Source organism: Bos grunniens, chromosome X (genome assembly GCF_055505025.1).
Source record: "Bos grunniens cultivar Pamir isolate PY7600 chromosome X, Bosgru_T2T1.0, whole genome shotgun sequence".
Classification (NCBI taxonomy): Eukaryota; Metazoa; Chordata; class Mammalia; order Artiodactyla; family Bovidae; genus Bos; species Bos grunniens.
Window position 1 is genome coordinate 132,962,435 of NC_141194.1, and position 119,768 is coordinate 133,082,202.

General features: G+C 38.2%; 1 protein-coding gene, 1 long non-coding RNA gene and 1 other non-coding gene across 19 annotated transcripts in view; 2 read left to right on the forward strand and 1 right to left on the reverse strand.

Moving 5' to 3' along the window:
• The first annotated feature begins 10,328 nt into the window (after nucleotides 1-10,328).
• SMARCA1 (SNF2 related chromatin remodeling ATPase 1) lies at nucleotides 10,329-83,363 on the forward strand. 7 transcript variants are annotated; one of them, XM_086387215.1, is made up of 25 exons: nucleotides 10,329-10,630; nucleotides 15,272-15,358; nucleotides 17,309-17,475; nucleotides 17,784-17,884; nucleotides 17,997-18,097; nucleotides 20,978-21,157; nucleotides 30,062-30,217; nucleotides 31,339-31,470; nucleotides 32,803-32,871; nucleotides 36,432-36,541; nucleotides 37,871-38,097; nucleotides 39,214-39,335; nucleotides 41,898-41,933; nucleotides 42,871-43,023; nucleotides 45,205-45,337; nucleotides 46,102-46,250; nucleotides 47,698-47,817; nucleotides 53,858-53,968; nucleotides 54,225-54,338; nucleotides 62,870-62,992; nucleotides 65,645-65,777; nucleotides 68,201-68,319; nucleotides 68,444-68,656; nucleotides 81,416-81,557; nucleotides 82,560-83,363. In XM_086387215.1, the coding sequence occupies exons 1-24, from the start codon at nucleotides 10,448-10,450 to the stop codon at nucleotides 81,548-81,550; spliced, it is 3,174 nt and encodes a 1,057-aa protein (XP_086243341.1). In that variant the 5' UTR covers nucleotides 10,329-10,447; the 3' UTR covers nucleotides 81,551-81,557; nucleotides 82,560-83,363. The 7 variants fall into 7 exon arrangements, with proteins under 7 accessions (XP_086243341.1, XP_086243340.1, XP_086243342.1 ...); XM_086387214.1 differs by having other exon boundaries at nucleotides 82,629-83,363; XM_086387216.1 differs by having other exon boundaries at nucleotides 81,416-81,526.
• Nucleotides 15,088-15,158, reverse strand: LOC147341447 (small nucleolar RNA SNORD112). The gene has a single exon (XR_015160030.1). It is a non-coding gene; the product is annotated as a small nucleolar RNA SNORD112 (small nucleolar RNA).
• Nucleotides 83,364-96,485: 13,122 nt separating the features above from the next.
• Nucleotides 96,486-119,768, forward strand: part of LOC147341448 (uncharacterized) — a 406,396-nt gene continuing 383,113 nt past the window's right edge. For 2 of the 11 annotated variants that reach the window (XR_015158723.1, XR_015158743.1), the window contains exon 1: nucleotides 96,488-96,634. This is a non-coding gene — a long non-coding RNA (uncharacterized LOC147341448). Of the gene's footprint in view, nucleotides 96,635-110,771; nucleotides 110,843-117,780; nucleotides 117,960-119,768 lie in introns of all 11 variants that reach the window. The other 9 variants (XR_015158726.1, XR_015158730.1, XR_015158733.1 and 6 more) reach the window with 8 other exon arrangements.

The window sequence follows — 119,768 nt, forward strand, 5'->3', positions numbered from 1 at the left end:
TTCAGTCGCTCAGTTGTGTCTGAATATTTGCAACCCCAAGGACTGCACGCCAGGCCTCCCTGTCCATCACCAACACCTGGAGTTTACCCAAACTCATCTCCATTGAGTCAGTGATGCCATCCAACCATCTCATCCTCGGTCGTCCCCTTCTCCTCCCACCTTTAATCTTTCCCAGCCATCAGGGTCTTTTCCAATCAGTCAGTCCTTCGCAACACGTAGCCAAAGTATTGAAGTTTAAGCTTCAGCATCAGTCCCTCCAATGAACACTCAGGACTGATCTCCTTTAGGATGGTCTGGTTGGATCTTCTTGCAGTCCGAGGGACTCTCAAAAGTCTTCTCCAACAACACAGTTCAAAAGCATCAATTCTTCAGTACTCAGCTTTCTTTATAGTCCAACTCTCACATCCATACATGACCACTGGAAAAACCATAGCCTTGACTAGACGGATTTTTGTTGGCAAAGTAATGTCTCTGCTTTTTAATATGCTGTCTAGGTTGGTCATAACTTTCCTTCCAAGGAGTAAGCATCTTTTAATTTCATGGCTGCAGTCACCATCTACAGTGATTTTGGAAAGGCTATCCACTCCAGTATTCTGGTCTGGAGAATTCCATGGACTATATAGTCCATGGGGTTGCAAAGAGTTGGACACGACTGAGTGACTTTCACTTCACTTCACTTCCTGCTCTGTTTAGTTTCTTCTTTCTTTCTTTCCTTTTTTTTTTTTTTTTTTTTTTTTATCATGCATCTCAGTTCCCGGACCGTGTATGCAGTTCTCAGTGCATCAGATTTAACCCAGCCCATGGCAGTGAAAGCCTGGAATCCTAACCACTAGGCAACCAGGGATTTTCCATGCCTTAGTTAGTTTCCTAATTCCCTTCACCCTCCTCCCCATTTCGCTTTGCTTGAATAGGATCTCCTTTCTGCTTCACAAATCCCATAGCCAGGTCTGACATCGCCCAGCCTCCTTTCTCTCAGAAATTGGAGTTAAAAATTATCAGAAAGGATTCTATCCTGAACACATCTTTCCAGAGTTACCTCCCAAATCCACTTTTCACAAATGTTGTGCTCTACCCAGTATTTCCCTTAGGAACTGAACAAGTGCAGTGGTTAGTGGCAGTCAGATGGGTGTGTTCATGATTCAGGTGCTCCTTTGATCATCCAGCTGAATACTTCTAACTTGCCATCTTGGTCTTGACGTTTTTAGAGTATTAAATTATTATTTTTTTTTACTGGCTATAGGCTGTTTAACACATATCTGCAAAAAATCAAAGGGATGCTGATGTTGAAATACAGACTGTAAAAATGATTAAAATTCTACAAATTCTCAAGATGATACTCATCAGACCCATAGGCTGCATTTATCTGATCAAAATTCTTTCATGGCACCTAAAGATTTCTCTAGTAATTTGAAAACCCTAAAAGAAAAAATAGAGTTATGGCTGAATTCAACTCAGTTTTTTGCTTATCAGAAATAAAAATATCTACATCTGCCAAGTAGAACCATCTTTACAATGTCATCATTCAAAGATTAAACACAAAAATTACTAAAGCAATAAGCAAGCTGATATATTTTAAAGCACAAAATTCAAGGATTCCAATCAGGTTTTGAAAGTAGTTTTTTTCTATTTGCGGCATTTAATCTACACTTTGATGGATCCAATAGGATGATCTCTAAAGATTACCCAAGCTCTCTTCTAACCTCAACCCTGTGACCTTTTTTTTTTTAAATTAAAAAACACTGTTTATGTATTAGGGTGCACTGGGTCTTAGTTGCAGCACACAGGATCTTCAAACTTCATTGTGGCACATGAGATCTAGTTTCCTGATCAGGGATCGAACCTGGGCCTGCTGCATTGGGAGCATAGAGTCTTAGCTACTGGGCCACCAGGGAAGTCCCAACCCTGTGACCTTTTGAGGCAGGAGGTGACACATGAGGATGGTTTCCATTCCAAGGCAGATGTCACAAAAGAAGGGCAGAACATACTCTTGGTTTTTAGATTGTTTTATGTCTCAGTCCAGGATATAAGACATAAAGATTTGGAAAGAATCCTTGCTGGGAAAGACATGTTATGTTACTCATTCCATCCGTCCTTCCATCCTAAGACGAGAGCCCCAGAACTGAGAAGAAGGTGAGTTGGAAAAGAAAACAGAAGCTGGAGTCTTGTGGTTATGACCAGGGGAAGCAGTGTTGGGTGGTTGCAGGGATGGGGGTCATTAGAAGCCTGATGGGGAGCTGGCTACCTTCAGAGATGGCAGAAGGAATGGATGGCAGGGTGACTGTTCATCTCAGGGAAGGCCAGTGCAGAATATGTCAAGAGCCCAAGAAGTGGATGCGCCTCCTCACCACTGCTATTTTAGTCTTACATAAACTCTAGAGTTCAAAATCAACTTGAAGGTCCTGAAGGAGGGAGGGAGCTACACCTAAATCTGACAGTTTAAACATGAAGTGACACACACACACAGAGGAACACACACACACACACACACACACACATTGAACTTACATGGAAAAGTCTAGATCGTTTTCTGCTCTCCGGAAGAATAGTGCCTGTAGAAAGAAATTAAGTCCTGATATAGTCAGTGTAAACTCCATGACTGTGTCTGTCTTGCTTTGGCTGTATATCTAGCACTTAGCACAGTAGTTGTTCAATATAGGTATCTCTTGCAAAAAATAATGTGTGATTTAGAATTTTTTACATTTTGTAACATCTAAGAATATTAAACATCAAAACAAGTTGGGAAATGCTGCTCTTATCAGTCTGACTAATTTCTTAATCACATCTTCCATCTCATGAAAGCTGCCCTTCCCTCCAACCTCCCTTGCAGCTGTACCTGCTGGAATCCTCACTACTCTTCAATGCTCACCTCAAATAGTCCTTCTTTGAGGCTTTCCTCCTGTTACCTCTCAGCTGGAAAAGAATATTGCTTCTTCTGAACAACAATGTTTCTCTCTGTGTACCTCTTATAGACCATATTGGAATTTCTCAAGGTCTGCTTTGTATCATATTGTTACAGAACAAATAAGCACACAATGAAGTAACAAAGCATGAGCTCTCATCATTCTTATCTTAACTCCCCGCACCCTCTCCTCAGTGCTTTACAGGGGCTTTGTTTTATTTTTTATTAAAAAATTGTTTAAATAATATTGTGTTGGTTTCTGCCCTACATTAATGCAAATCATCCATACTATACTTTTAAAAGTAAATGTTTATAAAGCATTCATACTTTCCTATAAAATATGTCTATTTTTTCTGCTTTTAATGTGTGTATACAATTTAATAAATTACTACCAAGTGAATGCCCATGTAACCTCTAGCCAGATCAAGAAACCAAGCACTGCTAGCATTTTGGAAGGCACCTCCAAACCAAGTGCCTCTCTTTCTGACCACCCCTTCTTTCCCCACCTAGAATTAAACCAGTGTTAGTACTGAGCCAGCATACTCTCATGAGATATAAAAGCATCTATCCAATAGGATTTGAATCATAACAATCATTAAAAATTTTGAAGATCATTCCTGGATATAACTACTATCTTTTTTTTCATGCTAATCATTTTATTTGCTTTTCTTTATAGTTGTCAATTATGAATGTAACCATAAATACTTTCACTTATTTTTGAACTTTATATGCATGGCATCATACAGTATGCATGCTTTTATAACTTGCTTATTTCACTCAATATTGTGTCATGCATGTAGATGTATATAGCTGCCATTTTCATTAGTATAATATTCCATCAATGAATATATCACATCCATTCCCCTGTTGATGGGCATTTGCATGGTCTCCAATATTTGGCTCTCATAAACAAAAGTTGCTATGAATATTCCTGTACACAGATTTTGATGATTACATAAGAATGATATTTTCTAAGATATATTATTGTAGTGGAATTTCTAGGTCCAAGGTGTCATAGGTTGGGCTATCCAGAAGCAAAAGCTGAGATGGAGTGTTGAATGCAAGATGTTTATTAGGACCAACACCTGTGAAAGGAAGGCAGAGGAAGGAGGATTGGGCTGAGGGGGAAGGTGACCTGTGACACAAGTCTGACAAAGCTTGAGCCAACCTGGTGTGGAGCTTTGAAACAAGTAGTGCCCATTAGTGTGCTCTGCATCTGGCCTGGCTCATTGACACTCTGATCTTGTTCATTCATCTTAGGAAGAGCATGATCCTGGGGCAAAGCAACTCTTTGCAGCTAAAGTAGACCTTCAAGGAGTTGGCAGCTGGAGGCTATCTGTTGATGGCATTCCTAATATCTGCACAGAATGTCCTTCCTTGAAGGAGAATCTGGGTGGCAATCTCTTTCTCTATCATGCAAGGGTGCATGTGCGTTCAGGGCTGGTAAATAATGCCAAACTGGTTTCCAAAGTGGTTGCACAAAGTACGCACTCAACCCATACTACATGAGGGTTCCCATTGCTTCTCATGCTCACCAACTCTTGGTATTGTTAATCTTTAAAAATTTTTAGCCATTCTATTGGATGTATAGCAGTATCTCTTTGCTGTTTTAATCTGCATTTCCCTGGTTACTATCAAGGTTAAACACCTACTTACATGTTTATTGCTTTGTTATGCCTCCTTTCCCCACTTGTCCGCTTGTGTTTGCTTTATCTTCGTTAGACAATGAGTCTTTTTCAGGTAGGGGTCAGCAAACACAGCCAGATGCCCATTTTTATATGACCCTCGACCTAAGGACTGGTAGCTCAGCTGGTAAAGAATCCTTTTGCAATGTAGGAGACCCAGGTTTGATTCCTGGGTTGGGAAGATCCTCTGGAGAAAAGATAGGCTATCCACTCCAGTATTCTTGGGCTTCCCTGGTGGCTCAGTTGGTAAAGAATCCACCTGCAATGTGGGAGACTTGGGTTCGATCCCTGGGTTGGAAAGATCCTCTGGAGAAGGGAAAGGCTACCCACTCCAGTGTTCTGGCCTGGAGAATTCCATGGGCTGTATAGTCCATAGGGTCACAAATGAACGACTTTAATTTACTTGACCTAAGAATGGTTTTTATGTTTTTTAATTGTTGAGAAAGTATAAAAAGGAATAATATGTCATCACATGAAATTCAAATTTCAGTGTCCACAAGTAAAGATTTTTTGGCCCCTCACCATTATCCTGTTGTCTATGTCGCTTTCATGCTATACCCCAGAGTTTAGTGCTTACAACAAAGACCTTTTGGCCCAGAAAGCCTGAAATATTCATAATCTGGTCCTTCACAGAAAGAGTTGGCTGAGCTCTGTTCTAGGTTGCTGGCTCTAAAGTGTGGTCCTTGGACCAGCAGCATCAGTATCACCTGGGAACCTGCTAGAAAGGCAAATTCCTAGCCACACCCCAAGCCTATCAATTCTGAAAGTCTGGGAGTGGGTCCAGCCATCTGTGTTCAACAAGCCCTCCAAGTAATGCTGGCATGTTAAATTTTGAGACCACTGGTCTAGGCTCTGGGAAAGGACATAATCCATTTTCTATGCCAGTCATCATAATCCTTGGCATACTGTTCCACACAGAGTGGGTAAGCTGTAAAAAGCCTTGAAAAGTGTTCTATAAATCCATTATTATGCATATAAAATCTGTCCAAAATGGATACCAAAGACAAAATTAAAAGAAGAAAAGTGGGAGAAATCACAGAGGGCATCATAACACCTGAAGGGTATTTGTGGAGCGGGGAAACCACTGGGGAGCCATTCCCTGGGCCCCCTTCCCTCCACTTCATTTCAAGTAGACTTTTATTATATCCATTTTACAGCTGCAAATTGGAGGCTTAGAAAGGTTAAATTGTTTGGTAGAATTCGAACTACAAGTCTTTTCGACTATAGAGACCAAGCTGGTGATAACTGTGCTATTCTGCCTCTAATATTCACCATTTGTTTTTTAGCAAACCCAATTCAGATTACTTAGCCTGTGTTTCATGTTTTAGGGCATACATGGGTGTGTAGAATTTCAGGTTGGGAAGTATTCAAAAAATTTGGCTATATTTTTTCCTGAGCTAGGTTTTGCGTGATAACTTTTAGAAGTAAAAAAATTCTTTCACTATTTAAAAAATCTGGCTGTATTTTTTCCTGAGCTAGGTTTTGTGTGATAACTTTTAGAAGTAAAACTAATTCTTTTACATGCAACTTAAAATATTGTCAACAAAAACCAGTTCCTTAACCAGGTAGCATTACTGTAAACAGCATAGTAATTTATATTTCTTCTGTTATATTACACATGAAATAACTGCATTGTCTCTTCAGTGTGAAATTGTTCTGTTTTTTTTACTTACCCTGTCTACTATTTCCTACTCCGTCCATTAGGGATGATTTCAACCTGCCCAGGTTTCAGCAATATTTTTTGATTCACCTGAGAAAAATGTTTTTTTTTTTAATTTTCAGTATTTTTTTTTCTGAAGTATAGTTGATTTACAATATTGTGTTAAGTTTCAGGTGTACAGTAGAGCGATTTATTCATATGATGTTATTTATTATATAAGTATGAATACATTCACAGAGGAAAGTTAGATTAGAAAAGCAAAAATAAGAAAAAGTCACACTTAATCCCACCATCTTGCTGTAACTACTATTAACATTTAGCGTGGTACCTTTCAGACCTTTCTTTTGTGCAAATCTATTTATGTAAACAATTTCTTTCTCTCTTTTTGCAAAAATGGGTCACTCTGTTTTCTCGCTTGCCTTTTTTCACTCAGCAATACATTAGAAGCACATTCCCACATCATCAGATATATATTTACATAATCATTCAAAATAATCATTTAGTATTCCATTTATGAATATACTATATGATATTTTGCCAAACGCTTCTTCTCAGACATCTAAGTTGTTAGATTTACCCCTGTTCCTTAATTCCAACTGTCCTGAGTCCATTACTGTTCCAAGAATTTAATTTGGATACAAGAAGAATCTGAAATTATTCTTTAACTTCCACCTTACAACAACTTCTATGTGTAGCTAAAGAAATTATCTGGGTTGATATAATACCAAAGCCTTAAAAGTGACAGTTTCTCCTAATAAACAGAGAGTGAACACCATGGAGACAATTGGCAGAAATATTTTTCAGTTATTTTCTCAACATAATTTCTACTGTCAACGAGGAAGCCTTGTAAAAAAACAGAGAACTTAGTAAAGGTGAAGTGGAAAGATGAGGTTTGGAGCCAGACAGTCTGGCTTTGAATCTGGTTTCTGTCACTCACTATCTGGGGGAATTCAGAGGAGTTGTTTAGCCTAAGTCTTTGTTTTCTGATATGTAAAATAGGGGTAAAATATTTATTTCATAAATTACCAGGAGGATTACCAGTATCATACGTAAAGAGCCTAACACAGTGCCTGATACAAGAGTATACCATAGACATACTAGCTATTTTACTATTTTACCTTTTCCTTAACGTACCAAGGAAACTGCATATTTTCAAAAATGTCACTAGCTTAAATGTCTTTGATAAGAATCGTGAAGTAGCTTGCTGATAAGAACAGAATGATCACTAGAGTGGTAAGCAAGATACTGTTACCAGAAGTGTTTGTTCCAGCTTCTGAAGAACACTGAGCAATGGGATCATAATGTGGTTCTTGGCATACTGTGGTTTCAGTGATGAATTTCAGATATAGGATAGAGAAGGAACACCAAGCCCTTGACCTTGCCTTTATGAACTTTATGAAAGTATTTAAAAGCACCACTGGACACGCATTCTGATAGCTAGTAAACAAGCTTTGGCTATGTGAAAATGACTATTGGATAACTTCTACAATGTTCACACTTGGCCAAAATGGACATATTGTCCTGTCCTATGGACTAGGATTCATTTTGAGGTTCTCAAAGATGACTCCACGGTTCTCTATAAAAACTTTCCTTGCTCTACAGCCTCAACAGGGAAGAACAATTTAAGACCATTTCAAATGAAAAGACATAATAGGGGAAAGTAGAAACAGACAGGGCAAGGTGCTGAGTAGGATCAGAAACAAGGTGACTCGAGAACAAAGTCTACAGATAATGAATTTTAGGCAGATTTGCAAATAAGGATAGTACATGCTCTGTAAATAGCAGTTGTTGCCACAAGCCAAAGGGCAATATTTACATGAATCCGGTGGCAAGGTCTGTGGACCAAGCCTTGACCTTTCCAGCCAAACTTATACTTGGTAGCACTTTCAGCCACGTCATCTTGCAAAGGAAGGATCACATAATACATACATGGAAAATTGCCAAATACAAATATGCTTTGTTCCCCCAAATTAATTTCTAAATTCTTTTTTCTTGAAACTGGGAACACATGTTCCCACAGAAAAGGTGTTATGAAAGTATGTGAGTTTCCCACATCTCCTCACAAAAGTACATTTAGACCACTTCTTTAATTGAAATACCATACACTGGAAATGAGAAAATCAATCGAATAAAGTACCCTTGCAAGCAGGAATACATCAATACACAAGGAATATTTCTTGAGACTTTCTTTGTGGATGCCCCAGGCAATGAAAAGGGGCATTCTATTCTCCCATAGCTGCAATTTGGTGATAAAGAACTCTTCCATTGCCCTTGTCTGGAAGGGTCTTTCTCAAGTCAGGTGGATGCATGTACTATAGCATCCTTCTCTTTCAGTGCTTCTTGAACTTTCCCACCAGACAACTCTTAGTGACTGAGGAGACTGAACAGCTAGTGGGGAAGGGGTAGGATATTTAATTAGAAGTTTCAAGCTATCATTTGGAGACACTTCAAACTCTGCAGTTCATTCTTTAATACATTTGCACATTTTAATTTTAAAAAGTCGTGTTTAGAATGACCTGTCAAGTAAATTAATTCCATCCCACTTTTGGATTGCAGTTGATGCTTCAGAAATAGGAACGATTTTTAATATTGAGACTCCATATACCTGTTGGATAGTACACATGTGTACTTCAGGGTGAGAAATGTAGGCACTGGGGGCAAAATCTAAAGTAAATGAGAAGAACATAATGAAAGTAAAATCAGAGAAAAGCTAGCACCACCAGCCTCTCCTTTCTTCTCAGTGGCACACTCCTTCCATCTTCTGTGTTTTGCTCTTTCCTTTTCTCTGTTCAAAACCAGTCCCAGGACAGGATCTCACACTCCTTCACACTAAGGTGTAAATGATCAATAATAGCCAAAATGTCATATGGTCTTTGGACATTAACGAGTCACAGCTTTAAAACAAAAAATGAATTTAGGGTACTATCCCAAGGAAAAAGGGATGTATTTAGGGGGCAATTGTGTGCTTTCCCTCTTTTTGCGGAAATCACACTTGACTTCAGGCTCATAACTTAGAAAGGTGTGTTGAGGGAAATTAATTGTGACTTCTTTCCACTTTGGAAAACACTTGCTTCTTTTTGGAAATTTTAGGTTTGTGATTGTTGCTTGGTATACTGTGTTCTATATGTTTGCTATCTTTTTTTTCCCTAATGACTGAATTTTAAGACTAAGATGTAAATCTTCCCATTATTGATCAAAATAAATGCGTGGGGAGAAACAGAAACAATAATATTTAATAACAATATTTGCATACCCTTTACAAAATTCCTTTGTATCCACAATCATGCATGATTGGTGTTGACTTACTACTAAATAACAACAGGGATATGAATAAAACAAAAAACCCCACAATAACTCAATCTAATTATTAATATTAGGCACCTAACATGAATTGCCCCAGGTTCTGTGCGGACCTTAACTTTGCCCCCCAGGACTTTTAAAATTCAGGGGTGAATGCAAAAGAAGGGCTTCTGTACACTGGCCATCTGAGAGATAGCAGAGTTGAAAACAGATCGAGTCACGCTTTGCCTTGAAAGTGAACGTCTGCAGCTGCAATCAAGAGATTCAAGGAATGCTTCTTTTGCAGAATTTACGAAGGTGGGAAAGGCACCACCAGTCCCTCTTTGGGGACCTCGGAAAGGGCAGTCCCCTGAGGGGTTCTGGGCTTGCAAATGGTGAGACAGACCTTCTACAGTACAGTTATAAGCAGAGGAAAAGTTCTTTGTGCAAGAAGAGGAGAGCGCCCCGAGGTACAAAGAGCAGATTTAAGGGGAAGAGGATTCCTTCTGCACACATCTGCGAGGGGAGCTCGGGCTGACTGTTGGGGGCGTGTGGGGAGCGAGATTTTCAGGGGGCCGCGGGCTGTGGGTTCCCGCCTCCACCCCTGTCCGCGCCCCACGCTCAGGCAACAGTTGGTCGTGCGGGGCCGCCCGGGCTCCGAGTGGGGAGGGGGAGTCTCGCGATCGTTGGGGGGGGGGGTGGAGGAAGGGGGGAGGGTGACGGGGGGAGGCCATGACGTAGGGTGGGTGGACGGAAGTGGGGCAGGGTTGAGGGTTATTTAAAGAAGGGGGGCCCGAGCGAAGGGGTTGGAAGCGAGTGATTCCCCACCCCTGCTCCATCCAGCTCGTTCCAGTGCAGACACTGCCGCCGCCCCGGAGCCCTCGTCCCCTTGTTCGTCCCCCTCCTCGTTCCCGCTCCAACGCCATGGAGCCGGACACCGCCGCAGTGGCAGGCACCGTGGCAGCCTCTGATGCTACCGCCGCGATCGTGCTCATAGAGGACGATCAGCCGGGGCCGTCCACCTCTAAGGAGGAGGGAGCGGCCGCCGCGGCCACCGCGGCCACCGAAGCCACCGTGGCCACGGAGAAGGGCGAGAAGAAGAAGGAGGTAAATAGGAAGGGGGTGTGTATGCGGTGGACAAATCCTGCGCCGGGCCCCTCCGAGGGGCCCAAACCTTGACCTTTGGGCGCCGACAGGTACCCGCAGAGCTCGGCGGGGCTGGGGGCTGCGGGCGTGCGGGGTGGGGGCGGCGGAACAGTCTGGGCTTCGCTCCCCTCCCCCTTCCCTTCTTGCCGCCGGGAGGGCGGGGGCGGGGCGCGGGTGCAGCGCGGGGTGACTGGTTCCCGTTATCCCGTGGCTGGGGTGCTGGGGAGCCCCCCGACAGCCCCCGGCCCCCTTCGCGTTCCCGGAACTGGGGTAACGGGGTGGGGGATGGGGCCGTGCAGGAAAAAGCCTCCGCCTCTCCCTCTCCTCTCGCTCTCTCTCCCCCCCTTCCCGTCGGCCTCTGCCTGGGAAATCTGGGCCCTTCAATCCCACACTCGCGCAAAAGGGGGTTTGCCGGAGGCTTATTTTTTTAAAATTTGAATTTCCAGGTGCCGGTGGTGGGGAGGCGGAGGACGAGAGGAGAGACTTTTACATCTTTGATTGGCAGTGTCGGCCTCTTGGGTGGCAGGGGAAAAAGAGAAAAAAAATCATCTCTTGTTCGTTTGGTCCCCGCCTGCTGAGTGAGGCGGGGGTGTCACCCCGAGAAAATGAGCTCTCGGCGTTGTACCCCCGCCCCCTTCCAATCCAAACCCCAAACTGAGGCACCGTGGACGCTGACTTAGGAAAATTTCCAACGTGTGCACCCTCACCCTCTCCTGCCCCGCCCCCGACGGTATAGTGTTTCACTCCAGGGCCACCCAAATGGTCCCCCAATCCGGCCCCAAGCCTTCCAGGCTTCCGCCTCTCTTTCCTAGTGGGCGCTGCTGGCTCCTGGACACACGCAGGTTTTTTTTTTTTTTTTTAATTTTTTTTTAAACCCAGCGTCGCCAGGATGAACTGCTGCTACTGTACATAAGGGGACCGCTCTGACACCTATTTAAGCCAGATCCAGAAAAATATGTATTATCTCCGTAAGGCATATGTCGTATGGACCGAGACGTGCAAATGAAAACTAGGAAACTCGCTGAAAAAATTAAGATAATGAATAGGATGGGGCATAAGGATTTTTCATGTATAATAAAATTGCTTATGGCTGGATTTTTTTCCATTTACGAGTAGACGTATCGCAATTTTTAAAAAAGGTAGGTAATTAGAATTATGCTTTAGCGATCTCCAGTGGCTTTGTCTGAATCATTATATGATATTATACGACCAAATGAAAAGCTTTTGAGGGAAATTGACACCTTTCACCCTGAATTAGAGTAATTTTAAATTCAGCAGTTGCTTAAGTGACATATTTTACTATTACAAGGTTGACTAAACAGAAAGACAGTTGTAGTGCTAAGTGAAAACCATAGAAAACACACGCATTTCAAGATCTGTGTGGTACTTGGATCGGTAAGACAATATCAGTGATTAAAGCTGGGCCAAATACCAAGCATCAATATAAATCAATGTTGGGAAATTCAGCAGTGTGTCTAGGTGCCTTTTATTCCCTAGACTGGACGAATGTAAGTGCTCACCCGTCTTTTGAACGGCAATCAAGGTTGTCGAATTTCCAGGGTGGATTAAATTTTTTGGATTGTGAAGAGATTGGGAATCAATAGAAAACCTGTATTATCACTGAATTGAGGCATAGATATTGCTATAACTCGGTGGCCTCATCAGAAATTGCCCGAATAGTACCTCATCTGTCCGTTCAGCACAGGGAAATGAGATGCTGCCTGGAACTTACTTCTTGGATATCTGAAGTTTACTACTTTAGTCACTGCTGCTTTTTTATTTTTAATTTTTCCTTGAAAATCTGAATAGCCAAAACATCTGCTTAAGTGCTTTCATTTGTACCATTCCTTCAAATAAAGTAATCTGGTACCTACCCCCATTCTAAATATTTACATGCTGCCTTGACGCCTTAACTGGTGTCCTAAAAGTGCAGATTAAATGCCTTTTTCTTACGTGTGTCACTTATTGTATTCTGACAGTGATACAAAGGCATTTAAGACCTAGGAGGTTGTTTCCCCTCAATTAAATAACCATCTCCCAGACACTTCAATATTGTGTTGATTTTTTTCATAATGTTTCAGTCTCCTCCCTCAATTGTCAGACTGTTGTTGTTCAGTCACTCAGTGGTGTCCAACTCTTTGCGACCCCATGGACTGCAGCATGCCAGACTTCCCTGTCTTTCACCATCTCCCGGAGTTTGCTCAAACTCATGTCCATTGAGTTGGTGATGCCGTCCAACCATCTCATCCTCTGTTATGATAAAGGACATAGATGTAACACAACATTTCAAATAAAACAAATGTAATGTACAAAATTACAAGTGATCCAAAAGGGAGAGGGAAATCACCTGAACACCCAGCAGAAGGGCTATTCCTGCAGTGGAACTGAAGTTTCAGTCCTGGGCTTCGGCCATTCCTCTTGCTGTTGCCAGGGTGTCTTCTTCAAATGGTGGTTCCCAAGTCGTTTGCTGCTGCTTTTACTCTCTGTAGAATAGGAAGCCAGATTATCAATCACGCTGGAATTGTGTATATATTAAATAAAAGAAAATAGGCTCTGAATGAGAGCATTTTCATGATGCATAAAATAGATGAGAGTGGATTGTCTTCTGACATTTAGCTAAGAAGGGTATTTTTGCTTACCTTCTGGTTCTTTTTTTTTTTTTTTTTAACCTTCTGGTTCTTGAACTTCTTTTTCTAAGTAGCAGTTGGATAACCCAATGCCATGACAATTGGAGTTGGTATTTTTGGTAATGAAAATGTCAAAAAAAAGGTCATGGTCTTTAAACAGGACATCTTGGTGACCTTGTGCTGCATTCTTATAGCATCTAGACTACCAAATGAGAAAACCCATAAGGAATTCATTAGAATATCTTAGTCACCTTTTATATTTCCTAGGATGAGAGGTATATTTGCAAAAACATACACATACAAAAATGGAAAGGTTTTGAAGGTAGGTATTTTAAAATTTGTTGTGAAAGATAGTGCCAATTAAGTAATTGCCTACTGCTTTAAATGGCAGTGCTCACAATTAGGAATTTTAATTATCATATAATTAAAATTTTATGATACTCTACTACAAGGCAAGGAGAAAAGTAACAAGTGTTTTTCTAATATTAAAGTTTTAGTTTTCTGTAAATGAAATTTGCATTCCACATTATTAGATATATACTTGTGTATTTGAGAGGTAATTTTTGAAACTTGTAGATTTTATTTAGCTTTTCAAGGAATGATAAAGGATTTTCTTATCCATTTTTTTTTTTACTTTTTGCTTAGAAAATAAAAGAGAGTTTCTAGCATATGTGACAGTTTGAAAGTGTGTTATTAAGGGCATTTTAGTAGTTTTTATTCTCATCCATCCAGAATTACATTCAAAACATCCCACATATATACATATGAGATGCTGTAAATCAAGACGGCTGTTATTTGGGCTAAGAATAACTGGACAGTATCTAATCAGTGCTCCAAAGGAGAACCCTGATCAGGGTCAAATTCCATAATCTTAGTTTGGATTTCCTCAAAATAGAAATTTTAATAAATGTTGGAAAACATTTATTAACTACCCGAGCCAGATTTTTCTTGTTTAAGATCACATTCTTCTATTGATTTATGACCCAAGCTTTCAGGAACAGTATGTTCCTGAAAAAAAAAAAAAGTAATGCTCAAATGGACATAATTTCTTTAGTTTTCACAGATTTGTATTTTGAATTTGCAGTCTGTGTTAAAACTTGAATGCCCTCTAATTTGGTACTAATGGGTAGATTTATATTTGTATCATTTTATTTCTTGATTTCTTACAGGGATGGAGGTGTATTCTACATATCTGTTTATAAGTACAAGCTTGTCTTTAAAAAGGATAGGGTACATGACATAACCCTCTAGATAATTTCAGTATTCTAAAGTAGCTGATTTATGTTACTATTCACTAAATTACAGTGTTTTAAATATCAAAGGTTAACAATTAATAGCCCTGAGAAACTGCTTCTACAAGATATTCATGTATATACTTTTAAAAGGTTTTCTGTCCAGTTGGAGAAAATTAACATAAACCAGAAGTTTGAAGCTACTGTTTGATTGTTTCAAATATAAATGATCACACTGCAGTACATAAAAGTTTTAATGTTCTAATTAAAATATAAAAACTATTAAAAAATTACATCTTTTCAGGAGCAGAAACCACAGTCTTTTCTCATGAAAGTTTGGCTTCTTTCCATTACATAAAGAAGTACCTCTGAGAATTAATATTTACTTTCTTTGAATTCTTTGGTTTGTGGTTGAAAATATCCTAGCTTTTGAATCTCCTCTTGAGTGGTTATGCACTTCTTTCACTTTACACAATAGGTGAAAAGGCTCATTTTCCCACCTTTTGGTTTTTAATTAGTATTATTTCTCTGGCTTTACAATTCTTTGGATTTTTTTTTAATTGGACCTCAGGTGCACAGAACTGGATTAATCATAAGCCCTGTTCATGACATGCTCTCATCATTGGTCCATGCATGGCCCATGTGGATTTATTTATTTAGTATTTAATTACTTTTTATTTTCTTCAAATGAGAATGCTGACCTTGCTTTGCAATTTGATGATTTATTTTCTTTGAAATTCTAGAAAAACGTTTCTCCATTTCAACTCAAACTTGCTGTTAAAGCTTCTAAATCTGAAAAGGAAATGGATCCAGAATATGAAGAGAAAATGGTAAATATGTTCTTGGGTAGAAGAGTGAATACAGTAGTTGATTTTTATAGAGGAGATGTGAAAGATTAAAAAATACATGTGTGTATATGATGAATACAGAATTATAGGCTTTAGAATTCAAAAGTAATTTAATATATAATCCATCATAATAGATTTTTGTTGGATAAATGAATCTCCTCATTTTCAGATGAGGAAATAGAGTATCAGAGAAATGATATGGAATAGTTGAGACCAGAAGCCACATCTCTTCATTTTTGTTTAGCCCTCTTTACCCCATAATAGGATGTTTTATGCTAGAAATATTTTATCCACAAAGTGAAAATATAAGTGGCAATATCAGTATGGCTGAGAGAAAGCAGGTCACAAAACCAGCCTGGTATTTCTTTTCCTCTCTCTCTCTTTGCTCTGGATATGTGAATGAATGCTTCATATTATGAAACATGTAATACATGTTTTTGAGGGAAGGCTATTTGCCCAGTGCATGAAAATATTACACATTTAAGCAATATAACCTTAGATACACCTACCTAGCGCTTTGCTGTACATTTCATTATTTAATTTTTACTCACCAAAACTCATATTTTAGCTTTAATTTTAACTGGACTTTTATGCCTTGGGATCTTTCAAAACCAGTGAACTTGGTTAACTGAAAAGAGAAATAAATGGGTAGCTGGAACTGGATTTTTTTTTTTTTGTCAAGGGGTTTTTTTTGAAAGTAAGTAGAGATGAAGTACATTTTTCGGTCATTTGTAGTGATTTTACAGAACTCAGTGCCTTAACGCTTAAGGCCACATCTAACATGGACAAGTTAATGTTTTAACAACTCTAGAAACAACATTCCAGTGAGGATAACATAAAATGGAAAGATTTTGGCCTCCTTCCAGCTACTGGTTTGAATGTATTTGTCTAATTCTTGTATTTATGGTAATGAATTCTTGGAAGATTCTTATGTTATTAATTATGCATTCTTCATTGGTAATCAAATATTGTCTACCCTGTGGTTAGAAAGTGACTGGGAATTAAAAAATCACCTTTGTTTTTTTTTTATCTAGAATAATAGTCTTTTGATCTTTTAAGATGTTTTTAGTGAAAAAATTTTATTGCGTTTATTTTTATAAGCTATATGACCTTTTAAATGTATTTAGAATTTATAACATACACTTCTGAATTGCTAATGTGTATTAACTGTTTCACTTATATGTGTGTGTGTGTATTTTTTCTCTAAATCCTCACTTTCAGGAGAAACTTTATATACTCTTAGCATAAACCACAATTCTGCAGATCACTGTACTTGAACAGAGAAAAGTATTGTACCAAAGCATTGAAAATATTTTGAGAGAAGATGACACTGTATTCTGAGTTTTAAATTATTTCTAGATGAAAATTCTTGGCTTTCCAAACCATTCAGAATTTGCTTTTTGACCCCAATACTTTAAGCAGAATACTTATTATTGAGGCATTTATTAAGCCTGTCAGATCACTTGGCTTCTATTCAAACAATCTGAAAATACCATTTCCAAATTCTCCTTATTAGCTGTGGGAGCTTGGGCAAGTTACTTACCCTTTGTGTGCCTCAGTTTTATTTTTATTTATTAATTTTTATTTTAATTGGAGGCTAATTATTTTACAATATTGTATTGGTTTTGCCATACATCAACATGAATCTGCCCTGGGTGTACACGTGTCCCCAGTCCTGAACCCCCCTCCCACCTCCCTTCCCATACCATCCCTCTGGGTCATCCTAGTGCACCAGCCCCAAGCATCCTGTATCCTGCATCAAACCAGGGATGATACTAGTACCTACCTCATAGATTTATTAAAAGAATTAAATGAGTTAGTATGTTTAAAGTACTTAGAGTGTAGTACAAATTAAGTGCAATGTGTGTATTTGTTGAATTTTGAAAGAACAGAAAAAGAAATCATTACTTTTTCTTTTGTCTTGTAAATTAGAAAGCAGATCGAGCAAAGAGATTTGAATTTTTACTGAAGCAGACAGAGCTTTTTGCACATTTCATTCAACCTTCAGCACAGAAATCTCCAACATCTCCTCTGAACATGAAATTGGGACGCCCTCGAATAAAGAAAGATGACAAGCAGAGCTTAATTTCTGTTGGAGAGTATGTTGGCATCTCTCTAACTTTCTTCCCTCCTTTCCTCCTGCCCTTCATATTTACCTTCCTTCTTCATGTATTTAGTGTGATTTTATGTCTAAAAAACAAGGTTATCGCCTGTGTAAATATGTTTTAGAGACAATACTTTTTTTCTCAATAGAAGTCAACCAATAAAAATGTCAGCTGGTTTTATCAACTTTTATGCAAGACTCTAGATAACTTTTTTTTCATAAAAGATGTTAACAGAATATACTGACTTAATTGACACCTTAGCATTTGAATTGAATATGAAGATATGTCTTTTTCTGTTTCAGCTACCGTCACAGGCGCACAGAACAGGAAGAAGATGAAGAGCTCCTCTCAGAGAGTCGGAAAACATCTAATGTATGTGTTAGATTTGAAGTGTCACCTTCGTGTAAGTACCTCATCATGTTGGTGTTTTTTGTTTTCAGTTTAGTTTTAGAAAAATTTTACTTGGTTGTACTAATGAAAGTATGTGAGTCTTGATTTTTTTTTTTTTTTTTCAGATGTGAAAGGAGGACCACTGAGAGATTATCAGATTCGAGGACTGAACTGGTTGATCTCTTTGTATGAAAATGGAGTCAACGGTATTTTGGCTGATGAAATGGTAAGGCGTTGGTAGCTAAAAATACATTCTCACTTATCAATAATTTTATGTAAATTTGAAATACCTGAGCTGAAATTCCCACCAGCCCTGGAGTTCAGAGGCTAGATGTTTTATTTAGCTGTAACATACAAGGTATTTGTAAAGTCTAGAATTGTTTAACCTCTGGAACATATGCTTTTACAGGCCCCTAAATTTGTTATTGAAATTTCCTCAAATGGTATTAAAAAAAAACCTCCTTGTACTTTTGTCGATATTTGCACTTTGGCTTCCAAAGAGCTCAGCGCTATAGTGAACGCCGAAATGGAACATCTGTGTAACTTTTAATGGTCTGCCCATTGTGTTCTTTGTGCCTTTTCCTATTCTTTACCTTTTACTTTCCTTGGCCCTCTTTATTTCTCTTTGACCATTAATTTATGTTCCATGTTTTCATTGTAGGCTACCTGAAATCCTTTTGGGACTGAGGTGGGGCTAAAAGCCAAATGCTAAATGAATGAATGCATGCATGAGTGAATGTAAATGCCTTTGTGTGTGATCAAACCAAGTGTGAATAGATGGAATAAAGAACAAAAAAGTGAAGAGCAGTATTGAGTCTTGATAGTAGAGTGCCAGCTGGGTCAGGAAATGAGCTGAGGATTGTTGGGAGATATAGTCTTCCCTCCATATATGGGGGAGATTGGTTCAGGGACTCCCCGTGGATACCAAAATCTGTGGAAGCTCAAGTCCTCATGTAGAATGGCATAGCACAGTTGGGCCCTCTGTGGATTTTGATCTGCGGTTGGTTGAATACCTGGATGTGAAACCTGTGGATTCTGAGGGCACACTGTGTAAAAAAAAAAAATGACCAAAGAGAAAAAGTAAGGCCATTTAAGATGCTAATTCAGCAGGTCAGAGGAGTATATGAAGACTTGGTTTGACATTTTAAGACCAAATGTATATGGTGGGGGTTAAGAGAGGGTAGTGATACTACTATATATGACTCTGGAGCCATATTTGCAATCGCTTGTCCATATGGGCAACATGACTATTTATGCTCCATAGCTTGTAGTGTGGTAGTTGGTTCCATAAGTACTCATCCCTGGCTAAGCAACTGGTAGGTGTGTGGCAGGTCCTTGAAAACTGCAGTCAGCTCAGGCAGGAAGGAGCTTAGTTAATTGTTTGCAACTCCATGGATTGTAGCTCCCCAGGCTCCTCTTTCCATGGGATTTCCCAAGCAAGTATACCTGAAGGGGGTGCCATTTCCTTCTCCAGGACAACGGAAAGACTAGGATTATTTGCCCCAAACTCCTCTTGGCTGCAGTCTGTCTAAACAGGAATTAACTAAAGATATTTCATATTGAATTTGTGCTGATACCAGTTATGTTTTAATTATTAAAAAGGAGAAAGTTTAATGATGCTAGAAAATTTGGGAAAAACTCAGCAAAAAATTTAAAGCAAGTTTTATTTTTATTACTTAGAAACAACAATATGTAACAGTTTGCATATTTCTTTTTAGTCTTTTTCCTCTGGTTTTATTTATTTTTCATATTTGAGGTTGTATTGTATATATGATTTGGTATTCTGATTTCTTCACCTTCATACATATTTTCCACATAATTAAAACATTTTGGTAAAAATAATTGTTAAGTACTGCATAATAATTAATTATAGGGAGGTAACATAATTTTATTCATTTCATATGGATTGGTTGATGTATAATATATACATATAGTATATATAACATATATGTATATAGTATATATTGGTTCATATATATGTATCTACTTGATGTCTAATAATACTATTATGAAAACCCTTGTAATTCAGTTTTCTGCACCTCTCAGATTATTTCCATAGTATTTCTAGAAGCGGAATTACTTGGTTGAGGAGTATAAACATTTTTTTTTTTTTCATTTTAAGATTTTAATGCATAACATCCATAAAACCCATCTCATAAGTGAAATGTCAGGCAGGATAAAGCCTACAAAAATAGCTTTTAGCTTAGGTTTATAAAAGAAATATATACCTTGACTAGAGACAAAGTCAGAAAGTGTTTTAAAAGGTCATGTGACATAGGACATAGTTCCTTTTCCCGTAGGTTAGGTAGTGGGTTCATGGGTGTTAGTATATTATTTTTCTTTTTAAAGTCACCTGGACTAAGTGATTTCTAGGTTCCTTTCTGGCTGCAAAGTTCTTTTATGTTTTGTTCCCTTATAATTCCTTAGGTCTCAAGGGTATGAGATGCGAGTATAGAGCTATAGACTCCTTGAGATGCAGAGTCTGAATATTTCAAACCTGGGCTGTAATAATGTTGAGGGCAATGGGAAAGAAAGAGTGGTATCTAAGCAGGCTGACTGGGCTTCCCTGGTGGCTTAGTCTGTAAAGAATTAGCCTGCAGGGCAAGAGATCTAGGAGATGCGGGTTTGATCCTTGGGTTGGGAAGATCCCCTGGAGAAGGAAATGGCAACCCATCCCAGTATTCTTGCCTGGGAAATCCCATGGACAGAGGAGCCTGGAGGGCTATGGGTGTCCGACATTTTGTGACTAAACCACCACCACTAACACCAAGCAGGCTGATAAAGGAAATGTGTCTTTGTGAAATACACAAAGTTCCTAATTTTGCAAACTAGTAGAAAAAATGATAGGGGTTGCTCACTCCTTTAGGAGTAAAAGTCTCCTAAATAGAAAATTGCTTTGTTGAGCAACTTTCTAACTGCAAGTTCTTGGCTTCTTTTTGTGCTCAGCCTAAGTATTGAATTGGAATGGTTATTCACTTTAAAAAAAGTCTTTTAACTTTTCCCAATGTGAAATACTTGGCAGATATCTTTTGTAATGTTGCTACTAACAAATGTTTCATTAAATAAAAAATGATTATGGATTTTTTTCTCTGTGATGATAATGCAGGGTCTTGGTAAGACTTTACAGACGATTGCTTTGCTTGGTTATCTGAAACATTACCGAAACATTCCTGGACCTCACATGGTTTTAGTTCCAAAATCGACTTTACACAACTGGATGAACGAGTTTAAGCGATGGGTCCCATCTCTTCGTGTTATTTGCTTCGTTGGAGACAAGGATGCGAGAGTAAGTGAGAAACAGGTTTTAAAAGGCAATCAAGAATAACAACATTTCTGGGGTTAAATTTTGTTGCTATAAAAGACATTTGAGTTGACTACTACTACTAAATAACACTTAAGTTGTGCTTATTCTGTGTTAGATTCTTTTGTAAGTGCTTTTTTTAAATACCACATTTATTCCTTATTATTGACTTTTGTGTGTATCTCTGTCAATGTACTTATACATTTTTAAAAAATTGGAATATAGTTGCTTTACAGTGTTGTGTTTCTGCTGTACAGCAGAGTGAATCGGTTATATGTATACATATATCCCCTCTCTTTGTTTAAAATTTCCTTCCCATTTAGGTCACCACACAGCATTGAGTAGAGTTCCCTGTGCTATATAGTAGGTTCTCATTAGTTTTCTATTTTGTACATAGGGGTGTATATATGTCAATCCCAATATCCCAACTCATCCCACCCCCGCTTCCCTCCTTGGTATCCATATGTTTGTTCTCTACATTTGTGTCTCAATTTCTGCTTTCAGATAAGTTCATCTGTACCAGGTAAGTACTTTTAATATATTAATTGAGCTAATTCTCACAACACTCTTCTGAGGTAGATGTATTACCTATTCATAACAGAAAATCCGTTATTATGCTTATTTGCATTTACTTTTAACCAGCTCATTAATCTAAGCACTTTTGAGTTGCACTGAGTGACTTTTTGTTTTTAAAAAAATCTTATTTTATTGACCATCTATCTTTTTTTTTACTTTTTTAAAATTTTATTATTTAACTTTACAATATTGTATTGGTTTTGCCATATATCAACATGAATCTGCCACAGGTATATACGTGTTCCCCATCCTGACCCCTCCTCCCTCCTCCCTCCCTATACCATCCCTCTGGGTCGTCACAGTGCACCAGCCCCAAGCATCCAGTATCGTGCATTGAACCTGGACTGGCGACTCGTTTCATATATGATATTATACATGTTTCAATGCCATTCTCCCAAATCATCCCACCCTCTCCCTCTCCCACAGAGTCCAAAAGACTGTTCTGTACATCAGTGTCTCTTTTGCTGTCTCGTATACAGGGTTATTGTTACCATCTTTCTAAATTCCATATATGTGCGTTAGTATACTGTATTGGTGTTTTTCTTTCTGGCTTACTTCACTCTGTATAATAGGCTCCAGTTTCATCCACTTCATTAAAACTGATTCAAATGTATTCTTTTTAATGGCTGAGTAATACTCCATTGCATATATGTACCACAGCTTTCTTATCCATTCATCTGCTGATGGACATGTAGGTTGCTTCCATGTCCTGGCTATTATAAGCAGTGCTGCGATGAACATTGGGGTACACGTGTCTTTTTCAATTCTGGTTTCCTCGGTGTGTATGCCCAGCAGTGGGATTGCTGGGTCATAAGGCAGTTCTATTTCCAGTTTTTTAAGGAATCTCCACACCGTTCTCCATAATGGTTGTACTAGTTTGCATTCCCATCAACAGTGTTAGAGGGTTCCCTTTTCTCCACACCCTCTCCAGCATTTATTGCTTGTAGACTTTTGGATTGCAGCCATTCTGACTGGTGTGATATGGTACCTCATTGTGGTTTTGATTTGCATTTCTCTGATAATGAATGATGTTGAGCATCTTTTCATGTGTTTGTTAACCATCTGTATGTCTTCTTTGGAGAAATGTCTATTTAGTTCTTTGGCCCATTTTTTGATTGGGTCATTTATTTATCTGGAATTGAGCTGTAGGAGTTGCTTGTATATTTTTAAGATCAGTTATTTGTCAGTTGCTTCATTTCCTATTATTTTCTCCCGTTCTGAAGGCTGTCTTTTCACCTTGCTTATAGTTTCCTTTGTTGTGCAGAAGCTTTTAAGTTTAATTAGGTCCCATTTGTTTATTTTTGCTTTTATTTCCAATATTCTGGGAGGTGGGTCATAGAGGATCCTGCTGTGATGTATGTCGGAGAGTGTTTTGCCTATGTTCTCCTCTAGGAGTTTTATAGTTTCTGGTCTTACGTTGAGATCTTTAATGCATTTTGAGTTTATTTTTGTGTATGGTGTTAGAAAGTGTTCTAGTTTCATTCTTTTACCAGTGGTTGACCAGTTTTCCCAGTACCACTTGTTAAAGAGATTGTCTTTAATCCTTTGTATATTCTTGCCTCCTTTGTCAAAGATAAGGTGTCCATATGTGCGTGGATTTATCTCTGGGCTTTCTATTTTGTTCCATTGATCTATATTTCTGTCTTTGTGCCAGTACCATACTGTCTTGATGACTGTGGCTTTGTAGTAGAGCCTGAAGTCAGGCAGGTTGATTCCTCCAGTTCCATTCTTCTTTCTCAAGATTGCTTTGGCTATTTGAGGTTTTTTGTATTTCCATACAAATTGTGAAATTATTTGTTCTAGCTCTGTGAAAAATACCTTTGGTAGCTTGATAGGGATTGCATTGAATCTATAAATTGCTTTGGGTAGTATACTCATTTTCACTATATTGATTCTTCCGATCCATGAACATGGTATATTTCTCCCATCTATTAGTGTCCTCTTTGATTTCTTTCACCAGTGTTTTATAGTTTTCTATATATAGGTCTTTAGTTTCTTTAGGTAGATATATTCCTAAGTATTTTATTCTTTTCGTTGCAATGGTGAATGGAATTGTTTCCTTAATTTCTTTTTCTGTTTTCTCATTATTAGTGTATAGGAATGCAAGGGATTTCTGTGTGTTGATTTTATATCCTGCAACTTTACTATAGTCATTGATTAGCTCTAGTAATTTTCTGGTGGAGTCTTTAGGGTTTTCTATGTAGAGGATCATGTCATCTGCAAACAGTGAGAGTTTTACTTCTTTTCCAATTTGAATTCCTTTTATTTCTTTTTCTGCTCTGATTGCTGTGGCCAAAACTTCCAAAACTATGTTGAATAGTAATGGTGAAAGTGGGCACCCTTGTCTTGTTCCTGACTTCAGGGGAAATGCTTTCAGTTTTTCACCATTGAGGATAATGTTTGCTGTGGGTTTGTCATATATAGCTTTTATTATGTTGAGGTATGTTCCTTCTATTCCTGCTTTCTGGAGAGTTTTTATCATAAATGGGTGTTGAATTTTGTCAAAGGCTTTCTCTGCATCTATTGAGATAATCATATGGTTTTTATTTTTCAATTTGTTAACGTGGTGTATTACATTGATTGATTTGCGGATATTGAAGAATCCTTGCATCCCTGGGATAAAGCCCACTTGGTCAAGGTGTATGATCTTTTTAATGTGATGTTGGATTCTGATTGCTAGAATTTTGTTGAGGATTTTTGCATCTATGTTCATCAGTGATATTGGCCTGTAGTTTTCTTTTTTTGTGGGATCTTTGTCAGGTTTTGGTATTAGGGTGATGGTGGCCTCATAGAATGAGTTTGGAAGTTTACCTTCCTCTGCAATTTTCTGGAAGAGTTTGAGTAGGATAGGTGTTAGCTCTTCTCTAAATTTTTGGTAGAATTCAGCTGTGAAGCTGTCTGGACCTGGGCTTTTGTTTGCTGGAAGATTTCTCATTACAGTTTCAATTTCCGTGCTTGTGATGGGTCTGTTAAGATTCTCTCTTTCTGGTCCAGTTTTGGAAAGTTGTACTTTTCTAAGAATTTGTCCATTTCTTCCATGTTGTCCATTTTATTGGCATAAAATTGCTGATAGTAGTCTCTTATGATCCTTTGTATTTCTGTGTTGTCTGTTGTGATCTCTCCATTTTCATTTCTAATTTTATTGATTTGATTTTTCTCCCTTTGTTTCTTGATGAGTCTGGCTAATGGTTTGTCAATTTTATTTATCCTTTCAAAGAACCAGCTTTTGGCTTTGTTGATTTTTGCTATGGTCTCTTTTGTTTCTTTTGCATTTATTTCTGCCCTAATTTTTAAGATTTCTTTCCTTCTACTAACACTGGGGTTCTTCATTTCTTCCTTTTCTAGTTGTTGACCATCTATCTTATCAGTGATTCTATCATTTGTGCTATTTTGATGCCAAAAGTGTATAAATTTGCATTTCAGTTTATTTAATTTTTTTACTTTTGACTTTGACTTGTTTACATGCACACATGCACATGCAGACTCACATGAATGGAACCTTTTATCCTTGTACAGAGAACCTTGTGTTTTGTGTTTATGCACAGACAGCTTTCAATTTTGATCTTTGAATAGAAAAATAGGTGTCTGCATACATTCTTAGATAATATTCGAAATTAAGGGTTCTTGTTTAAATTAACTATTTGTCAATCTAGAAGGCTACAATTATTTTAGGACTGTTGAATTAATCTAAAAATAATGAATTATGCAAAAATACCAAAATGAATAATCAGCTTAGAAAGCATATTATTAAACTTGGTCTTTATTTGCCTCCAGAGAACATAGTTTGGAGTAAAGATTTATTCTATTTTACATATTTAGATAGGTTATCAAAAGATATTCTCAAAAGAGTGGTAACATAATGAATTATGTAATTTTATTCTTATCATTTTGCTTGAAGAAAAATTACTTAAATTTATTTAAATTTAACTTATAAATAATTTAAATATTGAAATACTGAGCTCATAAATTTAGAATTACAGGCTTGATTCTTCCCTATGCCTCATATTTCCCAGTAGCAAATTAGTCACTTAGAATTCTTTCTGATCACTGCCATTATTTAAATGTAATACCATTCCTTATAAAAATTTTGTATTTCCAAATTACTGATTTGTTTTGCTATAATTTTCTTGACGATCATAGATATTGAGAAATATCTGGGCTGTGTTTTCATTATGTCTTCAGTCAGTTCAGTCACTCAGTTGTATCTGACTCTTTGTGACCCCATGGACTGTAGCACACCAGGCTTTCCTGTCCATCACCGACATGTATGCCAGTGGTTTTCGATTTTACTATATGGAATCCATGGGCTCCATGAAGTGTCTCTGGGAGTTTTCAAGAAAGAGTGGATTTAATTGGTTACTTCCCTATCTCTTTTTTTAAAAAATATAAATTTATTTATTTTAATTGGAGGCTAATTACTTTACAGTATTGTAGTGGTTTTGCCATACAGTGACATGAATCCACCACGGGAGTACATGTGTTGTTCCCCATCCTGAACCCCCCTTCCCCCTCCCTCCCCATCTCATCCCTCTGGATCATCCCAGTGCACCAGCCCCAAGCACCCTCTCTCATGCATCGAACCTGGACTGGTGATTTGTCTTATGTATGATAATATACATGTTTCAATACCATTCTCCCAAATCATCCCATCTTCGCCCTCTCCCACAGAGTCCAAAAAACTGTTCTATACATCTGTGTCTCTTTTGCTGTCTCGCATATAGGGTTATCGTTACCATCTTTCTAAATTCCATATATATGTGTTAGTATACTGTATTGATGTTTTTCTTTCTGGCTTACTTCACTCTGTATAATAGGCTCCAGTTTCATCCACCTCATTAGAACTGATTCAAATGTATTCTTTTTAATGGCTGAGTAATATTCCATTGTGTATATGTACCACAGCTTTCTTATCCATTCATCTGCTGATGGACATGTAGGTTGCTTCCATGTCCTGGCTATTATAAGCAGTGCTACGATGAACATTGGGGCACATGTGTCTCTTTCAATTCTGATTTCCTCGGTGTGTATGCCCAGCAGTGGGATTGCTGGGTCGTATGGCAGTTCTATTTCCAGTTTTTTTGAGGAATCTCCACACTGTTCTCCATAGTGGCTGTACTAGTTTGCATTCCCACCAACAGTGTAAGAGGGTTCCCTTCTCTCCACACCCTCTCCAGCATTTATTGCTTGTAGACTTTTGGATCGCAACCATTCTGACTGGCGTGAAATGGTACCTCATAGTGGTTTTGATTTGCATTTCTCTGATAATGAGTGATGTTGAGCATCTTTTCATGTGTTTGTTAACCATCTGTATGTCTTCTTTGGAGAAATGTCTGTTTAGTTCTTTGGCCCATTTTTTGATTGGGTCATTTATTTTTCTGGAATTGAGCTGCAGGAGTTGCTGGTATATTTTTGAGATTAATTCTTTGTCAGTTGCCTCTTTTGCTATTATTTTCTCCCGTTCTGAAGGCTGTCTTTTCACCTTGCTTACAGTTTCCTTTGTTGTGCAAAAGCTTTTAAATTTAATTAGGTCCCATTTGTTTATTTTTGCTTTTATTTCCCATACTCTGGGAGCTGGGTCATAGAGGAGCCTGCTGTGATTTATGTCGGAGAGTGTGCCCTATATCTTTACCACTCCTGGACTTCCCAGGTGGTGCTAGTGGTAAAGAATGCAGGATGGTGCAAGAGATTAAGAGACACGAGTTTGATCCCTGGGTTGGGAAGACCCCCTGGAGTAGGGCATGGGAATGTACTCCAGTATTCTTGCCTGGAGAATCCCACAGACAGAGGAGCCTAGCAGGCTACAGCCCATAGAGTTGCATAGAGTCGGACATGACTGAAGAGACTTAGCACGCCCTACCTCTACCCCATGGGAGGTTGAAATTCTTCTAGAGACTTCAAAAACTTCTTAATCATGAAAACTAACCTTCGAAGTTGGTGTTTTGCAAATTACCACTCATTAATGTGTTGGGATTCAGCTTTGTGGGTGGTGACAACAATTTTTTGAAACACTGAGATAGGATAGAATAGAAAACAGGAGTGAGAATATGTAATATGTATTGTTTCTTTCTAAAAACATGTCCTCAAACACATATGTATACTGAATTGCAACCTAAAACACAGTTTTACTCGGCCATGGTCAAAGAGTTTGAGAACCAGTAATTGTTAATTACATAAATAATTAATGTGCCATATGCAACACTTAAAGATTGATGTCGTTATGTATAGAGAACATCTGGAACATTACTTATAGACAGATTTGAACGTTTGTACTGCACAGGATAGATATATTGGGTCTTTTTACTTTCCTGGCCTCCTGTAAACATTTTATGAGGTCAGTTTGGTAACAAAGTATTTGATGTAGGCTACAGTAAGTATTTAATTGAGGTAGGAAATTATTTGAGAAAATTATGATCCTATTTGAAGCTAATGTAGTTCTGAAGTATTTAGAGGTATGATTCCTAAATGTAATTCTTTTCTTTAAAAATGTTTTATTTATTTGGCTGCACTGGGTCTTAGCTGTGGCAAGCAGGATCTTAGTCGCAGGCATGTGGGATCTTTAGTTGCAGGCATGTGGAATCTAGCTCCTTGACCAGGGATTGAACCTGGGTCCTCTGCGGTGGGAGCTTAGAGTCTTAGCCACTGGACCACCAGGGGAGTCCTCCAAACATAGTTTTTGACACCTTCCTGTCCTACTCTAGAGGCATCAAAGGTCATGGACACGGAAACAGATCTGGTTTTAGTTCTAGTTTTGCTACTGACTGTGATGTTGAATGAATCTCAAAGGGCCTTAATTTTTGTCACCTATGAGAACTTTTGAATTATGTGATATTGAATGTTCTGTCGACATTTAACTCTGAAACTATCAAATAGTTACACAAGTTTCAAAGCAGAGGTAATTTAAATTAAAATGTGTATGTTCTGTGAAACTGTAGGAGGAACCATTAAACTGAGTATTTCACAAACTCTAATAAGGATAAAGTATTTGCAGGACCAGATGGGGTCTGGCGCCCTGGTTCTTTTTATTTTGCCTCTAACTCCCTAATGTCTTAACTTTTTGACTACGACCACTTCCCAGGGTGAGGCTGAGATCTACAGAGGACTTTTTTCCTGTCCTCTCCTTCAGTCCAGGCAGTCCTTTTATACATAGTGGGCACTCATTGAATATTTGTTAAGAGTGTCCCTGGTGTGTTTGGTGCACGACTGAATTTATGAAATAACGACTTTGAGATGAACAGTCGGTTATGTTTGAGCACTGTCATTTCAGATTTACAGTACTAATCAGCCCCTTCTCAGTGTAGATTTTGCTGCTCCTTGTTAACCTTTTTGGTTTTATTTTAACCCATAATAGAGATGATCTGGAATTCAGTTAATACACATTAGAAGTGCTTTCAGTCACATTGCACATTGGCCACATGAAGATTTAAAAATAGTTTTAAGCAGTCTCACTTTTTTTTAAAAATAGATTCCTGTAGTATATAGAGCAAGCCTCCTTTATAAAATTGCATTTGTAGCCTTATAACATCAGGACTTTCACAAAAACACTAATGGGCTTTCATGACCCTTTAACAGAGTTTATGACTCATCCCTGCTAGAAAGTGAAGGAAACATAGGAGAGATCTCAAAAGGTTGGAATCACTCATGAATATTGAGCTTTTTTCATTTATCAAACAGAGAAGGAGATGGCACCCCACTCCAGTACCCTTGCCTGGAAAATCCCATGGATGGAGGAGCCTGGTGGGCTGCAGTCCATGGGGTCTCGAAGAGTCGGACACAACTGAGCGACTTCACTTTCACTTTTCACTTTTATGCATTGGAGAAGGATATGGCAACCCACTCCAGTGTTCTTGCCTAGAGAATCCCAGGGACGGGGGAGCCTGATGGGCTGCCATCTATGGGGTCGCACAGAGTCGGACACGACTGAAGCGACTTAGCAACAGCAGCATTTATCAAAATGATATCATGTTGGTTAGTGCTTGGATCTTGGTAAGAGTATGGTATTCAGAAACTAGTTCCTTTTGCCCATGTCCTTTTGATCCCTTGTGGTATGAAGAATAATTGTCATCTTTTGGTGATACGAACTTCTCCAGTTTATTGAATATACTGTACTTGTTTAATGGAAACCTCTGCTTCTCTTTCGTTAATGGAAGTATTAGCATGTCATCCAGATAATTGACCATAAAAGTACCTTTGGGCTTTAGCATTCCTATCTCTAAAATGAATGAGACCAAATGATTCTAGAATAGTCTCTTGATGCTTTAATTCTGTGACATCTTGTCAGCATATTCTAATATAAGGAACTTTGTTTTGCATCAGGCTGCTTTTATTCGTGATGAAATGATGCCAGGAGAGTGGGATGTTTGTGTTACTTCTTATGAGATGGTAATTAAAGAAAAATCTGTATTCAAAAAGTTTCACTGGCGATACCTTGTCATTGATGAGGCTCACAGAATAAAGAATGAAAAATCTAAGGTAAGCTAGTTCTGAACATCTGTATTAAAGTTTCTGTTAACTACCACATCTATTGGTTTACTCCTCTGTGTTCAGAATTTGAAAAGTGATAGATTGTGATTTTATTCACAGAATGTGAATGAAAATCAGTTTTTAAAAATGATTTTGGAGTTTAAATAATTGAATATAAGATAAATGAAAATTGAACTCAGTTTTTAATGTAAAGAAAATTCATTTACTATACCTGTTGCAGTCTAAATAACTCTGTTATGCTACAGTGGTTTAATATTTTTGCAATATTTGGTGTACAAATGTCATTTGCTTTGGTTTATTTTTTATTGAGGAGCTAACTTATGTGTATTCATATGGATTAGAAAAAAACTCGTTTTCTAGAATTACCTGACTTGTGTGTATTAGAGTGTGGTGTTAACATTGAAAAATACCAATATTTCTTGCCATTACACTCCATCAATAGTAGAAAAAGCCTCAGTTAGGATGATGAACCTCTCTTTGGGTCATTGGTCTGCTTTGGGAGAACCAGAGACAGAACTGAAGCAAAATCACCAGGTGGTGCTTTTTGTAGTTAACACTCAGTAAGAGGATACATGTTAGAGAATAATTGTTAATTTAAGAGCAATATAAAACGAGCCTTTTTATTGATAAGATTACTGTGATTTCTACTTTTTGTGCTTTAATTTTTGTGGTTTTATATTTAGAAAGTTAACATAAGATATTCGGGGAAGACGGGCTCAGGTGTGGTGCTTAAAAATTGTGACCAGGCCAAGTTAGAAGTTGGTGAGGTGTGGTGGATGAACATGATTGGCATGGAGAAGGTGATTCTATGCTGTAAAGTGACCAGCCTGGATTCCATAGAGTTCTGACTGTTTCTGTGGACCGAAAATAGAAGAAAATAAATTTTTTACAGTGGGGGAAGGGTCTTAGATGTGACTGTGATCTGCATTCTTGTAAGTGTAGAAATGCCTATAATATTTTGTTTAGATGTGCTTCACTGTGGCAATGTCACGTGAACTAGGATTAATAGTTATTTCAACTTTCATTCAAAAAAGTTTTGGGTTGGATGAAGATCTGAATGTTCAACATTCTAATAAATAAAACAATGTTAACATAACTTATTTTTCTAGCTCTCAGAGATTGTTCGTGACTTCAAGTCAACTAACCGCTTGCTCCTGACTGGAACACCTTTGCAGAATAACCTGCATGAACTCTGGGCACTACTCAACTTTTTATTGCCTGATGTCTTTAATTCTGCAGAAGTAAGTTTAAGTAGTGCGTTTGAAGTATACTTTTCTTATGTTCACGACATCTGTTTTCAAAACACAAAATGTATGCCTGCGTGCTAAGTTGCTTCAGTTGTGTCCGACTCTTTGCGACCTTGTGGACTGTAGCCCACCAGGCTCCTTGGTCCATGGGATTCTCTAGGCAAGAATACTGGAGTGGGTTTCCATGGATGGAAATTGATAGTTCTTTTTTATTTGTGATTCTTTGTGGTTTAGCTCTTGAATAGAAATTTTTTCAAATGGGGGTATTTAGAGAAATAAGTTTCTTTGCTTTGAGATTATCCTATTAAGGTTTGCCTGTATCACATTGCTACCACAACTTATGACATGAGGTAGGCTAAGTTCAGAATAGTGCTTTCTACATTTTCTTTTAATTAAATTGGAAGGGCTTTCTGCATACTAGTTTAGCAAGTAGAGTCACTGAAATAATCTTGAGTTATTGCAGGTATTAACATTTGGTGAGTACTAAAGAGCTTATAATATGTAATTTGAAAAGCAACATATTTTATAAATATGATTTATACTGTTTTTATCATTGACACAAGGTTATGCTAGTGCAGCAAACAGAATTGAATGATTTAAGGACTTTGGAGCTTGATTTTCCTTATTGATATTAATTGATAATAAAAAAGTATCAAGTTCATCTACCTATTTGTATACCTTACTTTGCTTTTGTTCATTTTTACCGTTTGATTAACATTTTCATTAGCATGTCTTCCATTTTATATTCTTATTCCTACTCCTCTTAACTGGTTATAATTCTGCTGTGGTATGCTGCTGCTGCTACTGCTAAGTCGCTTCAGTCGTGTCCGACTCTGTGCGACCCCATAGAGGGCAGCCCACCAGGCTCCCCTGTCCCTGGGATTCTCCAGGCAAGAACACTGGAGTGGGTTGCCATGTCCTTCTCCAGTGCACGAAAGTGAAAAGTGAAAGTGAAGTCGCTCAGTTGTGTCTGACTCCTAGTGACCCCATGGACTGCAGCCCACCAGGCTCCTCCGTCCATGGGATTTTCCAGGCAAGAGTACTGGAGTGGGGTGCCATTGCCTTCTCCGCTATGGTATGGGGAAGCCTAATAAAAGCCTTTTAAAGAAAAACTGCTGATGGAGTACTTGTATAATGGTGTTCAAATTTTGTTAACTGCTCCAGTATTTATTTTCAGAAATAAATAATATTGGCCGTAACAGTTAACATAATTTTGAAAGTGCTTTTAAAATGGATTATTGCTATATGAGTTGTGTAAGAATTTATAGAATGTTACATTTATTTAAAAAAACTACACACTTACTGCAGAATTTTCACCCTCCACAGGACTTTGATTCTTGGTTTGATACTAAAAATTGTCTTGGTGATCAAAAACTTGTGGAAAGACTTCACACAGTAAGTAATAGAAGACAGGAAAACTTAGTAATTACATGTGTAACTGAGCTGGAAAACATACTGAATCTGTTGGAACCTGTGGATGGGCCTCTGAGCTCAGTCTCAGTGTTTTTCTCTCTCAACCTTTCTGACAGCCTCTTTGGGAGGTGCGCTCCCACTGTATCCTCAGCCTCTCTGTGGAACAGCTCTTTTGCTTTGTCGCTGTCCCATGGACAATGTCGTGCTCTCCCGTAGAGGCTGTTCACTCTCCCCTACTCCATGGATCCTTGAGATCGCATTCATTGAACATCAGTTTTCCCTTCTTGTATCCTTCTTTCACTCATGTTACTCCTTTTGTACTTGTCCTGTTATCTCACAAGGACATCCAGTGCCTGGACCCCTGCTTTACCCCCATCTGTCAGCCCATTTCTGTTGTTACATTTTCTGTATCCAGCAAGGAGCAGGTTCTCTATCACTTGAACCACTTTTTTGGGGGCCAATATCTCAAACTCTCTTGGTCTCTTGATCTGCCATTTCTGCCCTAAAAGCCCTAAACCAATTATGTAACTGTGTCTGCTATCCTCTGGGTTTGAATTCAGCTTCTACCACTTACTAGCAGAGTGACCTGCTCTGTACTCAGGCTGCTCAATACTGACTGATAAAGAAGATGACACCCACTGTACAGGTTGGAACCACTACATTTTCATGTTTGCTGACATGATTTGATTTCCTTTAATACCTTTCCCTTAATACCTTCCCCTTCTGGGATTTGACGATGTTGGTGATCCTTCTTCGTAGCCTTCTTTAGCATTCTCTCTCACTTCCTGTAAGAGCTATTTCAGACTTTCCACAGTCTCCCCGAGACCTCTAACGCATGTGTTCCCTGTCCTCCTTTCTCAGCAAGTAACGTCATTCCTTTCTCAAAGAGGAAATAAAAGTCATTAGGCAGGAACTCTTGAAGGATATCCATCTTCTAAGAATATCTGCATCTGTATTACCTTCTGTTTGAGTAGAAGAGGTTTTCTTTCTCTTTTTGATAGTTGTTCAGTCACTAAGTCGTGTCTAACTCTTTACAACCCCATGGACTGCTGCACGCCAGACTCCTCTATCCTCCACCATCTCCCAGAATTTGCTCAAATTCATGAGCAGTGGCTAATTCTTCCAACATGAACCCTGGATCTCATCTTTTCCTGTTTCCTTAGGGACTTTTCTCTTTGATTTTTCCTTTTTATTGGCTGAATTTTCTACCTCTCTCTCCATGTTGGCTCTTCTCCCTCAACATGTAAACATGCTCAAGTATCTCCCTCATTAAATCCTAACCCACACTTAGACTCTCCTCCCTACATCCACAGAACAGTACTCCTTCAACACTCTGTCCCTCTCGAGCTGTGATTCTGGTTTATTCCCTTGATGGCTAAGCTATTTGAAAGTTTAGTTTCTCCCCTCTTCATCCACCACCAAATCGTCTATTCACGCTTCTTTTTTATTGGCCGTGACGCCTGTGGCATGTGGGAATCTTAGTTCCCCGACTGACCGGGCATGGAAACTGCACCCCCTGAATTGGAAGTGTCGAGTCTTAACCACTGGACTATCAGGGAAGTCAGTATTCACTTTTTTTAAAAATGTACAACTAAATTTTAATTGACTCAGTGGAGTTTTGTAAGATGGTATAGATGTTTTTTTTTTTTTTTTTTGTCTGCTGTTTTTAATGAGAATCTCAGTCTTTGTTTATAAATTAAAAAAAAAAAAAACATGTATTGCTCATCTCTCCTTCTCTCCCCCTCCCCCAGAAAAATGTAAACTTAATGTGGCAGGGATCCTGTCTGTTTTCCACCACATTGTGCCCCGTGTGCCTGGTCCAGAGTAACTGCTCATTAAATTTATTTATTGACTCGAAGCCCCACCAGTCATCATGTGTTATGTAAATATTTATTTAGAGTTAAACAGAACAAGTCAGAAACCAGTGACCTTATGTAATAGGGAACTTATTGTAAGAATGCAGAGGCGTAGAAGACAAATCTTCGAAGAATCCTGTCATACAAGTTGCAGTACAGCTGGGCCTCTCATAGCAGGAACTCGGTCAGCTCTGAGGAATGGCTACTCTGTCTCTGATGGGTCCTATTCATTTCTGAATCCACTGACCATTAAATACAACTGAAACTTAACCTCACAAGTATTTGTGATTTTTCATTGTACCTTTTGGTCAGTGCCCTGAGTTCTCTGTAATACTTAGTACCTCTAACCATGCCTGCTTGAAGTGCTTTCCTGCTTAGTGTCTGGGGATGGGATACATTTTGTCTTATCTCTTTGGCGGTTCTTTTCTGTTTCCATCATGGGCTTTTCTTTCTTTGTCCCTGAAAGTTCAGTGTTGCAGGGCTTTGTCTTTGATTTCCTTTTTCATATGTGCTCTCCTGGAGGATCACTCCCATAGTTTCAGCTATACCTCTATACTTATAACTCCCAAATTTCTCTCTCCTTATCGCTCTCCTAAGCTCAAGACTTACATATCCCACTGCCATCTGCGTGTTCTGCTGAATGTCTCACAGACAGTTTAAACTCTTAAAAATGCAACTTAGGCAAATTTAAGAGGCCCAAACAGGAAACCAGAAGTCTTCTTTTGCACTTCCCTTTTCCTTACCTCCCGTGGATCTCTAGTAATAATAGCTCAGTTTACTGATGTCTGTTGTGGTTAAACTCTACTTATGTACTGCCACAGATTGTCACAGCAGCCTTGGAAATAGCTATCTTTTCCCCCATTTAAAATGCTTAGCATAGATATATACCATAAATCTATATGTTTTGGATGAATGAATGAGGAAACAGGCTTGGAAAAGTTAAAGAACTTGCCCAGTTTACAACCGCTAATCAGGGACTGGGCTAAATGTAAATCAGCCTGATGTGGGTTTGATTACTGTTTCTACCATTTACTAGCAGAGTGACTTTGGTGATGTTACTAAAATTGAAATAAATGTCTTTCCCTCAAAGACTTATTATAAGGATTTAATACTCTATCTAAAGTTCATGGTACATTGTCTGGCACATTCAGGTGCCCCACAGATGTTCTTTTCTTGTAATAGAATCTGCCTTGCAGGTATACATGGATAATTTCATGTTTTTTTCTTTTTGTTCTGATCTTCTTTTTCATTGAACCATTTTCTTCTCATTCATATATTTAAAGCCATTTTTAAATGGCTTGAATTTTTATTTCATTTTTAGAGACACTCTGATTCATACTCTGATTTCAGATTTCCTCTCAGGTTTACAAATCTTATATGACAGCAGATAATTTTAAAAAGGTTTTTTTTTTTTGTACTTTTTCAATATTCAGTAATCTTGTTGTCTTAATTTTTATTGTCTTTTGTGCCATCAAATCATGGATGTCTAATTTAGGTCCCCTATTCTGGTTTGCTAATGGGCCATTACTTGGTTCTTTTTTACCAAGAAAATTAGCAACTGGTGTTGGTAGTGTTTTTCAGATTATACAGTGGGAAGTAAATTTCACCTCAGAGTGTTGTCAATGAAATAAATGGTTTATAATATTGAATGTTTTATAAACGTTTATAAAAACTCTCACTTTTTAGGTTTTAAAACCATTTTTGTTACGTCGAATAAAAACTGATGTGGAGAAGAGTCTGCCTCCTAAAAAGGAAATCAAGATTTACTTGGGACTGAGTAAAATGCAGCGGGAATGGTGAGTTATTTTATTTCTGCTAGAATTTATGTGTAAAGATTTATTAAAAATCAGCTTTGTAGTGTTTCAATTGTGACTTTAGTTCAGAAAGTACATTTTAGGTTCAAGTGCCAAGTTAAGTAGTTCAAATATTTTAATATAAAGTTGATAAGTATTTTATTTAACCTTTAGGAAAGAATATAGGGAGTCTGTAGACCTGTGTTTGAGTCCATGCATTGCCTCTTAATGGCTGTTTAGCTTGGACAAGTTATGTAACCTCAATTTCCCTTCTGTAAAATGGCGATAATAATACTTATAAGAATGATGTCAGAGTTAAAGGGGATAATGTCACTGGCACATTTGTTATTCTTGCTTTTTCCATCAATGAAAATAGTAATAACCATAATAATGAGTGAAAATATCAGAGCTTGTAGATATTATAAAAATAGATGCTGGATTGGTTTGATAAATACAAGCAGAACAGGAAATTGACAAGAGTCACACAGAATCATAAATTTGATATAAATTGAACATGTTAGTAATGTAATAATGCTAGTAAGAGAAGCAAAGTGTTGCTTATATAAATAAAATTTAGGTAACATATACTATATAGACACTTCTCTATTATTGAAGCCAGTATAGGGTAGTGATAAAGAGGATATTTCTCTAGACTCAGAAGTAAGATCAAACCCTTGCTTTGTCCCTTTCTGTGGCTCTGAATAAATTGTTTCACTTCTTTTAGCTGCCTGAATTTCCATCAGTAAAGTGGTGGCGACCCTAGTACATACCTCAGAGTTGTGAAGATTTAACAAGATGATTCATATGCCTGGCACTTGCACTCAGTACAAGTTGGCTATTGTTAGAATTAAATATTACTACTCCCCAGGTGCATACATAGATCTGTTTTTTTCCTGGGTGAAAGTCTGGAAAAGTCAATAAAAATGTTTATAGGGTCAGAAAAAAATGACCTATGAAGACAGGTATAAGAAATTGCAAATGTTTTTAGCTCAAACAAGTAAAAGCTGGATGCCAACTTTGAAAAAATATTGTAGTTATTAAATAATTATTGTATGTAGTTGTCTGAATTGTTATCAACTGATGGCGATTTTTAGCAATGGATAAAGCAGAAGGAAATCGGTTTATAGGCAGCACACAAGTTAAAATACTCAAATCCTCGCTAGTTTTTTGGTTTTGCTCATCACATTTAGTCTCCAATCAGATCTTTTTGTTCTTCTTTAAATAGGAATCTAAGCAGATTATCAAAAGGACATTTTTTTTCCCAAACAGACATTTCTTGATGGTGTTAAGCCTGTATAATAGTTGATGATTAATTATAGTTTAAATTTTTAGGTATACAAAAATCCTGATGAAAGATATTGACGTTTTAAATTCTGCTGGCAAAATGGACAAGATGCGACTCTTAAACATTCTGATGCAGCTTCGAAAGTGTTGTAATCACCCTTACCTGTTTGATGGTGCTGAGCCTGGTCCCCCCTACACCACTGATGAGCACATTGTTAGCAACAGTGGTAAAATGGTAGTCCTCGATAAACTATTGGCCAAACTCAAAGAACAGGGTAAGTTACAGATCTTCAAAGTAATGTGGAATAACGTAATATTGTATATGAATAACATTTTGCTTAGTTGTTCATCATTCATTCATTCACTTATTCAGCACACATTGTTGAGTACTTACTCTTTGGTTAGGAATTGTCCTGTGGGCTGTGTATGTTGTTGTTTAGTTGATAAGTTGTGACTGACTCTTTTGTGCTGCTGTGGACTGTAGCCCATCAGGCTTCTTTGTCCATGGGATTTCCCAGGCAGGAAGACTGGAATGGGTTGCCATTTCTTCCTTCAGGAGATCTTCCCAACCCAGGGATAGAACCCGCGTCTCCTGCGGCTCCTGCATTGGCAGGTGAATTCTTTACCACTGTGCCACCTGGGAAGCCCCTATGGGCTGGGTATACAAGAATGCGTAAGACAACAGTCCTTGCCTTGTAGATGCTCACAGTGCAGTGAGGAGACATAATTGCAAGTCATTGCGATAAGTGCTGTGATATGCTAAGATATTAGGGGTTGAGGGAGTCTTCACAAAGATAACATTTAGGGTGAGCACTGCAGAATGTGTAGGAGTAAACAGTGGAAAAAAAGGAGGGCAAGGGTTTTCCATCTCTGCAATGAAGCAGAGGTGTGAAAGAAGGGAATGTGGAGCTTATGGTATTTGGATAGAGTGGCAGTGGATGAGTCTGGGAAGATGAATTGGGGCTATTACAAAAGGCCATTTAAACCATGCTTTATGGGTTTTGGGCTATTTTGAAGGTGGTGTGGGTAATTGCAGAAGATTTGCCTGTGGAGAATGACACAATCAGACTTGTATGTTAGGAAGAGAATCTTGAAAGCAATGTGGGGGTGTACCTCCTGAGCCTGAGAGACTAGAAACATCCTCAGGACAAAGTAAAGGCAGACTTTAAATCATCTCAATATGTATGATTTTGAAGACCTTAAAAATGTATAACTCAACAAACACATACTTCTGTATAGTATCCATTGAAGAGATGTGTGTAGGGGGCTTAGTATTCATTAGTGGTATGAGTGTTCACGTGTCAAATATTTATATTGCATATGATGTTTTAACTTTCAAGTTAGTTTTACACAAGTTGAATAACTTGCCTTTTGTTTGTGAAATGTTTTAGGTTCAAGGGTTCTCATTTTTAGCCAGATGACACGCTTGCTGGACATTTTGGAGGATTATTGTATGTGGCGTGGTTACGAGTATTGTCGACTGGATGGACAAACTCCACATGAAGAAAGAGAGGTGAGGAAGAGAAAATAAAACAAGACTTGAAAAATCAGAGTTCAGTTACGCCATGTTTTTCATCATTAGGTAGTTTTGAATTTTGGCCTTTTCTTTAGCTAGGTGCATTGAATTGCTCACTACCATCTTTCGCTCCTTGAGATCTTCAGCTGGACTTTCATTACACTGGCTCTTTACAGATCATTCTTTCCAAGGTTTTCAAAGACATTCTCGCTTATCAAAAGGACACTGCACCATCGCATCCTTACCTCTTCTAACCACTGCTATCCTTGGCCCTTTGACTTGCTGTTTCTCCGCTTCCTCTTTGACCCTTGATTCTATGTCATTTTCTTTTCCTGATTTGCCTCCTACATTAGACCCTCGCCATTCATGGAGTTGAACAGTTGAGACTTTTTCAGTTTATGAGCAACTGTAAGGATTCATGAGACAATAATTTGTATAGGAAATGATCTCAATAGACATTTTGTAAAACTGAAATTGGACGACATAGGTACAGGTGCTTATCATTCAGTTGGATCTTGGAAGACTAAAAGGTTGGTGTGCAGGAATGAGTCACTTAGCTAATGAGGAAGCCAGTCTAGCACCCAGTATATTTTAACTTGGAAATTCTTAAAGATTTTAAGATTATTTTTCATGAATATCAGGGGTCTAATGTATATAAAACCCTTTAAAGCACTTTTTCTGAGGGAGGGCTTTGCTAATTTATCTTCTCTTTTCTGTGATCCTTCAGGGCTCTGTCTTTGGCCTCTGTTTTAAGTCTATACTCATGCTGTGGGCAGAGACCGTGATTTCATGGTATAGTGGAAAATGCATTGAACTTGGTTTCCGAAGACTTGAATTTAACATCAACTCCACCATTATGTGTGCAAGCTATTTAATCCTCTGAGCCTCAGTATCTTTAACTGTATATTATAAGGGTACTTTAATGCCTAAGCTTTTGTTTTCCTGACAGTGTTGTGAGGATCACTGGATAGAATAGGTATGAACATAGTTTTTGTGCCGTGCAGTGCAGTATAGATCACAGGTCATGAAAGTGCACACAGGCCTTTGCACTTCTCAGCTCTTGGACCCCTTCTCAGGCCACAGAGACTCTCAGCCTATGTCCTTGTCCTTCCATAGCTGCAGGGGGCACTCTGTCCCTTGTGTGCCTCCTATAGCAGAAGCACAGGCCCTTTTCACATTAAGGGTTTCCCTGCTACCCACTATGGGGAAACGGTTGTGGTAATATTTATAAATAAGGATGTTTCAAAGCTTACACTGTTCCCTGCTCTATAGTCTGACTCTCTCGGAAATGGTAACTCAAAACTTTATTGGGCTTTTGCTGATTTCTTCCTGAGAATGGATTTCTGCCAATCCACATGAAGCATAGGCCATATAGTGCCATTCAAGATGGCCCTTCTTCCTGGAATGAAGTTGATATTAAAGCAGAAGAGTAGGTGCTTTCTGATCTCAAATAGCCAGTTTGCATTTCTGACTGATCTCTCTGCTCATGAATAATATGGACTTTACCTAATTATGCCCCAATTATCTGGTCTCTTAAAATGCTAAATAATGTTCTCCCTTCAGAGAGTTGGAATCACATGTTTTGACTTTAGATGCAGCACAGTGAGAGCTGTTCATTTTATTTTGGAAACATCCTGCCTCCCCATTATGTCATCGTTCAGATAAGCATTTCATCTGTTTTCCCAATAAGAAGTGGAAATCCACCTTGGATTCCTTACTCAAATTGTTCACGAGCTGTTCATAAGCAGTTCTTTCTCAATAGCACTCAGATTTGCCATAGATATAGCTAAATTCAGCTAGCTTCTGTAACCTTGACTTACCTTAACTTTAACTTCACTTTTATAGGGAAAGGAGCTAACATTTATCAAGTAACAGCTATAGGCGAGGCAACTTTATAGTTCCAGTTGAATTCTCCTAGCAGCCCAGTGAAGTATTGGCATAATTTGCTCCACTTGAAACTGTGTCTCAGAGAGGTTAAATGCTTGCTGAGAACCACATGTGTAATAAATGGTAGAGTTATGACTCATGCCCAGGTTTTTGCTATTTCCTCTACACCAAATTGCCTCTCACTACACCATGCTGCTTTCTGTACTGCCCCTCTACGTGCTGTATGGACTGCAGCAGAGTCGCCTTCTCTGCCTGCAGCTTTTGACCATGCCATTCCATTCCTTGAAAACAGAACTTCCTGTATTTCATGATTATAAAAGTGATATATGATTGCCAAGGAGATTTGGAAAATAAAAGTATTTCTGGCGGATCTTTCTATGCATATATAATATATAAGTAATTAATATAATACTGTATATGCTACATATAAAGTTCAGTATCTTGATACATTGTGCTCAACATTATGTTGTATTTCCCCATATTAGTAAAAAAAAATAAATCACCGTAAAAATAATTTCAGTGTACTGTTTCATCCTATGGACATACAGTAAATAATTTATCCCCCTGTTGTTGATCATTTAGGTTGTTTCCAATTTTTCACTATTATAAATAATGCTTAAGTAAAAGTCCTTCTACATAAATCTTTGTGCCCATCTCTGATTATTTCCTTAGGATAAATTCCTAGAAGTGGAATTACTGGGTCAAAGGGTATGAACACATTTAAGACTCTTGATGCATGTTGCCAAATTGCTTTCCAGAAAGGTTGTACCAATTTACACTCCCAGCAGCAATGTATGAGAGTGCCCGTCTCATCGCCCCCTCGTCAACATTGAGTATTATCATTCTTTTAATCTTCAAAAAATGGTATTATGTTTTTTTATTTGCATTTACTTGATGACTAGTAAGACTGAACATTATTCTTGTGTTTATTAGCCATTTGTATTTGTTCTTCTGTGTACTGTCTGTTCTTTTTTTTTTTTTTTTTCCCTCATTTTTCTACTGGGGTCTTAGTGTTTTTTTTTTTTCTCTAATTAATTGAAATCTTTATATAGTAAGGATATTAATGTCCTATTAATTTTTAAGACTCTTTACTAAATATCCATGGATTACCTTCCTGATTTTCCTCATTACTTCCCTGTTTGCTCCTTTTCACCATACGGTAGTAAATCTACCTACCTCCCCTTTATCTGTTGCTCTCATTCCCATTTCTAAACTTTTTTTTCTCTCTTGGTTGGTCTTCTAAACTATATCTTCTTTATTAATCCTTCATAAATTAATGGGAATGAAGTTGAGATATCTGACATTTTGCCCCCTAAATAAATTTTAGCTCTCACTCAATTAAAACATTTTCACTATTTTTATTTTAAAATAATTTATCACTTGCTTAGTTAAATTTGTCTTTGTGATTGTTGTTTGTCTTTACTAGTGTAAGTGTCTAAAGATTAGTTACATTATTTAATATACTTTTTACTGTATACACAGTGCAGTTTATAGATAGATGCTTAAATATTTTTGAAGGTGGAAGAATATTACAAAGTAGGGGTTTGAGCATGCATGTTAAAGTGTTTATTTATTTCTTAAGAACTCTGGTAATATAATTATATTTTTCTCTCTTTTTCTTCCATCTCCCATCAATTAAAAAAAGGAAGCAATAGAGGCCTTTAATATTCCCAATAGTAGCAAATTCATCTTCATGCTGAGTACCAGGGCTGGAGGTCTCGGAATTAACTTGGCAAGTGCTGATGTGGTTATACTGTATGACTCAGACTGGAATCCACAGGTGGATCTGCAAGCTATGGTTAGTTATCTTTAATGATATCAGAAATTTATCTTAGTTGAGAAAACTATTGCGATTTATACAGCATGAAGGTAATTTATGATGAAACGGTAACAGCAATCTTTGGGAGGTTTGGAAAAAAAAAGTTGCTATGCTAATTGCAAAAACGAAATGAAAACAGATAGATGCCAAATCCAGCTGCAGCATTTCTGTGTTGATTTTGGCTTTTATCATGAAACACAAATGAAAATTTTCCCCATTCCTAAATATTGAAGAGGGTACATTCATGTTTGAATGATAAGGGATTAAAAATTAGTCTCTAAGTATTATTCTGCTCAACAACTAAATATATTAAAATCCTTAGCACTAAAATTGGGAGAGATAGGATTTTAACTTCTGTAATAAAACAACTGGAGCAAGAAGGTGAAAATGTAACAAAGGAATATATTCCAGGAAAACATTTGCTACCTAGAAACACTATCAGAAACTATTCCACCCTAAGAAATTCAAAGAGCTTTTCTTACTTTTAATCATGTTATCATTTATTGAACTAGAGCTACAACTTCAGTCACTGTGACTCAAATTTTAAGGTGAATTTAATTTCAGAAGTAAAAAGATACAAAATAGCTATGCATTCAAAATCCCCAGAATTTTGGGGACAATTGACTGTCTTTGGAAACAAAATCATATGCCAATGAGGCAGAGCTTAGAAGTCCTCCCTTTTCTTTTGTAATAGAGAATTGAAAATACTTACATTAGGACATTTTAAAATTCACATGCTTTGGCATGCTGCTGCTGGTGCTAACTCGCTTCAGTTGGACTCTGACTCTGTGACCCTGGACTGTAGCCCACCAGGCTCCTCTGTCCATGGGATTCTCCAGGCAAGAATAATGGAATGGGTTGCTATTCCCTCCTCTAGGGGATCTTCCCCGGAGAGGGCAATGGCACCCCACTCCAGTACTCTTGCCTGGAAAATCCCATGGACGGAGGAGCCTGGTGGGCTGCAGTCCATGGGGTCGCTAAGAGTCGGACACGACTGAGCGACTTCACTTTCACTTTTCCCTTTCATGCATTGGAGAAGGAAATGGCAACCCACTCCAGTATTCTTGCCTGGAGAATCCCAGGGACGGGGGAGCCTGGTGGGCTGCCGTCTGTGGGGTCACACAGAGTCGGACATGACTGAAGTGACTTAGCAGCAACAGCAGCAGCAGGGGATCTTCCCAACCTAGGAATCTTACCTGCATCTCTTATGTCTACTGCATTGGGAGGCAGGTTCTTTACCACTAGCACCAGTTATTACTACTTTAGCGTGTTTGATCTGACTCGGTAGGAGTAAGTCCTGGTAAATTAGTGTTAGTGAACTGGAAAACCTGTTGACAACACTTCATTTCCTTAAAAGTGTTAGAGTATAGCTGATCTTTCACAATTTACTGATTTGAGTTTGAAATGTAAATGTGTGTAGGGGTGTTGCATTCTCTTTCAGCGTGTTGTGTTGAAACTGTTACTGGTGCTGGTGTTTTTATATTTAGTACAGGGCTGTTTGAAACTTGTTTCTTTGCTTTTTTGCTCAGCTACCCTTCTCCCTTCACATATTTGCTGAGAACTTCTGGGGTTTTAGAAAATACTCCCCCTAGCTGTTTATCTGTTATCAGAACTTGCCACCTGTCACCTTTACCAACTGTAAACCACAGGACCAAATTCTAGACCATACAGTAAGGGTATTAATCTCCCATTAATGTTTATGACCCTTTACTGCAGATTGCTGAATTGCCTCAGTAAGCAGAAAGAACTGCTTGCTGATGAGAGAAGGCTGACTTTTGCCACCATAGCAACCCTTGTTAACTACTTTGCCCCTCACTTAAAAAACTCCTTGCTAGGGTGGAAGATATTTTTATTTAATGGCTTAAAGTTACTCAGTAACTCAGTCCAGAAGCTTTCAGCTCTTTTTAGACCTTATCTTAAAGGGCTTTTGTCTTTTGTCCTTCTGGAAATTTCCATTATTTATACAGCAGAATATTTGTGGATTTCTTTGTTCCCAGGGTTCTCTAGATAATCTTAATATTTATTATCCTTCTTTCAGAAGTGGCCGGTCTAGAGAGATCAGGAACTAATTTTATTTTCAGAATTTTATAGCATAAGCTAGCTATACCATACATTTTATCCAAAATACCAAGTGTCTTATATTAGGATTTTTTCTACTAGGATCGGGCACATCGTATTGGTCAGAAGAAGCCAGTACGTGTGTTTCGTCTCATCACTGACAACACTGTTGAAGAAAGGATTGTTGAAAGAGCTGAGATAAAACTGAGACTGGATTCAATTGTCATACAACAAGGTATTTATATGTGTAAACTTTCTTAGATGTTTCTTTGGAAAAACACATGCAGTTTTCTTCAAAGGAGATTGCTTTTAATGATAGTTGGCCAAAATCTGCAATCTTAGAGAAGAAAGTCAAATTAAAAATAAATCCCCATTTTGAAACCTTGTGTTCAGTATATGGGGTAGGTAGTTGAACCTCACTAGCTTATAGTTGAATGTCAATGGCATGTCTTTTGAAGTACTTGATATTATGTAGCAGATAAAAGTTTGGCTTAAAATTTTAAGTATGTATTAGAGGGTGCCTTTTCATACAGAGAAATTTGATCTGAGAAATGAAGTTTGAACATGAAAAAATGTTTTTGTCCTCCTGTGTTTTAAGTGAATTTTATAGAAGGAAATTCATTGAAATAGAAGGTATGGTAGAAGAAAAACTTGCAGGGTTATTCATTTAAAAAACTACTTCAAAGTTCACTAATTTTCTGCTGTAAAGCTTTACTTATGGTTAAATGTGTGCTTAGTCACTCAGTCGTGTCCGACTCTTGTGACCCCATAGACTGTAGCCTGCCGGGTTCCACTGTCCATGGGATTCTCCAGGCAAGAATACTGGACTGGGTTGCCATTTCCTTCTCCAGGAGATCTTCCCGACCCAGGAATTGAACCCAGGTCTCCTGCACTGCAGGAAGACTCATGGTTAAATGTAGTAGTGTCTGATTAGAACTATTATGCTATGCTTTCTCTGAAATATCATTGAATATATACAGTTTTTATTTTTATTATTAGGGCGACTCATTGACCAACAGTCTAACAAGATGGCAAAAGAGGAAATGTTGCAAATGATACGTCATGGAGCCACCCATGTTTTTGCTTCTAAAGAAAGTGAGCTGACAGATGAAGACATTACAACTCTTCTGGAAAGAGGGGAAAAGAAGGTAGGTTAAAATGGCTTTTTGTTTTCCTGATCAATTGCTTTAAAATCAACATACTTCAGCATAATTATTTTATTGCATTGTTTCAAATGCCTGTTTCAAATAACACATGTTCTCTGTAAGAATTTATAGATTTATATCTAGGGATAATTAAGTATTTTTTATTTTTTTAGTTTAATTTTTGGTGAGAAAGACTAAGAACCAGAGTTTAAAATCAAGTGACCTTATACCTCATACTTATAATATTGGTATTTACTGTATTTAAAAGCCAAGTAAATTTTTTGTTTAATCACTTGTATCAGGACTGCATTTTATGACCTTTCTTTTTGCATGGGATTAGAAATTATCTTGGAGAAGGAAATGGCAACCCACTCCAGTATTGTTGCCTAGAGAATTCCGTGGACAGAGGAGCCTGGTGGGCCGCTGTCCATAGGGTTGCACAGAGTCGGACACGACTGAAACAGCCCACCAGGCTCCTCTGTCCATGGAATTCTCTGGGAAAGAATACTGGAGTGGGTCGCCATGTCCTTCTCCATTCTTTCCCTGACTTATTTCATTTAGCATAATAGCCTCAAGATCCATCCATCCTGTCTCAAATGGCAGGATTTCCTTCTCTTTAATGGCTGAATAATAATCCATTGTATCCATATACACCACATTTTCTTTATCCATTCATCCATTGATGGACACTTAAGTTGTATTCCTGTCTTGGCTATTGTAAATAGTGCTGCAACAAACATGGGGGTGAAGGTATCTTTTCGAATTAATGAGTTCATTTCCTTCAAATAAATACCCTGAAGTGGAATTTAGAATTGCTGGATCATATGGTAGTTCTATTTTTAATTTTTAGAGCAACCTTCATACTGTTTTCCACGGTGGCTGTACCAGTACCAATAGTGCACAAGGGTTCCTCTTTTTCCACATCCTCACCAACACTTGCTATTTCTTGTCTTTTTGATAATAGCCATTCTAACAGGTGTGAGATGATATCACACCTTTGTGGCTTTGACTTGCATTTCCCTGACAATTAGTGATATTGAGCACCTTTTCAGGTATCTGAGGTTATATGTTGGATTTTGAGCAGTCTTGTATTACTGTGTTTCATATTAGCGTGCAGATGTGTTGTTTAGTCCAAGTTTGCCTTTGTTTTAGCATTACCATGTGTCCCATAAAATTATGCAGCAGAAATTATAATAGGGATACATTTTCAATGATGAAAGATTTTAGAGAAAGCCTTAGTCAGAGCACTTAAGAAGAACCATTGAAATATTTAAAATACTTAGGGTAAATTAAATTTATATTCAAGTTTGATGTTAGCATTGCATTATTACCTTGTAAATGAACAGATTGTATATTTCATGTCAATAATTGCCTTTAAGAGACAGAGAACTCACAGATTTTTATAAGTAATTCAGTGATAATTTTCTAATTTCAATGCATTCAACTTTAGACCGCAGAGATGAATGAACGCTTGCAGAAAATGGGAGAGTCTTCTCTGAGAAATTTTAGAATGGACATTGAACAAAGTTTGTACAAGTTTGAAGGAGAAGATTATAGAGAAAAACAGAAGGTAACTTTTTACTGTCAACCGTTAGATTCTCAGCTTAGCATTTCTTCCCATAACAATTAAATATTTAACAAAACACTGGCATTTACCTGTTAACAGTACTCTACTATAGAGTGAAAATGATGTAGGTCAAAATGATCTTATCCACGGGCTACCTTTAATATATTTTGCTGGTTGTTTATTGTTATTATTATTACCACTATCATCATTATCATTTTTGCTGTTGCTGCTGTTACCGTACCACTACTTTGGTTTTTGAGAAGTAGTATAGGATTGTGGTTGAGTTCCTGGATTCTGAAGCTGAAATCACAACTCTATTACTAATTATGTGACTTAAATTTTTTTTTTAGTTTAAGTATAGTTGATTTACAATGTTGTGTTAGTTTTAGGTATACAGCAAAGCAATTCAGTTATATGTACATATATATATTTTTTCACATTCCTTTCCCTTATAGGTCATTACAAAATATTGAGTATAGTTCCCTGTGCTGTACGGTAGGCCCTTGTTGGTTATCTATTTTATATATAGTAGTGTGTATATGTGAATCCCAAACTCCTGATTTATCCCTCCTCCCCTTTCCCCATAATCAAGTGACTTTAGATAATCAGTGTTTTCACCAGTCAAATGGATGTTGTCATCATTACATTTTAGAGCAATTAGAACAAAATGTGCAGTATTTAGTATTAATTACATTAGTAATAATATTACCGTTGACATATAGTTGGTTAAATGCTGGAAGGACTTTGTTACAGGTGGTCTCATAAAATAATGCCTTGTAATATACTTCATGGGCCACAAAGTTCCCTTGAAAAAAATGGGAAATTTGTTTATTGTCTCTGTTTAAACTGAAATTATGGCTGTAATTTTTAAAACTTTTAATTTTGAAATGGCTTTAGACTTTATTGCAAAAAAATAGTACAGAGTTCACATATATCCTTTACTCAGCTTCCCGTAATGTTAACAATTTACCTAATCATATTACAGTGATCAAGTATAGAAAGTTAACCTTTTCCCCCAGTACCCTAGTATACTTTCCCTGTTCCAGGGTTTACAATCTAGGATCCCACTTTGCAGTTTCTAAAAACAGTTTTATTTTTAAGAGCAGTTTTAGGTTCATAGCAAAAAGGAGCGGAAAATACAAAGAGTTCCCATATCCTATCTGCCCCCCCCCCAACAGCTTCCTACACTATCAACATCTCATATCTGTTGAACCTACGTTGACATATCATTATCATGCAAAGGCCATCATTTACATTAGGGTTCACTTTTGAAATTGTACAGTCTGTGGGTTTGGATAAATTTATAAATGATTGATATCCACCATTATAATATCATCCAGGATAGTTTCATTGCCCTAAAACCCCTCCGTGTGCTGCCTAGTAATCCCACCCTCCCCTCAGCCGCTTTATACTATTGCCATAGTTTTTCCCTTTCCAGAATATTATATTGTTGGGATCATACAGTATGTAGCCTTTTCTGCTTGGCTTCTTTCACTTAGTAATATGCATTTAAAATTCCTTTGTGTTTTTTCATGACTTGATGGCTCATTTCTTTGTAGTGCTAAGATCCATTTCTGATGTACTACAGTTTATTTATGCATTTATCTACTGAAGGACATCTTGATTGCTTCCAAGTTTTGGTATTATGAATAAAAGCTGCCATAAACATTCATGTGCAGGTTTTTGTGGGAATATAGATTTTCAACTCTTTTGGGTAAATCCCAAGGAGCACGATTATTGGATTGTATGGTAGTAGTGGTGGTGTAGTTGCTAAGTCAAGTCTGACTCTTGTGACCCCATGGACTGTAGCCCACTAGGCTCCTCTGCCCATGGGATTTCCCAGGCAAGAATACTGGAGTGGGTTGCCATTTCCTTTTCCAGGGGATCTTCCCGACCCAGGGATAGAACCCAGGTCTCCTGCATTGCAGGTAGTTTCTTTACCAACTGAGCCACCAGGGGAGCCCTGATTGTATGGTAAGAATGTTTAATTTTGTAAGAAACTGACAACCTGTCCTCCAAAATGGCCATACTGTTTACATTCTCATGGGCAGTGAATGGGGCTTCCCAGGTGGCACAGTGGTAAAGAAACTTCCTGCCAGTGCAGGAGATGTGGGTTCGATACCTGGGACACGACTAAGCAAGCATGCAGTGTAGTAGTATCTCTTTGTTTTAATTTGTATTTCGCTGATGAATGATATGGGGCATATTTTCACTTGCTTATTTGCCATCTGTGTATTTCATTAGGGAGGTATCTGTTCAGATCTTTTGCCCGTTTAAAAATCTGATTGGTTGTTTTCTTATTGACAAAGGAGGCAAGAATATACAATGGATTAAAGACAATCTCTTTAACAAGTGGTGCTGGGAAATCTGGTCAACCACTTGTAAAAGAATGAAACTAGAACCACTTTCTAACACCATACACAAAAATAAATTCAAAATGGATTATTATTGAGTTTTAAGAGTTCTTTGTATATTTTGGATAACAGTCTTTTATCAGCTTTTTTTTTTAAATAAGGCAAGATTTATTTCTTCTCAGAGTTTACATGAAACATTGGTTGCTAGTCAGATAGGTCTTTTGCAAACACTTTCTCTCAGTCTGTGGCTTGTCTTCTCATTGTCTTCACATTGCATTTCGTTGCTGTGTCTCCTTGGTCTCTTCTAATCTGTGATAGTTCTCAGTCTTTCTTTGTTTTTCATGAGCTTGACACTTTTGAACAGTATTTTTCTGCTGTCTTATAGTTTGTCTTTCACTTTGGGTGTTTGTTTGTTTTTTTTTTTTTCATGATTTGATTGATATTGTGCATTTTTGGCAAGAATGCCTTGGAAGGGATGTTATGTCTTTCTCAGTACGTCATACCAGGGAACATGATGTCACTATGTTGTGTTACTGGGGACATTAATCTTAGTCACTTTGTTGAGGTGGCGCCTGCTGGATTTTTCCACTGTAGAGTTACCAATTTTCCTTTTATAATTGATAAATATCTTGGTGGGGGGAGCTACTTCTCAGACTTTTACACACTGATTTTGGCATCTCTTGGTGGAGTTTGCTTACAATAGTTATTGTGGCATTTACCTAAAGGTAATTTTGTATTTCCTTCATTCCATCTATATTTATTAACTGGGATTTTTCTGTAAGGAAAAGCTGTCCCTTCTACCCATTTATTTATATACTCATTTATTTATATCACCATGGACTTAAGAATGTTTATTTTTTTAGTTATAATAAAATTCTGTCATTTTTATTTTGTTACTCAAATTGCTCTATAAAGCTGTTATATTTTTTAACTGACAATGAATTTTTTAAAATAAAAAAAGCTTATTCTTGGGTATTGATTTTATTGAAAAATGAGGTGGGTCATTTTAATTTACATTGCAACTAGTATGGTGATAACACTTTGTTGCTACCATTATTACTGGTTAGTTTTTAGTATCTTGACCAAAATCTATCTGGTTATTCCATCTCTAACCTTAATTGAGACCATTTATGGTTTACTCTGATGAGATGGAGGTGATAGCCTGCATGCACAGTGTAGAAACTGCCTTCCTAATACGCTTTTTAGATCTCATTATGTGACTTTTTAAAAATTAATTTTGCAGTCATTCCTGTGGGCTTATTGGCTTTAAGAGTGTTTTTTAAAGTAGAAAATATTAAACAGTGAAGAGTCTAACCATCACTGGTGCATCTTATCTACATTCTTCAGGGAAAATTAGGCTTAATAAAATATTTGTCATTTCTAATATAACATATTTTCCTGTGCTTCTAAGAAAATAATGATGTGCAGATACAAAAAAATTTAATAACAATTATGATGACATACTTTTATAATTGAATGATTAAATCAGAATTTTTATGAATATTCTGAGTTGAGATTATAATGTGTTTCCTTATTTTTTAGATAGGTTCTTAAAATAGGTTCATACTATCCTTTGAAAAGAATTGAAAACCTGCAAGAATGTTGTTCATACATATCATGGAAATTGCACAGTAAGGGAGATTTTCATGTAAGATTTGTTGAACTAGTTGCATTAATTCATAGCCATACTTGATGAATTAAGTCACAGTGGCTGACATTGATTCTGAATAAATTGACCTAAATAAGTTTGTATTAATGTACTCTTATCTAAAACTAATTTAGCATATTTGTTCTGTTTTTGAAAGTACAGGAATTGCCCTTTAATACTTGTTTCAAATTTGAGTACCTAAACCTTCACACGAGTATAGATTAAATGGCCAGATACATTACTTTTAGAAAGTCGTTATTATTGATTTATTTTAACCCCAATTGAGACAAATAAAATATTGGTTATTGAAAAATGTCTTTTCTTTCCATTACTGTCATCTCACATTAGCCCATCTGAGGGGAAAGACAAAACACAGCTCATTTCACTGTTGTGAGTATTTCTCATTTTACATAAACTCACATTATACTCTCCATCTCTTACGAACTTACAGAGTTAAAAGAGACATTTAGTCTAACAAAGAACTGTTTTTTTTCTGTCTCACAGATGTTTCCATATGTGGATACCGCCATTTTATTTGACTTTAGCCTTTACTTCTTTAGACACTGAGAATTTGTAGATTTCTAACCATTCTAGTCATCTTAGTTTATTATCCACTCTTTTAAGCTAATTTTTAAGCTAAACTAAAAAATTATTATCTTTAAGCTAATAAATGTATTAGCTTAAAAAATACTTAAAATGTATTATCCACTCTTAAAACTCAGCCTGTAGATGTGGTCAAATAGAGTGGGACCATTAATTGTAGATAGGTGGCCAGTTTTATGTAAAGGCACTAGGCTAGGTACTGTGAAATCAAGAAAAATATCTGAGCTAGAAAACCACACCTCAGACTCTAGAACTTCATTTTGTCATGTTTGTATATTGACTTTTAAATAACTTTTTCTAGCTGATATCAGGGTAAAGTTTTGTAATGCTACCAAATCATTGTCTACCAAATGCTACTAAATCACCCCACTTTGGATGTTTAATAATAGCTTACATTTAGCTCTTGACAGTCTACCTAATGCTTTCACATATGGTCACATGTAATCCTCAGGTAGGTATTATTGTTATTCCCATTTTACAGATAGAAAAAATAATTTCTTCAAAGTTACACAGTTGATAAAGTGGCAGAACCTGTTTCAAATTTCAAGTCTTTCTGATTCCACTGGCTTGTCCCACATCTACCTTACCAAGAGGTCTCATTTTAAAATTTCTCTTGATTTGAAGGGATATATGGCTGTCATGTTGATATTCAGTATTTTATGCTTTTCAACTGTTTTCTAATTCATACACTTAACAAAGTTACCAGAACCAATGTTAGTCTTCCTCCAGTATTAAGTCACTATTTATTTTGACATAAAATATTAACCAGATTGTACAAATTCTTCTCAATTACTAATAAGGAAGAGCTAAGCTTCAGAAGGCAATGGCACCCCACTCCAGTACTCTTGCTTGGAAAACCCCATGGACAGAGGAGCCGGGTAGGCTGCAGTCCATGGGGTCGCTAAGAGTCGGACACGACTGAGCAACTTCAGTTTCACTTTTCACTTGCATGCATTGGACAAGGAAATGGCAACCCACTCCAGTGTTTTTGCCTGGAGAATCCCAGGGACAAGGGAGCCTGGTGGGCTGCCGTCTATGGGGTCACACAGAGTCGGACACGACTGAAGTGACTTAGCAGCAGCAGCAAGCTTCAAACATACTTAAAAAAAAAAAAACCAAAACCATCTTTGCACCTGAACTTGCTATATAGAATGAGGTTTTGGAATTTGGGATGTATAGCTGTGACTTAAAAACGCTTTGTTTTGAAGTATAATTGATTTACAATATCGTGTTAGTTTCAAGTGTACAGCATAGTAATTTAGTTATTTTTTCAGATTCTTTTGGGGGTGCATGTATCTCTTCCATTGAGAGTTTTATAAAGCAAGTTTTGATTCTTCCTAATGCTTTGGTTTTCTCGCACTTCTACAGCCTTGATGTACTGGATATTTATAAAACAATTTGGAGTAATTAAACTCTGCATTCTTGTTTTTGTGTACAGCTTGGAATGGTGGAATGGATTGAACCTCCCAAACGAGAACGCAAAGCAAACTATGCTGTGGATGCCTACTTCAGAGAGGCTTTACGTGTTAGTGAGCCCAAGGTTCCAAAGGTAAAGCAGTATGAGGCCAGGTTTCACGTCCTATAGCAGAATTCTCTTGTAGCATGGTCTCTGATTCAGATTTACTTATATTAGTACTAAATCTTAGTCTCTAAAATATAACAGTACAGAAAAGTACTTGATATGCCCCAGCCTTATGAATGGATTCCATTGTATTTATTTTTCTATGTATAAAAGAAATAATAAAAGATAAGTTCACTTCATGAACTGAAACAAATATGTGTGTAATGCATTTTTTCCCCCACAGGCTCCACGACCTCCAAAACAGCCAAATGTTCAGGATTTTCAATTTTTCCCACCACGTTTATTTGAGCTCCTTGAAAAGGAAATCCTTTATTATAGGAAGACAATAGGCTATAAGGTAATTTTTCAGTTTTTTAGATTAGCACAATATAATCTTTTAAGCTAATGTAATGTATTAAGCTAGACTAGAAAGTGTTCCATTTTAATGTGAGAGAACCTAAGAGTAAATAAAAATAGTGGTGTTTTTAAAACCAAAGAGAAGGTTTTTACTAGAAGTAAAGTATCAAACTACCCAGTCACTAGTGAGATCATCACTAAATGAGATTAATGGAGAATTTTCTAATATTTTAAAAATATTTAAAAATATTAAAATTTCATTTTATTTTAATAATGCTAGTGTTCAAGTGCTCAAAGAATATGTAGAATAAGTAATAGGTATGTATTTAGATAGAAGTGAATGTATGGTAGATGATAAGAAATTTTTGATTATTTTCCTCAAAATGACCAAGAAATAATGTTTTCTTGTTGATTGCTCATAGATTGATAGAAGCCCCGGTGGTGGTTAGTAGATTATGTTCACTTAGGTGTTAAAATAATGATAAATATGATAGTGAATTGTGGAATTTAAAAATGATCTTTTGGAATTCAAATTTCTTATTTATATGGGTAGATAGGAACCTATTTACAGTGAGTGAAATTTAAAGTTTGTGATACTAAAGCTATCACATTGAGAGATTAAGCATTCCAGGCTATTTTCTATATGTTGAAATTGGCTTCTTAGTGAATGGAAAGAGATGACCAAAGGTATAATAATCAATAGTATGAACAAAATTATGCAGATATTAACACTAATAATAATTTTATAAAGATTTTTGTTTTATGAATTTGAAACTGTGTTTTAAAATTTATTGTGAATCTTTATCATAAATGGAACTATGACCAATTATTTTGATTAGTAACTGTCATGTGCCTAGAAGAGCTCCATACATATATATAAGATATTTATAAGTTAGTTCATATTTTGGAACTGAATGACTCTCTGGAATGTTTCTACTATTTGTCCAGAGTTAGAGCACTGTCTTTTGAAATAGAACAGAAAAGTTTTGCTTGCTGTTTATGTACCAAAGTTTAGATATATTTAAATAGGGATAAGAAACTTAAGGTGAATGTAAGTGGAAATGTATATATAAATAGGAACAAGAAAGTTAGGGTGAATATAAATGTAAACATTTATAAATAAAGTGGCTAGTTATAATCTGGTTAGGGAAATGTGATTAAATTTGAATGTATTTAACCAGCAGGACTGGATAAAATCCTTCTTAGGAAGTTGTAGAAGAGTAAAGTACTCATGGTTGAACATCAGATCAGGCATAAAACCAGCTTCAAAGAAAGTGAAAACAGTGATACGTTTGAAGAAACAGGCAAATTATAGGTTCAAAATGTAAAATAAAAATAGTAAAATTAATAAAGTAGTGAATAAGATTTTATGAGGTAAGCATATATATACATGATCCCACTAGGGATTATTAAACATTTTAGATCATTATTTTCTGTTACTTTTATTGACTGTTATTAGTGAGACTTGAGAGGAAAATCAAATTGAAATGTTAGACCTCAGTTAGTAATCAACCAAATATCTGTGTAGAACATCTGATAATTGGATAATGCTTTACCACTTCATTTGATTTCTAAGAAATGCTATGAGATAGGTTTTGTTATCACCTCTATATAATAGGTGAGGAAACAAGTTTGGAGAGGTTAAATGACTTATTTAAGGTCAGGTAGCTAACAGAGTTGCCAAAGGTGCTGGTCTCAAACACAGGTTCTAAGCAGTCTAATGCTATGCTCTTACCACTCAGACATTCGGGGCTATTTCTGCATGTGACATAACTCTGCTTCTTTCTGCAGCCCTAAATAAGGACTGTGTTTACAGTGGTTTGACATGTTGTTTGGGAGGTGAGCCAAGTGGTAGTCAAGTAGCAGCAATAAAAAAATCACCTCTGTTAATATAGCTGTTTATACTCCTTCTTTGGAGATACTGAAATTCTGTTCCCTGTGATAATATAGTGCCCACCACATTCTCACCACAGCTCTGGTTTTAATGTAAACAGTGCCTGTCATTACAGGCAATTCTGGTTAGGGGTTGGGGGTCTTACATGAACAGTTGGGCAGTGGCCAGCTGGAAGGAGATGGAGGAGAGAGGAAACTTTAGAAGAGAGAGGAATGAAAGTACAGCTTTTAAAGGGTGATAGGGAGGAAGATGAGAGAAGAGAGGAAAGGGATGAGTGATGAGAGGGAAGGGCGTGGAATCCATGCTATGGCACCTTCCTGTGTTCTGTTCCTCACCTCCTGGAGAGAAGTGACAAGAAAGGGAGTGTGAGTGAAAGGAGAGCTGTTTTTCATTTAAGACATATTCATCGAGTGCTCCCCTGTGCCAGATTCTATGCCAAGCTCTGAGGATAAACTGGTGAATAAGACAAGGGGGTTCCTCACACATGGTACTTAACATTTTAATGGGAGAGGAAGACATTACGCTGAAAGCACAGAGTAGTAACTTTCTTTGGTTTCAGTGCTTATAAAGGGTGCTACGAGGGAGCATAACGTGGGTATCTAACGTGGACTGGGAGGGCAGGGAGGTGGTCTCTAAGGATCAGCATTAAAGCTGAGATCAGAGAGATGCATAGGAATTAGCCAAGTGAAGTGTGGAAGATAAACGCTAGGTTGGGGAGCCACAGGTACAGAGGTGTTGTAGGAAGGAAGAGTGCCCCTTTAGAAACACTCCCCAGTGTTGCTGGGGAGTGGTGAGAAGGAGAATGACAGATGAGTGGGTTGAGTTGGATCATGTGGAGCATTGAACATTAATTATAGGTCATATTAATTAGGTGGAACTTTAGAGCAAAAGAAAGCCTTTGAGATGTTTTTTTAAGGCAGAGGGGTAGGTGGGTGATGCAATAATAACAGCAGATGCTTATTTAGTCCTTACTTGTGTTGCTTACTCTCCTCAGTTTAAAATGATTAGTTCATCCTTCTCAGAAGAGCCCTGGAACTATATACCTATTTTACAGATGGGGAAACTGAGGCATAGAGAGGTTGAGTAATTTGCCCTGAGTAATTTGCTCAAGGTCAAACCACTTATAAGAGGTAGAGTATGATCAGCTTTACATTTTTAAAAACCACTCTGGCTGCAATACAGAGAATGGTGAGTTTCTCCAGGGAAACCCAGCCAGGAAGCTGCCACAGTGTGAAGATGAAAAGATGGAGGTGGCTGGGAGTGTGGTGGTGGGTTGGAGGTGGAAGGAGAATGATCCCCTGGCACTCCACTCCTAGTCCCAAACTCTCCTCAGCCCCATCTGGGATTTCCTTTGTATTGTCTTAAGACTTCCCTTGGTCCTCCATATGCATACTTAGCTGAGGATTTACAAAACAAAGAAGAAAATATTCTGGATGTTGGTTCTTTCTGAACCTTGTCTCTTCCATTCTTTACCAGGGGCTACAGACCTGAGCTAAGGTGGGTGCTTTAATTGGGTGGATCTTGTGTTTGAGTACAGTTGTCCCTCAGTATCTGGGGGGCATCGGTTCCAGAAGCCCCCACAGGTACCACAATCCGTGGATGCTCAAGTCTCTTTAATAAAATGGTGTAGGATTTGCATGTAACCTATGCAAATGTGACCATATATTTTGCATCATGTCTGTATTACTTACAATACCTAATCCAATGTAATTGCTATGTAAATAGGTATAAATACAATGTGAATGCTATGTAAATAGTTACCTGCATGCAGCCAAAACCAATTCACATTTTGCTCTTTGGAACTTTCTGGAATTTTTTTTCCCGAATATTTTTTTAATCTGAGGTTGCTTGAATCCACGGATGCAGAACCCACAGATACAGAGGGCCGACTGTATGGACAGATGAGCATGGCATGTTAATCATCTGCAAAAGCTTCCTGTTAAGGACGATGTGGTATTGATAAGTGTTGGGCATATCTTCTCAAGGATATATAGCATTGATTTTTTTTCCCCTACTAAACCTCCAGAAAACTCAACCCAAGCCACAAAAGTGAATGGAGCAATAGTTTGTTCTCAGATAAACGGGACCGTCGTAATGGAGTTTCCTGATACTCTGTACATAGTTAAACTCTCAAAAAGGGACTCCTCTCTCCCTTTTTTTTTGCTTAAATGATTGTTAGCCCAGGGATTACAGGTTCTGTGTGAAGCTGGGGGCACTGTGGTGCATGGTTCCATTTTGCCCATTTTGAGTCCCCACAGTCACGTTCTGTAGTGACTTGGGGTGGAGCTAGTGAGGGACTCAGTAGGTTTGAAGCAGTTGGTAAATAGCATTTTTCTCCAAGGCCTGCTTATTTGCATTTTTATTTCCTATTGTGTTTTTTTCCGCTCCATACTCAGCTTGACAAAGTCACAGCAGTATTGTTGATAATAAGATCTGGAATTGAAGAGTTTTGTTTTATTTGAAGCTGAGAGAAGTAGTTGTTTTACTCTCACCACTTGGTGGAGAGCTGTGTATTATGTGCCAGTTTTCCCTGCTGTCTAAGTTTTGACCTTGTTCCAAGTTAAACATATTCAGAAGCTTCATTGCTCTTGTGACTTAAAGGAGTTACCCTAATGCTTTTAATTACTTGTTCACTAAAACCTTTCTGTCGGAAGAAGGTGACTGAATTGAAATTTCAATTGCAGAATTTTAAAAATCCAGAGTATCCAGAAGTCCCATGGAGTCTAAAGACCTACAGTGAAAGAGTTTTGCCGTAGTAGAAGCTGAAGAAGGCTGTAGAACATTCTAACATATATCTTCAGTAAAAAAAAAATTCTTTAGAAGTGGATATAAACATTTGACAAATGCAGGAAGTTCTATGATCTTTGTGAGTTTTGGTAATGTGTCATTGTGGGCCACCTGTTGTGCTGTGGTAGAACTAAAATACGTGAGTTGATTTCAGGTTACTACTTTCATTTTGTGTGTTGTCACATTTAATTCTGTACTCCATATTTCTATGAGATGCTTGCTGAAACTCCTAAGAAAAATGACCCTCCAAAAAGTTTTTCACTTTTCCATGGAACATAGCTCTTAATCACAAATTCCTTACAATCTGACTAGAAATCTAAATCATAATTGAGCTGTTTTCTTGAAAGATAACTTCTTGTATGTTAAGTGTTGCTGGGGACCATCAGTGAGATATATACAATGTGAGTACTTGAGATACTATCTAGGTATCTGTTTAGTCTTTTGGCCTATAATTTGTCTATTTAATTCTTTTATAGCACTTTGAGATCGAGGGAAGCTTAGTGCTCATAAAACCTCATGAGGTGAAAAATGAATACCTTTTAAAAATAATAAATATTAAGAAGTAGATTATTTGTAGGAGATACAGGAATTTAGGAAATTTGAGTCATTTCTAATTAAAAAATTCTAGCAGCTATTTTTGAGTAACTTTTAGAATTAAAATAGTAAATGTAAAATTAAATGTCATTCTCAAGTTTTGCTATATTAAAAATGTGAGCAGTGGATCCTAAAATTTAATGGGTATAATGTAATATTCTGATTTTGCCTTTATTAAAATTCAAGGGATGAATTTTTAGTATTGGGGAATATCTACACAGGAATAAGCAGTTTATTTTGTGTGGGTATATTATCCATTTTCTATCATAAAAATGAGGTATTTGTGAAATTTGTTGTTAAAGTAAGGGTTTTTGCATATGCAAAGTTTGAAGCTATTTGGTAGAGCAATATCTTAAGATTAAATAGATTTTCCTCAATTAAAATTAAAATTTGAGGCCAAAGTAACTTCATCAGCAATTTAAAGGGTCTGTTAAACTTTTAAAGCTGTGTCTGTAATTTTTTCAACATTTTATTATGAAAAAATTTCAAATATAGAAAAATGTTGAAATAATTATACAGTGAACACCACATATATTCTCCAATTTACATCTTACTGTATTTGCTTTATCACCTATTTAACCATTTCTCCAGCTTTCTATCAAATGAATATCCTTATTTTTTAATGCATTTCTAAGTTACAGATATAAAGCACTTCAATATGCATATCATTAGCCAGAGTTCAATATTTATTTGATTTTTAAGATAAAATTTATATACATTGAAATATATAAATCTTGTGTATCATTTGATGAATTTTGACAAATGGTATGCCCACATGACTGAAGTCCCTACAAAAATATAGAACATTACTGTCCACCAGAAAGTGCATCTTTCCAGTCAATTCCCAAACCCACTCCCCAGACAAACTCACTGTTCTGATATTATTTTCCTCCGTAGATCAGGTTTTTTGTTCTAGAGTTTCACAGAAATGGAATCATATAATATTTGTAAGGCTTCTTTCACTTAGCATAATGTTTTTGAGATTCATCCATGTTGTCTCATTATCAATGGTTCATTCTTTTTTATTGCTGAGTACTATCCCATTGTAAGGAAATAGCACAATTTGCTTATCTAGTCTCTTGTTGACGGACATCTGGACTGTTTTCTGGATTTTGGCTCTTGTAAGTAAAGCTGTTGTAAGCATTCTCCTAAAAGTCTTTGTAACAGTTCAGAGTGAAATTGCTGGTGTGCCGGTAATCTAACAGTGGGATTTAGCTATTGAAAAAAGTTATGTTAAACCGTACATATCACTGGACTACACTTCATTTTTAATTTACAGCTTCCTTTTCATTTCCATTTGCTATCATCCTAGGCCAGGTGACCATACCTCATTTCTAGGTTAGTTTAGCTGGTTCTCTTGCCTCTAGTTGCTTCCCTACTTCAGTCCATCCAGCACAAGGTTTACAGGTAATATAACACTACTCCCTTGTAATCTCCGGTGGCTTGTTGTTGCCTACTGTGTGGTTTGAGAAGGCCTTCTAATTCTGTCTCCACCTGGCCTTGTTTCTTATCCCTTCTCAACATAAACTCCATATATGCTCCTTCTGGTTTTTACCGTCACTGTTTTTGCTTTACTGCTCCAGCCTAGAATATTCTTTCTCTCTTTTCCATCTCCCCAGATCTTTAGAATTCTTAGAGTACAGCTCAGAATTCCACAACTAGGTTGTGAGCTCCTTATGTAGGCAAGGACCGTGTTGGCTGCTTTTTATATTCCAGTGAACACCTGTCATAGTGCTATGGATAAAACAGACATTTAGTCAGTACTTACTAATTTGATTGTCTCGTACTGATGATTACAAATGAATCTGTTTTTTCAGTATGTCTTAAAAAATTTTTCTTTTGGCCACAGCATGCATGTGGGATCTTGGTTCCCTGACAGGGGATCAAACTTGTGCCCTCTGCATTGGAAGCACATCAGGAAGGTCCTTCAGTATTTCTTTTTAATGCCCAGTTAGTAGGTTTCATATTTAAACAACTACTGGATACAATAGTTTGTAAAAACATTTAAGTTACAACCCTGTGGTTGAAATGCTATGAAATATGTATAATGATTAGAGAGATATACCCTAATATGCATTTAAAATTACATCACAGTAAAACCGTGACTATCTGATACCCCTGGAGGATGAGTCATTTATGATAGGTGTGCATTCGAAACAGTGGAAGGCTTACCATCAATCCTGTTCTTGCCATATTTAATGGAATGCTAAAAATAATGTACTATATATGTTATATACCTGCCCTCCTAAATCAATGTGCTGCATTGTCACTGCAGATGCACTTAAAAATGATGTGAGGCTTTGCGCTGAGTAACTTAGTTTATCACTCCATACAGTGAATGCTGCTCCATACTGCTGAACTATATGGGTTGTCTGTGTTCATGGGGCCACACTGAGGCCCCTGGGGCTACATTTTTGACATACAGATGATGGCTGACTGCTTGCTTCCTTGTAGAGCTGAGCTTCTGTCCTCAGTCTTTTGAACTTGAGCTCTCTTCTTCTCAGTTGTCAGTGTATTGCAATTCTCTATACTATGCAGAGATGTATAGTATACACTACACTTTTTGTTGGTCACGGCTGCTGTAGTCTTTTTCCCTTGACTGCAGGTCCCATCGCAGCTGTTTGTGTGCTTTGCTTATCCCTTCCCTCTTATATATATATATATATATATAGTCTCTTTCTTTCTCTCTCTCTCTTTTTTTTTGCTTCTTCTTTATTCTGTCAATTCTTTCAGTCTTTGCATTTTATGTGAAGATGGTCTATCTCTCCATACCCTGGCAGGCAGTAAAAGCACTCTTTTCTTTTTGCACGCTGAACTGATCAGAGCATTGGATGCAGTCTTCAGGTGCATTGCTACTTCTATACCCTGGTCTATATTGCCAGGTGAATATGGACTCTTTCCGTACTACCAAACTTTGTTTCTGGGCTTGAGGTTTTATTGTATAATGTTGGTGTTGGGGATAATGATATTATTACCATGTATTAATAATATCATAGGGATTTTTTTCGTTCCACAGTATGATTAAATCTAGAATATAATGTGGCATTTAGCAATGGGTTTTTAACTATAAAATACCACATGGCACATTTAAGAACAATTTTACTTTGGTAATATCATGGTAGGAGAAATGTGGAGAGGATCATGTGTCATGGTATGATAATTTACTGTTGAAATAACTCTACATATTGATACAAGTATGCATACCCTTAATTAATTTTTCTCAACAGTTTACTCATAACACATCTCTCGATCTTTAGGTCCCAAGGAATCCTGATATCCCAAATCCAGCTGTTGCTCAAAGAGAGGAACAAAAAAAGATTGATGGAGCTGAACCTCTTACACCAGAAGAGACTGAAGAAAAAGAAAAACTTCTCACACAAGTAAAATATTTTAAGTGATTGAAATACTTTTAGTCAACCAGTAGAAGAAAAGAAAATATAGATCACACTTATTTTTTTATTGTATGGGCCTGGTACCCTGATCAGACACACCAGCAAAGCACAGGGCCATAGTGTAGACATATATTTAGATCAACAATCCCTATTTTTTAATCTCTTATATAAAACAGTTTTGGAAATACTAAAAGATACATAAATGAAAAATATGTGTCAATTATTAGAAATAAGACATACATTTTATCAATTATACTAAAGTCACTTAACCCACATATGAATCCTGATAGACAATAATTACTAGCATATTCTTAAAATATTTATTTTATTGATTATGAGCTGTCTTCTGAAATTATACTCTACTAATCTTTTATTTATGGAATGACTTCATAATCCTCAAAATGCCTCATATCCTTTCTTGAAAAGAATTTTAATACAATGGTGAGAAATTTCTGAAACTTTTAAAGATACTTATTGTATAGTTAAAAGTTATTAAATATTTAAATAATATTTATATTTACTAATAATTAAATATAAACATTTTCATTTGAACAATATATTGATGCTTTCTGGTCATTGTTGCTTTAATGAGTTTTATGAGTGACATAACTTCCAAAATAATCTGTAGAAGATAAAAAGAATTACAGTGCAAAAGGTACTTACAAAATAATAAATAAAAATGTGTTCTACCTTAGTATAGAAAAGAGCCAGAAAGATTTATTATTCAACAGATTTTTTGAGCAATATGCAAAACACAGTGCTAGGAAATTTTCCATATTAATTACTGAAAGTTCATTTTTATATTTATATATTATTTTTATATAGGTCTTTTCTTTGTTATAACATGTAATTTTATTGAATGAATTTTTACAAATTACATTCATAAGTTTCTGAGCCAAATGCCTGGAAGTCATAAAGTTCAGTTGGAAAATGTAATTGCGACTGGCTAAATATTAGGACTTCAGTTCAGTTCAGTTCAGTCGCTCAGTCGTGTCCGACTCTTTGCGATCCCATGAATCGCAGCACGCCAGGCCTCCCTGCCCATCACCAACTCTCAGAATTTACTCAAACTCATGTCCATTGAGTCGGTGATGCCATCCAACCATCTCATCCTCTGTTGTCCCCTTCTCCTCCTGCCCCCAATCCCTCCCAGCATCAGAGTCTTTTCCAGTGAGTCAGCTCTTCGCATGAGGTGGCCAAAGTATTGGAGTTTCAGCTTTAGCATCAGTCCTTCCAAAGAACACCCAGGACTGATCTCCTTTAGAATGGACTGGTTGGATCTCCTTGCAGTCCAAGGGACTCTCAAGAGTCTTCCCCAACACCACAGTTCAAAAGCATCAATTCTTTGGTGCTCAGCTTTCTTCACAGTCCAATTCTCACATCCATACATGACCACTGGAAAAACCATAGGCTTGACTAGACGGACCTTTGTTGGCAAAGTAATGTCTCTGCTTTTGAATATGCTATCTAGGTTGGTCATAACTTTCCTTCCAAGGAGTAAACGTCTTTTAATTTCATGGCTGCAGTCACCATCTGCAGTGATTTTGGAGCCCAAAAGAATAAAGTCTGACACTGTTTCCCCATCATATTAGGACTTACCATAGAATAAAATAAAATATTTAAATATTCATGTTTTATTTTCAAAATTTATTTCCTGAACACAAAAATAAAGTTATGGTCTTAGAATGTTCCCTGGCTTGCAGTATATTGTAAATGTACAACATATTGTGAACATACAATCTCAAGTGAGAAATTGCTTTTGTTTGTAATTAGAAACAAAATCAATTTTTTGTCCCTCTTAGTACTTGAAGTCATTTTTAGTCATTTTTCTCTACTGCCCTAAATAATTAATCTTTCAAAAAATCACAGGAGTACAAAGGAACAAAATGTGGCAGAAAACTTTATCAACTAGAGGTTAAGGATAGAGTTTTGCTTTGTTGAGGTTATCACATTTATGTGGGTTGGGGCATGAGGAATGGAAGACAGAAATTTAGTCTTGTGACTTCAGAGACATGCTAATAAATACCAAAGAGACTGAAAACACTGATTGGTCAAACTGTTCTCTTTTGGGAAAGAAATTGAGTGGGCCCAATAACACCGTTTATAGAAATCTTATTTATGAATATAATTTTGAACAGAAATTATTTATTCATAGTAGTTTGGAATGATGTAAAGAGTTATAAAAATTTTTCTTCAGTCTTTTTTTCTTTATGTATTTTTTTGATTTAAAGCATCAACAATTTTTTTCTTAATTTACATGGGAACATGTCTGTGAAAAAAATGAAGTACTGGAATATCCAGGACTTCAGCATTTATATTAGCATTTTTATTTTATGCATTTGTATTTTAATGTAGTAGGCATCTATAAAATACGGAGTTAAAAACTATATAATATCTTGGAACTATAAATCAGTTTTTAGTACTTAGAGGGAAATATATTCTCTTTATGATAGAAAAGCAGTTATTTTTGCAATAACACTATTCAACTTTTGATTCCAACATAAAACTGGGATTTTATAAGAAGAAAAATTTTAAGTCTTTTGAACTGTTTTTAATGTATTGTTGTATAGAACTAAATAGAACAATATTTGGATTTGTTAATTTAACCTCTATTGATGATGCTTGCTTTCTTGTTCACAGGGATTCACAAACTGGACTAAGCGAGATTTCAATCAGTTCATTAAAGCTAATGAGAAATATGGAAGAGATGACATTGATAATATAGCTCGAGAGGTGGAGGGCAAATCCCCTGAGGAGGTCATGGAATATTCAGGTTTGTATATATAACTTCAAAAATGGTGTTTTACTTGTAACCTTATGCATTTCTTTGTGTCAGTTTAATTATACCTTTGTTCAAAGACCTTTCAACTTTTATGAATAAACTGTAGGTGAAAGTATAAAATATAATTGCATTTCTATGAAAAGATGATAAGACTTACAAAAACAAATTGCTGTTGTCCCTGCTAGTTCGCTAATAGAGCGAAGTATAGCACTGATAAAACAAGGGTAGCTAGTGGATGATCATCTTCTGGGCAAGTCAAGTTCTGGACTTCAGTTTCAGTGGATGGAATTAGTGTTTTTCTAGGTTGTCCTTGAAGTAGAGGATTCCTATCAGGTTCTTTTAGATCCTCAGGCACTCTCAGGGTTTCTGTTTGCTCCAGGGAGGTTATATGAATTCCATTAACTCCAGGCAAGCTGGAGTAGATCTGAAAAGACTGCTTGAATAAATCTGTTGACAGGTCCTAGTATCAACTCCCTCTCTTACTCAGCTGTGTCTTTGGTCTTGACCAGAACTAAATTATGTGCCAACTCCCTCTCTTACTCAGCTGTGTCTTTGGTCTTGACCAGAACTAAATTATGTGCCAAAGCATATGGAATAAATACTGATTACAATGTCACAGTGCAGCCAACCTCAGGCTTCTGAAAACAAATCTTTTAAAATAGACAAGTATGTGTAGTAAGTTTTCTTTATGTAGAACATAGGAAGTTTCTAAAGTCCAAATAGGTTGAGCTCTCAAATTTAGCCACTTCACTTTCATTTTTCACTTTCATGCATTGGAGAAGGAAATGGCAACCCACTCTAGTGTTCTTGCCTGGAGAATCCCAGGGACGGAGGAGCCTGGTGGGCTGCCATCTATGGGGTCACACAGAGTCAGACATGACTGAAGTGACTTAGCAGCAGCAGCAGCAGCTGTATAGAACCTAGAACATTTCTCCCCATAGAAATGTTACAAAGTAGGTTTAGGTTTCTGTGCTAGCCCCTCAAAGCCTACTTAGCCTAACAAGTGAAATTCTATATTTTTGCTGTGAAAAATAGTAAGGAGGAAACATTGAAATACTAATAAATATGCTAAAGATTAATACAGACTAGGAACAACATTTTATTTATTTTTAGTGCTAGTGCTTGAATAAGTCTATGTTTAATTAGGGAGCAGATACTTTATTTTTCTTTTGGAAATGTGAAAGAGCCTTCTGGTGATTTCCAGGGACTTTAGAGATGGATTATATTGAGTTGTTATTGTATAACATCAAGTCTATGAATGTTCTTTACTTTGATACCAGCATAACGTTACTACTGCTGTTACCATTTGCCACATAAGTTTAGGGTATTTGGAGACTTAAAAAGGGGTAAAATAGAGGAGAGAGTTAAATTTTAGCAGCAAGAGTTGAGTGAAAATAGTGTAAAAAGATATGTGCTGAGAAATTTTCTGAAGTAGAATTTTCTTCAAAAGACAAGAAGGGGAACAAGCATCAATGTGTATGAAGTTGCGAGAAAAAAAAAGTTGATTAGAGAAGATATTATGTCAGATATTCCTTCAAGTTGACATCAGGCCAGGTAGGATGACTAACTCAGGACAGCTTAATTGGGGCTGTGCTAGAGGATATAATGTTCAAATAAAAGCATAGCTTAAATCAGTATCTGTATTATCTTTTGAAATTGTAGTCATCGAGATGGATAATTAAAAACTTCATAATAGGGACTTCCCTGGTGGTCCAGTGGCTAGGACTCCACCCTCCCAGTGCAGGGGGCCTGGGTTCAATCCTTGTCAGGGAACTGGATCCCACATGCTGTAACTAAGATAGAATATCCCACTTACCGCAACTAAGACCTAGTGCAGCCAAATAAATGAAAATAAATAAAATAGAAAAAAAAGCTTCATAATATTTTATGAAAGGAAAATTGCTAACCTAAAATCTTCTTGTTGAGGTCTTACTTGTAAATGAAAAGAGGCATTTAATACCCCTCATTTATTACACCTTAAGAGTATTTAATAATTGAACATATATATATATATATATGTGCATGTGAAAGTGAAGTCGCTCAGTTGTGTCCAACTCTTTGCAACCCCATGGACTGTAGCCTATCAGGTTCCTCCATCCATGGGATTTTCCAGGCAAGAGTACTGGAGTGGGCTGCCATTTCCTTCTCCAGGGGATCTTCCCAGCCCAGGGATCGAACCTGGGTCTCCTGCATTGCAGACAGACACTTTACCGTCTGAGCCACCAGAGAAGCCCTGTATATATGCATATATATGTATATATATATATGTCTATATATACTGATGAATCTGAATCTTAAGTATAAACAGTATAAGTTCACTGCGTCCTTTCCTGCTAATTCTTCATTCTATAGTTCCTTGGATTCATTTATGTAAGATGACAGAATTCTGAAATAATAACTCTTGTTTTTTTCAGCTGTATTTTGGGAGCGTTGCAATGAATTACAGGACATTGAGAAAATTATGGCTCAAATTGAACGTGGAGAAGCAAGAATTCAACGAAGGATTAGTATCAAGAAAGCCCTGGATGCTAAAGTACTATATTTCCTAATTGTCAAATTACCAATAGATTGTTCCAGTTGATGATTAAATGGTGATTAGCTTTGACTTATTACTACTGCATATTTAGTTAAAAGCACTATTTTGTTTAAATCTATAGATTGCAAGATACAAGGCTCCATTTCATCAGTTACGTATTCAGTATGGAACTAGCAAAGGAAAGAACTATACTGAGGAAGAAGATAGATTCCTGATATGTATGTTACACAAAATGGGCTTTGATAGAGAAAACGTGTATGAAGAATTGAGACAGTGTGTTCGGAATGCTCCTCAGTTTAGATTTGACTGGTTTATCAAGTCTAGAACCGCCATGGTATGTATTCCTTTCTTGTTTATTTCCTCCTACTTTTTATTTTGAAAAATTTCAAGCATCACATATCCTTCACTTAGATTCTGTACCACATTGGCTTTCTCCTCTTACTAGTATATGCATATGTGTATATATATGTATGTGTGTGTGTGTATATATACTTACATACATAGAATCTATCTATACATACAGAATATATATATTTTACTCAGAAATTCAGAAACACAGCTATATTCAGAAATCTAGATCTGTATTTTCTATTTATTAATATACAGATCTATGTTTCTAAACCATTTGAAAGTAGGTCACAGACATCATGTGTTCACCTCTAAATACTTCAGCATTTATCACCTAAAAATAAGTGTTTATCTCTTAAATAAAAATATTTTCCTCCATGAGCATAATACCATCATCCTACCTGAAAATATTAACATTGATTCAGTAGTATCATCTCGTATACAGTCCATGTACAAAATTTTCCACTTGTCCCCAAAGTGTCTCTTATAGCTGTTCTTTTAAATTGATGAGCCAGTCACAGTTCACATACTGCATTTGGTTGAGTCTCTTTAGTCTCTTCAATCTACAACTTTTGTTTTTCACGACAGTGACTTTTGTAAGGTACCCAGGCTCATTTTGTAGAATGCCCAACATGTATCTCATTGTTTGCTCACTGTTAGATTTAAGTTAAGCATTTTTGGCAACCGCCCGCCTAAGTGATGTGTACTGCATCATATCAGGAGGCTCATTATGTCAGGTTGTCACACTCTTGGTGATGGTGAGTTTGATTACAGGGTTAATATGGTGACCATCAGAGCTCTCCACTTTAAAGGTAGTTTCCCCTTTGTAATGAGGCAGGTGATATTTGAGACTGTGTGAATAACTAAATTTATTTTTAATGAGAAGGAATTGTTGCCTGAGTTTTTGTAGGAGTATCATGAGACCGAATAATTAAGAGATTTTATTTTAGCTTGATGTAATTTCTTGTTACTTTCTGACATGAATTGTGTTCCTGTTAAATCCTAATGCCGCTTAGTAGTGTTCTTGCTGGTATGGAAATAAATGCTGGTATGGAAAGAGTCGTGTTCGACTCTTTGCGATCCGACCCCATGGACTATACAGTCCATGGAATTCTCCAGGCCAGAAGCCTATCCCTTCTCCAGCAGATCTTCCTGACCCAGGAATCGAACTGGGGTCTCCTGCATTGCAGGTGGATTCTTTACCAACTGAGCTATCAGGGAAGCTGGAAATAAATGCAACATGTTTTTAATGTTGGCACGTCAGTCTTTTGTTAGTTGAGTTAATTAAGACAAAATAGATTCATATAGCCTAAAAGAGTTGGACACGACTGAGCGACTGAACAACAACAGCAAAACATTAAAAGTAGCCAGAACCAACAATCCAAACCATGGACATTTTTCTTTAGTTTCTATTATAAATGTTTTCTTGGCCAAAAGTTCATAGAGATGTGAAGCTATGCTTGATATTTTGTCTGACCCATTTTATATTCTCAGTTCAAATTGAATAAAAAGAAAAGTATGACTTGCTATATTGAAGGTGCTAATTTTGGTGGATGCTTTATAAATCAGATATTTTGTGTTAAAACTTAACACAAATTTAGAGTGTTCCTGGATTGTTATTAGACTGTGTCTATCAAGTTTATGGAATACATAATACTGAGAGAGGTAGCAAATACTTTGGATCAAGCTTGGATCAAGCCAGAATACAAAAGGAACTAGAGAAATTGTAATGATGAATCGATTGAATCTCCCTTGCTGCATGTCAGTAATAGGGATGAATGTAAAGTGCTGTACTTGTATAAAGGAATAGGAAGAGGTATAAATGTTAGTAATACACAGTAGAAAGAACTGAGGAAAGAATAAAAAAGATGAGGATTAATCTGTAGCATGAAGGACTGATGTTGGAGGGAAGAGTTGTTTGACAGGTTCTTTGGATCATTGAAATAGACTATTGAAGAACAGTGTAGAATAGCTTTTCTATTAGCTTTGAAAATTAGATTCTATTTTGAAGACTTTGGCCGTGAGCTTGTTGGCCTTTTAAGGTGCCTTCTAGCTTGATGCATCTATGACCATGTTTAGCAGAGAACTCCTTTCAAAAGCCAGGCATTTAAAATTTTTAGCCATTTGGCGTTTTATGCATATAGTTATCTAATTTACAGCAGCATTAACAGCTTGTAAAAGATGAATACCCACCTGCATTTGTTGATGAATTATGTTTTAAATCATACATGCCCTTTTATGTGATGGAACATTTGCAGAGTTTTGTATATTATTTCAGTGATATTTTACTACTTTTTGCGGGTTGAGTTTAATGCTGTTTTCGGTTTCTGGAAACATTAAGCTAAAGCAGTAGGGTGAAACAGATTCAGAAGTGCAGGGGAAATCTTACATTATTTGTAATATGAACATGACTGTAGAACTATGTAACCTTATTTCATTTTCTAGGAAAAAAACCAAGTGTATTGTTAACGACCACTAGATGTCTCTGAACTCCCTTGTAAAGAATCTTTTCCTCCATCTTTCTACAAAACATTTATGTCTTTCTTTACCAAGAGGTTTAAATCTTTAATGTATGTTTTTCAAAGAGTAGATATTAACTACATACGTGACTGAAAAATGAAACTTTTGTCTTAAAAACGAAGACAATTCTGTCCTTAATTATGTTCTGGAAGGTGGAATTTATGATTTCTAAAGAATCTTTAAAAACATATAGTAGCTTATTTCATAGTAAATATTTTAATCCAGAGTTTTTGTTACGTTTTCCACTATATCCTTTCCTTCCTAGTTAATGGGTAATTTTTATGTTTCTGGATTTAGACTATGTAGACCATCTTTTTAGAATGTTTCATGATAATATAAATCATTAGGGAATTAAAAAATGGATTACTGTTATTTCTAGATGATCTCTTTTCCCCTCATTTTAAACAATTGGTCTTGTATAGTGGATCATTCACAATCTAGGAAGTGAAACTTCCCCCTTGAAGGAGGCAGTTGTGATTTCCAAAATTAAAATAATTTGCTTCGTTAAAAAACCCCAAAATACAGAGGATATAACTTGATTCATTATGTGAGTGTGTCACTGTGTTCAAATTAACATTTTATTAATGATTAAACCTTAAACTTAGCTTACTAAAGAAGCTGTCTTTAAAAACAGTCTTGCTTAAAGATGACTTTCCCAGAGACACCAATAAATAGTGTGAAATACTTAGAAAAAAATAGAAACTTTGGTAGTTATATTTTATTCAGAGATCTCAAACTACTGAATTCATGGCTTCTGACTTAACTAACAGTCTTAAAATGCTTAAAGGCATGAACCTTCACTTCTGAATATGCCACATTTTGAAAGCCTTCAGCTAAAGGTTGAAAATTTCTTTGAGGCTCTTTTCCATTTAAAAATGCTGGCTATACAAAAGAGAAAATGAGTTTTAGTTCCATTTCTCTGTGCTAAAAAGATTGTGATTTCTTTCTCTGAGAAATTGTGTGGTCTTTAAGTAAGTAATCAGTCTCTATTGAACTACATAAACAAGTAGGAAGGATATGATCAATTTAGATTTTTAAGCTCAGAGCATATGAATTGCTCTACCATTTTCCTTCTAAGAAAAAAAATGTATTATAGTGAGGTCTTAGTCTTAGGACATTTAAAACTATCAGAATTAAAAGTATCTTTGCCGGATGACTATAAGAAGAAAAGATAATACTTTGTATAGTACCTTTTATATTATAAGGTTGCCAATCCCTTTATCAACAGTAGCTCATTAATTCCTTTTACTGAATGAATTTCAGGGCACTATCTTCATTCATTTAGTGACAGACTGATATGACTGGGATATTTGAAAAGAATCTGAGAAGTCTAAAAGATCTAGCACATTAGTCAGTTTACTGGAAAGGACATATTGAAAGTATCCAGAGTTTAATCAGTAAGTCCTTGCTCCTTCTTAAGTTCTTTGAAGTACTCAAAGGATAAAAAGCAGAATTTGGCTCTCTGAAATAAAGAACATTTCTTGATATAGCGACTATACTTCCTTGGCAAGGTTTCTCTGACTCTTCATTTTAGCCAAAAAATACTCTTAATTTTTAGACTCTAGGGAGTTTTTTCTTTCCTCTCTTAGACTCTCAAGAAGCTCTGTGTGCATATCCTGTGGCCATGGACCTTAGAGTTGAATGAAAGTATTAATAATTCGTGATTACAATTGCCTCGCCTTTTGTGGTAGTTCAAATGAATTTTTTAGGTAGTATTTCAGAGAATTACACACTGTTGTACAATATAATAAAAATTTCATGTTATTGCTGTTTGTTTTCAAATCACAGCTTTATTATTAATGAAAGTGTTCCTTATTTAAAATTAAGAACATGGCATTCCTCATTAGAGTTGTAGGAGAAAAAAGACTTTTTAGAAAATATTGCTATAGCTTTTTATGAGCTTGCTTCCCTTTTTGTAGGTTTATCTGTGATAGTAAACATTAATTAAGTTATTAGTTCAGCACAGGATATTTGATAAATTATCTGTCCAGTCAGAGAAGAATTTTCTTTATAGATACTTTAGAAAAACAGAAGTCAAGTTAAAAAATTTCCAAGCTATTCTGTGGTCACAATGACACTTTTGTTTGTTGCTTGTGCAGTGTAGCCTAGGAAATTTTATAAGGAAGGCCACTCATGATTTTTCATTTTATGTACTAGTACTTAAATTGTGTGATAACAGCTAATATTGGTATCTTAGAGCATTACTTTCTTAATGAAATGTGAGGATATGAATTAATACATTATTCAAAAAATTGGTAAAATATAAAATTATTGATGAGTTCTTGACTATAGAATTGTTAAAATATATTTATGCTTATCAGTTCAGTTTAGTTCAGTCACTCAGTCCTGTCCGACTCTTTGTGACCCCATGAATCGCAGCAGGCGATTCATGTCCAGGCCTCCCTGTCCATCACCAACTCCCGGAGTTCACTCAGACTCACGTCCATCGAGTTGGTGATGCCATCCAGCCATCTCATCCTCTGTCGTTCCCTTCTCCTCCTGCCCCCAATCCCTCCCAGCATCAGGGTCTTTTCCAATGAGGTGGAAGACCTTTTCCAAAGAGGTCTTTTCCTCTTCGCATGAGGTGGCCAAAGTACTGGAGTTTCAGCTTTAGCATCATTCCTTCCAAAGAAATCCCAGGGCTGATCTCCTTCAGAATGGACTGGTTGGATCTCCTTGCAGTCCAAGGGACTCTCAAGAGTCTTCTCCAACACCACAGTTCAAAAGCATCAATTCTTCAGTGCTCAGCTTTCTTCACAGTCCAACTCTTTTATGCTTATAGCTCTGTATTATTTCTCCATGTGCTTGAAAGACTAAAATGTCCTCTTCAGCCTTAATTTTCCAAAAGATCCTATATAGAGGTGTGTACAGGAGGAGTTGTGCTTAACTTTGCCTTAAGGGTTAGGTCAGAGGAACGGCTTCACAGAAGAGGTCTGTCTTGGAAATGAGCCTTGAAAGACCAGGAAGGAATTGGCCCTGGGACTATGGAAATGGCATGTGCAAAGGTAGAAACAAGCACAGCATATTCACAAACTGCAAGTAGGTTGGTGTGCTGGGGTGTGAATAGGAAAGTCCCGGAAGATGAGGAAAGAGCTGGCAGCCAAATGACCAGGGGCCCTGTTGAACTTTGATCACTATTCCATAGGAAATAGGGAGTCATTGAAAGATTTTAAGAGGGCGGTGACATGGTCAGATTCACTGTATAGAAATACTGCTCTGTGGAAATGGGCAAATGTCTACCTCAACTCCCATATAGGCTGATAATTCCCAAATTTCTATCTCTGTCTCTTCTCTGTTCCTCCTCTTTTCCCCCAACCCCTGCCTTGGCTAATATATCACCATCTGCCCCAGAGTAATTTTTTATTACTGCTGTCTTAACCTTCAAGAGCAAATGGTTACATCTAAAGGTACCAGCATAACACTTCGCACAAAGTGGGCATTCAGTGAATAAATGAGCATGGAACTTTGGTTCTTCAGTTGGCTTCTGTCTCATAGACCCTATCATTGGATCACATTTGGATAGAATGTGAAGAAATGTAGCAATGGGTTTGAGTTCTTTTTTCCTCTTCCTTTATTTTCTTTTCATCTCCCTTTCTCTAATGATGGACTTTAGTTGGCTATAACCCCTGAAGCTTTGGTTTGAATAGCCAGTTGTAAACATCATGTGTTTTATTAGTAACTGTAGTGTTTGATTTAAGACTGAATTGTCCTAACAATCTGAAATACGATACATGCACTAACAGGAGTTTGTTTTACGTATTTATGCTTATGTGCTATCCTGGCAACCCACTTCAGTATTCTTGCCTGGGAAATCCCATGGGCAGAGGAGTCTGGCGGGCTACAGTCCATAGGGTTGCAAAGAGTCAGGCCTGACTTAGCGACTACATAGCAGCATCAGCTATCCTGTGAGGAAGTGACGTGACATTGTACAAATAATGATGTTTAAGTAGCAGCAATTAGGTAGAACTGTCATAACATTTGATACTTGCTTAAGAAATACAAGATATTTTTATACTATTATTATTAGAATATATAACTCCCGTCTAATGGCCAGTGTGCTTGGGCCCTGAGATTCTGGCATAGAATGCCATTGCTTTTTGTTAGTATGAGAGGGGTTCCAAGGTGACAAAGAACCTGGGAAATATACCACAGAATATATAGTTGAAGGTGTTGATTCTGAAGGTAAAGTACAGGGAGTTTACAAAACAGCAAAGGAGAAAAAACCTCCCAGTTTTGTTTTACTAAGAACTATAGAAGAAAATTCTGACTTTATAGAACTACCTACAAATTTTGAGGCACCAATGTGGAGTGCGATTTATTTATTTTTTTTGCTTCTGCTCATTCACCTGCTTTTGACTTTGAACCAATAGCGGGCACCGACCTTCTGTCATTCAGACTTAGGCAGGCTTAGTGTCTAGGATTTTAGTACATAGGAAATGTAATGTGGAGTCTCTTTAATCTCTTTCAATAAGTCACTTCAAGTCTACTGATGCTTTCTGTGCCTTTTGAATTGATGCTTTGAAGCTGAGTATTGGGGCAAAGGATGTTTGAACTTGGTGCCTGGCATGATTGATATTCACCACACAGTACAGGGCAGCGCCACTTACTGAAAACATCCCATCATTTATTAAATAAAGGTAGAGATCCATGTCCTAGTACTCAAAAGTTGGGACTTGGGTGATTTTGCATTGAACAGAATCATAAACCATTAAAAAGACATGGAAAACCAAGGCAGACAGTTTGCTTAAAGTCAATCTAAAGTCTAGTTTAAACCAGGGGTTGGCAAACTACAGCCCTTTACCTGTTTTTGTACAGCCTGCAAGCCAAGAATGATTTTTACATTTTCAAATGGTTGAAAGAAAATCAAAAGAAGGCTATTTTGTGACATGTGAAAATTATGCAAAGTTCAGATTTTAGTGTCTGTACAGTTTTGTTGGAACCCAGCCACACGCCTTCATGCTGCAGTGGCAAAGCTGAGTAGTTGTGACAGAGACCATGTGGTCTGCGGAGCCGACAGTATTTACTGTTTGGCTCTTCGCAGAAAAGAGGTGCTGATCCCTGATTTAAAGAATATGTAAGAAAACTTGAAGGAAAGAAATAATATAACCAAGGTAGACATAAGCATTATACAGTCCTTCAGGAAACATGTTAAATGAAGGATGGGTAAAGGGGAGCCTATTGAGCCTAAAGGAGAGATGTTTGGCAGGTCTGGTGGTGACTGTGGTGATTGTGATGGAGGCATGAGAGCTGCCTTGTAATATTTGAAAGATTGTCGTACAGAAGAGAGAATCAGCTTGTTCAATCTGACTACAAAGGTTAGATCTAGAACCAATTGTTGGAAATGATAAGGTAGCACATTGTAGCTTTGCATAAGGGAATATTTTAAACTTATTCAGAGGTGGGCTAGGCAATCTTGTGAGGTAATGAGTACTCCATCATTGGAAGAATTCAGACAGGCTGGACAGCTAATTAGCAAGGACATAGTAGAAGAGATTCAGCATCAACTTGAGTGATTTTTATTTTTTTATTTTTTTTTTCTAATTTTATTTTATTTTTAAACTTTACATAATTGTATTAGTTTTGCCAAATATCAAAATGAATCCGCCACAGGTATACATGTGTTCCCCATCCTGAACCCTAAAGGTCCTTTTCAATCTTGAGAGTCTGTAATTTTATGAGCTCCCCCTATTGAGACTCTGTATCAGGGGAAGATTTCAGAGTACACAATATACCTTTGATTACATGACTCCTCCTGCTTAAAAATCATCAGTGAGATCCTTTTGTCAACTGAATTAAGTAAAATTGCTTAGTTCTTTGTTTTTAGCTTCTAGGTTCTTTGTATTTTGATTCAAACTTAGTCTTCTCCATCACTCTTACCTGCACAGCATTTCCCAAGTTGGTTTCTACCAAGCATTGTTCCAGGATTTGCAAATATACAGTATGCAAAACAAGGTTTCGAAGCCTGCCCTTTCCCCTTGCAATCTACATTAGACTGCTAAGAGCTCTGTGAAATCCTGCCATGACAAAATTTGTTTAACCTTTTAAAAACCTAGCATTTCCTGAGCATGTGTGAACACAAAGTGCTTTTTTTTTTTCCTTTGGCTACAGCTATTAACACTGCACAACAGTTTTCCATTTGTCATTTTCCTATGTTCTTCTGTTGTTTTTCTTGTTTTTGTGTCTCCTGTCTTCATCTTGTGTTGTGTTTTTCTCCCTTCAATTTCATTCCTAAATCCAGCATGGGGAAATTGTGAAAGAAAGAGGTAATTAGACCACAGAACTGTGAAAACAGTTCGAGACCATGTGAACCACTCCCTGTAACCCCAAGGAAAATAGGAAGATAAAAAGGTACAAGAATCTAGGGGGAACATGTATGTGAAAGAAGAAATTATATAAGATAAAATTGCTTTAGACATCATAAAATTTCTCAGAATCATTTTGTTGTCATTTAGTTATTCAAAAAGTGAATCACTGTTTTATTGGTAATCTGGCCACTTTCTTTGTAGAAATTTCTGGTGTTAGCTAGTGTTCTGTTTATGATACCATCTGCTTAGTTAGGCAGTCTTTAAGCATGTGAATAAAAGATGGGGTTGGTATCTTTAGAGGAAGTGGCATTACCTACACTAGGAAGGTAGCATCCAGACTCACTCATTCCTTGATGCCTTTCTCCAGAGAGATTATTTTTCTGTCTGTAGTTAGTGACAGGTTAAAAGGAATGAAGGTAAGAACTTATTGTAGAGTCTATTTATAATCATCTTGAGATATTCTACTTACCTGCATATGAAACTGTCTCAAAAGTATTAGTTTTTTCCTGAACCACCCATATGAACCATGAATATGTATCTAAAGATATCTGCAGTCACAGGCAACTATTACTTATTGAGAATAATAATAGCCAGAGGGTATAGCTTAATGATTCAAGAATCAGCTTCACATAAAGACTCTATCTAGTCTCCCTAGAAACCAACAATCAAATCTCATCAGGGTCAACTTAGCCCTTTCTATAATAGATAAATTGAATAACATGCTGTTTAATTTGTATGTGTGGTATTGAATGAAGCTATGAAGAGTGTTTGGTCTGCATATTAAAGATACTGCTATTGTTTTGGTAAGTAAGGAAAATTCCAATGTTACTTTTCCTAAATTATTTAACCTTGAGTAATTGAAGATGGTTATTTTTAATAGTTAAACAATAATTTGTTAATGAAGGATTTTTTTCTGGCTAGACTGTCTTTGGTTTTCTGCCTTCTTTTGGGCTTGAATTTTACAGAGTAGAAAATGCTTGGATAATTGATAATATTTCTGTGGGCCATTTTTCTAGCTTTTATTTGGAAAGATAAAACTGTATTTAAAAAATTTGCCACTTCTTAAAAATGTTACAGATTGCAATATTCATTACAAAAAAATTTAGAAAATACATGCTAGTATAAAGAAGAAAATAAAAGTTCCCATTGGTTCTATATTCAGAAATAGCTGCTATTAACTACCAGTAACTCTGCACATAGTTCTCTGTCAGCTATTTCTATTGTGTATGTGTATATATAGTAAGATGTATTTATATGTATATCATAATTTCCAAATTAGCAAAAATTTAGTTCCCAGTATTTCTCTGCTAAAAAGCTGCTGCTGCTGCTAAGTCACTTCAGTCGTGTCCTACTCTGTGTGACCCCATAGATGGCAGCCCACCAGGCTCCCCCGTCCCTGGGATTCTCCAGGCAAGAACACTGGAGTGGGTTGCCATTTCCTTCTCCAATGCATGAAAGTGAAAAGTGAAAGTGAAGTCGCTCAGTTGTGTCCAACCCTTAGCATGGACTGTAGCCTACCAGGCTCCTCCTTCCATGTGATTTTCCAGGCAAGAGTACTGGAGTGGGGTGCCATTGCCTTCTCCACTGCTAAAAAGCACACTGCTCTACATATTTTTTGTAAATCTTTGTGTACATTTATTTCCTTACATTAAGCATCTAGAAGTGGAATTGTTCATTCAAAGAATATGAAATTTTTAGGATACATCATTGATATTCCCAATTTTCTTTCTAGAAAGATAGTATTTTAGTCTGCTTGGGCTGCCATAACACCCTACCCACATGAGGTGACAATTTCTCATGGGTTTGGCTCCAGGGGGGTTGGTTTCTGGTGAGGCCTTTCTCCCTGGCTTGTAGATGGTGTCTTCTTCCTTTGGTTAACCTTAATTACCTCCTTTTAAAGGCCCTCTCTCCAAACGCAATCACGTTGTGAGGGTGTTAAGGCTTCAACTTACAGATTTGGGGAGGACACAGTTTTTTCACAGTGGCATCCCATCATCAGTGAATGAGAACTTCCATTTCAGTATCTTACTGCCAACACTGGATGCACGTATCACACGCACATGAACATGTCTTTGCTGATTTGGTAAATATATATCATTGTTTTACTTCGCATGTCTTTGAGTGAAAAAAAGTTTTTAATATTTGGACACTTAAAATTATTTTGTTTTCTATTCTTGTACTTTGACCACTTTTTGGTTGGAGTTCTCAATTGTTAGGAGAAGGCAATGGCACCCCACTCCAGTACTCTTGCCTGGAAAATCCCATGGATGGAGGAGCCTGGTGGGCTGCAGTCCATGGGGTCGCGACTGAGCAACTTCCCTTTTACTTTTCACTTTCACGCATTGGACAAGGAAATGGCAACCCACTCCAGTGTTCTTGCCTGGAGAATCCCAGGGACGGCAGGGCCTGGTGGGCTGCAGTCTATGGGGTCACACAGAGTCGGACACGACTGAAGTGACTTAGTAGCTCAATTGTTAATAAATCCACATTTTTATTTGAGCATTTAGCTATTTTATATCTTATCAGATATTTTTGCTTATGCAAAAAGAAACCGTTTTAAATGTTATTTATCCTTTGATATTAAGCCATTATTTACCTTTAAAATACAGCAAAATGTACAAGGTTAATGTATATGAGTGTCCATATTAATGAATCATATATTTAACACCCACCATACGTTCATAAAAGCTGTTGATAGTTTGGATGCATTGATTTGCTGGCAGTGAAATATAGGTAGTGGCAAGATTAATGTGGAATCTTTCCAGCTATTGTTTGCTTTGAATTAACAACTGCAGTAGTGTTTCCTCAGAACTCTGATCCCACGAGGTATCCTTTGAGAAGAGACTTCTGCTGCTTGAATGGCTTTGGGAATTGCTTGCTTTCTCCATCTCCTACCCTAGTGGTTGACAGTGCTTATTAGAACTTTAAAGGCTCTGAGCATCCCTGTAGAAAAGAAATCTGACTTTTGTAAGCTGAGTACTTCCAAGTCGTACTTTGACAAGAGGACATCCCCTTATTTTTTTAATGTGATTTTTGTTAACTTTTTGTTTTGAAATATTTATAGATTCACAGGAAGCTGTGAAGAAATGTCCAGGGAGGGCCCATGCACCCTTCATCAAGTTTTCCCAGATGGCAACATCTTCCATAAACACAGGACAGTGTCACCATCAGAAAATGGACATTAGTACAATCCAAAGAGCTTATTCAGATTTCATTGGTTATAGATGAACTCATGTTTGTGTGTGGATGTGTGTGCTCATGAGTGTGTGCGTGCATGAGTGTGTATGTGTGTGCTAAGTTGCTTCAGTCATGTCCGACTCTTTGTGACCCCATGGACTGTAGCCTGCCAGGCTCCTCTGTTCATGGGATTCTCCAGGAAAGAATACTGAAGTGGGTTGCCGTGCCCTCCTCATGAGTGTGTAGTTCAATACAATTTGATCACACATAGGTACATGTAACTAGCACCACCAGAAGACTTACTCATGCTGGCTCTTTAAAGTCACACCCCCTCACCCCCTTTTTCTAGTCCCTGGTAACCGTTGACATGTTCTCCATTTCTAAACTTCTGTCATTTAATAATGTTATATAAATGGAACACTGTGCTATGTAACCTTTTGAGATTGGCTTTTTTTCACTCAGATAGGGTTCATTTAGGTTTCTACATATACCCATAGTTCTTTCCTTTTTACTGCTGAGCAGTATTTCATGATATGGATGTACCACAGTTTACTTATTGTCCCACTGAATGATATTTATCCACTTATCATATATTTAGTGGAATATTGCCTGTATGAATATTGTTCTGAAGAATACCAGCTTAGAAAATTCTCTATCACAGAAGTGATAGAATCGAAGAATTACCACTTTTTGAAGGTTTTACCTGGGTTGCAGAAATTAAAAGTCTTCTTTATTTGGTTCAGGAATTCCAGAGACGCTGTAATACTCTGATTTCATTGATTGAGAAAGAAAATATGGAAATTGAGGAAAGAGAGAGAGCAGAAAAGAAGAAACGGGCAACTAAAACTCCAATGGTAAAATTTTCAGCATTTTCCTAACTTTTAGGTAGATCCCATTTTTTTTACATAATTAAAATGCCTATATTATGTTTAATGCTATAGTGATACCTATTATAAAGACTGGTTTTTATGAAATGCTGATTTGTTTTTGACAGAAAAAGAATTACACTACAACCACGTGTTTCCTATCTGTTTGTAGCGTATATGGTTAGGAACTCCCTAGTAACAGGGCTCAGTATTTTTTAAAATTTCTCATAACTTTTAAGCAGAAGTATAATGCAAGTAAAACCCTCTGAACTGAGACTGGAGTTGTCATGGGGAGTAGAAGAGGGGTGGGGTGGGGTGGGGCTGAGGTTGAAACTGAGAGTTCTGATTTGATCAAAGAAGTTTTCTGATCTTTGTGGAACTATGAATACAAATAAGAACTTTGAGGAGACAGCAAAGCTTTACTTGATTTACTTGGTAATAAGTTAACTGTTCATAGTAAGATGATTTTAACTCAGTCAGGTTGCCTTGTACAGTTACAATTTCAAGTACTCTTTAACATATTATTTGAGTGTGGTTAAGTAAACTACCATATTTCATCAAGTCTAAGATGCCTTCTATTGTAAGACAAAGCATTATTTTATGTGCTACTAAGAAAAACTGCTGCCAAGTAACTCTGATTTGTCATCAATTCTAGGATGCATCCTGATTTCAGAGATGCTAAAGTGGGAAACAAGTGTGCATCATAGAATATATGAAATATGATATTTTAGCATCTATCATAACATTTCAAAAGTAATACACTCATAAATAACATTTTTCCCAGAAAACTTTAAGTATTAAGTAGTTCTTTAAGCATACATTTTTGGTACCATGTGTAAGTAGAAACTTGATGACTATTTTTGATGGGTATTTTATGTCTTTTCTTAACAAGAAAACATGTTTGGAGGTTATTTTACATTGGGTTATATAGTTTGTTGGGCTATATAGAACATTAACTGTGAGTATAACATTTAAGTGAATATTCATGTTAAAATTTTTTTTTGATGCATTTACATCCTAGATTTAACATTGTTGGGCCATTTAAAAATGTGCATATTGGAGCAGAACATTAAATCTGTTTCCATTTTAGTCACAGAAAAGAAAAGCAGAGTCAGCTACTGAGAGCTCTGGAAAGAAGGATGTCAAGAAGGTGAAATCCTAAAGCCTAGAAATAAAGTTTTAAATGGGAAACTGCTATTTTCTTGTTCCCATCTTCAAATGCTAATTGCCAGTTCCAGTGTATTCATGGTACTCTAAGAAAAATCAATTTGGTTTTGATTTCTTGCATATTTTATATATTTTACAATGCTTTCTACCTGAAATGTGTAGCTTTATATTTTATGCATTCTAGTATTTTTGTGTACTGTATTTTGTGTATTTCATGTCTTCATCTAAATCCTCTCAGTCCTTGTTCTTTTGAAGCTTGTGCTGAGGTTTTAGCTTTTCTATGTTTTATATGCCGCTGCTTTGAAAGAGAACCTAGATTCTATAGCTGTATTATTGTTGTTTCATACTTTAAATTTATATGGCTGTGGAAAAATGAATTAAAATGATTTGAGGAGAAAGACTTTTTCACTTCTTTGTTGCTTTCTTTTCTATTGATTATGGGCTTGTACGTGTTACTGCATACTGTGATTAGCATAATAATTGTTCCTTTGAGGTCATCTAAATATTTTTTTCCTAAAGGAATAAAGGGTGAGAGCAGAAAATTATTAAAAAACTAATATTTGATACTGTGCTTGCTGTCAGTATGCATTACATTTAAATTATTCTCTAAATATTCAAGTGGGAAAGTATAATAAAGAAATGTCTATAAGAAATTTAATTATTTCCTGTGTTTTGTGCAGTAGAAAATAGTTGTGTTTACTGAATTGTATTGTTCACAACTATGTATTTGGTTGAAAGTTAAAGCTTTGTTTGCTGACTTGTGCCTGATCTTTTATCACATACAGCCAGTTCAGGGGAGTCTGGGTATAACACGTAGATTTATTAACAACTCAGTTGCGAGTATGAAATAAGCAGCATGCATGCAAAAGAAAGGGGGAGGTCTTCCATAGGAATGCAAGTATGCTCAGTTCACAAGACAGAGTATCCGAGTTTTTATATACTAAGAGCTTCTATCTTTCCCACACCACAGATCCCACACAGGCCAGTGAGATGTGAGATGGGAGGAGATCGGCTCCACACAGTCACTCCAGGCTCCAGTCTGACTGAGGCTCCCTTGTTTCATATCTGCACCATCTAGGACATGTGGGTTATTCAGCTGCCGCCGTAGGAGAACAGGAGTCTGGAGAATCACATATAGGCTGTTTATTGCCTCAGTCCAGAAGTGACAGATGTCACACCCATTTATATTTCATTGTCCAAAACTAGTCACATGGTCTTGTGTATGTGCCAGAGGACTGGCAAATGTAGGAGAACAAATGGAACGCCTTACATTACTGCCTCCACCACAGGGGCTGTCACACGAAACTGTTAGTGTGTGATTAATCAGAGTCAAGGTCAGGTTATGAGGGAACAGGGAAAATGGATCAGAACCTAGTGTGAAACGCATAGCAGTTAAGTAAAGCTGGGTATGTGGGATGGTGGTGTTTGTTATTAAAACAAAATTTGGATGACAAAAGAGTTGCTCTCTTCCTGACCCAAGATCTTTTTGCATTTCCTCTGCGACTCTGTTTAGTGTACCACTGGCAAAGCTTGGTACAAGTCAGCATCTTTCACATCCTCATTGTCATTGGGGTTCTGCAACATAGGAATAGATCTTCTAGAATGACAACCCATCGTCTGCTGGACTCTTCCAAGTCTTTGTTCATTGTCCAGATTTCATATTTCTTACTGCCGTGCTCCTGATTGGATTCTTTTTACTGTTTCCACTATTAGGAGACTTGTACTCTGTTGGAGGTTGGATGAAACTGGGTTGCTATTAAGAGATGAGTTTACAATGATGTTAGGTCAAGGGACCCAGAGATATCCAAATCTATCCTTGGCTTAACCACCCTTACTGTAAGGTTCACAAAAGAGGCAAAGGTAAGCAAAGTCATACTTCACTAGCTGGTGCTTTGCTCCAAACTTAAATCCAGAGCTCTTAGATCCAAAATAAAATCTCAGAATTTTCCACTCCAATGAAATTAAAAGTTCCAGTCATCTGAGATGGAGAAAATTATACATTAGAGGGTCTTATTAATACCCACAAGTTCTGTGCACTGAAAAACATCCCAATTAGGGTCTTGGACTCTGATCAATCAGTTCAGCATTTCTTGCGGAGAAATGAAGGTGGAGGGTGGGAGCAGGTACAATTAGGATCTTTGAACTTCTTTCATGGACATGTAACAATCTCTACTTCTTGTTCTTTTTCTGTTAACCCAAAGGGGTTAATGACTAAGCTGTATGTGGTATCTACTTTAGGAGAGAAAATCTGCAGGTAAGTTCTTCCACGCTTTTTCATGGGACCATTTTCCTGGCCATATGGCTCTTTCTTGGACCCAAGAGATGGGAAATTCAGCTCTCCTAGATTATGTGCAGCATCACTGGTGAATGTAGCCTACCAAGGAGGTCCACACAGTGAACAAGCAGATGATAGCATGGTCCAAACCATATGATGTTGGGAATGCAGAATGCCCCAAGTCTCCATAGGAAACCCCTCTGATTGTCAATTTCCCACAGAGAAATTAAACTGTCGTAGAAAAGTTAAAAGTCCCAACAAATAAATCCTGTTTCATACCAGAGGCCTGGGCTGATGGGGTAGTAACCCTGGACCTGACTGCCGTGTTGGATTGGAAGAACAGGATAGTTAGCTACTGTGTCAGCTGCTCAGAGGCCAGAAGCCGTGGAAGAGTGCTGTATCCATGAATGCAATTTGACAGATGCATAGTGCTCCAGCCCACCAGTAAAAGTGGTCTAATAGATGGTATTGGAATCTGACCTAACCTGATTGCTTGTTTAGAGAATGTGCAAGGAGGGAACCAGGGACTCTGGTTTCCCAGTAACCCCCAGGCTTCTGCAGAGGCCTTTGTAAAGCATCTATCTTGATCTGTTGGATATTCTAAAATCACAAAAAGATAGAAAGCTCAGCAGTCTCTCATTTGCATCATCGTCGCTTGTCTCTCAGTCTTTATCACACAATTCCTTCTGGCTCCCCAGCCTACAAGTGCTTATGCTGTCTGGAAAACCCGGGTTCTTGTCAGATTACACATTCTCCCATGAAGAATGCCCCCAAATTAGGTCCATTATGTGAGACCTAGTTAAGAGAAGTTACTGAACTAGAATCTTTGCAGCTTAGTCGCTGGGTGTTTGGCTTGAAAACCTAACTGGTGAAACTGTAGTATCTACTGTCACCCAAATAAAGTGCTATTATTTCCCAATTATTGGCAAAGCTCTCCACTGTGGTCCATTATGGTGCTGTGCACCTTGTTCAGATTACTGGGCCGGTGTCAGTGATGAGACTAGGGTCTGCATGCTTTTTCTCCAGGTGTTTTTTTTTAAATCCTCCAGTTGCCAAATCTCAAACAAAGTTGTTCCCCAGAGTTTACCAATGGCATGAAGCTCCAGTCGGCCACAGTTGTGGCTGTGTTGATAACAAACTCCATACTGACTGCTTTCATTTCCCTCTCTCACTTCCTCGCTCCTTTTTGACTGTTTCCTGGGGCCAACTCATAAAGAAACTGCTTGCGTTAGAATCTTTGTCTCAGGGTCTGCTTCCGAGGAAATCCAAGTTAAAACCCCTTGTATGTGTAGCTCTTCTTCAGTTCAGTCACTTAGTTGTGTCTGACTCTTTGCGACCCCATGGACTTTAGCATGCCAGGCTTCCATGTCCGTCACCAACTCCCAAAGCCTACTCAAACTCATGTCCATCAAGTCGGTGATGCCATCCAACCATCTCATCCTCTGTTGTCCCCTTCTCCTCCTGCCTTCAATCTTTCCCAGCATCAGGGTCTTTTCCAATGAGTCAGTTCTTCGCATCAGGTGGCCAAAGTATTGGAGTTTGGGCTTCAGCATCAGTCCTTCCAATGAATATTCAAGACTGATTTCCTTTAGGATGGACAGGTTTGATCTCCTTGCAGGCCAAGGGACTCTCAAGAGTCTTCTCCAACACCACAGTTCAAAAGCATCAATTCTTCAGTGCTCATATTTCTTTATGGTTCAACTCTCACATCCATACATGACTACTAGAAAAACCATAGCTTTGACTAGATGGACCTTTGTTGGTAAAGTAATGTTTCTGCTTTTTAATATGCTGTCTAAGTTGGTCATAGCTTTTCTTCCAAGGAGCAAGCATCTTTTAATTTCATGGCTGCAGTCACCATCTGCAGTGATTTTGGAGCCCCCCAAAATAAAGTTTCCATTGTTTCCCCATTTATTTGCCATGAAGTGATGGGACCAGATGCCATGATCTTAGTTTTCTGAATGTTGAGGTTTAAGCCAACTTTTTTACTCTCCTCTTTCATTTCATCAAGAGGCTCTTTAGTTCTTCACTTTCTGCCGTAAGTGTGGCATCATCTGTGTATCTGAGGTTATTGATATTTCTCCCTGTTCTTAGCCCTTAGTTATTTCACAAGAAGGTGTTGGGTGTTTAAGAAGAGTAATGATCGATATTATATCATTGATTCCTAGATCTAACCCTCTGTGGACAGTTAGTGTGTGACTTGACTGGCCCAGGATATTTTGCACTGGTACAAAGTATTGGATTCTCATTTCTCTCCATTAATGAATGAGACTTTTTTATCTCACCAGTAGCTATGGTCCTGGGAATTACCAGGAAGAGGTTAAAGGCTTCCCAAATTTTTGGTAAGGCCAGAGCGGGTATCCAGCTGTTGTCTCTCTCAAGCTTTCTCCATGCTGGTTGGCGCCCCTTCCCTGTACCTGGAGGTAACTGGACTAAGTGTTGGCCTTTCTCACTGTGCTGTTCCATATAGCCGTTACAGAAACTTGGTCATAACAGGCTTTTTTTCCCATCTGTTGGTCTGTCTAGTGACCTGATTATTTTGTTCTTCCCCAATACATTGCTTTCCCACTGGGAGAACTTTCATTTAGGCCACTCTAAGTCAGGCTCAAGCTATATCTTTCTCTTGACTTTCAACCTTGCCTTCCATATTGACCCCAAGACATGCTTAGTTAATTTCTGATCTTTCTGTGATCTGATACTAGATTTGTCCATGTGTCGGACTATCGAATTGTGTGGCCTATTTTTTAGGGTCTCCATATACCTATGAGGGTGATGGTGAGTACTGTACCTGTCAACTGTCTACCTTCCATCATTAATACAGTTTTGAACTAACATATCTCCTTCAGTGGTAGACACTAAAGCCTATTTGCTATATCTGAGACAGAAAATATATTTAAATAAGGTGTCATCTTGGCTAAAGTATTTGGTGTGTGACAGTCATCATCAGTTAGGATTGATACCTTATTTGTCTCTGTTGTAGAATCAACTGGAAGTCTCGAAACACCATTTAGTTTTTGTACTGGCCATATAAGAGCATTACCAAAATATAATTTACCCATTTTCTGTTAATATTTGCATGGTATTCCATCTACTGTTTCCCAGTATATATTGGATAGGTGGCTTTTTCCATTCATGATAGCTGATTACAATTAAGTCTGGGTGTATCCTTGTAGGTGTGTCCTTTTTTCCTTTCGTGTATATCCATCCTGGTTTCTGAGATTTCAATGTTTCTTCTTTCTCTTAATTTCATCTTTCCTAGTTTGCCTCCCATCACTCCTACAGCTCAAATTATCTCCTGGACAAGAGATTTTAGTTCATTTAAAATATCCTATAATCATGCTACCTGGTAGAGGGCCTTCCACTATGTCTAGCCCACCTCAATTCTCAAAGTCAGAGCAAGAGGCTACCTTCCCCAGGCAGTAAAGACTTGGATTCTCTTGTACTAGTGATCTCTACCTCCCTGCAGTGATTGCATCCCACGTTGGAAATCTCTGAAATCCACAGCCATGACTGGAACTTGGCCAATGCTCACTGAAGATACCCGATCGGAAAAGCCATTGCAAGGAATATACTGTCTCCTGATCAAACCTTGCAAACCACTAATGGTTATTTTTTGTTACTCTATCCTTTTATCTTTCTATAAATTTGTAGATTAGAATTTAGAGGATGCCCAAATCAGAGTCAACATGAGAACATAGCATGGAGAAGGGACTCAGAAAACTTAAGAGAAGGCACATGATACCACCAGAATTTCATTTCTTCATCATTTTCTCTTTACCCCTGGACCTGCCATCTAGTTGGCCATATGATTATTTGGATCTAACCATCTAATAGGCCAAAAATGTCACACACTTCTTATAGGGAGACCTAGGTTGTGTTCGAGACATTCCTGCTCCCGTACTTGGCAGTCAGGGACAAGGCTAGCTCCTAATACCAACACCTGCCTATTACACATGGGAGATTATAGCTTGGGTTTACAGAAGCAGTGCTGCTTCTGTAGTTTGAGGACTGAACTTCAGTCTCTTTTGTGGGACCTTGCCCTCTGAATGTCAGTTTCTAGGACATATTTCTGCTGTCTACTGAGACCATGTTAGCATTAGGGATGGAGGTAAGGTCCAGGTGTTATTAACGGATGCAATTACAGCAGTAGTAGGCTAGGGAACTCAGGAATACTTATCTTGCCTTGGCCCTACCACTCTTGCTGTTCTACAAAGGATACATATGCTTAAAAGAGTGTCAAAAGAATGCAAAGCAACGTTTTGTTAACTGAGACATTGGCTCCAAACCCTAGTTCAGCACTCTATTGAGCTGGACTTGACTACTGGAAAAACCATCACAAGGCAGCTTAGGGTAGAGGCAGCCTGCAACTCAGAACTAAAGCAGGGTGAATGGCTTAGCATTTCCTGTAAGCCACAATCAAACTTCAGAATTTGCCACTCCAGTGAGAAAAAAGCTCACAGCTACCAGCTCCAGTTAGAATGAATCCAAAAACAGTCTTTCTGTCCATATGGGATTGTTTATATTCCTAAGGCTCCATCCACTAGAAACTGGTTCAACAGGTGTTCAGGAATTTTACCCATCGGTTGTACGTGAACTGTGAACTTCCAGATGTTCAAGCTGGTTTTAGAAAAGGCAGAGGAACCAGAGATCAAATTGCCAACATTCGCTGGATCACTGAAAAAGCAAGAGAGTTCCAGAAAAACATCTATTTCTGCTTTATTGATTATGCCAAAGACTCTGTGTGGATCACAACAAACCGTGGAAAATTCTGAAAGAGATGGAAATACCAGACCACCTGACCTGCCTTTTGAGAAACCTATATGCAGGTCAGGAAGCAACAGTTAGAACTGGACATGGAACAACAGACTGGTTCCAAATAGGAAAAGGAGTACGTCAAGGCTGTATATTGTCACCCTGCTTATTTAACTTATATGCAGAGTACATCATGAGAGATGCTTGGCTGGATGAAGCGCAAGCTGGAATCAAGATTGCCGGGAGAAATATCAATAACCTCAGGTATGCAGATGACACCACCCTTATGGCAGAAAGTGAAGAAGAACTAAAGAGCCTCTTGATGAAAGTGAAAGAGGAGAATGAAAAAGTTGGCTTAAAGCTCAACATTCAGAAAACGAAGATCACGGCATCCGGTCCCATCACTTCATGGCAAATAGATGGGGAAACAGTGGAAACAGTGTCAAACTTTATTTTGGGGGGCTCCAAAATCACTGCAGATGGTGACTGCAGCCATGAAATTAAAAGATGCTTACTCCTTGGAAGGAAAGTTATGACCAACTAGACAGCATATTAAAAAGCAGAAACATTACTTTGTCAACAAAGGTCTGTCTAGTCAAGGCTGTGGTTTTTCCAGTAGTCATGTATGGATGTGAGAGTTGAACTGTAAAGAAAGCTGAGTGCTTAAGAATTGATGCTTTTGAACTGTGGTGTTGGAGAAGACTCCTGAGAGTCCCTTGGACTCCAAGGAGATCCAACCAGTCCATCCTAAAAGAAATCAGTCCTGGGTGTTCATTGGAGGGACTGATGTTGAAGCGGAAACTCCAATATTTTGGCCACCTAATACAGAGAGCTGACTCATTTGAAAAGACCCTAATGTTGAGAAAGATTGAGGGCAGGAGGAGAAGGGGACGACAGAGGATGAGATGGTTAGATGGGATCACCGACTCAGTGGTATGAGTTTGGGTAAACTCTGGAAGTTGGTGATGGACAGGGAGGCCTGGCATGCTGTGGTTCATGGTGTCACAAAGAGTTGGACACGACTGAGCGACTGAACTGAACCCATCAGTTGAACAGTCTGCCATGACTTGTGTAAGAGGATAGGAAGAGGATCAGAGAGGAGCCTTGAACCCCTTCCCCTGGAGGCCAATATGGACACTGCTTAGATACCCAGTTTCTGTAGCCAGGTCTGTTTCTATAGTCTGTGGTTGATTGAATGTTGATATATGGCTGGAACACTGACAACCACAAAATGTCACAAGAAATACCATTACAGAATGCAAACCTGACAACTTCTCTTGAGAATCATATCACCTAAGTGGGATTTCTTATTTACCATATTTTGTGATTATTGGTGAGACAGTTTGTCAGTGAACTTGAGTCCTTGAGAACAATGGCCCATGATGTGACAGTATCACAGTATTTTGAGTCTTCTCTTCTGGGAGATGGCAACTGTTGCCAGTCATGATAGTAGGAGAAAAAAGTGTTGCTTTAATATGGTATTATAAATGCACATTTACTGCTAAAATTTAAATACGGACACACTGTGTTTTTAAAAGATTCACTTTTATGGTTAAAAAAGCAAGATAAACTGTGTGTGAATAACTTGCATGCTGTAATTTTCTTCATGTGGAGATCTTCCACAATGCTAGGTGCTGGAGCATGGCAAGATATACTACTACTACATGGCAAGATACATGGCAAGATTCCTGAGCCTTCTGGACCTGCTAACTAGTGGCTGTACCTCCCAGGGTGCAGGCATTTGGACTTAATACATTAAGGAGAATATTCAGAATTAGCTTCAGGCTTTGAGGGTAACTGAGCTTGGTTTAGCTTTACTTTAGTTAGGCACTGCATCAGTTAGCTTTTCCTACCAGCCACTCTTAAAACTTAATGGCTTAAAATAACCATTCCTTGAACTCAAAATTCTGTCGGTTGGCAGTTTGGGTTGGGCTCAGATGGGTGGTTCTTTTGGTCTTGGCTCTGTTCACTCACATATCTATGTCAGCTACTGGCTAAATAGCTCTGGTTGTGGGAATTGACTGATTGTAAGCTTGGGCAATGGGGGTAGCTTTATCATCCAGTAGGTTAGCTGGGGCTTGTTCACATGGCAGCTTGGCAGGGATCCAAAAGAAAGAGCAGGAGTTTAGAAGGCTTTCTTGAGGCCCAGTCTTGGATTCCACACTAGATACTACTGGTCAAAGCATATCACAAGGCCGGACCAAATTTACAGGATACTGAAAACGACTCCACTTCTTGATAAGAGGTGCTGCAAAGTTACGTGGCCAAAGGTCTAAATACAAGATGTGGGTGGACAAGAATCTACCACAAGCTTCTGTTGAGGTGTCCTGATTTATAGTTAGTGTGTGAAAAACAGTCCTCTAGGAGTAGCCCAAATTATAACATGGGATCCCCTTGCACACAGCTCAGTGGAAAGTCCAGAGTCTATCACTTAGAACCTTCCTTCCTGATGTGTCCATGAAGGGCATCAAGATATTTTGCACCTGCCTGTTTACTATGCCGTTTGAACTAGTAGTCTTTTTGAGCCCCTAGTTTGGATCCCTTATCTATTTGGCTACAAGAACATTTGGACCCCCCATTTCTGAGTACAAGGATGTATATATGTCACCATATAGGAAGCTAATTGCTTCCCTATATATTTCTTAAGGGGCTTTCTGCAATGGCTCAGTAGGTAAAGAATCTGCCTGTAATGCAGGAGACACAGGAGATGCTGGTTCAGTCCTTGGATTGGGTAGATACCCTGGAGGAGGAAATGGCAAGCCACTCTTGCCTGAAGTATCCCATGGACAGAGAAGACTGGTGGGCTACAGTCCAAAGGGTCACAAAGAGTCAGACACGACTTAGCAACTGAGCACACACAGCACATACATCTCTTACTTCTTGCTTAGTAATAAGACTATATTTTCAGCTGTTCACATTGCCAGTTGTCTAAAAGACTTCATTAGCCCGTTCCCTTTGTGGCTGGGTATAGCTGCATACTAAAGTTTGGCCAGTGAAATGTAAACAGAAGTGACATCGCAACTCCTGGAAAGTGTCCTTAAAAGAAGAGGTTTTCTTCCTCTTTTCCTCTTTCCTGCTGGTTAGAATGTGCCTATTATGGCTGAAGTTTGAGTAACCACCTTGAGTGATGTGGAGGCATGTCAAGGATGGTGTAGCAGCTGGATACAAGGAGCCTGGGTCCCTGATGACCGTGGAACTGCCTGACTAGCCACTGGGTGCTTCCACTTCCAGACTGTATCTTGAGAGAGAAATAGTTTTCCATCTGTTTAAGCCACTCTTTTTGATTTTTGTTGTCATTGGTATCTGGACTGTCATAGGTATCTATATCCTAACTAATACCCCAACATAGATTTTTTTAAATTGAGCAAATTCTTATTGAAACAAATTCCCTTAAGCCAACTAAAGTCCTTAATCGATTTTCTAAACTGTACCGATTTTTTTTTCCATTTGTATTTTTATTCTACTGAAAGTATCAATATTTTCTTTGGGATTCATTAGTTTCATTTTAAGTTCACAGTAAGGATTTGCTTTATCAATAAACTATTTTTCATAGTAAAATTTGCTTTGTAAATTATAATCTGTGGATGTTATTTTTTATCAGTCTGTTTCCTTGGGTCAAAGTTTACATGTCAAAAAATTTTAAGAACCTGTAATTTTTATTTGTAAAATTATATTAAATAACAAATTTTATCTTGTGCAGTTTTACAAGTCGCCATGTTTTTCTATGGTCATTATTTCCACCAAGTCTAAACTTTCTCAGGTCAGTTTTCAGTTTCCAGTATTACAAATGACATGTATTTTTTTCAGTTTTTTGTTTCTAATACATCTTAGCATGTGCTGTCTTAGACACTGACCGTTTTATTTTGTGTTGATTAGTTAGTTCTACCAGTTATATTTATTATTAAGACTCGGAAATTGATAATTTCTTGGTGATCCCACAAGGAAATTGTGTGCAACTCCCCTCAGGTGTCCCAGAATTTCCCCATTCTTAAGGATGGATCTCTGGTATTGCACATCAAGGCTTGTGAATACAATCTTTCTCCTCATGATTTGTTCCTGGCACTCTCCTTTGGTGCTGCTGCTGCTAAGTCGTGTCCGACTCTGTGTGACCCCATAGACAGCAGCCCACCAGGCTCCGCCATCCCTGAGATTCTCCAGGCAAGAATACTGGAGTGGATTGCCATTTCCTTCTCCAATGCATGAAGGTGAAAAGTGAAAGTGAAGTCTCTCCGTCGTGTCTAATTCTTAGCGATCCCATAGACTACAGCCCACCAGGCTTCTCCGTCCATGGGATTTTCCAGGCAAGAGTACTGGAGTGGGGTGCCACTGCCTTCTCTGCTCCTTTGGTGCAAATGCTACTGAATCAAAGTTGCAATTACCATTACTTAAAGTGGGAAAAAATGTTATGCATCCCTGAGCCCCCACCTTGACAGCCATTTTGTTAAAATACCACCAAAATATCATTAAAATGGACTCACGTGGTTTATAAGTAACATGACTTATCATACGTAGTACAACACGTAACAGGCAGTTCCTCCAAATATAATTATGACTGGTTATTTGTTCTTCTTAAACTTTTGGTACATAGTTTACACTCAATATGAAACTCTGTTACCTCTACAAAATCATAAATATAATACTGAAACTTTCTGTCTTTCCACCTTCTGTGCAAAATTCACACACAGACACACACACACACATAAACAAGCAATAAAAACAAATCAATTAAAAGAATGCATGTTAGGGGCAAGGCAATGCCCTTCAGCTAAAGCCCACCAGGAACACATCTGTAGTTGATCCAGTTGGGTTTACTACTTGCTACAGAGAAGCTGAATGCACACCCTGGGAAGCCATGGGGTCTCAGTGAAAGGAAAGTAGAAAGAACCTACTTATTAAAGGATTTGGGCTTTGGTTAAGTAGGGGAAGGGTCTGAGGAAGTGGAGGTTCTTTCTAGATTGATGCTGTCAGGAATCAGAGACGATTCTATGACTGGGTATCTCATTGAAATCTTTCTTACAGGGAGGGCAGGCTAGAGAAAGGATAAAGCTCTAATCAGGGGTCCCCAACTTCCAGGATCTAACGCCTGATGATCTGAGGTGGAATTGATGTAATAATAGTAGAAATAAAGTGCGCAGTAATGTAATGTTGAATCATCCCGAAACCACCCCACAACTCTGGTCCATGGAAAAATCGTCTTGCATGAAGCCAGTCCCTGGTGCCAAAAAGATTGGGGACCACTACGTCTAACTGGTAGAGAAATAGCAGTTCCTCATTTAGCTAAGAGGGAGCGGTGTTTGGTAGTTTGTTTGGAGCACAGTGACCTTGACCTTGTGCTTAAGACAAAATTATGAAGTGTCCTTTCTTTGTTTCTCATTCAAACAATACTTGTTTGAAGTTTTATGTGAACTTATTAAAATGTCCAGTGGAAGAAGAACATGGCCTAGCTGTGAGCACCAGGCCATCAGCTTTTGGATTTCAGAGGCTGTCTTTTTTTTTTATTCTCCTTTCTCAGTCACTGCGCTTGAGGTTATCATGGCTATAAACTGGTAAAGCAGGAGTACTCTGAGAAGAAATGCTAATGCAACATGTGCCACCTCTATTCGTGGGAAGAGTAGCACACCTCTCCTGGGCTCAGCTGATTTCAAGGCATCAAAGCCCTATTTGTACACTCTAAGAAGGAAAAAAGTTGAAATAGAGGTATTAAACTCCTAGTAAAATTGAATTCCTCTCACCGGAATGGTCCATATTCTGGGTGGATGAAAGAACAAAATTCAGAACAAAAGTGTTCTGGGGGTCAAAAATGGCAGGGTCAGAATAGAGGCCTTCAGAGCAAATGTCCTGCACTATCTGGGAATGCCCCAAGGGCCCACAGGGTTTCCCAAGGTCTCTGTCTGGTCTCCTGCCTGTCCCTTGGAACTAGGCCAAGATTTGCATAAACCCTTTCGAGGTTGGAAACCTCCGCCTTTGTTACCCTAAGTTGTTTCCTTCAGAACAGGCTTTCCATGCCACTTTTTTTTCCTTTTTTTTTTTTCCATGCCACTTCTTTTTCCTTTTTTTTTTTTTTCCATGCCACTGTTGCAGCCACTGAATTTGGCAAGGTTTGTGATTCCTTCATTGCCCCAGAGGCCATGGCTGGTGCTGGACTGTTCAGTGTGATAACTGAACTGATGTGTCCAGGGCAGAACGTCCCCACTCCATCACTTCCAGGGGCCCCGAGCGAGATCCCCACCCAGGCCACTCCTGAGGAAAGGTCAAAAATGGTGTGAAATCCGAACATGAGCTCTTTAAAACGTTAACTAACTCTTGTTCAAGATGCCAGAAGATCCGAGCTGAGATTGGTTCCTGGATTTGCCATCCCACAGACACAGTCCTTCGGTTCCTCTTTGATTCTATTGGACAAGGTCTGACCCACAGTGCTCTTTGTACTCTCATTGTGATTTGATCTTAGAAGCTTTGTTGCTCTTTCTGTCACTGGACCTTGGCCAGAGTCCTCTCTCTCTATCCTGACAAATGTCATTACCTACACATTCATTTAAAATATGTTTATCTATTATTTATTCATTGGTACATTCATTTATTCATTCTTCATTTAATTGGAGTTCGGGTTAACCTCCTGGGAGAAGGGGTTGTGGCCATGAGGATCTCAACAGAAAGCCTTTCAAGGTTTGCATCTGTAGGCACTTTGTCTCTGATGGTCTGCAGGTATTTCTTTGTTTCTTTCTTTCATTTTCTTTGTCTTTCTAATGGACTCTGGGTCTCGCCAATCCCGTTAATTGCCTTCACCTGCTTTTATACTTAAATTCATTTAAACAGCCCTCCCCCTCCTCAGGCATTCCAGTAATTCTGACCACCTCACCATGAAAAGGTGGCTATCGTAAGGACACAAGCCATCAGGAATCCAGGTACTTCTGCTTTCCATCTCTCTCCAGGACTCCATGATGTCTGTACTGTCATTCTCAGTATCTGCTTCTTTCTGTGATTATGCCTTAATGGATGGCCAACTAAGATTTTAGGTCTTAGAAGCCCGTGCTATGTGGAGCGTTCTGTGTTTGTTGTTGGTTTGCCTTGCTGTGACTCTTCATAGATTCTTCTCTTCAGGGCCTTTTCGGGAAGCTTCACCTGTCATTTCTAACTGTTTCAGCCTTCACATTTCTGAGTGGGAGACTAGTAGGTATACTGATCCTCTTCTACATCAGGTCACATTGTAGGTAAGAGTTTTGATTGACCTGATTGCACCCAGGTCGGGGGTATACCCTGTGGCTAGAGGACAAGGTCACGTGATATTAAAAACTTGGTGGCACCAGCAGCAGACAGTAAAGGCAGGCTGTGGCTAACAGGCATGTCCCTCTGGTTGGTTTCTGCGTGGTTGGTCCACCAACCTTTCTCCTATATGCAGGACCCAAGTTTCTCTGCATAGAAGGGTCTCCCTATCACACCTCAGCCACAAACACCTGCTCCCCCCACTTCCAGGAGAAAGACAACCCAATTTTATCTAGAAATAAAGGCTTCCCCAGTGGCTCAGTGGTAAAGACTCTGCCTGCAATGCAAGAGACAATGCAAGAGACAATGCAAGAGATGCGAGTTCTATTCCTGGGTCAGGAAGATCCCCTAGAGGAGGGCATGGCAACCCACTCCAGTATTCTTGCCTGGAGAATCCCATGGACAGAGGAGCCTGGCAGGCTATAGTCCATGTGGTCATAAAGAGTCAGACATGACTGAAGTGACTCAGCACACACGCACACAATATGAAAAGAACACATTAAAAGCTGCTCATCAGACTCAGTGTCTAGAACTCTTAGGTGACATCTTCAAATCTTCAATTCCTGGGCCTGTCTGTGGCTCCTGGTTCAGAGTATATACTGCATCCAGCAGGTGCTTGGGAGTGGTGGGTTTTACACTGGGACTGGTAGGCATACATGTACTGCAAAGAAGTGACTTCCTTGATGAGCAAATCTGACCCACTGGAGACCTGCCTCTGGGAGGCTTACCCCTGAGATGCCCTGAGGGCAGCTGCAGTGCATTTGCAGGTAATGCTGGCACTCTTGGCCAAGCAGTTTGAGGGCTGGGCTCTCAAACTGGAGCTTGGATTGGAATCACCTGCAGGGCTTATAAACCATAGATAGCTGAGCTTCACCCTCAGAGTTCTTGCTTTCATGGGAATGTGCATTCTAATAAGTTCTCAGGTGATGATGATTCTGCTGGTTGGGGAATCACACTTTGAAACCCGCCATTTTAGGGTGCTTGAATCAGGCCTCTGGTGGTCAAGTAGAAGTGGGTTTTGTTTTTCCAAATAGTAAAAATTAAAAAAAAAAAAAAGAAGTGGGGTTTTGGTGGTAGTCTCAATCCAGGAGAATTTCTCTAGGTCTTCTGTTACTTGTGTGCCTGGGAACCTCTATATTTGTCATTTCCAAACAGAGGTCTCCCTGTGTCCCATCCCTCCTGGCACCTGGCTGTTGTGATGTCCACATGTAGTTCTGTGATGAACTGCAGACACTTGTGTATTTCATGATCCTTTTCTTATCACCTTTCCCATTCTCCATTCCTGCCAGGAAAGGACCAACAGCTACTTGTGTTTCCTAACTCCAATTGCTAATACTAGGAATTGGATTGGCTGGCCAGGTTATCTTTTTGTGTCAGGCCAAAAAGGGTTGCTGGCTGGCCTAGGGATTTTTCAGCCTTTGGATTGTGAGTCCATCCTGAGTCCTGTTGACTGTGGCCAGTGCAGAGCAGAGAAATATCGTGTAGAACATGGCTGCGTGGGCAGCAGAGGCTAAGGATAGGGCAGTTGCACAACGGGCCTCGGGCCTGGCAGGCACTGATGAACATTTTGAATACAGAGTATTGACTGGCAAAGCTGATTTTCAGATGGTACACAGCATCCTGGTTAATTTTGATCAATATGGTGATATTTAATGTAATCAGTTCAGTCAGTCAGTTCAGTCACTCAGTCGTGTTCGACTCTGAGACCCCATGGACTGCAGCATGCCAGGCCTCCCTGTTGTCCATCACCAACTCCCGGAGTATACACAAACTCATGTCCATCGAGTTGGTGATGCCATCCAAAAATCTCATCCTCTGTCGTCCCCTTCTTCTCCTGCCTTCGATCTTTTCTAGCAACAGGGTTTTTCAGTGAGTCATTTCTTCACATCAGGTGGCCAAAGTATTGGAGTTTCCGCTTCAACATCGGTCCTTTCAATGAATATTCAGGACTGATCTCCTTTAGGATGGACTGGTTTGATCTCCTTGCAGTCCAAGGGACTCTCAAGACTCTTCTCCAACACCACAGTTCAAAAGCATCAATTCTTCGGCACTCAGCTTTCTTTATAGTCCAACTCTCACATCCATACATGACTACTGGAAAAACAGCCTTGACTAGATGGACCTTTGTTGGCAAAGTAATGTCTTTGCTTTTTAGTATGCTGTCTAGGTTGGTCATAACTTTTCTTCCAAGGAGCAAGAATCTTTTAATTTCATGACTGCAGTCACCATCTGCAGTGATTTTGGAGCCCCCCAAAATAAAGTCAGCCACTGTTTCCACTGTTTCCCCATCTATTTCCCATGAAGTGATTGGACAAGATGCCATGATCTTAGTTTTTTCTTGAGCTTTAAGCCAACTTTTTCACTTTCCTCTTTCACTTTCATCAAGAAGCTTTTTAGTTCCTCTTCACTTTCTGCCATAAGGGTGGTGTTATCTGCATATCTGAGGTTAGGTGTTATCTGCATATCTGAGGTTATTGATATTTCTCCTGGCAATCTTGATTCCAGCTTGTGCTTCATCCAGCCCAGCGTTTCTCATGATGTACTCTGCATATAAGTTAAATAAGCAGGGTGACAATATACAGCCTTGACGTACTCCTTTTCCTATTTGGAACCAGTCTGTTCCATGTCCAGTTCTAACTGTTGCTTCCTGACCTGCATATAGGTTTCTCAAGAGGCAGGTCAGGTGGTCTGGTATTCCCATCTATTTCAGAATTTTTCCACAATTTATTGTGATCCACACAGTCAAAGGCTTTGGCATAGTCAATAAAGCAGAAATAGATGTTCTCTGGAACTCTCTTCCTTTTTCCATGATCCAGTGAATGTTGGCAATTTGATCTCTGGTTCCTCTGCCTTTTCTCAAACCAGCTTGAACATCTAGAAGTTCACAGTTCACGTACTGCTGAAGCCTGGCTTGGAGAATTTTGAACATTACATGTGAGATGAGTGCAATTGTGTGGTAGTTTGAACTTTCTTTGGCATTGTTTTTCTTTGGGATTGGAATGAAAACTGACCTTTTCCAGTCCTGTGGCCACTGCTGAGTTTTCCAAATGTGCTGGCATATTGAGTGCAGCACTTTCACAGCATCATCTTCTAGGATTTGAAATAGCTCAACTGGAATTCCATCACCTCCACTAGCTTTGTTTGTAATGATGATTTCTAAAGCCCACTTGACCTCACATTTACCAAATGATTATTTACAGAAGGATCCACTCTGGATTTCTTCTAAATAGCCATTTGTATATTGTATTGAAATGAGTTTTAATTTGTAAAAGGTCAATCTGTGTGACACTTCACATCATAACCAACAAATACTTACTGAATGATTGAATGACTGAATGAATGAATGTAAAACTACTGTAGCATGAAATTGAAAATACCATTTTATAAATACCTGCAGGATAAAAGATTTTGATACAAATTTAACAACAGTAAGTTGTAATCATAAGTGCAACAGGCAAAATATTAAATAGAAACCATTATGAGTTGTCAAAATACCAGTGATTGGCACTTAGAGTTCATTATTTTGAAGCGAAATATAAAACTGCTTCCTGAATATTCAGTCTGAAAAAAACATTCTGCTGGTTTGTGGTGATCTTGGAAGTTAGTTTAAACTTCACATGCAGCTACGTATTAAAGAAAAGACATTTTTATGGCATGTGGACAATTCAGCAACTGATGCATTCTCCATTTCTTGAGCTACAGTGGAATTTGCCAGTGTCAAGAGTATCAAGAGACTTTTTTTTTGCAAAGAGAAAAGACCACAGGAGAGATAAAAGGAAGTTATAAGGAAACGTAAAGGAAGGAGTATTATGTTCCAAGCCTTTAAAATATAGAAAAGTGAGGGAGAAGTCATTTTGAACACATGCTATGCTGTGCTACAGTACTCTGTACATTTTTAATAATGAAAGGCAGATCAGCTCAAGATTTATTTAATGTATATCAAAACCAATGGTTTAGAAAATACAGAAAGTGCCTTTGAATACAGGGTGAACAGGAACTAGGACAATGCTGCTTTTCTTTCTTTGGTTAAATGAAGCTTAGTTATGGGTATCACATAGGTTTTATATAAACACAATGCTGGAAGGGAAGTTCTAACTTTACAAGGACAAATGGAGTTTAATTTACAACTAAATTGTGTCTCAGAAACTATTAATATATTATGTCTCTCAAGGGTTGGGGAATGATTTCATTATCCCGTAGGAGCTATGAAAAAATGGGGGTGATTTTAGTTTTGGTGAGATCTCAAGATGAGCAAAAGAGCTTCAAGATGGAAGGAGTTAATTTGATTATAAAATATGTCACTACTTTTTATTGGTTTCAAATGAATTTGGAGCCTCATGCCAACATTTTTGGAATTGTAAAATGAATGAGTTCTATTAATAGTGGGGAATGTCATCCTTAAGGGGACCTTAATGGTTATGCAGCCCAATCCCTGAATTTTATAAATGGGAAAACTTATGCTCACAGAGTTAGTGACTTGCCTAATGTCACAGAGTGAGTCAGGAGAAAACTGGGACAAAAACTGAGGTCAACTCTTAGTCCAGTGTTATTTCTCCCTTCCTCACTCCCTGCCTCCCTCCTTCTCTTCCTTCCTTCCCTTCTTTCTTTCACACCTCACCAACCAGGGTTTGAACCCAGGTCACAACAGTTAAAGCACTGAATCCTAACCACTGGACCACCAGGGAACTCCTCCAATATTATTTCTCATCCCATACTAGTTGAAACTCTGTGTTATTTTATTTATTTATGCTCTAAATAGCTGTATTATTTTGCTAGGACTATTAGAACAAAGTACCACAAACTAGATGGCTTAAAATGACAGAAATTGATTGTCTCTCATTTATGGAGGCTAGAAGCCTGACGTCAAGGTGTCAGCAAGGCCATGCTTCCTGTGAGATTGTAGGTAGAATCACCCTTTGTCTCTTCCTAGCTTCTGGTAGTGGCCATCAACCCTTGGTGTTCCTTGGCTGGCTGCTATGTCACTCCAATCTGTACCTTTGGCATAGGTGGCATTTTCCCTATGTATCTATCTTTGTCCAGGTTTCCTTCTTCTTTTAAGGATACCAGTCATGTTGAATTAGGGACCAACCTAATGATGTCACCTTTTTTTTTTTAAATGATTTAATTATTTACTTTATTTTTGTCGTGCTGGGTCTTTGTTGCTGCACGGGCAAGCTGGGGCTGCTCTTCATTGTGGTGCACGGGCTTCTCATTGCGGTGGTTTCTCTTGTTGCAAAGCATGCACTCTAGGACACTTGGGCTTCAGCAGTTCCAGCTCCCAGGCTCTAGAGCACAGACTCAGTAGTTGTGACAAATGGGCTTTGTTGCTCTGCATCATGTGGGATCTTCCCAGATTAGGCATTGAACCCATGTCTCCTGCACTGGCAGGCAGATTCTTTACCACTTGAGAGTCCCTTGGACTGCAAGGAGATCCAACCAGTCCATTCTGAAGGAGATCAGCCCTGGGATTTCTTTGGAAGGAATGATGCTAAAGCTGAAACTCCAGTACTTTGGCCACCTCATGCAAAGAGTTGACTCATTGGAAAAGACGCTGATGCTGGGAGGGATTGGGGGCAGGAGGAGAAGGGGAAGACAGAGGATGAGATGGCTGGATGGCATCACTGACTCGATGGACGTGAGTCTGAGTGAACTCCGGGAGTTGGTGATGGACAGGGAGGCCTGGCGTGCTGCGATTCATGGGGTCACAAAGAGTCGGACACGACTGAGCGACTGATCTGATCTGAAGCCACCAGGAAAGCCCCATGACTTCATCTTAACTTGATTGAATCTGCGAAGACCCTATGTATAAATAAGGTCATATTCACAAGTGCCAGTGCTTAGTATTTTATCATGTCTTTTTCGAGACACAATTCAACTCATAATATCAGTTTTATTGAGATATCACTCACATGTCTTATAATTCACCAATTGAAGTGTACAATCTATGGTTGTTAGTATATTTGGAGTTGTGTAATTATCACCACAATCTAATTTTAGAATTTCCATTCCCCGTAAAAGAAACTCCATACCCATTAGGGACCAGTCCCTACTTTCCCTCTCCCTGCCCTATCCCTAAGCATTCACTAATCTGCTTTTGTCTCTCTAAATATGCCTCCTCTGGACATTTCATGTAAATGGAGTCATAAAATATGTAGTCTGATGTTACTGTTCTTTCACTTAGAAAAATGTTTTCAAGGTTGATCCATGTATCAGTACTCCATTATTTTTTATAGCTGCATAATATCCTTTGTACGATATTATGGATGAATGGATATCTATCCATTCATCAGTTGATGGACATTTGAGTTTTCACTTCATTTTGGGGTTATATGGATAATGCTTCTGTGAACATTTGTCTTCAAACTTTTGTGTGGAGATATGTTTTGGTTCCTCTTAGATATGTATAATTAGGAGTGGAATTTCTGGGTCATATGACAACTATATTTAGCTATTTGAGGAATTGGCAGATGGTTTTTCATAGTGGCTGTACCATTTTACATTCCCACCAGAAAGTATGAGGGTTCCAATTTCTCTGTATTTTTCCCAGCATTTGTTAGTGTTTATATCTTTTTTATTATATCCTAAGGGGTATGAAATGGTTTTAATATTGTGGTTTTAATTTGCATTTCCCTAATGGCTAATGATGTTGAGTGTTTTTTCATATGCTAATTGGCCATTTTATATCTTCTTTGGAGAAAAGTCTATTCAGATCATTTGACTATATTTTAAATTGAGTTATTTTGACTTTTTATTGTTGAGGTATAAGAGTTTTTAAATAGTCTGGATACAAATTCCTTATCAGATACATGATTTGCAAATATTTTCTCCCATTCTGTTGATTCTCTGTTCATTTTTTTCATGGCATCTTTAGAAGCACAAATGTTTTAAATTTTGATGAAGTCCAAATTATCTATTTTATTGTGGTTGTTGCCCAATATGTCTATATTGTACCAGACTGTCCTGATTACCATTATTTTTTAGTAAGTTTTGAAATCAGAAAGTTTGACTCCTCCTCCTTTGTCCTTGCTTTTCAAGGTTGTTTTGGCTGTTCTGGGAAGTTTGCAATTCCTTACTATAATTCTAATACATTAATATTAGAATCATTTTTTACACTTCTATAAAGAAATCATCTTGGATTCTGATAGGAATTTTGTTGAATATGTAGATTAATTTGTGGAATATTGACACCTTAACAGTCTGAAATCTTCCAATCCATGAACATGGAATATTTTTCCATTATTTAGATCTCTAATATCCTTCAACAACAATGCTTTGTAGTTTTTGGAGTATACTTCTTTCAAAATTTATTCCCAAATATTTTATTGTTTTTTATGCTATTGTAAATATAACTATTTTCTTAATTTCATTCTTTGTTCATCAAGATACAGTTGAGTTTTGTATATTCATCTTGCATCCTGCAGCCTTGCTGAACTTATTAGTTATAATAGATTTTTTAGTAGATTCTTTAGTGTTTTCTATGTAGAAGATCATGTCATCTTAAATTAGAAATAGTTTTACTTCTTTCCAATCTGGATGCCTTTTATTTCTTGCTTGATCGACTGGGTTAGAGCCACCAGGACAATGTTGAATAGAATTGGTGCTGGTTAGCATCATTGTCTCATTCCTGACCTGAGAGGAAAAGCTTTCAGTCTCTCACTATTATGATGTTAACCATGAGTTCTGAAGCTCTCCTTCCATTAGTCTCAACTGATCAATCCAACATTTCCCCCCACTATCAACCTTTGCATGCCGATTTGCCCAACTCCCCAGTTCCAGCCTTGCTCACAAAGACCCACTGGTCTAAATAGCCTGACTTTTAAAATCCTTTTCTTTACATGCCCTATTTTATTTTTTGCCTTTGTGCCCACTGCTCATATAGTTACAGCAAATGCTCCATTTCCTCCACATTCTAGTTCACACACTTCCTCAAGATGAAGCTCCATTTCCCAAGACTATGACACTACTACCTCCCCAACAGGCACAAGAGGGAACACATTGGACACACACACATCATGTAATTCCTCGAGACCCCATTTCCTAGGTTCTTGAAGCTAATTTATATTTTGATTCCACTAATAACACTTTGTAAATTTTCTTTTGTTATTTGAGTTATCTTTATCTTGGCTCCACCAACTATACTATAGCATTCTACAGAGGAAGGAACAAGAATGCTGTATTTTAATATTATCCCCAAAGGACTAGACACAAAGACCTCTAGGGCCCAAAGATGCTTAGTAAAAGCTGACTTCAGTCCAATTTAGTTCTCTCAGAAGGACCCCCTCTTTTTGTGAGCCATTTGGAAGATCAGAGCTGCCTGGTACCACTCATCGCTCTATCCGTGTCCCATTTCCATTTTCAAGGCATCTCTCTTCTCCTCCTTATATTGGCTGAGTTTTAGAGGGAGATAATTGGCTCCATCAATTTTTATAGCTTAATGAAAATCTCAACCATATTTACCTGCTTCTCTTCCAGAGTAAATGCATCATAAACCAAGGCAAAGTTATTCCTACAGCCCTTGTTTAAAAAATGTGTGATTTTTATATTGGCCCCATTAAAGCAATATGGGGCCAAAGTCCAGTAGCTATGACCTCAAAGATGACCTCCTTTAAAAATCAGTGTCTCTCAGTGAGAAATGTTCACTCTCAAGGCCAGGCCCATGCTGGGGTTTGAGTGTGTCTGATAAGGGTCCCAGATTTCTGAGCACAGTATCTGCTGTTGTTTTTTCCCCATGGCATTTGTCTGTTTTTTGTGCTTTACTGCAACTGAAGTATTGACATCTTCCTGCCTCACCCCATTAACTATGGGAAATGCCATGGAATGAAGATCCTTTGCAATAAGCATACCACCAATAACAGAGAGTGGGGCTTAGTCTTATGGCCTTAATAGCTAAAAAGGAAGGCTGAATACCAGTTTCAGGAGAAAATAGTTTTTATTAGGTACTTGGTGAGCACATAGCCTGTGTCTGGCATGTAGGAGTGGATAGGCAAGTAAATACATAGTTGCTGCTCTAAAAGAATTTATAGTCTTACTAGGGTGATAAGACTGACATATCTCAAACAGAGAACTGTTTAGAAGTAGTATGTGGTAATTGCTAAAGTGAGGGCAGAGGAACATACCATCAGTGTCACTTGAAGTCAAGGAAGGCCTTACAGAGAAGGTGAACTTTTTCACCTTTGAAAGAGTTTGACTTGGAAGAATTTTGGTTGTCAGAGAAGAGAAAAAAGATGTTGACAATAAAAGGAGACTGATTAATAGGGTCAAAGGCCCAGGAACTCTTTGAAGATAATGTTAGTGAAATAGGATAAGTCTAGACTGAAATGTATCTTGAGAGGATAGAATCACAGAATATTAGAGTTGGAAAGGCATTGCTAATATTTCTGCTTAACCTGGAGCTCCTAGTACAGTGTCTACTTCCTGTTGTTTCCATTAGATTTTTTTTTAAATCCATGGAATTTTTTCTTAAAATGGAATCTTATGTAAAGAAGCCCAGTATGTAAAGCAAACAAGAGGGAAAATACTTTGGTTGAATTTAGGCAAGATCAAGATGAACCCACCTGAGATATGGGGACAGGTAATTATCTCCTTGTCATTAAATCTAATGAACACTTCTTAGTCCCCATCTTGCTTGGCTTCTCAGCAGCTTACTACATTGTTCACTACTCGCTTTTGCTAAACACATTCCTTTCCTATGTCTTCTATGATACAGCTCTTCTAATTTTCCTCTTCCTGGACTCTCCCTCTCAGTCTCATTTGGGTGCTCATTCTCCTACACCTAGACTTTTAAATGTTGGATATCTCAGGACTTGAGCCTCAACCCTTTTTACTTGGTGCTCTACATTCCCTGCCCAGGCAATCTTATCTGATGACTTCAAGTATAATATAAATAATGGTGACTCTCAAGTTTTATTTCTAGCCCAAGCCTCTCCTCTATTACTGATTAGGCATCTCCATCTGGATATGCCACTGGTGCTCCAAAACTCAGAATTCCCAGTACTAAACTCATCTCCTTCACGTCCCCATAGCCCTTCAAGTTCACACCTTGTCCTATGTTCTGTATCTCAGTGAATGACATCATCAACCACCCAGAGTTCTGTGCCCTAAATCAAGGACTCATCCTTGACACCTTTTTCCCCCTCTCCCATACTCATTCAATCTTATCTTCCAAATATCTCTTGAATCTCTCCACTATTCTCCATTTCCACCACTGTACCATAGACTACCATTCCCCTCTGCCTTTTCTCTGTTGGACTACTGCAATTCCTTCACTGGTCTCCTGCCTCTACTCTTTCCCCCTACTCCAGTCAGTTCTCTACACTGAAGCTGGAGCATGCTTTTTAAAGCATAAATCTGATCATGTCACTTCCCTGCTCAAAAGCCTTCAGTGGCTCTCCCATTGCCTAAAGAAAATGTCTAAAATTCTTAACACATTTTAGAAAATCTTTCATGACCAGCTCTCTGTCCGCTTACTTAACATCATTTGCTTAAATCAGACCACTCTCTCTTTTACACTAATAACGACCATAACAAATTTAATTCAGTTCCCGGTACATACCCTACTCAAAGCCTCACAGCTTTAGCCTGTTGTATGGGTTCTTACAGACTGGAACTCCCATCTGTCCATATACTGCCAGACTAACTCATCCTTCTAGTCTCAGCTGAAATTTCCCCACTACCGGGAAGTCTTCCTAACTCCATTCCTACTCCCAAGTCCAGGAGAAATGTCCCTCTATCATAGTCTCACAGCTCCTTGAAGGGTTAACATTTTACAGAATACATCACATATTATTGCAATTGCTGCTTTAGTTGTATTAATATATCTTCATAATTAACCCATAAGCTCAGTGCAGACAGAGCCCATTTTGCCTACCACAGTGTGTAACCTGCTGCCTGAAATTTAGTAAGTTCTTTAAAAAAATCTGCTGAATGAAGACATAAGTGAATGAATCATACCATACATCAGAGCTTATACTGTTTCAAAAGGCTTAACAAAATATAGTGTCAATGCAAAACTTTGCCATAATTCCTTCATTTTACATTTTTATTTAATGTCTTCTTAAAGAGATATACCTTTAGATCTTGGAAAATCTTTACAAATGCCAAGGGTATGATTATTTATGATGATTAGATGTTGGTCAAGATGATTATGGTTGAAAAGCTTGCCAATTATTCTTCAGGGAAGACCTTCCCTTTGATTTCTAATTATGGTTACCTAAATTCTGCAAAATCCACTAGGGAAATTAAAAGAGAGAAGATAATTAAAAATAAAAGATGACACATTTTAAACTTACATAGTCAACTAAGATATGGGTTCTCTCCTATTTCAGCTATTTGTCATTCATGAACCTCAAGATATTTTGCTGAGAAGGGGCTATTATTTTTGCATTATGGGCACTCTGGCAGGAGGCTGGAACACAGGATGACACAGATGAGAAGTGAGAGAACATTAAGAGCCAGTTTCAGCAAGTGAACATTCCAACCTCATGAACTTCAAAATTCTGTGAATTTCATTTTTAATGAGAAGGGGGAGCCAATTTCAAGATCTGGAGAAAGAGTCCTGTCTTTTTAACCACTAGGCAGGTCAGCAGGGTTACAAGGTAGCTTTCTAGTCAGGCCTCTGTGGTTTTAGTTCCAGCTCTTTGACAACAGCTGCTGGCTCAAAGATCTTCCTGGATTTCTGAGCCTGAGGTCTATAGTAAGGAAATCACACCATGGTTGACAGAGAAGTGGGCCCCGCTGCCAGCCTTCTGGGAAAGGCAGATTGAATATCCCAACTCATTCCAAATGCCATGTTTTCAAAGCTTCTACCTAATACTCGGGGTAGCCTGCTGGTGCTGCTGCTAAGTCTCTTCAGTCGTGTCTGACTCTGTGTGACCCCATAGACGGCAGTCCACCAGACTCCCCCGTCCCTGGGATTCTCCAGGCAAGAACACTGGAGTGGGTTGCCATTTCCTTCTCCAATGCATGAAAGTGAAAGTGAAGTCGCTCAGTCGTGTCTGACTCTTAGCGACCCCATGGACTGCAGCTCATCAGGCTTCTCTGTCCCTGGGATTCTCCAGGCAAGAATACTGGAGTGGGTTGCCATTTCCTTCTCCAATTTAAAAGACAAAAGTCAGCCTCCTATTAAGCAACATGTGAGCTGAACACTAGGTAGTGCTTCATGATGCCAAACTGGAGTGCTTACAAATGAGAGCACCTGCCTTCCTTTTCCTTAGGCACCTATCCACTCCCAAGAGATCTCTTTAGATGAGCAAAAAAATACCACAAAAAAGGAAGAAGTTATATATCATGTGGCACCAGGGAGTCATCAGATAGACCCAGAAAAAATATCGTTGGAAGCACAAGGAAAATGGCAGTAAGCAGGCCTGCTTTTTCATTGGAAAAGTCCCTGATGCTGAGAAAAATTGAGGGCAGAAGGAGAAGAGGGCGTCAGAGGATGAGATGGCTGGATGGCATCACCGATGAACCCAGGCAAACTTTGGGAAATGGTGAGGAACAGACAGGCCTGGTGTGCTGCACTCCATGGAGTCGTAAAGAGTCAGACATGATTGGGCAACTGAACAACAACAATAATGAGGCCTGCTTTTTAGTAGACATTCTGAGTCTTCCAGGAACCCAAGAGCCTTATCATGCCCTCTACTGTCCATAGCTCCATTTACATTTGGCAACTCACTCCAGTATTCTTGCCTGGATAATGCCATTGATAGAGAAGCCTGGTGGGCTACAGTCCATGGGGCTGCAAAGAGTCAGACACGATTGAGTGACTGAGTACAAATACATTAGTTTACTTGATTCTATTATTCATGATATTTGGATTTTTTCCATCCAGTTTTTAGCAATAACAAATAAAGCTGGTCTGAACCATCTCGTACATGTGTTTAGGTAAACATATGCATTGGGTATATACAATAGGAGTGGAATTGCTGGATCCTAGGGTATGTATGTATGTATTCAGGTGTTTATTTCCAATTTTACTAAATATTTATACTCCTTTTAGCAGTATGTGAGATTTTCATTTGCTCTGCATAACTCACTTGGTGTTTTTCTTTTTTCACTTTGGCCATTCTGGTGAATATTTATATGGTTATATAATGGTTATTGTTACGATTTGTGTTTCCATGATGAGTAATGAAGTTGAGCACCCATTCCTAATGTTTTGAGATTAGTTCTACTCTAAATATAAATGCCATTTTACTGATATTTTAGTCTAAGAGTTATTTCAAACTGTGCTTTTTAAAAATTTCCAGGTAAAAGATTTTAAGGAACTATCTTTTTGTAGCTGATGTCCAATTTTATTGCATTGAGAATAATCAACATGGCCTACAGGGCATCATGTTTTTGTACAGGCTTCAGTGGTAAAGAATCCACCTGCCAATGCAGGAAACATAAGAGATGTGGGTTTGATCCCTGGGTCAGGAAGATTTACTGGAGGAGAGCATGGAAACCCACTCCTGTATTCCTGCCTGGGAAATTCCATGGACAGAGGAGACTGGCAGGCTACAGTCCATGGGGTCTCAAAAAGTTAGACATGACTGAGCGACTGAGCATGCATGCATGCATATATTGCATGCTAAAATCTTATAATGTTAGAATTTTTTACTTTAAATCTGAATTTCAGACAAATACTGAACCTTTTTTAGTATAAGTATGTCCCATGCAATTTATGGGGCATAGTTATGGGGGGGAAAGTTCATTGCTTATCTGAAATTCAAATTGAACTGGGTGTCCTGTAATTCATGTGACAATCTTATACCTAAAGCATTGATGTCTCTTGGATTCTAGCTCCCATACTCATGGATCCCACCTGGATACAGACACTACTGTTCCTACTACCTGGCCTGTGGAAGGAGAAGGTGGGACGGCCCTTCCTGACTCCACCACCTGAGTGCATGAAGCATCCTTTGCTCTGCTCTTATCTGCCACAGCAGAGTTTTATTGCCTGTGTCGTGAGCTGTGGTTTCACTAACACCATCCCACCTGCTTCATGTCTTTCAAGGACATGAATTTGATTCCTCTATATTTCAATGGTATTGGTGCTGGATTGAGAGATTGCTGCAAATATTAGGTCTTACATCTTGAAATCATGGATCCTGTACCTTTATTACCAGATGATCCAGTTTTAATTTCCCACCATGATCATTTGTTTCTGGTTGTTTGAGGTCTTCTGGATGGAAGAAACTAGGTATTTGTGTCAACCTAGCAGCCGGGCTTGAGGAGTTAGAAGAACTCCATGAAAGAGAATGGAAGGTGACATTTGGGGAGGATAAGAGCATGGTACCTAAGATATGTGGCAAAGAAAATAAAGAGATCTTACTTCTATAGGCACTGGAATCAGTGATCTGGGTTCGAACCCTGGTCACCACTTTCTAGCTTTGTGACCTTGGACTGGTTATGTATCGCCTCTGGACTTCAGTTTCCTCATCTGTAAATGGAGATAGTTCATGGGGTTGCAAAGCGTCTTGAGAGCATGGAAAACTGGCCTGGGACTTAGAATGGATTCTGGGACTTAACAAGGAAAAGACCTCTGTGTACTCTGACAATGACAAATAATAAGCTCATAGGCTAATCTTTTTGATTGGGGGTAGGGGCTGCAGTTGGTTTTTGTTCAGTCGTGGTCGTCCAAGAATAATAAAATCAGGCTAGCTTTGCCTGAGGGCTCTACATCAATATATTCTGCTTAATATATACTTCCTGGCAGCCATATCATTACTAAGCATGAGGAACTATATTAGTCACTTTCGGGACAAGTGACCAGTCAGGAACAACTGCCTCACTCTGGTATATGGATTCTTTTAATTAAAAATCCAGAAGAGTTTGCATAGGAAGGGAGGCCAAGAGTGAACATGTTTGCATTCTTTTTAAGAGTTGACTTGTAATGTTGCGCGGCCGTTGGTGGGGGGGCACTAAGCTTCAAGCTCAGAGTCGATGTGTTTGGGATTTATCTGCATGGTATAAAGCCTACAGTGCCAGCAATGATTGGTTTTCTTTTGGCTCTGTGTGATTCCAATCGATAATTACACCTATTGATCAAAGGCATACATTCAAAACATTAATTTACATTGAGCACCTTAGCTTCATAAAATGGCAACAACTGAATTGGCTGAAATTGATTTCCCTTTTGTTTTCAAAAGAAAAATTCTCAGTGCTGTGGATATCCTCAGTGTGGATTCAGAGCTCAAGGTGGTTAATTATCCACCAATATCACAGGGAAGAAATTTATGCAAATGTTATTAGGGTGCAAATTGGAATCCCAGTGGAGGTTATTCACATGTCCTTCCGAAAGTTTATCTGCTGAGGTGGGGACCTCTCTCTGGACTTGGAGGGAGTTGGGCATGAGGAACGGCTGTCATTTGGAGCCACTGACTTTTTCATTCTCTACATTCTATTGGAACCATATTTCATTGACTCCAAGATACCACTGGTGGAAAAAACACGCCATTATCTACTGAATCACTAAGAAAAATAAAACACCACTAAATATACGACAGCATGCCATCCATTGGAAGACACATCTTAATAATTTCAGAACATTAAAAATGTATTTCTTAGAATCAATGAAATACAGTAATGAATTCTTCAGAGTTTTATGTATTAGTTATCCAACAAGATTGTCCTTCAATATAAATACTGGGTTTTCATCTTCTTTGGGGAACAGTTTCGAAGTGAGGCATGTGGCTTCCCAAGTGGCGCTAGTGATAAAGAATCCGCTTGCCAATGCAGGAGACTCAAGAGACATGGGTTTAATCCCTGGGTTGGGAAGATTCCCTGGAGTAGGAAATGGCAACCCACTCAAGTATTCTTGCCTGGAAAATTCCATGGGCAGAGGAGCCTAGCAGGTTGCAGTCCATGGGGCCACAAAAAGTCTGATACAACTGAGCAACTGAGCGTACATAAAAACCTTGTTCAGGAAATTGACCCTGAATATTCTTTGGAAGGACTGATGTTGAAGCTGAAGCTCCAATACTTTGGCCACGTGATGAGAAGAGCTGACTCAATGGAAAAGACCCTGATCCTGGGAAAGACTGAAGGCGAAAAGGGAAGTGGGTGGCAGAGGATGAGATGGTTAGATAGCATCACTGACTCAATGGACATGAATCTGAGCATACTCTGAGAGGCAGTGAAGGACGGGAGAGCCTGGCATGCTGCAGTCCATGGGGTTGTAAAGAGCCAGACACAATTTAGTAACTGAACAACAGCAACACGAACCTTGTTCAGATTCTGGTTCTCTTACTTAACTAGTGTGAGCTGAGGCAAGTGACCTAAATTCTCAGAGCTCTAGTTTTCTCTCTCTAAAAATAGAGATAACAATTCGTATCTCAAAGGCTCATTATGGGAATTTATTAGATCATGCAAAGAACATGATGGACATTTAAAAAAACGTTTAATTTCTTCAATTAGGTAATATGGGTACATGATCAAAATTTCAAAACATACACAAGGGGCTATAGTGCAAAATAAGCCTTCTTTTATTACTGTCCCCCACCCCCGCCATGACTCAGTTTCCCTCCCAGGAGAATCGTAGTTACCAGTTTCTTGATGATTTTTCCAAGGATGCTCACAGAGGTCATTGAATAAATGTCAATTTCTTCCGGCCTCTTTCAAACCCCACAGCACCTAGAGAGCTAGGCTTTTTGTAAGGGCCAAGGTGCTGATCACCCATTACTTCCTGCAACTCAAGATGGAAATAGATAGTACAGGAAATTGGACTGAATAGACTAGCCAGACATTTCTGGGGGGAAAATGTTTGTCAGTCCATCCTCACATAATTGCTTCTTTTTTTTTTCATAAGAGCAAAGTGCAGAAAATTTTCAATTAACAGAGGGCTTGTTATTTGGGTGCAAGTTAATATAAGTTTTACTGTAACTGCCACTTCTTCAAAAGTGCTGAGATAGGGAATGCAGACTTCACTTACCACAACTGCAAAGCTAGCTAAACAGAGGAAACCAAACTAATAATGTGGCTGATATTGTCAACTGCTATACATATGCAGATAGAGGAAACCTGTATTGACATAATAATAATAAATACGTAAAGAAAGCTCATGGTTTACCAATAAAATCATTTACCATGTTGCTGACTTTACTGGAAAATAATGCTTTATAACCAGTCTCTCTATTTGATTGATACCTAATTAAAAATTCACTAGGCTCAACTTCAAGCATCTCAAACTATATTAAAGTCACTGCTATACCCATCGAGGCATAATATCATTTAAAACTAAAGCAAGTATAATCATTTATTTAAAGCTTAGAGATAGTTCTGAAAACTTCAATGTTGCATAAAACCTGTAGCCACATAGAGAAAAACAGATTTTAGTACTCCAAGGGATATATAGGCTGAAAAGATAAATAAAAGAGGTTAAATAAGTGCTGATATATGGACAGAGATCTCAGGGTATAGGGCAAGCAATAAATATTCAGTTAACTCATCTACGTCTGGAAGTCTGGAGGGGTGGATGACTTAGTATTGGTTCACAGAAGAAAGCAAGGAATTTTCTGGGCAGGTCAAATGACTGAATGATTGGACTATGATCTTTGGTCAAGGGTGTATGCTGGAGCCGGCTCATTCTGGCTCACAAGAACCAATGTTAACTTTTCAGGAAATTTTGCAAGCCAATTTTTAAACATAGCCATTGGTGAAAATTGGGCTCTCCAGGTGGCACAGTGGTAAAGAATCTGCCTGCCAATGCAGGAGACACAAGAGACTCAGGTTTGATCTCTGGGTTGGGAAGATCTCCTGGAGTAGGAAATGGCAACCCACTCCAGTATTCTTGCCTTGAAAATTCCATGGACAGTGGAGCCTGGTGGGCTACAGTTTATGGGGTCATAAAGACTCAGACACTACTGAGAGACTGAGCACACACACATTGCTAAAAATTAAATTATATCAACTTATTAAAAACTGAGTTGAAAACAAATATGCAAAAGTCATCAATTCCTAATTGTTTTACTACATTTTACTTCTATATGCTCTTGAGATTATATTCCATATTTGTATATGGAAATAGCTATATAATTTTGTGTTATTGCATATATCTTCCTGACTGTTTTCAGTGATGTCAAGTTGGAGGTTTGAGATTGACTGAGATGGGAGTATATTTTATTCATGGAAATCAGCAAATATTACAAATAAGGGCTTTTGCCCCCAGAGAGCTGATTGCTAAAACACTTAGCCATTAGCCATTGGGATATAAGGACTCCTTCCCCATTAGGCAGAACAGTGGTATGATTATATTATTAGGTTGAACTATATGAAATTGCTGTTACTCCATTGTTTTTGATCTATGAGAATGATAATTTCATATGGCTTAAACTAATACAAAAGGCACTCCTTCTAGATTCACTGAACCTTGACCTATGGCTCCCTGATTTTGTTAGTGGGCACTGGCTAAATTTCATCTCCCATCTTTCTGCTTTTCTAAATCCACAAAGTGCACAATCATATGTGGGAAACTTGTACCTACCTATGGTAGATATTTTTAATTGTTCCCCCAATATGTTCCCCTTTCTGCATCAGCAATAGAACCCCACTTCTTTAGCTGGTCACATAGTCATCAAGACTGAGGACTACATTTTCCAGCGACTCTTGCAGTTTGGTGTGGCCATGTGAGTAAGTTCTAGCCAATGCATTGTAACCAGTATGTGCAACTTGTAGGAAATGTCCTTAAAGGGAAGGGGCAAACGCTTCCCATTACTTTTCCACTTTCTGTTGGATGGAATGGGATCATCACAGTTAAAGTCTCAGTAGCCAGCTAGGACTGTGAAATGACAGTGGAACTGGAAGCAAGACTCAAGATGGAGCAATGGTATTCCAGGCCTGTGACACAGGGGGTATCATACCAGTCTTACCTGGATGTGAGAGGAAATGAAGCACCATGCTATTTAAACCATTATTACTTCCCTTTTATTTCTGTTTTTTTTTTTTTTTTTTTTCTGGGCAAAACTAATCCCAACCAGGAATTGCATAATAGAGTGGTTTTGAGGATTGAGTGTGATAATAGAGTTATCACAGCATTTGACCACAGAGCACTTGCTAAATACATATGTAATATTATTAGGAGCTCACCTCAGTAACAGAATAAAACACAGTGCGGGGAAAATGCTGTGGTGTGGAGAGGGATTAGCAAGGGCATCATGGTAGGCTGACACTCATATGAACTGCTGGCACATTCCTTTGGGACTAATGTCAGAGTCTGAGGAGAGAGGGCTCCCACATCGTATCTGGAATGTAGCAGCACATTCTGGTGTAGTGTTTCTGTGCGAGATTAAGAGTGCCAATACAGAAGAGCCCTGCCACAGTGCTGACAAGGACGCTAGCGGTACCATGGAGGGGAGTACTGAAATAGCAAATAGCAGTAGGCTCTTTGGGCAGTGACCACGTGGTAGGTTCCAGAAAGAGTGCTCAGGACCTGGTGTCCAGGAATATGTGGAAATACAGTCTAAGGTGGAAGTTGCAAAACACTCCAAGAATGCTTCCTCTTCTGTTCTTCACCATAGCTAACTTGAGCCAGAAGGAAGTAGTGGATGGGGCTAGAGTTCCTCCAATTCTGCAAGTAGGGACTGAGTCAGAGACAGATGAATTTGTTCCTGTTGCTTTCTGGGTGACTGTATTCTCCACTAGGTTGATGGTCTGGACAACACCTGTTGCTCATAAATCCAGGAACAGCAGACTGAAAATGAACCCCAGGAGGTCAGAATGTTTACATAGACCTGTAATCTTTGAGGTGAAGGGCTGGGAGAGTAATTTCCACACTCCTACAGTAGCCTGTGGAAGGGGCACCCGTTCTTCTGTCCACCCCCACAATGCAATTCTGATGTAACTGGTTCACTCAGGAATATTAAGTTAGTAGAATATTAACATGTAAAGTTTTCAAGTTTGCTGAACATTGACTCCAACCTTGCTTTGCTGAGTTCCTTTTTTAAAGTTTATTTTTTAATTGGGGAAGAATTGCTTTATAATGTTATGTTGATTTTCTGCTGTATAATAATGCAAATCAGCCATAATTAAACATATATCCCTTCCCTGTTAAGTCTCCCTTCCCTCCCCACCCCCTCTAGATTATCACAGAGTGCCAGGCTGGGCTCCCTGTGTTATATAGCTACTTATCATTCCTTTTAAAAAACATTTATAATATTTATTTGGTCATGCAGCATGTGGGATCGTAGTTCCCCAAGCAGGGATTGAACCTGTGCCCTGTGTGTTGGAAGTGTGGAGTCTTAACCACTGGACCATCATGGAAGTCCCTGTTGATTTCCTTTTTTATTTCATAATCTTCTAGTCCTTGTCAGTGAGTAAAATTTAGTCTATTAAAAATTCCTATCTCATATCTGAATCAGAGATACCCTGTTTCTACCACATTTTTGTCTAGATGGGTGGATAGGAGAACTAGGAGTAGATGCAGGGGGTGCTATTTGTCTCCCTCCTCTGTCTCCTTCCCCTTCCTGTTTGTCCTTTGGCTCCTTTGCTCTTGCTTTCTATTTTAGCTGTTTGTTGGCATGAGGTGATGCCCCTGGCCTCACCCTGGTTAGATTTTCTTCTAGCTCTTGTGGGTAGCTTCCTCTGCTGGGCTACCATCTGTGAACAGAGGCAGCATATGTGACTTCCATGGGAGGGGTGGCTAGCTCTATTGAAATGTCCTCTGTGACTAAGAACTCACTTAGAGAGGGGCAGTTTGTCTCTCACAGTCATTCCCAGAAGCAAATGTGCCCAACCCCTTCACTAGATAGGTTGCCATGACTGATGGCCCTGAAGCTATCTGGGTAGCACTCAGGCTCCTTCTCTTCTACTCCAGGCTCCTTCGGGTGGAGTCACATAACTATTGTGGTCCTTTTCTGTGACTTTCATGCACAGTGGAGATCTGGGGGTCAGAGCATCATCTTGTTCTCCTCCAAGTTACATTACACTGCAATCCTTTCATGTCCTACTGGGATGGAGTATTCCAGCAAGTCACCTGCCTTCAGAAATCTCCAGGTGAGTAACAGAGCTAGCCTCAACATTCACACACAACTTCTTTCTTTAGAGAATCTATATCACGCTGTCTTAAGGATTCTCACCCTGTTGCACCCAAAGGTATAAGAGTAAGTATGCAGGGTCTACCATCACTCTTCAAGCATCCTGTTGGATGATACCAGTCTGAAGATCCCAGTCTCCTGTTCTTACAGGTTCTCCTCAAATCTATGAAAGCTGCTCTTGGGGTCCATGCCCTATTTCACTTGTTTTGGTGGTGGGAAGAGAAAAACCTTTTCTCCTTTTCCACCAAGCTGAAAACTGTAATAAATCGCTCTCTCGCTTTCTCCAGGCCTCAGGGGAGTAGACTGGAGGTGGAGAGTGGTAGAGGATAGAAGATGACAGTATGTCCAGTAAGCTCTGGGGAAAATATCTGGCCTCATTTATTGGTGGCTCTCTTTAGATTTTGAGACAATCTAGGCTACAAGGCACTGCAAGTCTGGAGCTAGAGCTCCTGAGTTCAAATCCTGAATTTTCTATTTACAAACTGTATCCCTGGGCAGCTTATTTAAATTTTCTGTGCCTCAGTTTCCTCTTCTCTAAAATGGGGATAATGATGAGATAATATTATAGATATCTTATGGTCATTGTGAGGACTAATTGGATCAAGCTTTGTAAACTGCTTAGTACACAGTGCCTGGTACATAAATGTCATGCAAACTTGCTATTATTATTATTTATTACTTATCTTCAGTTTTGGACAATAGTCACCAGTTTGGGGGCACTAGGAGAAGTCCCTTTCAACATTCTGTTATGGTTGATAGATGGATTATGAAATCAACCTAGGAACAGGGAAGGACATTTGGAATCACATATGGAAACAATTCTAGCTTAACTGAAGCTGAGCAAAGAAACAAATTCACTATATCTACTTGAATGTCCCATTAAAAAGATCAGGAAAACAATCTTGGGTGGATCATTGGTCCCTAGTTAGTAAATCATCCCTAGTTAGTAAATCAATCAGGCTTCCCTCTGGCAGAGGAGATACTATGTCACAGGAATATATTCATTCAAATCGGGAGCCAACACATTCTTAATAAATACTCCACATGTGCGCAAGTGAATTAGCATGCTGCATAAACTCTGGAAAGATTTTTCTAACTTTCCACTGGATAGGAAAGCTTTTTTTATTAAATATATTGAATAATAGCATTCTGTAAACAACTCATACTTTTTAGATTTACTCCCTTTAAAGAATGCCATACTTAAGTGCTTGGAATTGATGCTTGAAAATGAAATACTGCTGGAAATAATGGGGAAATTGTAGATGTATTTTATACCGCTCTTTCCCAAATCAAAAGGTCTCATAAATAGTCTCTAAAAGTGTTGGTGAGGGAGTTAACATAACTGTACAAGCAATAAGCTTGACCTTTCAATGTAATTTATTTTCGATGTGCTCAATCCCTTTTTATTAAAACTAGCACATCTGAAGCAGAATTAAATCCTATTATAACAGGTGTGTGATCATATCAGGTTCTCCCTGCCAGCAACCCACTTTATTAAAAGTTACTTTGTTTCAAGGAGGATAACCTGATCAGGGCAGTGGGATGCCTTTGGAAGACTGGGGACAGCAGGGGAAGGACGGTTTTATTTTCCTGTGAGCAACTGCTGTTACCAGTGAAATCAAAGAATATTTATGAGCATTTCTTTTGTGTTTGAAAAGCCATGGTGGGATGTAATCTTTCTTCTATGTTTATAAACGTTATTTCTCTCTGGGGTTACTTAGACCCAGGAAGACAGATGGGTCATCAAGCTGTTCTATATCACGATCCA

What these genes read in the sequence shown, in the direction of transcription:
- SMARCA1 (XM_086387212.1), top strand. Translation starts at nt 10,448, where the DNA reads ATGGAGCCGGACACCGCCGCAGTGGCAGGCACCGTGGCAGCCTCTGAT. An exon ending in ATTTGAAGTGTCACCTTCGT is followed by an intron (nt 17,885 to 17,996) that starts GTAAGTACCTCA and finishes TTTTTTTTTCAG; the next exon opens with ATGTGAAAGGAGGACCACTG. An exon ending in GGAGGTCATGGAATATTCAG is followed by an intron (nt 65,778 to 68,200) that starts GTTTGTATATAT and finishes TGTTTTTTTCAG; the next exon opens with CTGTATTTTGGGAGCGTTGC.